Here is a 144,179-nt window from a genome sequence, read left to right as displayed (position 1 = left end):
CAGCTTTTTAGTCACTTTCACGATATTTTATTTTTTACTTTACTGCCAACCTCACAAGTAATTAAGCTTTTTTTTTTTTTTTAATAAAAAATAAAAAACCAAACCCAAACTTTGATAATGAAACTGAGTGTGGGGATATTTTTTGGAGGCTTCTTTGCAGCTCTGGGGGTTTTGCTTTTTTTGGTGGCGTTTGGAACTGATTATTGGCTTCTTGCTACGGAAATAGGAACGTGTTCAGAAGCACCTGAAGATGCTGGGGTTAGTATGGACTTTTTTACTTATAACAATAATTATATATATAGGTTTCTTGGATGTGTTTATTTTCTAAGAATTTACTTCTGTATAAACTTTTGAATATACTAATTTTGACCGCTGGGAGTCTTACAAGCCTATTTCAAAACCTCTTGAAATCAGTTGTAATCACCTCTAAAATGACTTTTTTGTTTGTGATACTGCTTTTGCAATAGGATATCCTTTCAAAAAAAGTATGTCTATTTAGATATGCTATAGCTGATCTACATGCACACAGATGTGTGTCATTATTATGGTTTTTGTTACCTCAACATCTAATTCAGGTTGAACTTACTTGTTTCAGCCATTCAAATATTACATGATAATGGATTTCTTTTTTTTTTCTTCCCCTATAGGGACTGAAGGGCACTTTCCATCATGAAGGTTTCTTCTGGAGATGCTGGTTTAGTGGAAATGTAGGAGATAATAATGCCAGCATGTGGAGTTTCTGGTATAGTAAGTAAATTTTTCTTTTTACATTATCTACAGTAGTTTGTTCTCAAAATTGTTAGGGTTTGGTGGTGTTTCTTTTTTTTTTTTCTATATTGTGAATCACTGGATTTCATATGGCTTCTTTGGTGATCAGTTTCTTCAACTACCCTAAAATAAATTCTTGACACACACTTTTGTAATTTGTACTAAAGGAAACCCCAGGACCAAATGATACAAGTTTAACTATCAAATTACGCTGTGATTGTTGTGGCTGCTCTGTTAACCTGAGTCCATTCTTATCTACACAGTCTCTTGCCACTAACTGTTAAACAGATGGTTTTCTTCTGTTATGTAGGGAAAAAAGAGCTTAGTGGTTATTAGGAACTATGAATTTTTGCTTGGAGAATTTCTCCATCAGGTTCTACAAATGGGTTAAGGAAGGAATGTGAAAATGGTGTCGGACACACCATCTCCAGATGACCCTTTGCTTTCTTTCACTACATGCCAAGATTCTGGAAGATCAGGTAGTATTTTACAACCAAAATCCCCCATGAAGAAATCAAACAAAACTTCTTTTCCTGTCTTACACTCCCTCTGAGATAGAGAGCTCCCTCTCTTTATTGCAAGATTTCCATAATCCTTGTGAAAAGCAGGTGCCATCATACAAATTTGATTTTAATAAACCATATTTTGTAAAATATATTGCTTACTCTTAGGTGGAAAATGTAATATTCCCTGTAGTTAATTTCCCCTTGTTATTTATCTGGAGAATTCTGTGGTCAAAAATCTGAAATTTAAATGTGGTTTAAGTTATAGTCAGCTTTTATCTTTAACTAGAAAGAAGGGAATGTTTTTATAAATATTTAATATAAAGGGTGAAATTACCCTTTTCTGGGGGATATTAATTCCATAGACCAAACTCATATTTGTGGACACTGTACACTTTCTGAAGATGCTTGATACTTTCATTGTCCTTTCACAAGAGAACTGTAATTTCCTGAATTTTTTTTTTTTTGTGGGACATGTGGTAATGAGATGAACATAATTAACCCTCAAAAGAGAAAGGTACCTGTGGCTACAAAAGCGTACATATGCAGAACATATAAATTGCAGTGTAACCTTCAGCGTGGCTAATTTACCATTCCCATAGTACAAATCTGTGTTGCTCTTTAAGGAATATCCTTGTTTGGATAACAAGGCTCATATCTCTTACCAAATCAAATCCACTGAAAGCTGTTGCCTAGGAAAGAACCTATGAAACCCAGTTTGCCCATTTGAAGAACAGACATAAAATAATGTTGAGGCAGTAAAATATTAATCTTCAGCTTTCTTTCATTTTTAGCTAACCAGTCACCTTCTAAGAATTGTACACATGCTTACCTGTCACCATTTCCTCTTCTCCGAGATGAACACAACTCAACTTCCTATGACTCTGCAATCAGTAAGTATTGGTTTTGGTGCAAATGGATACAATGTCTATAGTTTCAAGAAAACAATTTGGATGCTTCCGAATAAAACAGCCATCACTCCGCGCAGTTTAATTAACAGAGTTTTGGTGTTTCATACTTCTCATAATTTTACAACATACATATTTAAACCACTATTTAACAAATCACTTAAATGAATGCTTAGCTTGATGGCAGAATTGAGGTAATTTCTAAAAAAAAGCCATTTCTTTTCTAGTGCTTTTTTCTCTGACATATTAAGTATCTTCCTTGGGCTGAATGCATTAAACAAGTACTTCTTGTCATGTATTTCAGTAAAACTGTTTAGGTGGTTTTTTCTGTTAAATAAATAATCATGTGGAAATATATTGCATTTTTACTGTATGAGGAAGGAGGAACAGGGCCTTCATGCTGTCTGAGTTTATTCAACTAAGTCAAATATACGTCACTGAGAAAATCTAGCGCTGTAACAGAGAAACATATAAATAGATACATGTGAAAGATATACAATAATTGAAAACCTTATGTTTGAATAATGCCTGGAAAGCTCTGTTTTTAAAAAACTTAAGAGCTACTTAAAAATATTGGGCACATTTCATCAGATCGAGAGCTTTATGCAAATATATTTGAAGTTAGTCACTTCTGATACCTATTTCATATGACTTTTCAAACAGTCTGTTCTGTGTGGATGCTACATGTCTCTGACCTTGCTAAGTGACCCCTTCCTGTCCTGAAGCTGTAATTATGCTTTTGATAACTTTGAAGTGTCTTTAGAATCCAATTTTTTATGCTGCAGACATGAAAAAGAAAATAAATGGGAATTATAATTGTTCTGTTAGTCTTAAAAAACTGTGAACTGTTTGTCAAGGAAGAATTCAGACCTCACCATTCAGAGATCTAACCTGTAACTTTACAGGGCATCTAGAACAGTTTATCTTTTAATTTGAAAGTGACAGAGTCATCAGCTCCTAATAGTCTAGGCAGAGTTTGTATTCCACTGTTCACTCATACATTCACAAAGGTTCCTCAAATTATATTGCGTGATTACACAGAAGTGGACAAACAAAGAAAAAGGAAAGGAGAAGGAATATCATCAAAAGTTTAATTAATTTTAGTTAATGTTTACCAAAAGAACGACTGCTCAAATATAATTTTCCTATCTATATTTCATATTAGAAGATTAAAAATAGGCAAAATTGTACTATAGATGCTGGCCCAGGTAGAGTATATTCAGAGCCATTCCTTCTATATAAATAGATACAGTTGGATTGCTTTCAAGCTCATTAAAACTGAAGAGGGTTTGGGGTTTTTTATGCCTACAGTTAATTTTCAGCATCCAAGCTGAGTTATTTACTAGAGCAGGTATGCTTATTCAAGAGTCTTTCACAACTTTTTATGAAGAAGTTTATTCATCAGCTCTTCTGTTAGGTCAAAACTTGTTTCTCCTTTAGTCTAGTTTGACAGTCAGTCCTGCATGTGGTATTTGGCAAACAAGTTTTTAAAACCTCGCTGCAAATGCAGTGGCTAAATTAAGAAATGCTAGAAGGTTATCTTCTTCTTGATTCACAAGAGAGGAAATACTTATCTGTAAAGCCAGTGGCAAAAGGCCTTGGTTTGATTTCATAAAGAAGAAGACGATTTCATCAATGATTTGTATATCCAGTTGTCCACATCAGCTAAACATAGAATAAAAAGGCACTACCAAAAGGTTGAGGTTATTGTCCCTTTTTTCAGTTCTACTACTGTTTCTTGATACATGTGTCATGGCTCATAATTTCTTGACATATTCACTTTTGGGGATGATAAAAAACCCAAATCTCCCCCACAAGTTTATCATTATGTTTTTAGTCAAATCCTATTTTAATCAAGTCCTATTTTAATTAGGAATAGATAAGAAGAAATATTCTCTCATGTGAAAAATAATTCACGTTCTTTTTCATAGAAAAACAAACAGCTGAATAAAAAGCTTTAAACTTCATTAGAAAAATCAAACATGTATATGCAACATATTTTCTAAAAATCTCTAACTTTCTGTTAACAGGTTTGTTAGTTTCTGAGGAAGCAAATGTGTGTGACTTCTTTTACAGACTGTTTGGCTTAAGAGACTTTGGGACCCTTTCAGAGGAATTTCAATTTAACTGCAGTTCCCTCGTGGAAACACAAGCGTGGCTTGTTGTTGGAGTGCCATATCACCATCCAGTTAGAAGAGCTCAGGCAAAGAGAAGTTGCTTGAGGAACATAAAATCTCTAATGATCGTTGAGTGCAGTGTCTGGACCAGTTTCTCTGTTGACATAACTCCTTTGGCTTTAGTATTAGTAGGAATTTGGCTTAGAGCTTTTCTGGGACAGAATTCAAAACTGCCTCATCTATCCTCTTTTAGCTTATTTACATCTTTTTCTATGTTCAATTTATGACGTTCATGTGATAGTTCCCAAAAGACTGAGGACCTTGAATTTTAGTGTTACAGTGAGCTGGTAACACTAAACATACCATGGCATAATGTATGTCTTACAGATCTTTAGAACAAAGAGTTGGTTCATCCTGATGTACAAACCTAGACTATGAGCTCTTGGTGTGAAGAATTATGGCCTTAAACAGAAAAGTAAAGACAGAAAAACCTAAAGTGATGCTTATACTGGAGATTTGAATGCATGCTTTAATGTATCAGATTTCTTTTAACTATTACCATTAAATGCATGATCACCTTCAAGGGGTTATATAGCATGGCTTTGAAATTGCAGCTTGTTATATCTTTTAATGATGGTTATAATGTTTTTGTTCATTTACTGGTTTTGTTAAGTATCTTGACAAAGTGGGGAGGACTTCACCTAGCTGTCGTGTAAGGTGTGGTCGAAAGCTGTGTGAAGCATCATTTATCGTTAATGTGCTTAAAGAAATTTGTAGGCCATGTCATTTATCTTAGCCTGAAACAGGCATCTAAGTGAACTCAGGGGAAGCCTGACTAGTGACATTCTGTAATGGTACAGAGGTTTATAGTGACAACTATTACAGTGTGTAGTTCTTAAGTTAGCTTAGCACTTCATTGTGTTGCTAGCAGATTTATTTATATGATTCACAAACATAAGGGCAACAGACTACAACCTAGAAATAAAAAAATTAAATTAGACCGTACAATTAAAGAGCCACAGTAGCAACCTCTACATTCTAACATAAACATAAATTTGTGTAATCATAACAAGATTAGTTACCCCATCAGGCTATTTTGAAAACATAATAGTATACTACTTAAATATTAATTCATTGTTAACTAGATTCATGCATGATATCATGTAATTAGATTACTTAATACGGAGGACTATCACACTTTTCTAAAACTCTTTTACTATAGGGCAATACTAGGCCTGTTTTTGAAAAATGTGCTAAGTCCTTACTCGTGGAAATAGTCCCATTGGCCTATTGAGAGATTATTCCTAAGAAAAAGAAATGAAAAATCTAGCACCTAGTCACTAAGTCATTAATTTTATTTTTGAGAGGATTTTTTTCAACTTAATTTGGAAATAAACAATAGTTCCTTAGCTGTTGAAAGTCTCCCCAGTGCCTTCTGAAGCTAAAGTGGAAGCAATTTAATGGGGCAGTGCTGACACATTGGTTTAATACTCTAATCTGTAACTGCTAATACTTTTTTTCCTAACTATTAGTATCTTATTTTGTCCATTACCGGGCATATTGCCAGCACTTGAAGTAGTGCCTAATATAATGTATAATACACAATATTTGTAGGACTAAAGAGAAATTCTGATTCAGCAGCTTTTAAATTTAAAATGGTGAGATCAAATTTGTTGGAAGGTTTATTAATGGTTTGAAATTAACATAAAGAAATCTAGAAAATATCAGCAATGAAATACAAAAAAAAAAAACCAAAATTGTACAAGTGAAATGTTAGCAGTAGTCTATTTCTATGTGGAAAAAATGCTGTAATGTAATACAGTCATATAATTGCCCGTGAGAGATTCAGTACATTTAGGAAGGGAGAGCTCTCTGGCCACCAAGCATCAATAAAGTAAGAAGTATTTAAGAAAGCAATGTATCCATATTGTGAATATTGTATTTATTTTACTGTAATAATACCCCTGTAAAGGGTATTAAATGGAGCTGAGAAAGGTCTTGCAAGGTTTAATGTGTTGCCAGGTGTGTCTCTTGTGGTGCTGCTGAGATCCGTGATCTCAATTACAGTTGTTTATCTGCAGAGATGTTCCTGATCGAGAGCAGTTCAGGTGTTTCACCTTTCACTGTACTTTATATTTGGTGGCAATACTCTTGTCAAATGCATTTTGATATCTGTTACATTAAATAGAGAGGAAAAAAGAAGACATTCTAAAATACAATCCACAGTCAGATCACAAGATTGTTCCCTTTGGGACGTGAGCTTGTGGGTGATAATTCAAGGCAACTTTTCCAAGTAATTTTGCCTCTCTTTAGTAATGTCTGTGTGGCACTGCAGTCACACATGCTTCAAAAGGTTTTGTAGTGCTTAATAATCTGTATTGATATTAAATTCAATATTAAGTGGCTGGTTTTTTTTTTATAAGCCACAGAAAATATATGGACTGACGGCTGAGTTTTGAAAACACTTGAAGCCAGCAAGGGCAATAAAATACATGATGTGGTTTCATGAGGCTGATGTTAGCATCTGCAATAGTAGAAGGGTGTTGCTTTGTGTCTTTATCTATCCTGTTTCTGAATAACCATTGTGGAGCTTCAGAGGCGTGCATGACTGCTACACAAGAAGTGCGTGGTGTAGGTGACACAGCTCTGTAACTTTGTCAAATATAATATTACTTCTCTTTCATATCATGCACCAGTAACATTTTAAAATATGAATCTGTGACTTCAGTTTGTAACCAATTCTGGAATCTACTGTACTAAAAAGGGAAGCTTTTGATAATTTTTTTTTTATAATTTTCAACCATTTCTCCGAAATTTGGTCCCTAGCTCAAACCCAGATACTTCTTCTAGTTTTCAAATAATGCAAAAGTCTCTGGAGGGACTTAAATTAGGATCTTTAGAGAGAAAAGCAAGTAGCAAGGGAAAACTACAGGTCAGGCAATTTTTGAGGAATATGTTGCAACCATAATGTTCCCATACAGGTGCAGTAGTACAGAGCTCAAAAAAAAAAAGTATATTGTGTATATTCCTGTTTTCTACTAAGTGTTATTTTTTGTTTGTAGGCCTGCGTGTCATTTCTAAGGCAAATGTTGTACTCAACAAAGGGGCAGGTCACCAAGACAAGTTACAAAACCTTCTGTTTAGCACTCTTGCATCACAGAGCAGTGGTATCTAAGATTTCAAACACTGTGGATATGCTTACTTTGGACTCTGCAATAGTGTTTCTATTTTATTTCTTCTGTTGTAGGAAATACTTGGAATAATTAATGTATTTGAGGTAGGTGACTCTAATATAATCTGTGAAGTACCTGGAAGAGACAAGGGTACTCCTTGTCGTCTGGACCAGAACATGGGCTATCCTATGAAGTACTGCAGTGTGATTTGAAATGGTGCAAACTTGTATTAACACTTTTTATAGGTCCAGTGAACCATTATTTCTTGAAACAGACTGTTTGGATCATGGTGTCAGCCCTCTTCATGGGATACAAAGAAGCATAATTCAAAGCAGCGTCTTCTGTTGCATTTTGTCTGTCAGGGTTCACCTCAATCTCAGAGCAGCAAAGTCTTTGACTTGAAGAGTAATTTCATTCTTAGGAAGGTTTAATTTCAACCACTTCTTTTGTGTTTGTCTGTAGATGCCAGCTAAGCAAAATGACAGCAGTAGGCCTGACTCATAATTTTGCATGATTAGCCCTTTAGGAAGTGATCTTGCCCATCTAGGTAGAGAAGATGGGAAATTTGATCTGAACAAAAATGATCAGAGTGTAAAATAAGTGAAGCCATCTTTGCAGAAAAATGGCTGCTTTTTAACTCCCTTACGAAAGTCTAAATGCTCGTAGGGTGTTTCTTCAGACCTGTACCACAAATTATTCAAATGGATTACTGCCTTTCAAATTAGAGGGGGCTCTCTTTTGCTTGAAAAGTCACAGATTTTTGATCAGACTTTGTGCAGGTCAACTACACTGTATTTTTTTAATTGATGTTTAATGACAATTTGCTTGATAAGCAAGTATTAGGATAATCAGAATTTATCCATGATTCTCTAGAGTAAATAATTATTTCTAGAGAAATAGAATGGAAGCTATTATATTTCACATATAATGCATAAAATAGTTACACTGTTGGAGCAGAAAAACAGCTTTTCTCTTGTATAGTTTCAGGGAGGTTTAAACAAATTTTCATCAGTTACATTTGTACTCCTTCTGTGATCTGTTTCTAAGAACATTTGAGTATCAAATCAAGCTTTTCTCATAAAATGTCACTGAAAGCAGACTTCAAAGCTTCCTGTATGAAGAGCAGATAATGAAAGTGGATGCTGATTTTGTAATGCTGGAGAATCTTGTGTCCTCATCCATTCAGAAAATAGAAACACTGCTGCATGACTTATGCGACTGACCATAATAATATCAAAGAAAGCTTTTTCAAGGTCCATTTTGGCCAATGTGTCCTATTATATAGCATGACTTTGAAGTACCTTGGGCCATCTATGTAAAAGAGTTGGGTGGTTATAGACTGATTTAGTGAGATTAGGCTTTAAACGAGGAGGTAATGTCCCATGGACTTGGGGACTGCAGTGAAGCTTATCAAAGTAGCCCCATGAGTAAAATAATATGAAATTGCTTCAGAAACCCAAGACTGAAGGACTTGAGAGATTTACCTCTCTAGGTCTCCATTTACTGTCTATTTGCATTAAGTGAATCATTTAACTATGTGTTTAACTTTAAACAGGTGCCTAAACCCCATAAGAGGTAGAGTACTTAAAGTAAAATGCACACTTAACTGCTTTGCTGAGGCATAGCCTTATTTCTTACCTACTATTCCCATAGTTTTTTGTTTATATGGAGTGAAAACTTGTATTGGATATGAACCAAAACACAATTTTAACCCTTCTGCCAGCTACTTTCAGATGCATTCCTCCTTTATATGCCCAAATCTGCTGTGGCATCAGTGCGGAAGAAAATTATGTCTCTGAATGTTTGCTTGGATTAAAAGGGATGCTATTTGAAAAGTATGGCTAATGTAATGTGGTGAACATGATCTAGCTAATACATTTACAAGTTTGATGGTGAGTACTTTAACAAGAGTTAAACTGGTCAAGTTAAAAACAGTAGGGTTTTTTTTGGAACACACTAGTGGGAAACGTGATCTGCTAATACCTAGTGTACCTTCAGATTTCAGATGAGAGCAAACCCAAATTATTCCAGAATAGCTGTCTTTAACAAGCTGTATGAATTTGAAACTTTCAGGATATGAACCAGTATAATAGCTGCTTGGTTGTGTTTTGCCATAATAGTAAGTAGGTGCTGTCAGATGATAAGTGGCAGTTTCTTTTGTGATTCACTTTTCCTGACTTGCCAGCTGGCTTACATACTTTCCCTCAGTTGGGTGGAAATGTTTTTCACTGACTGAATTGTCAGTGCTTCAAGATTTTCAGATCTGACGATGAAGATCCTTACAACTCATAATTTTACTAATGGGTTGTGTTAATGTACCAATTTTTAAATTCATGGGAGAAATTTATGTCACTCTTGTAGCATTTGCAAAATGATGACTTTGTTAAATGGATGTGCAATTAACCAGCTAAAAACTAATTGTTAGAAAGACTCTTTTGGCCAGAATATGTCACAAAACTCTCAGCTCATTTATCACCAGCTGCATTCATTAATTCAGCACTGCTTGGCACTGTCTAACAGGGGCTTCTGAAACATAACATTTTAAATCTAATAAAATACAAAGATCTTTAGAGCAGAAATAGGCTGGTTTAAAACATTTATCTGTTTTTCAGCAATCCTATTTACATTTTTCAGTTTCTCCCTGCTCCTGCTTTAGGTTTCTGTCTAGTGAATTTGACTATACATAAGGAGTATTATCCAGTTGTAAATTGTAGAGAACTTGCGGATTCTTATTGGTGATATAGTCTGAACACTAAGAATGTCAAGATGTTGCAGCTCTCTGCTTCTCCCAGACAATTTTGGTGAAATATCAGTCCAATCATTTATCCTAAAGAATCACTGCTACAGCTTTGGTGTACTATTTTTGAAAGAGTGTAAATTTGGTCAAGTTGCTATCTTACAAGATACTGTTAAATAATCATCAGATGGATTTCATTCATGGTAACTTACAACCTATTTTCCATGATCATCAGATAAGGACTGGCATTCAAACCTAATTTGGGCCACATGATATATAATGATTATGAAAAATAGAATAAATGTTTCATTTGTTAACAAAGCAAGTGATAAGACAAGGGGAAAAAAATCTTGTTAGCTAATTTGGATAAGTTCTAAAAAGCATTGTAATTTTTTTCCTTCTCCTTTTCTCCAGTTTATCGAGGTTTCTGGACAGTTCTTATGCTCCTGGGAGTGCTCACTATTGTGATGGCTAGTTTCTTCATCATCTGTGCAGCTCCTTTTGCCAGTCATGTTCTATACAAAGCAGGAGGAGGCTTTTTCATCATTGCTGGTGGGTATACTGTTTGCTCAGTCAATTAAAGAATAGAAAGGATGAGTTATTTCTTCCCTTTTCCTTGACCAAAAATCATATTAATCATGGTTAAAAGAAAAAAAAGCATATGCTTCTGTCCTTTGGCTTGTGGAGCGCCCACCTTGGAGACAATTCTTTCCACAGTTACTTAGTCATGAAGCTGTTCTAAAAGCTATTTTTGGGTTAAAATTAAAAAAAAATCCAGGACAAATAATGAAATTACACTGCAATTTTAATCTACTTTTTCTAATCAAGGAAAAGAATACATATTTAGGGATGTTGCCTCATAGGATTCTCAAGGGCTTTAGCTAAAGAGAGGGGTTTCTCTTTTTTATCAGTGATGTGAAAGATGATTATAGTGGATTCTGAGGAAGCTGGGGGACAGAGCACATTCACATGACCAATATAGGAGAAATGTTTTGGATGTGATAGGAGTAAATAAAATAGTTGTCGTATTGTAAGTGGTTGATAATAAAATAGTTGTTGTATGAGTAAGTAGGAGCTCTAAGCCTCTCTGAATGAAAGATAACAAGTAAGTGAATTCCCTCCTTCCTCATAACCCACATGAACTGTGGAGGATGCACCCTCCCAGGATTCAGCTGATATGGGCAGCTCTCTGGCATGCTTTTGGTTAACCTTGAAAAGTCTGTGATGTCACACTGGTGTGTAAGATATAGTTGTATAGGATGTAAATGATAGTACGTGCTCCATCAGTGTTCTCCTTTGCTTAAAGCCTGGTGAGAGGCAGCCCTGTGAGAACACAGTATGTTACAGGGTAGGAGCCACCTGTATCAGGACCAAAAGGCCTGAGCTCTCTTTCTGCTTCTCTGCTGACCTGCTGACCTTGCTTACCCACTGCACCTCACAGCTCTTCATATGCAACTAGTGATCATTATTCCTTTCTAAAGGACTCTCAGTGAAGTGTGGGAAGTATTTTATATTTTAGCTGAAGAAAATCCCACATACTTGCATTTGATCCCTTGAGAATTGCTCCTCCATGCTTTTAAAAGACATGCAAAAAATATTCATAGTCTGATGGAAATCCTAAGATATTTCAATGCATTTTGTCACTAATTTGCAGGGCAAGAGCCCATGCAAGTCCTGCTCTTTCTCTGCATTTGTAATGCATAAAAAACCTCAGCTGTCACTAGAAAGTAGCAGAGGCTGTTTGAGGGGGAAAGGGCACTTGAAAGATGCCAGGAACTGACGGGCAGAGGTGCAAAACGATGTATGTCTTCAACACTCTGGGTCAGTTAATCTGCCCTCATTTAGGGGAAAGTTAGATCCTCAAGTCTGCAGTAGCCTCCCTCTGCTTCCCTAGGAGGCTTGCAAGAGGCAATAACATTTATTGGCAGTAAAAATAGCAGGTGTATAAGAAGTTCCCCCAGCTGGGGATTCATTTCATACTGAAAGAGGGGCCTAATTGGATCAGATGAATGTGCTATGGAGGAACCCTTACACCCCTCTTCCCTTTACTGAGGGAATCTGGAGAGACTATATCTTTAGGTGTGTGAAGTTAAGTGAGCTTTATTATCCCAGTGTGTGACCTTGGGTCTGTGTCTTTGCCCCTCACCCTTTGTCCCTGTAGAGCAGATGTTCTTTAAGGGAAATCCTGATTTTTTTACTCTCTCTATATGTAGTATCTTTCAACTTCAGTACTGTTCTCAATCAGGGCTTCAGAGAAGAGCTATGTTATTTTTACTATTACCATTACCATTACCATTACTATTGCTGTTGTTGAAAAGCAAAGATCTTTAGCAAAATCCTGCTGTACTTTGGTAAAAAGTAGTGATGGCAGCAGAATATAGGACCCATTCAGCTTGCTCCAGGCCTTATGGCTTGGGTAGGGGGCACATGGTTCCCAACCAAGGTCTTCTGCACCTACTCCCAGTCCCACCAGTAGGGCACGACTGCTTGGGGAAGGTACTTACTATAAATATCATTATCCTATCCAACACTTCAGATCACCTACAAAAACACTAAAAAGAAGTTTGTTGCTTTCATCTCTTCTCACAGATACTGCCCATAGCCAAGGAGAGAGTTTATTTATACCATGAATTAAAAATCATGCTTATTGGTGTGACCATACTGACATAAGAAGTTCTTACAAATAATTTGCATTTTCAGTAGTTAAAGCTATGTCCTGTGGGATGTTTTGGGCAACAACTTACTTTCCTGGGGTGTTACTGTTCAACGGCCCATCACGTGAAATGGAGAGTAAGAGGGGTTCTCAGACCCGAAGGTATGACAGCATGAAACTGCTATCTCTCTTTCTCTCCCAGTAAAAATTTCTCACAATAGGAGGAATAGTTATTATCTTAAATCTAGGATAACATGGGGAGAGAGCAAGATAAGGTAGAATACGATGCAGGAGTGTTTTAGCCTGCCTTTAGAAGTCAGGACAGTGTGCTCTATTGTGTCCCTGCTGCCCTGACCCCTTCCTCTACCCATCTCCTTCAGGACTAGAGAGTCTGTTTGTTTACTGCCTGCCAAAGAAAAACAGGGTGTGGAAGGGGAGAGTGATGAGAAGTGGTGCATATTTACCACTCATACAAACATGTGATCAGGATGCAGCCAGGGTATGCATCTACTTAAACACAGACCTAACAGCAAAATGAAAAGATGTAATGTGACTTAGATTATAGGTGAAGTTAGAGTTCTTCCAAGACAGAAAACAGCAGATTGATTTGAAGAAAAAAAGGAATTATATACATTGTTTTGAAAGAGCCTGGATGCTGTCTTACCGCAAAGTTCAAGCATCTGTTATACTGGAGAGAATAATCTTCTGAGAATGAAACTAGACAAGATGGTTTTTCTGTGGAAATTAGGAAGATGATAGGAAGATCATTCATTTTCCTGCTTACATATCATTAAAAGAAGTTAGATGAAATAGATTTAATACCTGTTGTTGGACTGAAATATCTTTATCCTTCTGCAACCTTAACTGACAACTTAGGCAGCAGATAAAAGCTCTGCCTCAACTGAAGAGTACTTGTAGTGTGGTCTGCTGTGATGCCTTAGGGTTCTGGAAGCAGCTGAAAATATTATTGGGAATGAGATTCACGCCAACTGTTCAGCCATCTGAAGGCTGTTTTGTATGAACCAACTGCTTAAATTTCTATTGTCAATAGTAAGAAACACTCAGAGGGACACCTCACCTTATTTGTGATAAGGCAGATAGACTTACCTTTTAGAGGAACCTATGGAAGAAGCCTAAACAGAGATCTTGAGTGACACAAATAAATTTAGGTTGGAAAGGACCTCTTGTGGCAATCAAGTCTGACCTCACGTTTACAGCAGGGCTGGCTTCAAAGTTAGATCAGGCAGCTCAGAGCCTTATCCAGGCAAGATTTTAAAATCTCCAATAATTGACGTTCCACAGCACCTTTGGGCACTTGTCCCAGATTAATCAACTTCATTGTGAAAAATGTTTTCTTTTTTCCTTGTTTTCACCTGAAATTGTCCTTGATGCAGTTTGTGACCATTGTGTCTCATCCTTTCAAGTCTACAAGTCTCTGAAAAGTCCGTCCTCATCTTCTCTATAACTATTTAGAAAGATGAAGACTGGGTTCTTCTCTACACTAAAATTCCCCAGCTCACTCAGCCTCTTCTCGTTCTCCATCCCCCTAACCATTCTGATAGTCATCACCTCAGTTTATCAGTACCTCTCTTTCACCAGGGGTCCCCAAACTGGACGTAGTTTTCCATATACAATATCACAACTGTTGAATAAAGGGAAGTAATAGTATTTTCAAACCTGATGATGGTGTTTTTGCTAATGTGGCTCTGTATGAGATTAATTTTTATTTTTGTCAGACCTCATTGAATTCTTGCACACTGAGAGGGAGCATTCTTGTCCTTTAAGAAAGCTGCCTGTGAGGAGCAACCGGTTCTTCTGGGCATCCTTTGCCCTTCAGGGCAGTCTCTCTTGGGATCCTGCCTACCAGTTCCCTACACAGACTGAAGTCTGTTCTCCTAAGTTCTGGGTCTTTAATCTCTTACTCACCTTCCATGTTCTTCCTAGGACACTAAACTTTGCCATTCCATGACCATTATAACCACAACTAACACCATCTATCATCTTCCTGACCCATTTTTTCTTTGTGAGTAGCAGATCCAGCAAAGCACTTCTATTTAGTTGGTCTGTTCCACAGCTCTTTCAAAAAGTTTTCCTTGATGTAGTCCAGCTACCTATCTCCTGGATTGCCTGCTCTCTGCAATGTTGCTCTTCTAGAAGATATTGGGGTGAGTCCCTCATGAGAACCAGAAATCATAATTATTTTTCCAGTCCACTTTATCTTCTTCATTAGGTGGCCTGTAGGAGATGCTCACCATGACAGCACCCTTTTATCCAACTTATTGATCTTAACCCATGAGCTCCTCTTACTTAGAAGATCCCTATCCATTCAAGATATTTATTTCTGCAGTCTGCAGCCATCCCACCCCATTTTAAATGTTCATATCTCAAAGAGGGTCCTGTAGTCACAGAAGCCAAAGCCCTGCTTGTGACATTAGCTACAAAGCCAGGAGCTGATGCACAGTGTAGAGCAACTTTTGTATAGCTTTTACCCTTTGGGCAATAGGTTTGAGATCATCATCACCTGGGTCCTGGGCCCTTACCTCTCATCATCAAAGCCCTATAATTGCCCACTGACATTCTCTCTGACAGCATCACTGGTGCCCAGGTGGATGAACTGCAAAGAGGTCAAAGAACCTTGGAAGCTTCTTCACAGTGTTGTATATCTGGGCTCCAGGAAAACAACAGACCTACCCACAGAACAGTTCTGATGTCTGACCTGTGGAAGAGTCACACACCTGCCTTTTCCTAATTCTGATCTTTAAGAAAGGCTGCTCACTTCTCTTATGTGTGGTGTAGATAAACTATGACAAATGGAGCAGAACATAAAATAATTTGGTGCAGCTTTCCCTATTATTCGTTGTAACCTCATAAACCACTTGAGGCTGCAGGTGAAACTACAGCTGCTATACCTGTGAAGAGTGTATATCAGTTCAATGATATCACAGTTCAAGTGCTGCCTTTGCAGCCTCACCTTCATGTCTACAACATCAGAGGCTGGTCCAAGAGCAGCTACAGTACTGCAAACTGCAAGAAGCCTTATAGTTACTTCAAAGGTCATAGGAAAAGAAGAGAAAGTGGCCATAAAATAATCACAGCAGCCTTCAATAAAGTCCATAATTACCTTGCATCTCTTTCTGCCTGTGTGGTGGTAAAAACTGTCCTAATGTACTGACGTCAACAAGCAATATTCCAGGATGTGCACAGAGCATTACAGAATCACACCCTGGTGAAGAAGCAAGATTAGAAGTATGACTTCTGCTTCCAGCCAAAAGAGTGAAAAAAGGCTGATACTTTAATTGTATATCCTAGATGAGGACAAAAATCTGTCTTCAGAGACATATGCCAACTCCTATAACTCTTAAATGGGATCCTCTGCATGTGCTTTGGTCTTTTTAAATAAAGATCACAAAAGGCCAAGGTAGGTGGTAGAATCTGAAATAAGGACAGGAACAGAAAAATGCAATTGAAAAAAAAATACATACACATACACACATACAAGTTTTCCTCAAGCGAGATAAAGAGTTTTAAACTTCTAGGCACAAGTAAAAAGCTCACATCATTCTTTCCAGCACCTGTTGTCTTCTTGTCTGCATAGTAAAAGATTCATGCCACAAACAGCCATTCACCACTGACAAGTGAAAGGCATTTCTACGTGGGAAGAATCAGTACCAAAGGCCAGCAAACTGCTTCTTGAATTCACAGACATTTCTAAAGGTTCTGTATTCTTTCTCCTCTACAAAATGCACAAGTATTTGTTTGAAAGAAATTCAAAAGAATGAATGCAAAAGACAGAAAAGTGTGACCTCAGAGAAGTCCCATGTCTTATCACACTGCACAGAGCTGTGTATCAAACGTGTTTGTAAAAAAAAGAGAAAAAGAAAAATGGAAAAAAAAGAAAGAAAAAGGAGTAGTAGGGAAGTATTTATGTGTCTTAATCTCTCTCAGACATATTTCATGTTCTGTGAGTAATTTTCCCCATCATTCCTGATTCATGCAACTGCTGTTTAATTTTATATTCACTAAGAGGTGAGGGCAAAAGGATTCCTGCACACTATGCAAAAGGTCTAAATGCCAAAAATGTAGAAATACATAATAGCACACATTTTTCCTAAAAATATTTGCTTCATTGAATTTGGAGTTTTTTAAAGTCTCATTACTTTTGTGTTGGCTTTGAGAGTTCATGACATTCCCAATAGATAGTCAGTGCAAGACTGCAGGAACAGATTTCTCAGAATAAATATATATTCACTAAACTCCTGTCTAAGTACTTAACCCTTGTGAAATCATAACTCTGTGAAAATTAGACAAAAGGAGCACTAATGAATAAAATACTGTTGGAGACAACAGGACATGGTCAGTTTTTACTTAGCCTGATTCTACTGTTCAAGATATTTCTTGAACACACTAAGTAATACACCTACTAATTAGTCTCCATTAGCAGGCAGTGAGAACACTTAAATACTCCTTTAGTGCCCTAATTAGCCGAAAGGATTTACATGCTCTTCCTCTCTTTTTCTTCTCTTTTAAAGAAGGACATTTATCTCTGCTTGATATACTTTTCTTCTGCAAATTTCCATACCCAACAATTTGCCACTCACCAGTATAACAGCTTGCTGTGAAATCACACCCGGTGGATGTTAGCTTCCCTGAAGTTGTTTGACCACGTATGGTAGCACAGTGTGGCAGCATTGGCCTGCTGTTTTGCCCCTACATAGTGTTGGCTCTAGTTTAATCACTTAGGTGTTTCTTCAGACTGCCCAAAAAGCAAGGGATGCCCATTTCGAGATTAAAGCACCTCTGACGCAGTCTTGTTTTAATGGCAGATGTTTCCAACTAAGTGGCCTACTTAACTTTGTTTCTGCCCAGGGTGCTAGAGGGCATTCCAGATGTGCAAGGCCTGGTTATACTTACCTGCTGCTGTAATAAGGGAATATACACCACTACTTTTTGTTATTATTGTTTTAGACTAAGTTTTCCCCAATGAAGAGAATAAATAGAGGACAAATTTGAAAATGCATAGGCACAGCCAGCTGAAGAGGTAAATTCCAATGTTTGTATGGATTTTGCCAGGTTATTAATGTATCTTTCCAAATCTTTGGGCTATGTTGTTTCTGTGTGTGTTCAAGTTTTGAAACCTTGAGCAAAATCCGTGTATCTAATAACTCCATTTATGAATTTGGTCCTGAATATTTTTACTTTTTAAATCAAAAGTTACTAACTGCGTTTGGTTCTAATTTTCTTATATTGCCTATGTTATCTGTTATCATTAGACATTCTGTTCTACGAATCTTCTGCTCAATTTGAATTATATTTGGAGAGTCTTCAATTTAATTTCTCATTCTTCATGTCTGGCTGGCCCTAAGGTGATCTTTCTCTCTGATTGTTTCACCGATTTTATGTTTAATACAAGTGCAGTACTAAATTCCATCAAAATTCAGTTTTACTTAGGTAAAATACTTTCAAAATTGAATTTATGCCTTTTAGAGTTGAGTGTTGGTTTTTTTTTTCAAGCTTAGTTAGAAATCTGAGTCCTAGCAAAACATATAATCCCAGAAGTGTATTTCACAGAGAGAAAATGTGTCTGCCTCCTTCTTTATTTAGTTTTTCTACTTTTCTTTCAGCCTCCTAAAAATTGCAGATCCTTTGGAAATTTCAGTTATGTTTTGATTATGCCTCATGTTAACTACTTCAGCTCTTTTTTTGGTGGGCTTCAAAAGATAGTGTTTACAAGCATTGAGTCATGAGCTCTCGTCTGTCAGATGTGCAGGATATATGTAAAGCTATTACATTTTGACCATAAAGCACCAACAAGAAGGTCACCAGATCACCAAGTTAAGCTGCTGCATCTAACCCGTCTAGTTTTATCTGAGTCAAATGAGAGAGTGAGGACAAGAGCTGCTCTCTGCTAAATGGGCAGAAAGGGCAGAGAAAGGAGGTTGTGAGACAGCATCTCAGGCTGGGAATGGGGAAAGGCAACCATCAAAGTTTACCAGGACATGTGGGTCTGGAGCAAAATGCCTGGCCATGGGTGCTTACAAATTGTATTTCTGGATTTTGCCACAAATGTCACATTTGTTCAAGGTTGCATTGCAAGTATTTAGGAGGATGGTGAAGAGATCACAAATACCTTTAACTTATGCTCTGCAGCTCTACAGCCTTTAGACTCAAGTCTGGCAGTTCAGTGTTCCCAGGACTATGCACTGGCTTGTGATTTTAATGAGGCACCTAAATATCCTGGGATAAAAACATGATGGGGTTGTGTCCCTCAAACATTTTAATGTTGGAATAGATAGTCCTGCTGCTGTAACTATGCTGGGACAGCTGGAACTCCCAGAGCAAATGGATACATGCTGGAGCATGCAAAAAATTTAGACTTGTGCCCTCAGTTTTCCAGCAAATGTTTTGCTGGAACATGTGTGCTGCAAGCTTGCATTTCTCAAGTGTCCACATTCCTCTAGAGTGAAATAAAATATTAGGAATGCAACTGATACTTTGGAAAGCACTTTCTTCTTATATCTCCTTCTGGTATATAGAAACAAGGAGATTAACAAAGTTTGTAAGGACAAGTGCTCCTATTACTATCATGTGTAAACAATCCAGAGGAGTAGTTGGGAAAAGGCTGTGAATTATGTGGTGGATTAATTGCAGGAAACTGTTGTATAAAATTTGAGATTAATACTAATAACCTACTCCATAGCTATTATTTAATTATTGTTGGTCTTTTTTCCTATAACAAGAGCTTCTTTTCTAAATGTGGATGATTTTGAATTAAAGACATTTGAATTTTTCTGCAAAATATTTGAGTAGAATACTCTGGAGGTTGCAAGTTCCAAACAAAGCCCTTTTTATAAGAATAAAGATGCAAATGCAGAGAGGGGAAGATGCTAGAAAAATTTCCCACTCCTTTCCAAAAGACTCATAAAAACAGTGTCAGAGTTTGGGAAGTAAAAGTAGATATTTTTTCCCATATTGTCCCATCCCATTCCCCCTCCCTCCTCCGCTTTGATCCCTGAATTCAAACCAGTAAATAGCTGCCTGAATTTTGCCTTAAAGTCTGCCTACCAAAACCAGATATCTCCTTTTGGAGATATGGAAGTATGCCTTTCAGAGCAAATCAGAAGCAAGATGGAGGTAGTGGCAGTTAGAGGAAGCCAAAGGCAAAAATTGTCCAGTGGTGGCTGACTGTGCCTTGCAGACAGGGCCTCAAGCACTGGTGGATTTTTAGGTATTACAGTAAATGCACCCATCATCTGTTTCACACTATATTGTTAAAACCTGGTGTTTCTTTTCCAGGTGTCTTGTTTTCGCTGGTAGTCGTGATGTATGTCATCTGGGTCCAGGCCATGGCTGATCTGGAAAACTACACAAGCATGAAAAAAATGGATTGCCCAGACTTTGCTGTTTATGTACGTTATGGCTGGTCTTTTATGCTGGCTCCTATAGGAGTATTTTTTGCTTTATTAGCAGGAATGCTGTTCTTATTGGTAGGGCGTCACATTTATTTACATTCAGACTAGTTGTACACTGCTGAAGGGAATACAGGAATACTTGTGAAACTTTGTGACGAGTGTAAGCTGGAACACAATTTTATACATTATTACCATTATGGCAATCCTAAGTATGCAGGCAGACTTCTGGAAGTTCTTCTATTGCTTGTTTAAGGGTAAAAGATACAAAACTCACTACAGGAAGAAGCCACCTCTAGTCTCAACTAGTTGTTTTAATTAATTCTTTAGCAAGTACACATGTGGTTCTCCAGATTGTACTATTCGCAGCATTTTTGTAGGTTTGCAAACAGAAAAAGGCAGAAATTTTTTGCAAATAAAAGCCCAACATGAAGTGACCCAAATCAAGATTTTATGCATTTATCTTTTAGCATTTACTTTGTGCTTCTGTTTGTTGAGAATGGCACAAAGTAGAGGAGAAGGTAAGCATTCAAATACAGGAATTCATTCTACCTCCTCTCCTATTTTCCACTAATTGCCTTAGCTTTAATGGAAGAAAAGATGTCTGCACTTTATAAAAATAGAGTGCAGATCCATGAGAAGAGGACATAAGAGAAGACAATTGCTGTGAATGTGTAAAAGCTTAACTCCTTCCATTACCCATTTCTCTTTTCTGTATGCATTTGAAAGCTGTATACTTCTGTATTCTGAAGTCCATATATGTTGCATGACTCTGTAAGCCAAAATGCTGTAGTACAATCACTAGCTGCAGTTATGCCAAAATTGTATTTTGAATTACAGCATTAAGAATTTAATTAAGTTTTAACCCTTTTATTTTTTCTGGTTGTGTAAAATTACTTTTTTATTAAAAAAGGTTTATTGTCAAGACAATATCTAGGACATGAAAATGTGTGTCTTATGCAGCCTTCATTTTCCCAAATTTTAAAAATTGTAGACCAAATCCAACTTGCCTACTAGGCTTCCTAGGGAAAGCAATGAGCCTAGGTAAGACAGTGGGAGACGTGGATTTGGTTCTATATTGTAGGAGCGGCTGTTTCTCTGTGTGTTTATGTGTGTGCGTGCACATGTGTTTGGAAGAAGGGATAAGGATGAGACTGTATGCATGGTGTAGAAAAGATGGGGTTGAGTTTTAACAATGGGGAAACTTTGTCTGGCATTGGGCCCAAGCTGAAATTAAATCCATCTGAGAGTGTGCTGGTTTTCACTTTGTAACTCAGTGCAGAATAGTTGGGGACTGATGGGGAAAAGTAAAGGCTGCATGTTGGTTTCTTCTATTTTGTAAGGCTTAATTCCACAGCTGTTATGAATACTAAAAGCATCACTAAAAGGCAAGAAAGGAATGCCCATATAGAAGATGTGGTGGGCCAGATTGGATATTACTTCTATTTTTGAGCTTTTGTGATTGGAAGGTTTCCAGCCTTTCCTGCTACTTATTTATTTTTCCATCATCAAGATTAGCTTTATATATTTTAGAACAGGAAGACAACAAGGGTGGGAGGTAGGGAATCTGGGAGGTTTAGAATAATTACCAAATCACAAAAATATTTTTATTGGCAGCTAACACAGTGTTTTTAATTATCGTGTCAGAGAGTATGATAGATGAATTTTAACCAAATATTCATAAGCATATATATGAGGTCCACATAAATGATAGCCATCCGGAGAACATTAGGGTTACACCATAATGCCATTGGTTAGTTAGGAAATGCTGAAATTAACCCTGGCCCTTGTGCATATGGTATTATATTCATGCCCTTAATTACACAATCACATACTGTTTCTCAAATAATACAATCTGTTGGTATTTACCCTCTTTACAGTCTAGGATACTCACTGGTAATTGTGAAGGTAAATTCAATAATCAAGAGTTATTGACTAGGTATCCCTCCCAAACCCTGTCTGCTTCTCTGCAGGGGAGAGTCATTCTGCACAAGAGCTTAGAGGGGGCAATATGCTTGAGCCACTTTCTTGCAGCTTTTGGAAGCTGGAGGAATTGAGTGGTGCCTCAGAGCTGGACCTCTTCCAGCAAACCTAACCATGTGTGCAGCAGCAACTAATAAACTCTGCAAGGAATGAGCCAAAGGCTCCCGTGGCGCCCTTAATTCAGCCCATGTGCATCTTCAGAACTCTCTCCATTATGCAGCTAAATTAGTTGCACTTTCGTGTGCAAGACGTCCTCTCTTGGAGGCAATGCTTTGGGTCAGACCGTGGATGTAATGGCCATTGAAGATCCAAGGTGTTCCTGAGGATTTCCTTAGAAACGTCCAGAAGCCTTCCTGGCATCAGTAGAAATTGCTTGAGTCCTCATTAATTCTTCACTCGAACTCACACTTTGGCAGTAGTCTGTATCTCTATCCATTTGCTTTAATTGGATTCCATCTTCTCTTCGAAGCAGAACTGAAAGTCAGGTTCCTTCTGAAAAGGTGGGGAATGTTGCTTGCTCCCTCCAAAACATATATGTAGGTAAGCACATCATGTGTAATAGGTAGTCACTGCAGACCAGGGAGTAGCATTGAGGGTGGTGGAGAGGCATTTCTCTATGGACTAAACCCACAGTCTAACTGTTGTTCTTCTGATTTCATTAAAGAAATGTGTGCAGGGGAATGAGTTTGTAAGAACTCATGGAAGACAGACCAGCTAAGGAGACTCACTCTGTGGCATTCTTCCAGATATGCTTTTGTCTAGAAAGTCCTTGGCAGCGATGCAGGGATTGTCATGAGAGCTGTGTAAAATATTGTAAAGGGAATTAAATACTGTAATCAAAATATTCTGTAAAGTTGGTCAAAGACATGTGTTCCCCACAAATCCATAGGAGTTTGTGTTTTGTTGTTTTTTTTGTTTGGTTGGTTTTGGTTTTGGGTTTTCTTTTTTGGTTGGTTTGTTGCCTTTTTTTTTTTTTAATAATTGCCTCTCTGGCTTAATAGCTTGTGATCATATTGGAAGAAAAGACATTTATTTTTCTAAGAAATGTGTTTGAAAAAGTGATGGCAAAAGGAACAAGAGTAAATAAGAAACATTTTCTGATTACTTTCAATCTTACAATCATCTGCTTGTCCAGTGCAAACATGGCAAGGACTGTGACTGCCCACAAAGGAGGCAGTGACAAAACGAGTAGAGGAAGGTGAGAAAGGAGGGAGAAAAAGGCAGGTGAGTGTCCCTCTTTGACGCCCTCTGCCAGCCCACTGTGCAGCTGTTGTGTATTCCTGGGGGATGCACTGTCACAACGTGGTGAAGGCACCTGCTGACAAAATCAGTCAGAAAAGGATTTGCCTCCGGTCTCATTGGGGCTGCTGCTGGAGTTTTCACTGGAGCTGACCTTCGTGAAATATGTGGCTGTTTATTGGCATTTACAATGGTGAGGTAAAGCAATGTTCTCCTCTGAGGAAGTGCAAAAAAAGCCTGCTTTATTTCTCCTCAGGGTGCCTAGCTGCAGCAACTGAGACTGTGCTCTATAGCGTGCTAGTCAACTGCTAGTAGGAAAATTGTAAGTAGTATTTAATGCTGTCTCCATTCTTGCAAAATCTTGGCTACAAAGTATGTTGTGCTTATTATCTTTTAAGAAGTCATATTGAACCTCTTAAATAAGCTATTTACCTTCTGATGAAGCAGCTGGCTCTCCTCTGGCTATCTGTCCTTTTGGCAGAGTGATTTCCAGGCAATGAAGAGTAGATAAAGAATGTTCACATGAAATTCTGCTGTGTTGACTTACAGTAAGTCTTGACTGATGCAGCTAAAGTTGGTGGAGACACTGAAATTGAAAACAGAAGTCAGTCATCTATAATCAACAGTGACAGAAGGGATGAAGAATCACAAGTGTTTACAGCACCACTTTTCCCTCTATGTCTCTTGCTCACATTACCAGTTTAAGATCATTCCTGGTCTATCTTTCCAGTCCTTATGTGCCTTATCTACCCAGGGGGCACATTTACAGTAGTGATCAGGAGAGCCATTTGACATGAAGGTAAGAAGGAATGGAGGTTTGGCAGTGTCTCCTATATTAGACATCTCCAAACTGCACCTGTTTTTTTCCCTACATCCCAAAGAACCCGGAGGGGTCTCATGGAGAGAGGATGAGGTCTCATGGAGAGAGGCCCCACATTTTGCTGTGAGGATAAGGACAGGGCTTGGAGCATGAGTCACCCCGTGTTATTTGCTATAGATCTATTCCTTATCTGTTCCTAAAATCTGGCAAGGATGCATTTGGTACCAACTATGGAGGTGAAGGGGGGGCTCTGCATAGGAAAGGTGCCTTTCATGCTGAGAGGCAGTCACTATGTACTGGGCTAATTCAAGAGAATGGTCTCAGTGCCGGTGCTTCACATTTGTCACACTCTTATCCCCCCCACCTTGTAGCCGGGTATGCAAGGAGATGTTATCTGAAATGACCTGCATATAATTCAGGTTTTAAACCGGTTAAGAAAAAGAGCTTAAATTAATGCATCTTTTAGATGGAAACACATTTAAACCAGAAAGAAACCCAGAAGGGTAATGAAAAACATTCCCCCCTCCTTTTCTATACCACATCAGATTGACTAATCCTCTGTTATGTGGCTTTACTTTGAAACAGATCATTCTCGTTGCAACACGTTTAATGCTGCCAGCCACCACATGGTTATTTGGCAGCTATTTAAAGCTCAGATCATATTACTCTGTCGCAGTGCTAGGCACCCATGTTCCAACTGGTATACAACTGATCTAAAGAGAAATCAGCTTCAGGTTTTGTTCTCTGAAATTAAATGTGACGGCATGATCTCTATGATCCTTTTTCCCCCTTTTCTCTTTCCTTTTTTTTTTCTTTTTTTTTTGTATGCATTATTGCTTTTTGGAACAGCATTTTGCTAGCACCACAGGGGAAATTCGGCTAGGTTGTCAGCCTGATATAGTGTATTATCAGACACATTAGCTTTTCCTCCCTCTTACATTTGCTTAAGAGCTTATAAACCACAGAGAATAAAAAGTGCTAAATAGAATGAAATGACCTGTCATGGGTAGATGTAGTATTTGTGAATGACTTAAAAAACTTCCAGCAGCTTCAAGCACTCCATTGTCACTGACTGTCTGCACTACCTTGAAATTTGGTCTCTTTCTTTTTTCCCCCCAAGTAAAGCACTTTGATGGTCATTGATCTTTGATGATTGCCCATTTAAAAGGACTAATATTTTCTTCCCATATTTAGTCCAGAGTGAGATTTTGTAGCAGGAGAGGATACCATTATGAGATTTGACATAGATTTGAATCCTGCTTTTAATATCATGAGCCTAATCTTGAATTTTACAAAGCACTGAACACAGTCAAGACAAGGTACTCCCAAGAAGAATTAACTAATAAATACACTGTAAGGAATTTAGTTATTTTATTTAGTTATTTAATGGAGAATAGGAGAATTTTTCATAGGAAATAAAGTGACTGATCGCATACCCAGGTCACTGTTAACTCTGATGGATGTATTAAATTCAGAAGCTGAGGTGATCAGCTTGCATTTAACGTCTCTCAAGAAATATGGGATAGTGCCTTCAAAGAAGGAAGCTGAAGTTTTGTATGTAATCCTTCTTTTACTCCTATTTTCGTAAGTCCTGCTCATGTTGTTCATCATCATCCTCCCCCCTCCCAACAGTTATGACAAAACCTTTTCAGGGTTTAAATCTTAGCCCTGAACTTAAATAACAAGTTGCTAGCCAAAGCAATATGATCAGCATATTCCTGTATATGCTGGGACTAGTGCTAAGTAGCTTGTTTCTTTGGCATGTGCATCACATGATCCGGTACAAAAGCACCCTTTCAGCCTTCCCTTAGGAGCAGGCTTTAGAGAGGGAACTGTTAAGCCTCCCTTGAAGCACCACATGCTTTGAGGCACTGGTGTGCTCCTGCCATGCACACAACAGTCCTGCACATGCCTGGTGATGAGATGAGCCTGCACAGCTACATGAACCCACACTAGGGTCCAGATGTGGGAGGATACAGCTTTAAATGCAGTCCCCACAAGATGTCTATGAGTAATGTAGTGTGGACAACTAGCTTGAAAAAGTTAGCTTAAGTACTATATTGTGCCAGCTGATGGTGACTATGTTGTGGTGTGCAAGACAAAGAGAGGGTAGAAGAGAGAGGTGGAACAATAACTGGATTATGCTCTTTGCCTTCCCTGCAGAAACAAGGCCCAGTGTACCAGTACTGTGGTCCCATCATTATAGCTCCAAATGCTTGTTTTGTTCTTGAAGTTGCACAATACACCATTAATTTGTGGGTTTCTCCAGTGTTAGTTGTGCCTGAGGAAATGAGCCTGGTGGGATTCAGAACAGAATGTGGTATGTGTAGGTTGTAGTTCTTCAGCTGGATTGATACAGTACTACGTAAAAGCTGTGCAAAGCTTCATATTTTCTTGGAAGATGTTTCTGATAGACAACTCTGTACTTACAGAGAATGCAATCCACAGAAGGTACCTGCTTCTAGTCACTATCAGGAAAAAGAAGTTCCAGCCTGATAAAAAGAAGCTACCTCCTATCAGCTTAGTTTTTCTAACTCTAATGAAAACGTAGTAGTACCTTATTGTACAAAGTCCTAGAAATTTGTCACAAGGCAAATTGTGATGTACACACTCAAAAGCATGATGTACACACGCAAAGACAAGATGGTGACAACTGGTTCTAATACGTGAGACCCTCTTATAAGTCTAACCTGTGATTCATCCAGTGAATATTTGGATAACCTTTCTGCACTAAGGAGCATTACTTGTAATTCAGATGTATGGGAATATGAAGTAAGTATATTCCAATTATAAATTGCTATAAAAAAGCATGTCTGACTTTTTTCTCTCTGCAGAAAAGAACCGAAACAAATTCTATGTATATTTCAATGGCAGTGAAATACTCTTCAGATTGCCCTTGGTAATCTGTCCCCATATCTCCACTGCTCTGGTGAAATGAATACATCCTGTGAAGACTCTGCATGAATCAGCTATGGGCTCTTTAATTTAATAAAGAGCTTCTGCACTCAGAATGGAAGGAAATTCATGAACTAGAGAGACCAAAGTGGAAGCCCCAGTTAGAAGTTAATGCCCTACATCTTGGCATCTGAAACTCCTTGATCAACCATATGTGTGGGTCAGATCCTTATTCCAGCAGAAACAAACTGCCTGTTCAGTTATTGCCTGTATGTCTAGATGCAGGAATATCTGTGGATGCAAGAGTGTCTAAAAACTGCTCAAAAATAGAAAAAGATAGGGCCTTGAGAGAGCAATTTGACAAAAAAAGCGTTTGGCCCACATCAGTTTTTTCATGTACCTGGATTCTGCCTGTGAAGAATGCCAAAGGTGTGGCTTTAAGTTTGGAAAGAACATTTGTACTACATGAGTTCTGAACTACTTCAGTGTAAGAGAAGTGGCTGGCAAAACTAAACTCTCCCCTCATGAGACGGGGATGCCCACCAATTTCTTTCTCTGTGTATGTTTTGTCAAAAATTGTATTTGTTGTTTAGCTAAGAGGGAACATGAGTGACATTCATGTCACCCCTGTGCAACCTGCTGTAGACAGGATGGAAATCCCCTCGGCCGAAGGGGTACTTACTCTCACTTAGCCAGTCATAAAGGCAGGCTGGAGGAAGACGGCGACCAAATTTTTGGCGAGGGAATGAGTGGTCCAGGGGTGTGCTGCTGTGGCGACGCCTGCCCCGCGCTAAGGGGCCGGCCAGGCCGCGGCAAAAACCAGCGGCTACCCGCAGAGCGGGGGGCAGGGAACGAAGCGCAGGGGCCCGGGAGCGATGGCGGGCTGCGGGAGCGGTGCGGACCTTGGCGCGGTGCGGACCTGGGCGCGGTGCGGACATTGGGCGCGGTGCGGGCTGTGCGGGGCGGGCGGGGGCTGCAAGGCGTCCGGCGGCCACCGGGGGGCTTCCTTTCCCCTCGAAAGGAGCTCCGCCGGGAGTCGCTTCCCGAGAAAGCGGCTTGTTAGCGCTAATGAGAGCCCGGCTGTTGTGCTCCCGCGGCGGAGCTTTTGCTGTTAGCTCAGGTTTTAGCCATTTAAAGGTATCCCGGTCTCCCTGCCTAGTTTGAGGGTCTCACATCTGTCATCCTTCACCTAGTAGAGGCTGATACACTTAAGCACGTTTTATCCTTCGCGGGACTCTTGCATAATTACAATCAAACCCATTTATGGGACAGGACAGCCCCAAATGCTGGGCTAAACTCTCTTTTCAGCCTGCCAGGCTCCTGTTCCTGCGGTGCTGCTCTACTTTTTTGCTGTAAACGGGTGCTTCAATAATGTCTTGCTTAAATAATTAGCCGTGAGAGTAATACATATTAATAACTATAATACATTGGGATTTTTTTAAACACTTATATTCATTCATAAGATCTCAAAGTGTTTTATAAATGAGGTCAGTGCAATTAACCCTATCGAACCACTGCTGTGAGGAATTTCCAGATGTGCTCATAACTGATGCTGTCACTGTGCATCAGCCGGACAAATGGTCCCGTTTCTAACACCTTTAATCCAATCTGGAACCAAAACCAAAACAGCAGGAAGCCTCCATATTAGATAAGGTTTCTGCTCAGAGAAGCAGCCACTGCCTGGAAGGGAGGAAGAAAATAGCCTGGAAGAATTTGGAAACTGCCCCACTGTGGTTAAAGTGGTTAGGGATCACTGAAGAGCTGAAATGAGGAGAAGCAGCAGTTGGCAAAAACTGGAAGAGGTAGCAGTGAAGAAAGCTAAGTTTCTTGAATGATGTGTAGCTTAGAGAGCTGTCACAATTTTTGAGATAGTCTTCTGCCCTTCCTTGGTGATCTGAAAGAGTGAGGGGGCTAAAGACCTGAAAGGAGGCCTCCAATTTTAGAAATGTCTCTCCTCACCATAATCCCTCCACTTTTATAACATTTTCTACGTATGACATTATACGAACTGCGTAACTGACAAATCCTTCATTTGCATTAGATTTAAGTGGCTTCCCTCCCATCACTCCTCACAGTTAAAAATACATTACAGAAATTACTATCCTGCCTAGGAAAATGTGTGATGACTCTGGTGTCTGTCGTTTATTTCTAAAACATTTTGGCACTTTTCCTCCGGAGTTGTCTTTTCCCTTCTTCTTTGAGTCAGGGAAAGGAAACTGCAGGGTTAGGGCAAGATTTTTCCATTTCCCTGGTTATTGCATGCATGCACTGCAGCCACATGCCAGACATGATGGGATCTATATGCTGAGCAGGAGCAGCGAAATCCTCAGGAGGAAAGGAGAATAGAAAGCACAGAGAAGCCACAGTTTGGGCTGCCATCAGAATGACCGTATCGAATCAGACCAAAGGAACTGGCCCAGGAGCTTTTCTTCCTACAGTGGGCAATATTTACAGAAAGACTGTCGGCAAATAGATAGTGGAACATGACCTTTCCTTTTGTATGACCTCTCAGCTTTTGCAAAGGGGACAAATTCAACCCTGCTTTCACCTCCTTGCTACATGGGCTAAATTTGGCCCTCTGCATGCAAACAATCCTTTAATCTCCTTCATTCCTTTCTTTCTCAGGCCTCCAGCTGATGTACCAGTGTCTCATCTCAGGGGCTGCTCATGTGGGGTGTTTCTGAGCATTAATCACACCACAGACATCCGTTTTCTCTCTGATAAGAGCCTGGCTCAATCTGCAAGGAAAGGAGGGGAATCAATCTGCCTGATTGCCGTAGACCCTTCATTTTGCACTGCTCAGCCCCTTGCCAAGCAGAGCAGCAGGGGAGACTCCGCTCAGTTGCTCCCAGCAGGTGTCACTATGGAATGGGAAAATGCATTTCCAGGGCTGGGAAAGAAGTGTGGCTGCAGACAGAGCATCCTCTGACACTGTCGCCGAGGTAGCATGTCACTGTGTCCGGGAAACTTTCACAATTAGATCTGAAAGAGATGTGCTGCCACCCTCTGCTTTTCCTCCCTTTTTCCCTTCCATCGCAGTAATCACAATAGCGGGGCGGAGGAGTTTTTGGATTTTTTTAAAGCATTGCTTATCAATGAATGAAGAGACACCCATCTTCATGGATCACTACCCTGTGTAGTAACACAGCACAATAACGTATAAAGTTTCCAGAACTGTTGGTAATTACTGATAAGCCCAGTTCAGCTCTCAGTTACATACAAAGCTGGGTAAACAATGGGAGGAAAAAATTAATTAGAGCCCGTGTTTGCTAAAGCCGGTTAGCGATTCCATCTGATCACGTTCCTGCTCCTTTTATTCCCTTTGCACAAACATTTGGGTGGTCAGGTTTTTCTGGCACCTAGGTGTGCAGGGGGAGCTTTTGTCTGTGCAAATAATACATCTCTCCTAGGCATGGGCCCTTCTGTCAAGTGCTTGCCCATGCTCTGCCCTTGTGTTTGCAGCTGGGAAGGTGTTTGTAGGCCTGGGAAGGTAGAAGATAACTGGTCACCTCTCCCACGCAATACCAGGAGTCTATACATCAAGAGCAATGGGGTAAGAGAGAAGAGAGGAAAAGGAGGAATGGGAGAGAGTGGGAAGGACACTCATCTGGAGATATTTCACTTGTGTTTTGACACCAGAGTACCCTTGTACAGTATGTCTTCTGTGACAGTAAGCACAGTCTATGTGAAGAAGTAGAGAGGAATTCAGCATCTCACAGAATGCATGCTCTGAACACACTGGTGCCATGAATGTTAGACCTGGTTTGGATTGCCTCACTTGCTTGGAAAACTGGGGTGGACCCAGTTCCTAAAAGTTTTGTCCCAGCCAGATGGTAATCCTAAATGAGCGCTATGTGGCAGCTTAAACACTACATGGACCGCTTGTCCCTCCCAGGTTCCTCATCAGGAACTTGGACAACATCTTTCTGTTCTGGGAGATGAAGAGTATTGGAGGGTGTTGCCAAGGCTCTAAAAAACATGTTCTCCTTCATGACTGGTTGAATCCCCTTGCTATGATAGGTCTGACTTGAGAAGGTGATCAGACCAGGTAATCTCCAAATGTCCCTTACAACTAAAATAACTCCATAATTCTATTAATGTGGGGTCACATTTACTTATCTATGTCCTTGAACAGTGCCCTTATTTTTCCTGCATGCCATTTACCAGTTTTAAGCAGTGTCAATGCCTGTTCTGCTCTGCCAGTCTCAGAGATCAGATTTGTGATCAGGATGACTGTGACATCTCCTCAACTGATTATAAATATTGTGTACATCTTTCCTTCTTCTGCATCTGAGAGGAACTCAGATAACTCTGCAGTTGGGGACCATGATTGATCAAGAGTAAATAGAAAAGGACTCGAGTGCCCTCAGCATCATCTCCTGCCATACTCCATTCCCCAAAGTGCTCCCTCAGAATCAGTGCAGCAGTAATTTCTTCAGATTTATCTCCAAAGTGTAGCAGCCAGGTCAGGCAATTATGGGTATGGCTTGGTGTTTTGCTGCCAGTGAACACTTTGGTTAGGCCTGGCACTTGCTTAAACTCATGGTGCGTTTCTACTCTTGTGAAGAAATGTTTGGCAGATGGATCCATAAAATCCTACAGTTAAGTGCACCCCTTTTATTGCTGTTGTTTATGCCCTGGTGTGCAAAGCTGTGTTTTATGGGGTGTTGGGGAAGACTCAGATCAAAGCTAATGTGATTTATCCATGATACTTTCAGCAACAAGAGGAGTTCAAAAGATAGGAATTAATCTATGAAGACGATTGGGCTTCACATACGCTTTCCTGTACTTTATGTAGAGTTGGAACCATAAAAAGAAGGGTTCTGAGCAGAGGCCTAATATTGGTCCCATCTAACAGCCTGCAAGGTCTCCCCTTGGCCTCCAACAACAAGCATCTGCCCTAGCAGTGTGCTTCTATTAGGAAAAAAAATATCCCCGTGCTCTAATTTTTGTTTCTTCTGAACACAGTTGCTGGATGTAAGCCATTCCAATTAAACTGCAAACTTCTTTTGTAGAGAGCTCAGATGTTGCTGAAATCGATGTCAAGCATTACACAAGTCTGTATCATTTGCACTGATCTTTTTAAGTTCCACTGGCATAGAGGAGTAGCAAAAAATCACCACTAAACCCCAAAACAAAGCCGCCAGATCTATTTACTGTTACACTTTGGCTGTCCCTGGGGTTTCTGTGGAATTTACAAAATCAGGAGCAGAGCCTGACGCACAATGTCATCTGGCAAATGTGAGTGGTACTTGGGTGTCAGATAAAGATTCATTTGGAAATGCAGCAGAGGAAAAGAAAGCCTCCTCCTGTACTCAGGACAGCCCCTGTGAATCAGGGCTCAAATTTGATATCAATTGCTTGGCAAGTTGTTCCTTGTGCATAGGTTACAGAGGTGATGCTACTTTAACACACGTAGTTCTACAGGGTGTCCAGCAGAAGACCCTGAGACACTTTGCGAGCAGTGTGGTACAGTCTGGGACACCAGCCAGCTGATCTGCGTACAGTCACTCATACTCAATTAGCAGGTTCAGACTGTGTATGTAATCCACACTGACTGCAGTGCCAAGGCACCAGTTGCCCTCAGTAGCTAATAATATAGAACTGCAAAGTACAGTTAATTAAGTAGGTACAATTTATTCCATAGTATGTTCCCTACGTACAAAATGGTGTGTGGTTTTCTGCTAGTGACGTAGGTTCTTGCTCCCAGAGCTGTCCCTTGTAAACCTGATCTAAAGTGCTGATTCCTTCTCTCTGCTCTGTGCAAGACTGTTTTGCACCCGGGGTTGTGGAGGCTGTGGCTAGCACTAAAAATGTAAAGTCTTCTTTTGTACTAAAACCTTGGGTGTGGACTTGTGATGGCTTGTGGGTTTCTTTCATTGTCTTTGCAAGCTCTTACCTTCTAAACTAGGATCCTAAAGACCTACAATGGTAGTTCTTTGCTGTTGGAAAATAACAAATGTATAGGATGAGAAAGGTCACTTTTCTAGGCTAGCATTAGGATTTCTGTGAAAGCTTCATGACCATCACTCATGGTCATCCCCGCCAGTACTCTCTCAATGCACTGAAACAGCACACAGTAACCTAATGCAGAGATTCTTGGTTGGCTTCCGTCATTCACAGAGGCAGAGAGCTGTATGTCCAGAGGATATATGGGAAACACTTTACAAATAGAAAGGTTATTATTTTATAAGCTTCCAGTGAGTTTCCTTTCAGAGAGAAACATGTTTTTCAGACTGTGCATCAGGTTTGAAGGCAGATTTGTTACAACTGCATTGTTAGTTATGGGGTGAAGAAGGATGCAATGGCACTTTATAAGGACACTAAAAATCATTAAAGAAAAGACAAAATCAAAACAACACAGGAGTTATTTATAAATGATTGAGAGTCATCTGGGAGCTAGCGTATGAGCAAACCTTGCTTTCTTCTCTGTCTCTGCTTGCTACAGTGTTTGGCAGCATCTGTCATCTGTCCGGGTAAAGGTAGAATACTCATTTGGTTTTGAGGGAGTATCAAACATTTCTACAGCGCATATCATCTTAGTTAAAGTGTTATCCTTGGGTTGCAAAGAAACATTTACTAGCACACTGTAAATGAGGTGTAAGTCCACTGAAATAAACTCAGAGCAGTTTAAGCAGAGACCAGAAAACAATGCTACATATTTCTTTTAAAAAGAAAGAAATTAAAATTCAACAAACAGACCAAACAACAAAAAAGTTGGGAAAGATAGTGAAAGATAAAGATATAATTGAATGATCTCGTAGTTATATCTACACCAAGAACCACTTATCTGTTTATCTGTTCTCTTCACAATGACGAGAAGGCAGAAAAGAAACTCTTCCAACCTTCTCTGTCATTTGCTGCTTTTTTCATCTGCTTTCCAGTTTTGAAACCAAACACTTAGCTCTCCCTCTGCTATGGACATTTGTAATGTTTCTGTGGTGTTTCCTTCCTTGAGTTGGCTTCCAGTTCAAACATCAGTGGAGATGCCAGATAGGAAATGTTAGAAGATTAGTCTGTAAAATTGAATTATTACTTTCTTGAGAAAATAGAATGAATCCTGTGTACTGCGGATGTCATTTGCAGTGATGAGGATGGCATCTAGAGCTGATGGTCCACGCTGATGGACACGTGAAGGACACAGCCCTGTACCACTTATATACCACTGGTATAGGAATAATTGCCCTACACATATATCTCAGGATATATGTCAGACTAGTGTTCCATATGTCAGGAAGGCAAAGTATCTGATCGTAGCAGTCTATAGTTTGACTTAGAACAAGACACAAGAAAGTTAGGTGGGAAAATAGAAAGAATTAGGAGAGCAATAATAAGATCACACAGTAAGTAACTGCCTACATGCACAATTAGACAGTTCCAAGCCATTTTAAAGAGGAGTTGTGTGAATAATTGATTTTTCAGTTCAGTAGTCAAATTGAAGAAAAAAAATTCATTTTGGATGGACCTGAAGCATAAACTTTTACTGGCTTTCTTGGCAAAATGAAAAAAAGGAAAAAAATTAAGAAAAATGACTTGGGGTTGAAGTCAAAGTTAATGATTCATTTATTTGGATGAATTGAAATGCTCATTAAGTGAATTTTAAATTTAGAGAAGTTTAGAAACAATAACTTTTAAACAAAAAGTTTAAATATTGTGAAAATATGAAAATAATTTATCTTTTTTGAAATAATGGGTTTTTTCAATCAAAATTATTAGCCAAAAAATCAAATTATTAGCCAAATCAAATAAAATTCAGATTCAATTTTGACCTGACCTGTTTGCCTAGTACCTAAGAAAACTGGTTCCCTCTGTCCTTCCACCTTTCTTTCACAGACCAGTGCATTTGTTGGAAGATAGGTTGCAAACAACTTCTGAGGGAAATTATGATTTGATTTTTAAATGAGGATTTTTAACTCACTTTTGTTGGAGATAAACAACAAAATTCTAAATCCATTCCTCTCTTATAAAGCTAAGATTACATAGAAAATATTCAAGTGAAGAAATTTTTTATTTATTTTTGAAATTGTTTAGTTTTTTATTTTTAAGTAATATGTAAAGAGCATAAATAAGACTTGACAAATGAAGGAAATTATTCTTAAGCAGTACATAAAAACCACTACTGGTAAAATTACTAAACACCAGTCCTGAGAAATAAATCAGAATAAAATAGCCTGTGGTGTCAGAGTATTCAGGTAAACATCATGGGTTTTCCCTGTAGTTCCAAAGTCATCATTCCTTTGGCATGCTGGTGGTTACCCTAGGTGCAGAGGGCAAAATGGGGGTTCCTGTGTGGAGTCAAAGATGAGTGAGACCATTGTCTGGTCATGCTGACTGTCCAGGTGTCAGGTCCCAAGGCTGGATCTCTGTTTTTCACTCTGTAAGGAAAAGCTGGCATGCCTCCTGTGGGCTGTGCTTTCAAGCTGGCTCTTCTTCCTGCAACAGTTCAAAGATCAAAGAAAGAGCAGACACTATTTCCCAGGATCCCAAAAGACACCCATTGCACAGACTCTGCGGGAGATGGCTGGCAAAGGATCAGAATTTAGCAATCATTTTGTTTAGTAGCTAGTTTCTCCCAGTCCCTTAAGATTCATTATATTGAAAATAGTTTCTGTTATAAATACCATCTACTCTTTATTGGTCCTCTCTTAAGTGTGCTTTATTTCTTCACATTATACTTTATATACGCTTAAAAGCTCCTAAATTTGTCACTTTTTCTTACATTAGTGCAGTAACTTTGAGCAAGAAAGGGAAAGAACTTGGCTGACACCCTACCCACATCTGTCTCTCAGAATTACTGACCTGGTGTATTCGGTGCTCTGGGCCTCTGTCTGGGTCAGGGAGGTGAGATCTTTGCTCGCAGGGGACTGTATCAACCTCTCCTCACGTGGGCTCAGCAGAAGAGCACAGGCGATTATTTATGGCTCTGAAGCCTAAGCAGCTATTCGAAATGTAGACACCTTGATCTAGTTAGGTTACAGAAAATAATGGGCACTATACATGTGCTTTGATACATTTGCTTTTCTTTTGATTAGTCTGAAAGCCTCTCACTCTCTTCTTTTCTTCTCCCTACTGTCATTTTCCTTTTTTCTCTTCTGGTTCCCATTTCAAAACTGACTTTAAGAGTTTATGAAGGAGAACTAGGCCCCAGCACAGCCATTGATCTTAAAGGGGATCAGGTTTCTGCCTGTATCACTCTGTCTATGGGTGCTGCTGAAGCAATCAGACAAGTAATTTATTTTATATTAAAAGTTTATTAGGAACAACCACTCGTTTTTCTTTATGTGTTTCTCTGTTTTCTTCTCCAGAAAAAAATGGAAAGAAGCAGTCATACCAAGATGTATTCATAGAACAATTAATAATGGTAAAAATAGCATCCTCACTGTCATTAATGACCATACTGTGATATTCCTTTTCAGGCAATAGATCACTTTATCATGACTTCTGTGGCTCTCTGTGCAGAAGGAGAAAAACAGCTTCTCATGGTGTATAAAGAAATTGAAACCTGTTTATTTATGACTGGATAAGAATGAGCTGCCTCATTAATGTGGTATAAAATGGGTATAATTCAGCATTCCATACAATCCTCCATGACGTGTTGACAGGTGCTGTCATGCACTATCACTTTTAGGTTATTGCACTCTAATAGACTACAATTATAGCTCATTTAATATGATATGACAGTGGGGAAGCACGTGTGAGGTTACAAGCAGTTACACTTAGAAAACAAGCTGGTGGAAATGTGTACAGCTACAGGTAAATATTGCGGGGGGCAAATCCCCTTTCCGCTGTCAAAGAGCCCAGATCTCTGCAGCTACAGGTCTTATACATGCAGTTCTAGCAATGAAACATTTGTGCCTTGCATTTTCTCTTATTTTCCCCACAAATGTCAATATTACTGCTTTCAGTTGTGCCTCCTAATGTTGCTCCAACAGTCGAAACCACAGCAGGGGGTGGAGTAGGCTTGAAGAAAAACCGAAGCTGTAAGTAGCACAAGATTTATAACAGTTGGCAGCCCAACATCTCATCTCATACAAACAACTTGGTTTCTTTTTGGCGGCCTGCTGTGCCACTAACAAGGCAGGCTACAAAATTCACCCACTGGGTGATGGGGAAAGGCATCACGAAGCACACACCAGCATCATTTTTGTATGGTAGGAGAGCAGCAGAAAAGTTAGACCCCACGCATTGATTTCATTCGTTAAAGGGGAAAACTGCAGAACTGATGCTGGATATAAATATTTTTAACTGGTTAAAAACAAAAGTCCCCTCAGGGAGGTTAAAGATTTCTTAACATTTGCAACCTGAGCATTGCAGGGTTTTTCCAGGGCAAATTTCACACTGCAGCCATGTAGGTGGTATTATAAGCCAAAAAGACACCACCTAGTCTGTATTTTTGTCTAAACCATATACTGACTTTGCTACTTTCTTGTTTAAAATGTATTTCAGATATTGTTTTAAATGCTGAGGTCATAGCTATTCTTGCCCACTGAGCAACTGTATGATATACTCTTTCTAGGAATGGCCTCACACTTAAATTCAAGGTTTTAAATATAAAAACCTAGCCTCTGACTCTGTGCAATATTTTCATAAAACCAGCTTTCTGGCCCATGCAGCCATGGTGCCTCAACAGCTGACTCATGCCACATGGGTCAGGATGCTGTGTCTCTGTTTCACGCATCCACGGAGCCAGAGTAACACTCCTCAACCAGTTTGTAATGCAACGTCTCCTTTGCATTACAAAGAATGTGCTTGTTCACTGAAACTCTTTCCCCATCAGCAGTAATCATATGCTTGGCCTATCTCCTGGAAGAGTACACACACAGCCTCCTCTGCTCCTCTTCTGCAGCACAGAAGGCTTCACCTGGTGAGCCATTGCCTTTCTCCCTCCCTTCCTGAGCAGCCTCATGTCTCCTTCATAATTCAGGTTTGCTTGCCATTCCTTACACATTTCCAAACCTCCAGCTCCATGTCCTCTGTGTGCCTGCTTTGGCTCCTGCCACGGGCTCAATGAAGGGGAAGTAAGGTAACTCAAGTCAGGTCCGTGACTGGGCTGCTGCTTCTCTGCCAGTGGGAAATGATTCTCAGCCAGCCCTGTGTTCCTGATAAAGTGGGCTTTTCTGAACTTAGCTACCTTTCAGGGGAGATGCCTAGGCACACTTCAGCCTGATAATACCAACTGGTTGCTATGTCCTGTGGATTTGCCCAAAGGATGCATACTGAAGCCATTGTCTCATACAAACCCTGTTAAACTAACTGTGCCCTCTGGCTTTTAAGGAGATTGCACTCCTGAAGAAAACAACACAAATAAGTCCACTTACTAAAAATGGTAACCTGTTATTTTTATCTTTTCATGGCATTTTATGCCTCCATCCCAAGGGAAGAATTGAATTAATGCAGTATACTGGGGTGCTGGAGAGAAAATACAAGAAGTGCTGATGTAATCATGCAACACTTGCCATTAATATTATTGCTAATTTGGTGCAGCACTCTGAAAAACTCCTATTACTCTTTGGGGAAGAATCTCCTCTGCAGAGCAGTGACACCTGAGATCTGAATTTCTTGGTTCCTTCTGACAATCTCTCATTTAATGTCACTGTTGTTTTCAAATTCTCCTGCAATAACATAAAAATTGTGAATATTAAGACTATATTAAGATAAACAGGACTAAACAAACCAGGTTTTTTTAGTAGGTCTTTGGCATTTGGAAGTAAATTAAACCAAATAATATCTAAATATTTAGGCTGTGTTCATTAGTAATGAATGTTTTTAAAAAAAGTCGATCTCATGTCACAGTTATCAGCACTCATCTTAATTGTTGTGACCAATCTCAAATCTGGTAGCCTTTTTTTAGTTATAAAGTGCTAAAATTTCAAGGCTTGTTTTAGTATACTTAGTAATGTCATGTGGTTAAGGTCTACTAAGAAAGTGTGAGTGCTAACATCATCCTGACAAAGTAAGCTCAGCAGGCTAAAAGATACAAAGAGTAGCATCTATCTATACACACCAAGCAATGCCTATTGCTATGAAAAAAAAAATAAATTAAAAAATCCCCAAACCAAAAGGAAAACAGGTTGGGTCTAAAGGGGCACCAAGCAGAAACCTTCACTCAGAATTTTCTACTTTTTTCCTGTTTGGCATGAAAAGTCATCTCTGTAAACTGAAGGGCAGTTGGACCCAAAGCTTCTGCCTCTGATCAGTGTTTGTTTGGCAGGAACTATGTTCTCCTTGATTTTGATTGTTATTATTTTTTTGTCCATACCTAAATAGAGATTTTGTCACTGAGTGGGAAGGTTACGAAGGGAAGTAAGGGTTAATGCTTCTTGAAATAAAAATCCAAATGAATTTCTGCAGTGATCTTCTGGAGTCTCCCTAGGGATGCTACAAATGGCATGTGATCCTCCTGCGTTGGATGGCACCCAGCAGGCACCTGTGGATGGGGCTGAGGGGTGAAAGGAGAAGTGCCAGGAAAAGCATCGGACAGAGAGAGTTTTTTTCCTGCAGACTGGTTATAAAACAGCACCAGTAGCAAAGTAAAACTTCCCTGTTACAAACTTAGGTGATTTCATCATGTCTTTTAATACTTCATGCTTGTAATAAGCACCCTTCTTCTCCCTTCTCATCCTTACTTCCATAGTCCTGGGAAACCAATTTGTTTAGTGTCCTTTGCTATGTACAGAAACTTCAATTGTGGCTGTGTGGTTTTAATCAAGTTTTTCAATGTGTTTCACCCTGCTACTATAGAGTGATTTCTAACATATTTCATAAACTTCATTATGAAAGAAAATGTCAGGTAGAGAATTCAAAGTCCTCCTTTTAGTGTCTGTCTTCATGAACTTCCCACAGTGGATAATGCCATAAGCTCTACTGGTAAAATGGAACATTATCAAAGGCAGGCATTAGCAAATCATCAGGGAAGTAGAGACTTGGAAGGCTTTTTGTTTTGTTTTTAGGTTTAACTAAGAGTTAAACTAAGCTGTTTGCACGTTTCTCTAGGTTTTAGGCTTGTACTGATTTTGGCTTGACTAAAACCATGGTGAAGTGGTGAGCATTATCTTTTTCCTCTTTATTCCTAAAAATTGTGACCTGTAGTTTTTGCATGAATCAAATATCTGGATCTATATATGTGTGAAAAAGAGAAAGTCTGCTACATTAGTGGGGATTTTTTTGACTATATGCAGAATTCTTCTATTTTGTCCTTGCATAAGGAATACTTCAGTAGTCATAAAGTAATGAATAGAGGCACTGGATTTTTAAAAGAGAGTTTAAGATTATTGAACACTTTTGAAATTAGATTCACTGTGAAATCAACATTTTATTGCTTGCTCACACAACAAACTTGGAGTCTCAGAATTAGTCCAGTTAGACACATTTTTCCTTTCTCATTTTCTGTTTCTTATTTTTTTTCCCATTTATTTTAATTTCTTTCCTCTCACACTTTTCTTTCTGGTTTTCTATTTTTCCCTTTCCCCTTCCCCTTTCTTTTCCATTTCCTTCTGTCTCTTCCTCTCCCCTCTGTCCTTCACCTATTTTCAAGGTAAACCCTATCCTTACAAATTCATGACTGACAGGGCTGACAACTAGAATATTTACTGGAAAAACAAGAATGCACAGCAAGACTTCATGATTCTCTTTCTCATATATATTTCTTTATAGGGTATATTTTGCAGTATTTGGTACATGTGTCAGTGGAGATGAAAAGATACTTTACAGGGAAACTGAAATCTATTTCCAATATCATTGCTATAGCACAAAATGGAATACTATGTATGACAGTCACTCAGATTTCCATAAATGTGGCTCTTCTATAAGCACAAGTCTGAAGTGATTTTTATTGTAATGTCACCCTTGGAGGCTCTGCAATGTCATTCTCATTCTTGTCAGAATAATTATATTTAATTTTGGGGTTTGGTCTGCCAGAGGTCTACAAATTTGTTTCATCAGTTAACACAACTCATTTGTCAAAACCTGGCAAGGAGCAATCACTTCCCTGTTTCCCTTCTATCCTGTATGGACATTCCTTAATGGTTAAAATGTTATCAGTAGGGGAAGAAAAGAGAAAACCTCTTCTATGAGTCTTTCCCAGTGAACACAACAGTCTTTGTTTGCCTGGTGTGGAAGGCCAGTTGAACCCTGTGCATCATGAAGATCTGAATACCTTGCAGTCAAAAAGGAAGAGTTTCCTTTAGGGAGCACCGTAGTCTTGAAAGTCTGAAGTGTGTGTATCTAGAATCTAGATTTAGGGATTTTTCTTTAGCAGCACGTAGTGTAGAGTTTCAAAATGGAATCAGTGAAGTCAAATAAGCCTTCCAAGTCCATTTCAGGTTTTCTTTTTTATTATTTTTTTCTCTTTTGACATAAAACACTTCAAATAAAAGTTCTATTAATAAAGCTCTAACCACAGATTAAATATTTCTGCTGGCATTATTTGACTGATAATATCAATTTCAAAGTTCAAATTTTAATAAGGTATTACAAAGCATAGGAAGAAACAAGCTAATCAAGCCAAGTTTCATATTTCCTCTCTTTGTATAAAATGATAAGTGAATTTAAAGCTATGCTTTGTCTCTTTAATATCTGCTAAATATGGATGAATTACTGAATATATATTTATTCTTAGCCTCATTTGAAGGCAAATATTTACAAGGCTTTTCTCTTTTAATCTGATTTTAATATCTCAACTGAAAATGATTCATAACATGTGGCTTCAAATACCCTGTAGTTAAAGAGGCCAAAAATTAATTAGCTGATTCTAGCAGGGGTTTCTTGGAACTGACCTTGAAAGAAAAAAAAAAGTGGTACTGTTTATCAGATCATTGTATATTGTTGTTGCTTGTGCAAAGAATTTCAGGGTAAATAACAGAGAGTGGCAATAACTCGTGTCTGATCCTTGATGCTGATGTACATGTACATCCTTTAGTTTTCTGTGGCTCTTCCAGCAGGGCTTCAAGGGCCAAGTATCTTCTGTCCTTTTGGCATGGAAATTGTTCAGACAGGCATCGGTATGTGAAGTGGGTTATTGACTATTATGCAAGCAATGGGAAGCAACTCCCTTTAATCCCTTGTCCAGATTAAAACGCAGTGAGTGCGGAAATATTCGCAGGTCCTTTTTCTTTTTTTTTTTTTTTTTTTGCATCTTATAAATATACTCAGGAAGCCATCTGGGAACAGAAATACTCTCTAAGTACCGCTGACCTGAAACGCAAGTGTCTTTGTGAAGTCAGTTTCTCTCCTTCCTTTGAAAGACAATCTTGCTGATGCTGACTGCTAAAAATAAGGACACAAAATCTTTTCCAGCATCTGGAGTTTTCTGTGCTTTAATCTGTTCATTTCCTTATGTATTGTTATATAGGTATTTCTGTGCACACTCTGATTAATGTACAAATATATATTTTACTCAGTAGGATTAGAGTCAAGTGGGCCTGATTCTCCACTTCCTTGCAACTTGCATCATTAGCTATAAGTGTAGGTACAGCCCTTTTAAGAACTGTCATTTTTTAAGAAGCTTTAGGGAATTAAATTAACTCTTGCTTTGCCACTTTAGAAATAGTATCCGTCTACTGTAAGATGAAAACAAATCTTTCCTCTGCCTTTTTTTTTTATACATGCTTTTCTAGAAACCTGAACTGTGGGCTATCATCCCATTGAAGCAGCTGCTTCCAAAGGGTATGATGTGGTCCAGGGCTTCCTTGGGGCAAGAGCATTCATGTAACTGTGTAGAGGTATGTGTAGGGGTATTAGGTAGGTATTTACAACACCTAATTGCCAACCATAAAGGTGCAAATAAGCTGTTTAACAGCCCTTGCATAAACCACCTCAGAAACCTATTCTTCAGTTCCTGTCATGATTTGCAGTTTATTTTGGGAGGTCTCCAAATTAGAGGGTATGCTGACTGTCTTTGTGTTTTGATGTGTGTGTTTGTTCTGGACAAAGCTTTACTTGTGTCCATACTCCTCCTCTCCTATGAAACTGGGCATCACGGTATGTGTGTTGTCCTTGGTTGCTACAGCCATGTTTTCTTAATAAAGTTGTGTCAATGGCAAACACTGCAATAGTAGGTGCTCTCATATAATCCTATATTATAGTTTAAATATGCGTAATCTGCATATTTCTGATACTCCCACTGACATATCAGGTTGGCAGTAATCTTTAGAAGAGTCAAACATTAAAAAATATTTTACATCATTTCTCCAGCAGATATGAACCTTGGTTTGCCATGAGAAAGATCTTCATGATCATTCTGACTAGGGCAGGAATCTGGTACCAGAGTACTAATTCAGCTACAATTTCGTAAATGTAAACCAGGTCAGGAAGCCTTTCCGTATTTCAGTTTTTCACAGAAAGGAAACTGGGACAAGGTTGGTGTATTTAGCCAAACAGGAACGTAGCTTCATCTCCGGGATTTGGGTTTTCTCAGCAACTTAGCATCTGCTTTGGTCTTGATAACATTAATTAATTTCAAAAAAGCTGATGGAATTTGCTCAGTATTAAAGCATGAGAATTATATATGTAAATACATACTCTGTGGGATTTTATCTTTCCCCATGGGTGTGTATGTGTGCACCTGTGTGTTGTGTGTCTCAAAGAACCCTGAATGCCCCATCTGCAGGCAAGAGGGTGTGCTGAGGGTGCAATGATGCTGATGAAGCTAAGGTGATGTGCACACTCCTGCTATTTGTCCCGGTGTGTCATTCATCCTTTATGTTTCCTACTATAAAAGTCCTGTTTGTTTCATGTGTAACCTTTCTTTCAAGGCTTGAAAGTTAAGTTGTACTTGCAGGACTTTGACAGTTTGGTGTTGCTCAGCATTGCACTGTTTTTTCCTGAATTAGTGCATTTCACAGTTTTTCTGGCAATGATGGGAAAAGTCAAAACCTTGCTGCTGCCTCTGACTTATTGAAGGTTTTGTAGTTCAAGAAACAGGAGGGATTGTAACCCCACATTTAGCACTTTGGATCAGGTTGCATCTAACAGAAGTAATTGTGTTTTTATCAGTGAATGTGTTCACTTTAAATAGATTTTTCCCTTTCCACAAGGCTAGCTTTTTCTTGGTATATAATTTGTAACTTTTCATCTTCTTTTAAAACAGTTTCTGGAAATGCAAGATGCATTTTTCCTGAGAATGAAGTTGAGGTACAGTTTTAGGCAATCTCATAGGGTTAGTTAAGGGTTCTATATTTGCTGTTTAAAAGTTTCTACTGTATACAATGTCATATCTTGCATTTTATCAGTGTGACGTGATCTAACAGCCACAGGAATGACAGAATATCCTGAGCAAGCAGCAACTGCTACAGGGCAGTATGATTTGGCAGAGTCCTACTTGTAATAATTGCTGATCCTGAGCTGAGGAAATATGAATAGACAAAAAAATAGAAAATTATTTGTGCCTTGCTTTTTTTTTTTTGGTAAAAATGTCAGGCATTGCTAGAGAAGTCTGGACTCCTGATTTTTCAGTTCTGTCGCTTTTTTTTGAATGATGCTTTCTGTGTACATACTATCTGTGGTTTAGATATGGTCTCCTCATTATAGTAGCCACATCCTTCCCTTCTCATAATACTCTTTTGCTCACATCCATAACATCTGCATCACTGCTTATTTCCTCTCTCTTCATTATCTTGTGTAGTGGACTTAGAGAGATCCCTTCTTTACCATATAACTAGATGACCTGGCCTGGACTTCCCATAAAGAGCATGTGCTATGCAAATACTGGAGAGTTTAGCTGTGACCTTTCTCCAATGTTTTTCTGCTGTTTGCTGCTGTATAGTCCATTTTTCCATAACACACTCTGCCTACTACCATTACCACCATAATATAAAACCCCTAACAGAAATATAAAAAGCAAACAAAAAACAAAGGAAGAAAATATTTCACTGCAATGCTTTGAAAATCAAAGTTTAGAATCTAAGGATGTAGCCATGGGATGGTAAAGATGTTTTGACAAACATAGCTCCAGAAATAGTGGCTAAATACACTACTGAATTAGCAGATCAACCCAAAGAATTTGCACCAATTCTGCTGGTTTATGGTTTCTTGAATGCTCCTAGTCATCAGGTATTAGCCAGTTATGCTACAGAGTTTACAGCACAGCATATAGACTTCATGGCCTGTTATAGCCATAATCCATATTTTAATGCTTTATGTCAGGCTTCTCTGCTACCCTCTAACCATTCTTTAATAATAAGACAAAAGTGATATTTTAGGGTAACAGTTAATAAATAACGTGACTTATCCAATCACACCCTTCACTAAAATATTATTATCTTTTGACAGGTTCATTACTGTAGAGACATCAGGGACTGATGAAACATTGTCTAATTCTACTACTAGTACATTTTCTTTAGTTGTCTTTCTTTTAATTTAATTCTCCTACTCTGAAAGCATACTGTCCATTGCAATTATTGAATGAGCATTTAATCTAGCATAACTAAGGCATTTTAATCTATTCTTATGGAAAAACAATTAAATGGTCATAACATTGCTATGATGTGCACTCATCTACTCCTGACTTTGAGAATCAAAGTTTTCTCCTTTCTGATAACCGAACCTCAAGTAAGATTTTAGCTTTAGCTCAGAATGTTGGCTGCCTGAGCAAGAAGAAGACTGTTATTTATTTCATGATATTGCAGAGTCAGAAAAACAACTTGTGGTTATCAGTCACTTTTGATAGGATTGTTCCTGGGCAAATTCTGGTTGGTGGCAAAGTTGGTGGCTTTTGCTGGGTAACATTTTTAAAAAGTTACTATTTCTTAAATTGGAGGTGTCTGAATAGTACAAACCCCAAAAATAACAGATTGAAACAAAGCAAGAAGAAAAAGAACCATGCCAAAACCACTTCCTGCACAGTGATGTGATCATATGCCAAGAAATCTATTTCTTGCAGTCTGGGTGTTCTTTTTCTCTGATATTTCATGTACAAATTTAATGGGAAGTGGATTTCAAATACAGAAACATATATGCAAAAAGTAAAATACTGTTTTCCAAGTTTGCATGTAAAATTTAACTGGAATCAGAGTCCATCCCTACCAAAAAGGCAATTGCATAAGAAACCCAAATTAACTACCCCAGAACAAAACAACAGCTCTCATACCTTTTACTTACTGGGATACGTCTGTTATGTGTCTAGGGCAGGAGTTCATGTTGACATCGTGGAAAGGGACAGTAAATTCATTGCTCTTTCAGAACATGCTTCAATCTCTAAATTCCCCTGGAGAGAGTGTGTCGGATATCCACAGAGCTCTACTTCAAATCAATTCACATACTTTAAATGAGATTTTAATAATGGGTAGAATTGTGAAAAAGAAAGCTAAATTTAACAGAGCAATTTACTGCTCATTCCAGTCTCCCAAAGATCAATTTTTCAATTGCTCATTATTTGGCTCTTAAATAACTAAATTTGTACACTTTATAATAAACAAGAATATGTAGTTCCTAACCTTCTACCCACGAATAAACAAGAACTTAGGTAATGAGTGACTGTTTTTGCACAGAACTATAAATCATACTTCTAAATTCAAGAAGAAAGTGCTGGTACATTTGTATACCCTCTAACAGGTGTTAGCACGTTCTAAAAGTGTGACTTGACCAGATTGATATTCAGGTTTTCACCATTCAATAACTCTGCATCCCAAGCAAGGATAAAACCTGTCTTAGTCCACCCCGGCAGTAAAATAAACTGATTACAAAAAAAATCTAATATTAATGTTTTTTTTTCCAGTTACTTAAAATCTTGATTTTGAAATGGAGTGATTAATCTGAGACAATTTGTGTAGAAGGAGACCAGCTGCCCTTTACTGATAGTTACCATTGCAAGTGGCAGCTGATTCTGACACAAGAGCAGCACTAGAGATTATAATTCTCCAAAATCCAGCAGAGATAGTAGTGGTCAAATTATATCAGGTCCTATCTTCCAGAATTATCTTTTGATTTCTCTCCTAAGTTCTTAGTTTATGGTTTTGGAAGAGAGGTTTTATTTTTAAACGTGGTTCCCAAGCAGTTTTCCTGCCATGCTAGGCAGAAAAAGGGGGTCAATTCCTTTTGCCATTGAAGGATTCACCTAGTATTTGTTTTTCCAGACAGATAGTGACAAAAACTGTGTTTTCTGTGAGAGCAGCCTCATGGGGAAACTGGGTAAAATTTAGTTTTAGCAGAAGCTGTAGAAAATCTCTTCTTTAACTTGAAGGTAAACATTCATGGGCATCTTCTTTCATGCTGACAGTGTAAAGACTGGAAGATCTCTCTATTCTTCTATTGCTATACTAGCAACAAATGGAAAAGAGTATTTCTGTTCAGTTTTGAACCTGCTCAGTCATTAGGAGTTTGCAAGTTCAATTCAGACTTAAAGGTTACAGTGCCTGCATGCTACTGGGAAAAGATCAAAGAAGGGAAAGGAACAAACACCTAAGTCACGTCATGGAGGAGGGACACTTTACAGGCTTGAACATTTACTATGGTATTAGTTCATGCTTTTGATCTTTTAAAGAAAAGAGTGCATGACCTTTAAAAATACCAGGGAAAACATGCATTAGCTTTGCACTAATTGATTTCTTAAAACCCAAAATTATTATGAAATAAGAAAAAATTGCCCATATCGTTGCTTCCACTAATACAGAGAGTGCATCTACTTTTAGATTAATGTTGCAAATTTAAACAGAATAAGGTCTCCCTTTATGAGTTATCTAAGTACACATCAGAAATGGGAAGATTTTGTTAAAAAAAGAACATGCCCTCTCTGCCCCTTTAACTGTGGCAAGGTGAACATCCCAGCTGCCTTCTTTCTTAACATGGTATAACCCTGTCTTGGAATAGATAACTGGGAAAACTGTTCACAGTGTTGGATCATGTAGCTGGAGAATAGGCTTCCTAGCCATGGGCACTGGAGAGAAGGATTTCTTGCTGTGTTCTGCCCCAAAATTTGGCAGAGAACCAGTATCTCTGCCTTGGTATGTGGTGGACATAATTTTTCTGTTTTTCTCCTCATCCTCACTCTTCAGGCAATCTGTGGTCTTGATTTCTTTTCACGCCTATGATCAAGAGAAAGATGACAGATCACTTATATTTTCTTATTGTAATGAGAGATGGACATTGGTGGGAAAATCTAAAATGTCTGTATAGCTCTCCACCAGCTGTCCCTCCGGTTAGTAAGCCGTATCAATGGGAAGATGCTCTGACTGGTTCCATCATTCTCCACAAAGCTAGCCAAGGATTTGGTGCATTATCATTTGATTCACTGCTTGGAGTGTGCTGCTGAAGCAAATCTGTCCCTGGCTTTTCTTAGAGCAGATTTGGGTTCACGTCATGGGGTAGGGTCTGTGAAACTGATCCTTTTGGTTAAAACTAAACCAGGAGACGCACTCAAGGAATGACCTAGTGCATTATATGTGGTAACGGGTTTGAAATCACAGACCCAAATACAAAACAAGGGCAGAGATTTGCTTAAGTCATGACAAAGTACGGACTTCATATTTTCTCTCTTTGTCACGGGTGAAGTCAGAGTCCTTACCAAAGCTCCTTTTCTTTTGTGTTCTGTGCTTTGACATTCCCTGTTTGCTTATTTTACTTCTTCCTGTGTTCTGTTCTATGCCTGATTTGAAACCTCTGATCTTATACAAAACTTACCTCTGTCTACCTTCCCTCTCCCACTTTCACACTTCCCTAAGTCACTTCCTGTACTAAAAAAAACCTCCAGTCAAAAAGCATGCATTATGTTTATTTGACATGACTTGAACAAGTTTTCAACTGAAACAGCATTTATTTGCTAAATATGCTGATTAATTCAAATTTAAACTTTTCAAAAGCCTGGTAGATTATCAGTCTATTCTGACCTTATCTGTCTTAAGAAGATCCCTATTTCCAGCACAAAATAAGTGATTGCTTAGTAAGCTAGAGTAATTTACTGTAAACTTTTGTGAAAGTCTGAAATGTAAAGGAAAAATTTTAACTGCTTTAATACAATTTTATCCCCTGATTCTCAATGTGGGAAAAATTTCAAAAAGCTGACATTTGTCCCAGCTTGAGGATGAAAAAAATAGAAATCTAGAAATATTTTTCTTAACAGTAAAGCCATATGGTTAAGAGGAGCAAAATGCGCATATGGCAACAAGATCATCTCCTGTAATTCAACCCATTAGTGCAAGAAATTTGTTCAGACAGGTATGGAGTTTGATTCTCATTTATGTTGCTGCCATCCCATTCTTATCTGGCTATTAAAAACAGGTCCTGAAATGCTAATTGTAAATATAGCATATGCTCCCAATAAAAGGTGTCAAATCTTCTTGTTTCTGTACCAAATTAGTGTGTGTGTGTGTGTGTAATGCGCATGTATTTGGGCAAAAGCTGAGTATATTTTTTAAAAAAATTTTATTTTATTGTTATTTTCCTTGGTCTGAAATTAAACAGTTGTAGAAAAGCCACAAGCTGATTGCAGTATTTTTTCGGTGAAAGAGAATGAAAATCAATGTATTCTCTAACTTGTGCATACTCTCCTTTTCCTACAGGGAAATCCCTGTTTTGACAATTCCTTATTGTGCAAAGGCTTGATCCCACTGCCTGTGGAGAGACTTTTTCATGGTGAAACATAAATACAGCCACAGATTTATATCTTTAGTTTTAAAGGGGTTTTTGGTAAGGATGCTCATCGGTCAGTAAACCCAACAAAAATTATGTATTTATTCTTTACTTCTAAGACCTACTTCTGGCTTTGAAGATGTTTCAGTATCTTCATCATTATCTCTACATGTTTATCCCCAGTTTCCTGGAATAGTGGTGACAATTTACCTTGACAAGACTGAAAGACTTGCTAGTTCAACTGTCAGGCTGCAGAATACTGTGATTAGAGAAGCTATGTGGCAGAAGAAATAGGAAAGAGTATCCCTCAGGTCTGATGAGGGGTCTCAGGTAAATCCCTCCAACTCTGTGCTTCAGATACTGTGATACTCTAAAACACTTGCAAAGCTGGATAATATTAATGGAGAACATTAAGTAGACTTCATATAAAGTCATGGTCATTGCAGATGGCAATAGCAGTATTGTTTCCCAAAGGGTATCCTCAAACAAAGTTGTAGTGCTTACAGCAGGAAATATATATTTCCAATGAAACTCCCAGAGGCTGGGACTTCTACATGCTCTATCTTCAAGTTTCAGCAAATTCCAGTCTTCCAACCTCTGTACAGGAAGATGGAATTGAGTTTTTATTGTTAGAAGTGTAATACTAGCATGTATTAAGTAACTTCATTGCAGAGAAACCAAATGGGAGAAGACAGAGTACTTGACAAAGTCAAATATGGAGAGCACAAGCAATACATGATGCTACCAATGCCCCTCCCCACTCAGTGGCAACTGAACTGGTGATTAATTATAGTGACTGTAAATTTTGTGTATTTAGATTCAAAGACTAACTCTTCTTCTGACTTTATATTCTCTATAATAAACTTCCTGGCTGCTGTGAAATTAAAGGCTGAGCTGAAAATCTTAAGGCTTCCTAAGCTGTTTCTGAGAAAATTCTTTATCTAGCATAGTTATCTTATTTAAAAAGTAGCTCTGAAAATCACAACAGAAGTGTTTAAACACACTGTCAAATTGTTCTGTAGATATATCTCATTTCCTTTTGTTTGTTATTTATTTTCGTGTTCAATAGCTTACTACCATTCAGTCTTTGCCCTCAGGTTTGTTTGGGAACACAGATTAAGAAGACTGTCCCAGGAGTAGATTTTACTGTCAAAACCGTCAGAATCTGTGTAAATCCATTGCATATGTTTTAGGGGACAACTTAACAATACTATCTAAGTCTTTTGATAATGCAATAGCTAGCAGGTATGCATAAAGAAAACCACAAGCACTATCTGACGCTATTCAGTAAATGTAGTGAATCAGAAAATGGTTGTTTAAACATAAGAAAATGATACCAAAGTTTGGTTGATTTTAAATGCCGATTTAAAATTTAAGTCCACAGAGCAGCTGAGAGAGCAAGTGAAATTTTTCACAGGATGCGAAGATTTTTCTGGGCAAGAGGTTAGAATGACAGAACACATATATTTTCTGTGATCGTGGAAGATTTTTAGTGGGAGAGATGATGTATATTACTTCTACCTTACATATGTATCTATCTTTAGTTTTGCCCTAATGCAGATTTTTAGTTGCTCTGTGCCTTAAGATATCTGAAGGTTGTCTGCAAAGCTTGTGAAAAGTCTCCCCCCAAAAATGCTTTCAAATATGTTCACCACATGAAACCAATCAACTAAGAGAAAATGACCACAGGAACAGTCAATATTTAGCCTAATTTTGATTATTCTGTAAACAAACCCTCTTCTGACTAAGAGTGTCAAGAAATATTGCCATTGATCCTAAGTCACTCTGAAGGTATTTATATAACGCTGGTCCCTGACTCCTGCTCTAGCCTCTGGACTATGACAATTCAATGTTGTTCTGCTTTCTCCTGTTGTTTTCAGAGAGCATCAACTGTGTTTTGGCTTGCTTCCCAGGCAATGTTGTTCCAGAGCAGAGATTTTGACCCTCACTAGAGAAACAGACATATGAAATAAAAATAAAAATTAAAAAGAGGTAGCAAGTAGAACTCTGGAGATGAAGGCATGATAGGAAAATCGTAAGTGGTTTGAATGGTAGACCTTACCATTAGTATGACGTCTAAACTTGGGTCAGACTTGCACACTTCCAAACTTGGATTTACTTTTCATGGCTTGTGCTTAGTCTTGGGATGTATTGGCTTTGAATACCAAATATTCTTAAAGACAAAAATCTTTTCCAGCTTCCCAGGAATGTTCACTTGGGTTAGTGGTAAAGGCCCCTATAGTAGCAGATTCTGTGATGGGTCTACTGAATCTAGCCCAGCTACACCTAACTTAACCATAAATGTGTCTATATTTTCAAATGCCTGTCTTTGAAACGACATTATGTCAGGCGCTTGAGGAACTCTTCAGTTCAAGCTGTAATGTTCTTGGATTTACATGCTTGGAAGCCTTAAGAAAGTCTGGGACTTAGGTGGAAGTTCAGTGCCTTCCCCCCTACAATTTATGGTCTAAGTGATATGATTTTCAAAAGGATTAAAGGTGTCCCACCTATATCAGGAAGCAACATAGAGCAACTCCAATGAAAAACACTGACTAAGAAGCCCCTCAGCAAAGTCAGTAGAATTGGTGTGAGTGATGGCCTTCCAATGATTTTTCATGAAACCCATGGCTGATCCAGTACTAGGAGTAACGAAGCACAGCATAAGCCATTTTATTTAACCTACTAAGGTACTGTATATATGTGTCTGATTTAATTGTCATCTCCATCAAAAGATGCCTGCTGGCACTGCCAACATTTTGAAGCATGCACATAGGGATCAGACACTTCAGGCCTTCACCTTTTGCCTGTGTGACACTGATGTTAGTATTAGCAGTATGAAAGGTGGGGTTGGGGTAGAACAGTACAGTGTGTGGTCAACTCAAGCACACACTTAGGCTCCTAATATTTGCTTTGGTGTAGGAAGATTGAAGTCAGACCAGGATTTCTAAATTTCTGATTGCTGAATATCAGTGTGGTGTGGAAAGGCATTCAGTGTCTTGTCTTTTTTTCTTCATTAGGGAATAGCCTTTGATCTTAGAAGTAATATCAGCAGGAGACTGAACGCTGTGAAGTTAGTTCCCTTTATAGGATAGACAAAGGCCTTTGGTTTAAAGAGAACAGCTACAGACTGGAGAGCGGGTTGACTGAGGAGTATGATGGCCTACAAGGAACTGTGCCATTGGTTCCCCTCTTCACAAGCCATGCTGTCAGTTCTTCGTTTTCCACCTCTTCCTTTTTGTTCATTCCAGTCGTCTAATTTTCCCCTTCCTCAGTGTCTAGAGTCAATCACATAAGTTCCCTTTTGCAGCCCTTTTTGTACATTGATCATCTCCTTGACTATCCCTATCTGCCACTGAACCCTCCAAACCTGCGCCTCTCCGCCCTCCCGCTCCACGAAGCCCTCACTACCCCTTACCCTGGGCTGTCGGCATAATGAAGGCTTGATTTCAATACTTCCCCTCATTTCTCTGTTCACTGCTCTGCAGGTTAATGCAGATTCCAAACTTCAACAAGCAGCTGTTAAACATGTCATTAACACTGCTTCGGCTGCAAATGAAACTCTGCTATTGGGATTATTCCGGGAGCTATAGTTTTGTGATGAGCTTTGTCAATCACAGCTGACCTGCTGTGTACAGAATGAAACTCAGATTATCTTCTTTCTTCCTCAGACTCTTGTCATTTTTTCACAAAGAATTACTATTCTACTCCCCGAAAGATTGATTACTTGCACAAATAAGAGAGTCTGAGACATTAATACAAAATTCACAGGCTTTTCTTTATCTCAAACCTGCAACTCCCTCTACATTTCCTCCTGGTAATTATATTAGAATTGTGTACACTAGGAATTGCCATCTGATTATTATGAAACTAGTTTTGTCATGACAAAAATGAGCTTAAGTCTTGTTTTTTTGGAAAATGATCAGTACAGTGCACTGGATGAGAGAGAAGGAGATTAAATCCAACTTGCTTTCATCCATGAATGCTTTCATCTCTTTTTCAAACACAGGAAATGATTACCAGTGCTATAAGCTGCAGTTCATATGAGTGAAAAAGGATAAGAAAATATTGAAAATTCTGTAACCAACAGTAGGACATAATATAGGTCTCTGGTACCCACTGAGAGACATGCACTTTATTTTTCTATGCTGGCAATGTCAAGGGTTTCGAATTTTAAGAGTTGCCTTCTACTGAGGTGTCATTAAGTACTGTAGAATATGTTAATTAATTTGTCATTTCTCCAGGTTAGAATATTCTTTTATTATAAGAAAGCAAAATATTCTAAAAAATTTTCACTTAAAAGCCTGTCCTCATCAGTCACTTAATGAACCTTACTCTTATTTCTTTCAGTAATTCTGGGATTTTTGAATAGCACAAAACTGAACCCAAACTGTCTTTTTTTCATAGTTCTTGGGGTGTGTTTGAAATTAGGAAACATTTAAGATTGGTCTAGCAGACTGACTTCAGGTCTTTCGTGTCCTATTTTAATACCTTTATCTAAATATTGGTTTGTTTTGATTTTAATTCCAAAGCTGAGAAAATTGCTTGACCTCTGGCACAGCACTTTCTCTTTTACTGAAGGATTGGTCCCAATGAGCTCTGCCTCCCATGATATAAAACTCAGTATTTGGAATCAGATGCACCTTTATACTTAAAGTTGAGCTCACCTCCTCTAATATTGCAACTCAGTAAACAAAACCATTTCAAGTTTCATTGCCCCTGCCCAATAGATTTCCCTTGACAAGGCCTGCTGAGTTTGTTTTGAAAAGTATCTCCTGGTATAATTTCCCCCGAACTGTCATTCGAAGCATTTGGGTTTATTAAATGGTACGCTCAAGTCAATAAGAAATTCAGACTCTGTCTGGCATCTAAGCCAGGGAGCTGCTAAATGTAAGGACATGTTCAAAGTCAGATCATTGCCTCATGAATCATGATCACACCCAGAACAAGTTAAAAAAAAAAAAAAAACTGAGAGGAAAAAGAACATGTTTCAGGGAAGGAGCCAGCGAGCAAGCAGCAAGCATAAGGTCTGAATCCAAGGGAGAGACCAGGATGATGAAGAGCAAAGGGTTGGTGAAATGTGGGTTCCTCTTCACTCCTGGAACTGGAACTTGAGCTGCTAATGTTCTTCTCTTTTAACCATTCTGTCTAGAAGAAAAAGAAAGGAGGAGGATGTGAAGTGTAGAGTGAGTGACAAAACGCTTACCAAACAAAACCCCACAATTATTAGTAATTGAATATTTCATATTTTGAGTCATTCAAGCTGTATGAGCCCCAAATAGCACTTTTAAGTATTCAATTTTTTTCTCCATTGACTTTAATTAAGTTTGCCCCAGGCTGACAATCCTGATGAACGTGGAAAAGATTTTTTATAAAGGAGTAAGCTGTCTACCAGCGTGGATTTTTTTTTCCTGAAATCATCCAGTTGTTATTTAAACTCAAACTCTTATTATGTCATCAGGTACAATCTTAGAAATATAAAATACAGATATATTAAACTTCTGCACCATAAATATTTTCCACTTGGTGACTGTGAAAATTACCATATTATTTCCTGATTCAGATATGCCTGACGAAACTTAGTATTAGTGATAAGTGACTGTACGTATAGTAACTTCTGTGTAGGGACTGGAATGAAATGCTTTAATGATAGGATTCATGTACATACCTGCATTAATGCACCTGGTCTCACATTTTCTTCTTCTCCGTTATTTAACCTCTACTACAGCCTTAACAGCAAAATATCCAAAATGACCATAGGGTAAGACCAATTGGAAGCAAGTTTTCCCCATTATCAGTGACATTCTTTTGCTGACATATGGTGAATTTATTGTGCCTTCCAACTGTTGAACTCACTGACTAAACTGCTCTTGATGGCAACACACTTGTGTCATAGAAGCCATACAAATCCATGCTGACTGCATTTATCCCCCTATCTGTCACCAAAATGCAGCAATTTTGGTAGCTGTGATCTTTCCCCTGAGATGTTAGATATTCTGGTGTTAAAGCACAGCCTTAGAGCACATAGGGGTCTTATGGAGGCGGTGACACATATATATTGGAAAAGCACTGTCTTCATGTCAGTGAGTTGGATTTACTGTCTGGATTCTCTGTCAATATTATTTGCTAGACTTCAGTCTAGCTATAACTGATTTATAATAGCGGTGAGTTAAGATTTAAAAAGCACCGTGATCTGGAGTGCTAACAAAACTACAGTTATGACAGAGTGAGACATCAAGGGGAAATAATCCCTGCAATCAACCAAAGCCCAGTGTAGAGACCAAGGGCAGGCTGTCATGCATTTACTGAGGCAGTGCTGAGCCCAGTGCTTACTAAGTAAATAGGTGAATGTCTTTAGGGGTCCTAGAAATCCCAAATTCCCGGTGAGATCGATAGTAGTGATGTTGAGGTATATGTCAGAAATTGTGTGTTCGGATGATTGAGAAATTCTAGGGACAATGCAAGATGCTGAGGGCTTCAAAAGTGGTACTGGTGACAGCTTATTCTGGTGACTGTTCTGTAGTGAACAGGTAAGCCTCAGCATCTTGTAGCACAGAAGGCTTGCTATGAAGAACTGATTTCTCTCATAGCCTCCAAAATTATTCTTGTTTTACCTAGTTTTATGTTGAGGTAGCTCAGCAAACAAGAGAATACTCTGGGCTCCTCCTGAGATGCTTCCATATTACATTAAAGTCAGTCTGAATAATTCTACCCCTCTACTCTTTCCCACCTCAGTTCACCTGCTGCAGAACTTCAACTCTTTCCAGCTAAATGACATGGCATATCAGCAATCACTTCCTCTGGAGATCAACCTCAAATCAAACTCCCTTCATTTGCGACCATATTGAATAGCTACCTTTGGTCTCCTGAGGCTATGGATGTTTTCTATGCCTGTATTTAAAAACCTGGACTTGCTTTTGCAATCTTTCAGGGACTCTTTTGGCCAGATTTCTGCCTATGTTGAGGCATTGACCCAAAAAGGGGAAATTTAAATTTTCACATAACCCAGCAGTATTATCTGCAACAGCGCCACTTACTAAGAGGATCCTGAATCACTGACTCCTCCAGAAATTGCCAAAGATTTTGCTGCTAGAGTTTTGTTACCATGAGCCAGGCAACCTGTGATTGGGCCTCCCAAATGTGGGCTGCATAGGATGGTCTAGCAAAATCTGCTTTCTGCACAATCCTATATGAGTGCTTCTCATTCTGATGTGGGAGTAATCAGGGTATAGAGGCTGTGTGGGGGTCTTCTGCTACAAATCTAGTTTTGTGTTGCATTAGTAGGATACAGTATTAGTAGTAATCAAAAGCAGAATTAACTTTGAGTGGGTGGCTTTGCTGCTCATCCATGTGAACTTGTTTTCATCTGTATATAAGTCTGAGCTGATATTTGCATTGTAGTTAATGCTACTTGATTTTCATAGCAGGCAAGGGGGTCACACCAAGTGTAACACAGGGCTGCCTTGTTTGGGGGTTGTCTGTGCAAGACTGTGGGTGTTTTGCTCAGAAGAGAAGTCCTTGAGCATGAAGTGCTAAAGGTAGCTATGAAAGGTGAGTATGAAAATCTCACCTACTGTACCTTTTTGAATGTTTTTTTTTTACAGACTTTTTCAGGGAAAATGGGGCTAGTTTCTTTCCCTTGGCCAAAACAGGAGGAGTTCCTTTTCCTTTTTCTGAAGCATTCAGAAGCCTGAACATTCAATTTCTCATCTTTGCAAGCCTCTAAACTTTTGAGATTGAGTGGCATAGTCAGCAGCAACCCAACTCATCTCTGGTATACTAGGCGGGAGGCCAACATAAGAGTCTGAGAATCTGTTGAGCAAGCAGAATTTAAATGGCCCTGCCCCGGTTGCAGACAAAAATAGATACATATACATTCAGTGTGAGAAAAGGTAGGGGTTTTTTTGCTATTGCCCCATGCTAGTTTTGGAATTTTGGGGTTACCCACACTTACAGATCTCATCATACCAAAATTATAAAATGCAAAATTATTTGACTATTTTCTATGTCAAAAAGAGAATGTGTTAAAAACAAGTCACAGACAATTCTTTTCCTGTAAAGGTTAGGGATCCTCAATGTACATTCAGAGCCATACACACAAGTGCAAATAAGTCAACTACCACAGCTATTTAATCAGGAGCGTTTGTTGATTTGAGCAGAGCCCCTATGCTGTGAAATGAAAAAAGAAAACCAAATTTTCTTGAGCAATCTTGCTGTTCCTGCTTCAGGTGCTAGGCCATTTCACTAAAGCAGCTCAGACGAGAATGTCATTAGTTCCTAAGCCCCAGGTGAATTTGCCACTGTTCCACATGATTAAGCCAGATAATTGTGTGTTGATAGCGAATGTGGTTGGTGAAATACAATTTCTAGGACCTTCCTAAACAAACACAATGTAGAAGTGAGTCAAAGTGCTGTCATTTCAGTCCTTTGTCACAGGCTTTGCACTTGCAGACATCTCTGGTGAGGACGGGCAAATAATTCTGTGGCGTGTCACTGTGCTCTTAAAGGTGACCTGGCTCAGAAAGTGGATCATACATCTTTTGGCATGCAGTTTAGGGGAGGAGAGGGAAAAAGGCCTCGCTAATGTGCCCATGAACAACGCAGACTTCTAACTCTAGCCCATTTTAAACTATGCCTGCTGGAGATTGCTTTGTCTTGAAGTAACTTTACAATTCCAGTCAGTACTTTCAGAAGTGATTAAAATGCCACAGCAATGTGCAATTATATATCATGAGAAGCAAGTAAGTGAAAAGTTTTTAAGAGCTATTTGAAAGTGTTTCTCTATCAGGGCGATGCAGACTCAGTAAACAAACTTCTGTATCCTGTCTCTGCTTACTTTCTCTGTAACCTTGAGTGGGTAACTAGAGATTTGATTTTTGACCCTGATTCTAGAAGAGGCAGAACACTATATCTGAATTACTTTTTTTTTAGATTTTAGGTAGGTATTCAATGGCAGTGGTCACTTTAGTAGGCACAGTACTGCCCTTCTGCTCTCTTGGCCACTTATTTCTTCCCTGATGCTGTACTGGCACAAACACGTACATGGTGAGTCACAGCTGGGGACTGACTTGGCTGAAACAGAGGTTCCTTTGTGCCTAAAGAAAGGTATTTTTTCAGCGTATTTAGTTCTCTGATCCTGTCTACCACATGGCTCACCAGCATTTGTGCAAGATGTAGGGGGTCAGAACAAACAAACATGTTTAAGGCCTTGGAAAGGGAGAAGGGGAAAGCAAAGGGGTTAATTATATTGGCACTGCTGCCAAAAGCCAGTTGTGATTTTACTTGTAAAAAAGAGCAGATAATACTCAGGTTGGCATTGTGGGGATTATATGTTGTAGTAGCATCCTCTGACATCTCTAGATGGAGGGCATTAGCAGATTGATTCTACACACTTAATGCTGGTTGTAAGATGTGCAAAGTGACTAACTCTTCATAAAAGAATCCACTTTTATAAAAGGAAAAAACCAGAAAGAGGCATAAGAGAAGCTGATTTTCCTTTTTACCCATCGTATACCTTCTGTATCTGGCAGTGCCAGGAAGAAATGGTCTTTGATTTTTACGCTGCGTTTTTTCCCTAGTTACCATGCTTATTGGAAGCTGGGAAAGGTGGAATTGCTTCTGAGACAAAGTGATGCCTCCAAAACACACTGTGTGTGTTTATCCTAGAGATGCACATTATGAGTCCACCAGACTTTGCACAGCAGCCTTTAAAACAAATATCAAATAAAAACATGTGTGCATGCACGCACGCATGTGTATTGGTTTGTATGTGCATGCATACTTGTATCTGTATCTCACCTATAAAGATGTATTTGTCAATTAAAAGGAGAATATAAGCAGGGAAAGGAAAGGACTAGACATGCAGGAAAAAAAGAAGGCTCCTTGCTTTTTTGAATACTTTAGAAACATTTTTCAGATCATTATTTTTAACTCTCTCATTTAATTCAATAAGCAGCCATATATTATGTACAACCAGAATCCTGTAGTATTACCTGGAAGTCATTGTGCCGGATAAGGAAAGGAGTTTTGTCTTGTGATTTATGATGCCATTGGATGTTGGTTGTCTATCTGTGCAAGCTAAACATTTCCACTGTGCATTCCTCACTCCTGTGTCTGTCTCCCCCATCTGTTTTCCAACACTCACTTTCTTAAATCGCCCTGATTGTGTATCTCTCAAGACACTAAAGGAGGAGTCCCTCAAAAGATCATTTCAGCTTCATTTCATGACCTGGTTGGGATTTCTGGGTAGTATGACCACTGTTTTATCTCCCGAAAGCATTTTTCACCAAAAGCCAAAGCAATGAGTGAGAAAACTGTTCTCACCTGCCTTCTCAGTAGCTTATTAATATTCAAAGGCAAGTGAAGAAGCCAGAATGTGTGTACTTTTACCAAGCAGGTATAGCTTTATCTACAGTAAGACAAACTGATTACATTGACAGTTTGGCAAGCTGGCTTAAAGCATATGCTTTCAATTAATTTTAATTAGATTGGAGTAAAAGGAAATTTTAATTTTGATGTAATTAATGGAAACTTTGTTCTTTGTATTTTAACTATGTTCCCTGATTCAGGACAGAGGAGATTTGGGGGAAAACATTATTGTATAGGTATTTTTGAGCAAAGGTGCTCAGAACTGCCACAGGGGGTTGATAAGCCATATAAAACATAGATAAACTATGTTATGCAACAACTATACGTTTAATTAATTGGAGGGGGCAGAAATAAATTTTTGGTTTTTACCCTGATCTGAACTTTGTGATCATTCCTCCTGCTGAAGAGAAAAAAAATCTTGCTAACAGCAAGTTTTTCTAAAGACAACTTTTTGTTGGTAAGATTTTGCAATGTAAATATAGCCACCAGTGTCTTCATACTATTCTTCGCAAATTGCTACTAACAATTCTCAAAGGAACAAGACAGCTGTGGATCCAAATGACCACAGTAGAGTTCCTAAAGCAACTCCAAACAATATTAAAAAGAAAAGAAGGAAGGGAAAAAAAAATCCATTGTCTACACTCCTGTTAGAGCTACCCTAATGGCATCACAATGTGCATTTTAGAAAAAGCAGAAGCAGTTTTTAACAACTTCAAATAAGTGTGTGAAAATAGCCTTCATCTCTCCTTAAACTGCTAAATCTTTTTAATGCTTCTCAAAAAAAAAAAAAGAAAAAAAAAGCAGTTCCAAATGGTTTAATGGTTTTAAACAGCTTTGACGAATGTGAAACTTAACTCTCTGCTTGTAATATTTCCAGAAATAGTGCTATTAAGTTGATTTGTGCATGGACACAGATCATTAGCAAATTGGAACCTTTATGTTACAAAGGTTCTAGTCGGTGTTTAACTCTTAGGGTGAAAATCATGTTCTAAGCAGGCGTTTAGAACATAAACCTTGAGTTCGATAAAATCAGGCATTGATCTCTCTTGCTTCTAATATTCAATGTCATGGGCATTGCATGTCAGAAACTGTGTTGGTCATTGACACAAACTTGCCTTTTGCTTATGCCTGAAGGCAGTTAGCATCCACGTGCTGAACAGTCTCCTGACACCTCCTGCGGCAGAGAGGATTTTTCCATCTATCACTGACAGTCTTTTCCGCTTATTGGAGGTGACTGTATTCCTTGAATTCACATGGGAATCAACCACAGGACCATCCACAGATACCGTACACAAGCCCACAGATCTGGTCCCCAGACACAATTCAGAGCACCCATCTACTCCCCTTCCTTCTTGTCTTTCTTTTAGTGAGATAGTTTTAACTTTGGGCACGCAGAAACCTACATTTTCCCTTCTGTGTCTCCTTCCGAATTCTCAGAAGACGGGCTATTTCAGTGCCCATCTAGGGACCAGAGAATAACACAGTCCACAGCTGCCATGTCATTCTTTTTTATTGCTGTTTAATTAGTCACTACCTTTTTTTTCCCGTTAAAGAAAAACAGTCATTTGGCTTCCATAATATTTCATCAGAGTTCCATACTAAAGCCTAATGTCACAGTTTCTTGAATATAAACTAAATGAACTAGAGCCACACATCTAGTCTGCTACCCTTTTGTCTAGCAGACTCAGACAGATGGTATCAACCAGTTGGAACACTCTTAGTTATAAGCCATTAAGATGAGCAGTGGGTCAGAGCCTTAAAAAATAGGTAAGTACGTTTTTGCTTATAAAATGAGTTTCTAACTACTGAACAGGATAATTTAGTAAAATGGAGGCAAACTGATTTCTGTTATGAAACTGTTGGAATACCAATTTCTGACTGGTGATCAGAACTATTCTCATTTTCAGTTAGCTTTATTGTAAGAGTGAGTGAATTAGCAGAGAATGCCTTCCTTTCACTTATGGTAGAATATTTCTTAGACATCTGGATAACTGAAGCTGAATTTTTAAAAGCATGCTCCAAAACTTCCACAGATTTCAAGAGGTTTTGATTGTGCCTTTAAATGCCTATCACCACTGCTGATTTTCATGGGTTTGAGTGAAAAGGAGAAAGAAGAGACTCTTACAAGCAAAAAGCAATTTTGTTAAGCTATACTTTCCTCTAGATTTATATTGATTTAATTCAAGCTCTTCAGGACAAAGACTATCTTTCCTTATCTGTCTGAAATGTATGTACAAACAGTGAAGTCCTGTGCTAGTTGGGGTCTACAGCTTCTGTTATAAGGCAAATAATGAATCCTACTTGGTTTATATTTCTAAAACATCTTGACTTGTTGTTGCCTTTTAAACTGCAGGACCCTTGGGGCAAGGGCTGACTTAATTTATGAAAGATAACATGATACATGCTGTTGGAGATTAATTATGAAAAAACCCCCAAAATGTAATGAAACCCTCCAGAGCAAGGAAACAATTCTAAGGAAAATTTTGCAACAGTTTTTAAATGCTATATGGTATTAGCAGTATTAACAGCTTTATTATAGCCTTGTATTAACAAGTCTTAGTGCAATATATTAGTAGCAGCTGGCTCTGCATTAATTATCTACTAGTTTAAATGTGACAGCAATATGTATTTATAGTGGTCAGAAAACTTGTCATTATCTTAGCTAACTTTATCTCAGTCAAATAACTTACAGTATTCTAATTTGTAATGATAAAGTGGCTCTGGTCATCAGTATAACTATTTAGTAATGCACATTATTTTGCCCAGTGGGGTCCAGAGTGTCTTTAGGAATGACCACTGTACAAATACACGACATTCAGTATAACATTCAACAACTACTTCATCACCTTTAGAAATCTGCGAAAGTCTGTCTTGCTCGCGGTTGGATCAATGTGATTCAAAACCCTTTATCTTGTTGAACTAAACTAAATATTTTGTTTCAGATTTGTTCAACATTTTTCTCTGTTGCCCTGCACTGTAGCTGTGCCTTACACCCTGGTGACCAAGATTCGTATAGAAACATCTCATCAGTGGATTACACTTCATCAGATGCAACTGGAGGTCTTATCTGGTGATTCGTATGACGGGTGATATGTACCTTGTGGCACACTCAGCAAATCTGTCCGTAGCAAAAAATTAATAATGCAAGGCATCTAAACTCTAGCTTTTGTGAGGTATCAAGATCATGTCAGGGAGACATACACTGGTATTGAACTTAGCTAAAACGAAATGCTTTGGTTTCATTCAAAAAATGTTATTCAGTATTGCAGTTTTGTTATATTCAGCATTTCCTTTAGATCAGAAATACTAAAGTGGCATGTTTTGACACTTCTGAACTTTGTGATTTTCAGAAGTTTCAGTAGTCAATGTTTGACTTTCTGTTCCAAATTGGGATAAAAGCAAATATGAAGACAGTGAAATTTTCAGTGGGACTGAAAACATATGTTTTTTGAGCCCTAGCTGTATCCTCATTCCACATAAAAGAGTTTCAGATATTTGCCAGGGATACTGAATTTTTATTAGTTTAACTTTATTTCCTGACAATATTAAACAGTGGGGATGCCACATTTGTACAACTGTAATAGGTGACTTTGTTTATTAGCTGACCTTCTCAGAAATAAAAATTTAAGCATGTGAAAATTAAAATTCACATGCTTAATTTGAATTTTTCTGCAGATATATAAACTTGAACCTTTCTTTTTGTAATGATTCCACTTCATTTTCCTCAGGGGATTCAGTGTTTCTGTCTGTGGCATCCCTGTCCCTGCATGCTCCTCAAGCAGAAGAAAAGGGAGTGGGCGATGACACTTCTGGGAATATCTGTGCCATGTGGGGATATACTAGCTGCAGGCCTCTTTCTTGGCAGCATTCTTGGGAAAGGTTCAGCCACAGGGATTCCTGCGGAGACTCAGGCCAGTTGAAAGTCACTTTCTGATTAGTCTGTCATGCTAAGGTGAAATGTATAATCTGGTCTTCAGTGTCTTCTACCATTACAGAAACATGAATACTGGGAAAGAGTAGAGGTAAAATGTCTGTACTCCATCTTAAGGGAACAGCAAAGGAAACTAACCCATTTCAGTGTATCTTCCTGGTGTGTCCCATCCATGTTTACAAAGAGACATATTTGCAAACAGTCAAGATGTTGCTCTAGATGAGAAAGAACTTTTTCTCATGCCTGCCTAAAAGGTTGGAAAGTTTATCTTGCTCCTGTAGAAAGAAGGGTGAGTGCAATACATTTGATTCCAGTGAGCTGTTACCTGTAGTATCTGCCATTTCCTGACACCATGACACTGATGAAACTATATCACATCTCCAACAAACCCCACCCCATTCCTAAGATTTCAAGATACACTGTGTTATTCTTCATCTCACACACAGTACAGAGTCTCATAGTGCCAAGGGATATACAACAATGTGCAGCAACTCACAGTGTGCTGGGGAAACCTGTGTGATTTGCTATGCAGACATCTCATTTACCCCTGGGGCTTTGCTACTTGGGAACATTTCAGACTCCACTGCAGCAGGCAGAAAGAATTCCCTTCTCCAGTGGAGAGGCTTTCTTGCCCATCTCAGTCTTTGTCTCATATCAGTCATCTCTCCAGCATGACAGGTAGACTTCCTATGTACTGGCAGCAAAGAACAGAGCTGCTCAGATGATGAGATGCCTTTACCTTTGAAAGGCTGGAAATTTGCCTTCTGAGGAGAAGAGGGGCAGCTTAAAACTACCTTAGGCTGTGTTGGTTCTGATGTGAGCAGTGTGCTTGCTGTATCACTGGCCTTGTACATCTGTGGTGAAGCTGAGGATGCTGGGGGAAAGCCCTGCAGTGCAGACAACATATACATGTATGGGTGAGAACACATTGTAGTCATTTTAGTCACCCAGTGCCTTTTGTATTGTTTTCCTTTATTTATTTTTTTATTTTTAAATAAACAGGTATATTCAGGACCAATGCTTACAGATAAAAGTGGGAGTATGACCAACTCAGGGTAGTCAGCTGTGTTCCCAGCTGTCTTGATCTGTGTTCAGTGAAAAGTGCTGGTGGCCTGGAAACCCTAACAAACCTTCTTGGTGGTGCTATATGGAGCTGCTGTGGTACAGCTAGCACACACCTCACATTTCCCACAAAGCAGGTGCTAAATTTTTACTAATGCCACGTTCTCTCTGCAGAATTTCAACATGCAAGTATTGCAGTTGCAGAAATTCTCCTGCTATGACCCCTCTGGTAAGACCTGAGCAGCTTGCTTTGCTCTTTGACTACCTGGGAAGTTCACCAAACAAGTCAGTGGCATGCAGCTGCTGCAGGCTCCCTGTTTTTATTTTATATTATATACTGATTTTAAGTATCAAAGGGCTCTCCCCAGATGTAGAGCATGGGTACAGCCAAACCTCAGCTTTGTTTGGAAAGTAGTTTTTAATATCCATCTGGAGTGTGGGTGAAGGTGAAAGTTGTCAGGCTGTGAAAAATGGAATTGGTGTTGGCTGACCTGAAATAGGCTGTAAAGTTCTATTCCTCACAAAGGCAAGATATATTATTGCTGTAACGCCATTATTCCGCTCCATCACTTTTAAACCTTGTTCCCATTATCTGCAAGTTAAATATAACCCTATGTAAAAACAGGAAGGACAGCGCTAAGTTGTCCAGCTTAACAGCACACACTTAAAACATAATAGAGCACTTGTTACTGTATTTTATGGAACGGAAACTCCAAATGTAAAGATGTATTAAGGAAATATCTCAAAGTTATTAGGGAAGGATATTTACAATTACAGATTGCTTTATATTATGCTTTTATGAACATCTCAGGAAATGAAATAGCCCTCAGCTGTAGAGAGTGAAGAGGGAGGTAATTTTCCTTAATATGGGTGATAAAATTAATCTGATTGAAATCGCTAGCGATTATTTCGCAGAATACTGAGTGGCAGTACAATCACTTACACTCTTTTATATTTTTTTAGTCAAAGCTCATGTAGATGAAAGCTAATTACAAAGTAGTGATGTGAAGCGCTAAGGAAATAGTTTGTATAGCATAGAACAGGCACAGCTAATTGGGGTTTGTGATTACACAGATTGTTGTTAGGGAGAATTAACTACCAGCAGTCTCTCCTGCAAAGCTTCTCATCAAGGGAAAGTAAAAATAGACACTGGATCTGTTATTTATCTAATTATGCTATGAATATTTTCACAAGCATGTTACACACTCTCAAATGGTTTGTTGTTCAAAAACTTTCAGTCTCATGTTGCTTCTGATCAAAGTATCAATATGAAGTTTCTGACATTTGTTTTTTTTCACTTTATATTGCACACCGAGTCCTCCCATGAAATTATGCCTGAATGGAACTGAATGGTATGAATTTAGGCGTTTATACCTAATGCTGTGGCAACTGCAATGCATCAAAATGATTATTAGAAAGGTGACTGGACAGAGAAGATTGTTTGAGTGACCAAAGTGAGAAAAGCCAAGGTAGGCTTGAGATGGCACTTGGAAATATTTTCTTAGCTATTGTAATTTGAATCATTGTACAAACCTATCAACAACTACAACATTGCAAATATGCAAAAAAGGCAGGCCTTTGTTTTATGCTGCTCTATACAGAATGGGAAGGGGTGAAGGGAGGAGATATTCCATGAGGAGACCCTTATCTTTTAAACTAATCTGCATGGGAGACTCCTTATGCTATATGGAGCTTCACTGAAATCACTATGATTCTGTGTGGTGCAGTGTGTAATCAGGCTGATAATAGATGCTCATTGAATTTGTTACATGTTTTGCTTTGCTTTGTTATTGTCTTTCACTTACTGACCTGGAGGAGCTTGCTGAGATTGAAAACTCTCATGTGATGAAGTTTCAGAGAAATCCTTAAGAGCCAATACAGAAAACCACTTAGAATTCTGTTTTTTGGTGGATTACTGAATTAATGGCTCTTACTTAACAACAGATTCAGCAAACGTTGGTCATGAAGAGAATATCTGTGCGTATTTTGGAGGAAGGCTTCTGAGGATCTTAGTGGTGTGTTGTAAAGCCATGTATTAGTAGTCCCAGCATAAATGCATGTCAGTCTCCACAGTTCTTGGGAATGGGGAAAGCAATAATAAAATGCTTAGGCAGTAGCACTGAAGGAATTAGCAAGCATTAATATCACCTCTGAAAGGAACACCACACCTTCCTGTGAGCATCACTTCCCGAGATTACTGCTTCTTGAAGGAAGCCTCAGATACTCCCATCTCCATGCATATAACATCGTCCTGTAATATCCCTCAAAGAACTGCTTGAATGACACCCAGCTGCATTCTGCACAGGAGCTGATGCTCAGTATTTGTAAGACGTCTTAGAAGACTGCATCAGAGAAGTATTTTCCATCTGCACAATCTTAATTTTCTGCATTCTGTAGAATATACAGTCTTTCAGACTCAGTTTAGAAGCCTGAAGTTGAATGGGTAATTCACAGCAGTTTAATAATTCATACACTAAATAAAAGAAAAACATGTTAGAAGCAGCTTTCTGACTTTGGGTGGTCAATTTAAGACACTTGGGTTTGGATTTGCTTTGTGAAAATTAAAATGTCACAATTTTAATTTTCCTCTCCGAGTTAAAACTGAAATGCCCTGAGTCAGAGGACCATTCTAGCATAAGTTCATATGGTTTTATTTTGCTCTCCTTTTTTCTCTAATTTTTTTTTTCTGAAAAATCATCAGGTAACAGCTTGCTAAACTGTGAGTTGTCCTGTAATCCAGGAGTTTCCAAACTTATTTGAACTAACAGCTCTGAAGACTTCCATCAGTGTCCAAAAATTAATCCTGCCATGGAAATGACCCTGTACCCAGAGGTACTTCTGGCTGGCTGGATGTCGTGGTGGGAGCCTATATCTTACTGTAGGCTCCAGGGATAGGCTGTAATCAAGGTTCCTGGGTGTTTAGGACCAGGTGACTTGGGGCTGTCCAAGCATGAGCCCTCACTGACAAGTGTAAGCCTCCCCACAGTCTTACTGACTGTGCTTCTGTGGAGCACAATGGGAAAATCTCACAGGGCAGGTGATTTATACTACCTTGGTGCAAATAAACCAAAAAAATTTGAAATGCAGCTTACTAACCATCAATATAAAAGACAATATTTCATTTTCACAGAAAACAATAGATGTACCAAAATCATTATGAAGAGAAAGTTATAGGCTTTTATACCTATATAACAACCTGAAGGCTGTTATACCTTTAAGTAAAAAAGTTGGCAAGCAACTGTATCTACAGAACCAGACTAAAATTCTTCCAGAGAAGTATTTTGCCCTGGATAGTCAATTTAAGACAAGCTGGGTCTGATTTTCCAACATACTGAATTCCTGCAGCTTTCACTGACTTCACACTGAGATGCCCAAAATCAAAGCAATAAATACAGCAATAAATGCCTGTAGTAGTGCTGGTTCCCAAGCCCTCACATTCCTCTACCCCTTTTCAGGAGCAGAACTGCTGTCCCAGTGGAGAACCCTAAGGAGGAAGACTGGATACCCATATTTTGTAGCTGGCACCCTCCCCTTAAGTCTGGGGTATGACTTCCTGTTGTGTTCCCTGCCTGGGTCTTGGGTGGAGGGAAGAAGTGTAAGATGTGTGTCACAGCCTAAGTGGACCACATCCACATATAGTACTGTTGTGGACTTCAGCATACAGCTCCCATGCTTAAAACACCCCAATTTGCATAGGCACTGGAAAAACACAGCTTGCCCTCTCCTGCTTCAGTAGACCTGTAGTTCTGCCTCAATCCTCTGAAATGTAGTGCCCCTCTGATGGGAGTATGTAGTGAGTTTTAATTAAAGATACCTTCTCATGGAAAATGACTGTAAACACAAGCATCAGACAGGTGAAGTGGAGCCTCAAGTGAGTCACCCAGTGCTAGGGAGGAAACTCAGCAGAGCCTTACCTCTGGTCACTTTTTTCTGTTCCTGTGGTGCAGCCAACACTCTGCTGAGCTACAGGTATTATTTCCCAGGCATGGTATATGCCTGCAGTGTAAGGAGATGTTAATTTACATTCTTCTGCAGTGGGGATAGGAGTAGGAAGAGGAGAAGGTATATAGACAAGGAAACCTTATCCACGAGTTGGTTTAATTTACATTTGGAAAAGTATCAAGAACAGAGTTATAGCAGACAAAACTGCTCATGGTAGGCATAATATAAGAGGCTCTCATTTTTCATGTCAGTACACAGAGGATATGCTGGATCAGATAAGCTGACCACCTTCTTAACTAAAGTGTTTATTAAATTGGCTATCTTCAGATGAGCATGCTGAAAGCTCTGCAGTAGGTTGTTACAGAGACTACTTGTACACAGGGGAAATTTCATCCTAATCCAGAAACTCTTTTATGCCCTGAAACATATGAATATACATCCTTTCCTTAAAGTTTTGGAATCTTTTTTTGTGTGTTTGTGTTTCTGCTCTTTACTACAATAATGGTGGATACTTTGGTTATTGCCCAGGGAAGTTCAGGATGTGCAGTTATAACAATATCGTGTCACACACTTGTACATAAATATACATTTTGTACATTTTATCCAAAAAATGTACTCAGGTATAATGAAAAATTATATATTTTTTCATACTGCTATTAATGATCTGACACTAGCAACACACTGTATTCAATGCATATTAGCAGTTTTGCTGCCATTATGTATGAGCAGAAGACAAAAATTATATTATATATGTGTATGCAAATGATGAAGTATCTGAACCTGTGCTAAGTAATTTTCCTGTGCTACTCTACTTTGTCCACTCAAGTGACAACCACTGAAAATTAAATGGTTTTCGATAAAAATTCTGTAACCTGAAATGAATGTCTACAGAATAATTAGAATATCTTGCACATAAAAAGTAATCATGTGTCCTCCACTCATGAAGAATCCTTCATAGTTGATTGACATTCATGGATCTTTAATGCCCATGAGATGTAACACTCAGGTGAGAGGTGTCACCATGTCACACTGCTTAGGGACATGTCTTTCCTCAAGCACAAAGTTTGGTTTGCTTCTCTGTGCAAACTGTGCTGTGCCATTTTTTGTACTCCTGTAGTTCATGGCACCAACACCACCATGACTTCTGCTTTGCTGTTCTGGCAGTCCACCCTCCCTAGCAGTACCTTGTCTGGGACAAAGTGGGTCTTCCTTTATTTGGCCACCTATATTAAAAGTTCTGTCATCACTAAGGGTCTTGGTGTTCATTTGGTGGAGATAGATTCTGTTCCAACCAATTCAAGTCTTAAGCATTTCAAGACCTACTTAAAGATGCAATTTACAAGATGGCTTTTGAGAAAGCATAAGCCTTGTACTTGGCAGAAAACTGAGAATTCCTACTCCAAAAGCCACATGTTCATAAAAACACTACACTGAGCCTGTATCAGGGTATCCTAATTCTCCGTAACATTTATACCTTGGGCTCCCATCCCAGTCATAGGCACTTTCAGCTCAGAGTAAGAGCCAGAAAAATCTGAGTCTTCCCTCAGTCTGCATGGCAGAAATCCCCCAAATGAAAAAACCAAAAAACCAAAAAACCAAAGACAACTTTGACTTTACATTCTTAAAGAAACTCTTTACTATCAACCAATGGGCCAGAACTCAATAAATCTAATGAACTGCAATATTGATATTAATTGCCATTATTCCTGTGTGTTACATAGGCATCTAATTAGGAGAGTGTATGCGATGTAGTAAAGACATTCCCAGAGGCTTACAATCCACAAAGAACACATGTGAAGGATAAAGGAAAGAAAAAAAAATTGTTATCTTGTCTCATTGCTTTTAAGATGACAAACCGAGGCAGAGGACTGAAATACTTGTATATGAGTCATTGACTTGGGGAGTCAGTTTGCACACCCAGTGATGCACACAGAGCTCAACATGTGGTACAAAACCTAAGGAGGATCACTGCTTTGATTTTTTTTTCATGTGCACTTCAGGATCAACATTTCTCACTGTTCAATACAGGTAGCTGGGGTATGACTTTTTTGTCCTATGTGAAGTTCTTAGCATTTTGGCTTTGCATGAAGGTAACTGCGAGACCAGCTGAAATTTTTTCCAAAGTGTAGTTACTACTCTTTTTCCACTGAACTATAATCCACTTTTGCTCTGTTTTAATTTCCATGCTGGCTGACCTGTCCCTATATTGGCCTCTCATCTGTCTAGGGTGGCTCAGGGGAACCTTCCTGCACCAAAAGCCACCCATTCCCAGGCAGGGGGTAAGAACATGAATTGTTTTCTTCTGTCCTGGATGCTTGTCTCAGTTTTGCTATAGCTATTTTACAGGTAGTAACTGAGCTATTTATGAACATTATAGAAATTGATGCATGCACTTGGAGGATGGCAGGCTGTATCTTAATGTAGACCTTTTTATGATGCAGAATACTGACTCTATGAACACATGAACCTCCAATTTATTTACACCTTTAGTTTATTTATAAAAAATTCTTTATGCATATACTTTACAGCAGTACTGCTTTTAGTTCACACATATAAATTATCTACTAACTAGCATGCACCACAAGCTCTGTGGAATTTGTGTTAGTGGTGAGAAATATTACAAATTGCATTCCCTGAAGGTTTGGGTCCACAATGGGCTCAGTCCTGAGGTTTTGCCATGATGCTTCAAATAATATTCAGTAATATTATTACAATAATATTCAGTAAAAAGGACAAAAAAGGGAAAAAGCTGTCAGTGTCTTATGGGAGTTTCTCTTCAAATCTTTGCCTGTGGTGCATTTTGCTTGAACATTGCTGTGGTAAGTTTTATCTACATGTTTATCTAGCTGTCTACACCAGAGGATATATTGACCAGGATATTACTCCCTGCCTACATCTAGCTTTGTCCTGGCTCTTAAATCTTCATTGTTACCTAATCCCTTGACAAGCTCTACAGTGTTCAGCTCCTGAGCACTGCAATACTACAGTACACAAGAGATTTGCATACAGCTAAATCACCCCATGGAAAATTCCCTTGGTACCCGTTTTCTACTTAAACTGGTGATTAAGTACCTCTATCTACTACAATTTGAAAAGCATCAGCATGTTCCTAAATGCATATTTTGGCTGATTGAAGAAGTAATTTAGTTTACATGGGAAATACCAAAAAAATACCAAAAATCTTATTGCAGTGTTTTCCATGCTGCTTTGGTTTTTGCCCTTTTTCTTTTCTTTTTTTTTTTTTTTTTTTTTTTTTTTTTTTTTTTTTTTTTTTTGTTTTGTTTTGGTTTGGTTTGGTTTTGCTTGTTTGGTTATTTTTCCCCTCCAGAATAAAAGGGAGGTAAGTCATATATTTCAATGATAACAAGATTAATAAAAAAGGATAGATGGGAGAGGGGTGCCCCTTCTTTGGGGAAAAATTAAAAAATATCACACCACAATTAGCAAGTGAATGAAGCAAATATAAACATTTCTATTAAAAGCTTAACAATTTCTCTTTTTTTTTTCCTGTTATCTGTGTCTGGTTTTCTTGTCAATAGCCTGTGCAATCAGTAGGAAATCTGTATCTTGTTAAAAATATCTTCAGAGAAAAATTTTCCAGCAGACCAAGAGTAGATATATGCATATACACAGAGATATGGTATTAGAAATCCACTTGTTTAAAATTATAAGCTTCATAGTTAGAAAATGTTGATCTTTCTGAATGCTAAAATTAAGACTGCACATGTATTCTTAATTTAATTATCTTATGTATTTGCCTAACAGGACAGTCTTGCACTGACTTTCACTCTTTGGTCTTTGTACCCATTCACTGGAGCAAAGCAGCAGTAACTGTGGTAGATCCAGACAGATGAGCATTTTCTTTGCCTTGAGGGAAGCACAGACACTGTTCAAAGCTGCTCCTATTCCATTTCCCTGTCTGCTTGATAACATGGAAGTGTGGCTGCACAAATGGGCACCATCAGGGTTCTGCTTCTGCTGATGGCAGTGGGCAGGTCAACCAGTGTGAGAATGGCTTTCTGAGGTGGAGGTATTCATACCTGGCTCTGGACAGGACCATGGAAAAATATTTCCATCGTATCACAATGCCCCCGATCAGTTTTTAAGGATGATACAAAATAAAACCACACTTTTTTTTTTTTTCTTATTTTACTGGATAGCATTACACCTCAGATACAGACTTTCCTGAAAACTCAGCCAACTGGCCCAAGGATAATGACCACCTTAATGTGGTTAGCATGCTTTTAGTACCTAAGGTAGTAGCAGGCATGGCCCTAGGATCGAAGTCTGTACTAAGTAATAACGTGATCAGAGGCTGTTTTCTGAGACCAAGTAGATGGCACGGTCATGTCTACATGTGCCATTTCTGTTCTCCCTGCCTTGCCCCTACTGTCACCTGGAGACTGTTCCTTGAACAGTGCCTGGCAGACTAGTGGCACGTGCCTCAAAATATGCCGAGGAGCATATTAGCAATTAAGCAGTGTGGATGATCATAGGTCTGGTCCCAACCTACTTTGTAGCAGAGAGGCAGCTGCTGTGAACCATGTGGAGTAATGGCTTACAGCTGGCTTGTTGCTTTCCAACACAAAGCTATGACCTGTCTACCATATATTTTGTACATTTCGTACATTTCCATGGCTCAGTAGGAAAAAACCTCCCAGGATTATGGCAGCAAATGAAAGCAAGGAATGAAGACTGTCTTCAATCTTACCCATAACCCTAGTCTCTACCCCAGAATTTGAATTTGTCCCATGTGTTGGCCTACTTTAGGTACAGACCATTTCTAGCTAAGGGAAGTGAGACCAAATTGACTTCTATTACCTTCTTTTAGGAACCAGACGATCCAATATACTAACCTGATCAGCAGAATATTTGCAATATGAAACACACAGAGAAAAAGGCGATATCTGTGTTATTTGGATTTCAAAACAATTGCAGATATTTAAGCAATAACTCAGACTCCACTCAGAAGGCAGCAAGCAGTCAGTTTAGACATTGACTAGCTAGAACATTCTGGGCTGCTGATTTTTTGTGTGTGGATATCCATAAAATATTTTCCACTTTTCCCCATGTTTTGTGCAGCTGTACTGCCTTTTTTATCTGCATACCACCCACTTCCCTCTAATGATTTTTGGACCTGTTGAATTCAACAAGGTTTTTTAACCAAACAAATTCAAAAGAAGATGATGTCTCAAAGCCATTGAAATACTTAATATTTTCATAAATATTGGCAGCTGAATAAAAGAGCATCTTTAACCCCCTGTAAGACAGGTAGAGTTCAGTTCATACATCCCATTTGGCAGCAGCAGCTTGCAGCTGATCAGCAATGATATACTGTCTAACAGCTTTGTTATGTCTTGTCTGGTGTTGGAAAGACTGTGAGGGAAAACTGGGTTATTCAAGACAGAGCTTTAAAGGAGCCAAACACACAAATCCATAGGAAAACTCATTTCATTAGTCTGACTGGTCTTAGTCAGCATCTAGTCTAAGCTCTAGAGATGTCTCTCAGGGGACAATCATGTTATGTAGAGACATACCAGTTTCTGGTACATTACTTAATTTCATTATGTCAATTAAGCGGCCTAAGTGGCTTTATCCTAGAATATGTATTTTAGTAGTTTTTCGGGAAACACATATCCTTCATCCCACCAGCTTTGAAGAACTGCTTTGTTGTGCACACTTGCTGGGCATACCTCCAATGCATGCAAGTGTCATGTTAGCTTCCACTATGATGAAAAGTCCTGTATACAATTGTAAAATTCATTTTTAGACACAGAGTGCATATTGAAGCTATAGAAAAAAGTATACTCTGAATACAAAACACTGCTCAGTCTGGATATAAATGATTTTCACAGGCTATTCCTGGCACATATGAAAGAGCAAACATTACTCTTAAAGAATGCAAAACTTATGCAATGTTTAAGGATCTTTTTAATTTTACCAAAATCAATTGTATGCCTGCACATTGTTTAACCATGGTATACTTCAACTTAGTGGGAAAAAAATACCTGCTGCAGGTTCCCAGTCTCCAACTTGCTTACAGAAAATCAATTTATCCAGAAAAAGATTATGTCCTGCTTCTCCAAAAAGGCTATTTTCATGCCAGATTTCCATGTCAAATCTGAAACATTTAAGGTATAGGATTGTATTGAAGACTGAAAAAGTGTTTTATATGAGGGAAAACTGGATTTCCTCATATTCAAAGATGACACAAAACACATACTCTAGAAAGATGTTTAAAATGCCAAACTATGCCTACCTAACTCAATTAAACCCCCCCAGAAAGGGAGGCTGCTGTCATTTTCTGATTGACATGGATTAATCTGAATTTCCTCAGGTGTGTTAGTCCAGGAGCAGCTGAGGCTTACCCCAGTGACCGAAGCCGCAGTTGTTTCTTACCTCGCTCATGTGTTCGCATATGTCAGTGGGAGACAGTGTAGGCGCTACTTCTGACAGCTTTAAACCAGCGTTTCTCCTAGAGTAATTAGCTAATGCATTATTGTGAATTAAAACCAGCTCATTCTAACATCGAAGGATGTAGATGGAAAAATAGCATAAACACTGTTTTGACCTCAGCAATGGAAAATTTCAGCCCACACAGAAACATTTTAATATGCTCCAGTGGGGTTGGCTAGAAAGCAACAATTCGGTCTAATGAAAAACCATATCTGAATATTTAGTTGATTTTTCATTAGGACAAAGCCCATCTTGGACAAGTCAGAGGAGAGCAGCTCTGAGCTAGGGAGATTGCAGAGCAGCAGGTCCAATTAGAGAGAACTTGCCTTCCTATCTGCAGGGTGTTTGGCTGCTTCAGATCTCGTGCTTGTGGGGACTAAACCAATGCTGCATTCTGGACATGGGACTGTTCCCATGACAGCTCTGTTGTTTCTGTAAACGAAAACTGGAATTTGAGTAATATTTAATCCCTAAATGTCTCTCAGTGTGATCAGTACAGGCCAGGATCCAAAATAGTCATAGTAGCACAGGCACACAAAAGAAAACTCCCCAGTTGATGATGGGTTACATTTTGCCTCTACGAAACCTATGTAAAATACAAGCTCCAGGGTTGCTTTATGGAGGTGCAGTAGACCTATCACATGTAAGTTCATAGCTCTGAGACAGGCCTGTGATGCTTGATCCTCATCCATTGTAAAGTGCTGTTTGCTGCCACTGATGGTTTGTGGTCAGGTAGAACACGTGTTCAAATAACATTCTGTGCTTCTGCTAAAGCACTTATTTATATAATTTCTGGTTTAGCCTTCATTCCTCTTTTATATGTTCCAGGCTATTCTCTAACTTGCAACCAGGTCCCAGACTGAGAACGTCACCCATGCACATATTAAAAAATGGCGTGTCTGTCAGGTATTTATAATCCTGCTCTGAATGAAGTATTTAGGGTTTTGTCTTGGCTCTACATTCTTATTACTTATTTTACAACCTGTTATTGTGTCATATCAATTGTGATCAAAGAGTATCCTTCTGATAATATGCTATTAATAGCTATGCATTAATAATAATAAACCAATAGCTGAAATCATAGTTTTTATCTGCAAATATTCATGCATCAGCAAGCTAGAATCTCATTTTATAATTAATATGTGAACGTTTCAAGCAAATGTAAATAATCATACAAGCACTCAATTGCAAAACATGAGTACTCTGTCATGCATGGAGAATTTAGATACACTGCGTTTTATTCACAGACTTAATATTTTAAATAACCAGAGTTCTGAGTATGTATGCCCACTCATTTTAACAAATAAGTTGATGAGGATTTCCTCATATACTCTATGCTGCTTAGTATCCAGAAAAGAACAGGAACAACAGATGCCAGCTGCTGAATGTTAGTACTGTTCACACTGTTGAAGGGAGAGGCTTCATACCAAGAAAATGATCAAGGACAACACTTCTATAAAAATGAAAATTTTCATATTTTGCTATTCAAATGAGAGGAAAACAGGGCATAATGAATAAAAAATGCATACCACAGAATTGATTTTTATTATCAGGCAATCAAACCCAGAGTGCACTTCATTATAAGTCACAGGCCAAGACATTGCTTCAGAAATAAGTAACATTTTTTTGTCTCTGGAATGAAGTATCATGGCTTACCTTGGTACACTGCAACTTGGGAGCTACTGTTTCATGAAATTTGTGAGTCAGATTGAGCTGGCTTCCTCAGGGTTATGGTTATGGTTTTATTACCCTCCTGGAAATTAGCCCTATTAGGTTAGGATCTTAATAGACTTTTTTGGTTTACTCTTCAGGATGGAGATCTGATGTTTACAAGAAAACAATTTCCATCTTAAATAAATTTCACAAGTAGGCATGCAAATGAGACCATAATTGTTTGGAAATATGTCCTATGTCACAACATTAAGCATTTGGATAAAATAAAAGGTGTTCTGCATGGAAAACGTGTTTGTTTCCTGCATTGTTTGTTCAGAATTCACATTAAAAAGCAGACTTCTTGGCACTCTAAAGTAGAACATGAACATATCTTTAGTCCATAGATAAATAGAAGAAATGAAACCCATGTGAGATGAATTGATTAAAAAAATTAGAACTTATAGAAAAGCTCAAGTGCACATACTGAGGCATTGTACCATTGCCTTCTGGAAACTTGAAATCAGTCATTATGGTGAACTGCACTAAGAAACTAGTTAATGAAATTATCATGCAGCTAAACTGTACTAAAGAAAAAAACTCTAGCTAAAGAGTACTTGCTCATAACATATGTAGTGAAACATTGTTGTATGTTATTGCAAAATTGCACAACTGAGAAAATAAAGGGTTAAAAAGACCCAGCAGTTCCTCAGTTGAAAAAAAATAGATCTTCTTTTCTGTTTTACTCAGTAGGGATGTTTGTGTTTAGGATTGCATGCAATGAGTATGCATAATATTTAACTTTATTCTTGTCATTGTTTACAGTGTATGCTGCCTCTGTGTTGGCAAACCATATTTCCCATTTGGGACAAAGCACAATGGATAGCACAGAAAGAAGGGAGTCAGTCTGGGTTTATCATTACATTTGGATTGGGAAATCCCATGACCCAGGGCCCTTTTTTTTTTTTTTTTGTAACCTTTTTGAGTCTTCTACCAGGCAGCAGATTAAATTAAGCAAGGTAGAGAATTTAAAGGAAATCCTCTTTTCCTTTTGCTCAAGTTGCTGGCTGGGTCTAGGGCATTTTATGAGGATTGAAAGAGAACTTCCTTTGGAAGCTTTCCATCTACTTGTGTATCTGCATGTGTACAGATGGTGGGAGTTCTGGAGCTCTCCAAATATTTGCTGATTCAAACACACTTAGGCAACTCTGCTGTGACTCAGTCCTCCCTAGGCTACAGCTGGACAGAGCAAGGTTTCTCTTATACTGCACCAAATACCTATGATTCAGTAGGATACAAAATACATCCCCAGGTGAGCCTGATAATTCAGGTAGGAGTAGAGGTGCTTTGGCAGAGTGAAGACTTCTAAGTAACCTCTTAGACTGCTGCAATCTCACTTCAAAGCCCTGCAGGTTGGGGTATACCATCACAAGGGAAATACCACACTAATCCATCCATTGTGCCACCTGCTTCAGAACACTGAGGAGCTTTCAAACCACTGAGTCAATCTGTGCCCCAGAAAACCTTTATAATCTAACCAGACAAAATCAACAGAGATGGGTGTGACCAAGGAAACAATATATGCCAAAGTCACATCGCTGGCCTATGCAAAGGCAGAGAGACCTTACAGAGTGGTCAAGACAATCCTGCCTGCTCAGTCACACTGTGCAAACAGTGGCCATGTTTCCAGCACAGTCTATCAGAGGTATATATAGTGTATTTACACTATTTAAGTAATAATATTGTGCCTTGCACTCAAAAAACCAGCTCAGGTATTTGCAGCAAGGTATTTCTAAGATGGATATCTAAAAAATTAGATTGAAATTCTCTTAGTTTTGATTTCAAAAATGCAGCTTTTTAGAAGCTTTCAGAAGAGGCACTTAGGCAGTCACTGCCTAAGAAAGACGTGTAGTCTGAAGAAAGACACCTTTCTTCCAATGGAATTATGCTATATGATACAAGTGTTCCTTGCGGCTCGCTTACGCACTTACACTCTCACAGTTTCCACAAGTTTGGTCTGCAACCAAAAGCAAAGAATTAATTCACAATTTGATTCGCATTAAACAATGACATGATTTAAATAGATAAGGTTTACTTGTTAAGGAATCCTCCAGATCCTCTACTGGAAGGGAAGATGACCTTGTAAAAGCACGTAGATACATTATACAAAAGGCCTGAATTTGTCTCCTTTTTCCTCACAGAATTCAGTGGAAAAATGCAAACTGCTGTAATGAGAGTTATAAACTACCATTGCTCAAATCTGACTTTAAAATTTGGTTTATTTAGAACATAGAAATACACATGAAATTTAATCAGCATCTCAAGTCACATTATGTACTCTCTGCTTGACAGGAACTGAGCACATAAATTAGCTGAACTGGGAGCTAGTCCCAGATCCATCCCTACTTGACTACAGCACCTCTTGCTAGGAACTTCCAGCAGGGGAAGCTCTTAGCACATCAGTATCTTCACACTTCAGACGAGAGCAAAGTTTAGTCGAGACCGAGCTGGGGAGGGGTGGGGGAGAAAAGTGAGTGAGGGGGAGGAGGGGGGGTTGAAGAAAGGGAAGAAAATAATCAACAGTGTCATAAATAGTTGTATTAGAAAATTAGAGAAAAAATATTATTTTGATCGGATGCTCTTGTTGCATCTTAGAAGTTAAAATCACATATAGACAGGGTGTGTAAGAGCGGGTGGCAGAGTATTTATGTATGAAACTTTGTGGCTTACAATACTCCTTCTGTGAGGGAACGGCGTCCAGTTTGGGACTGACAGGCAGCCTTCAAGCTTTGTGCCAGCACACTAATCCCTTGTCTGTGGGTTACTGAAAAAATACTTGCATTTTTGTTCCCAGTTCACCTTGGTGAAAAAAACCAATTCCACATATGATAAATCCAGTGTCTACAGAAAGGCAGTCACCTAATTGCACAGCGAAGCAGAAGAAAGCCTTGCAAATGGTATACAATTTTCAAAGTGTTCCAAGCCTTAGGCAAAAGCCTTTCAACTATGTCTAAAACTGAATGATAAAATATGTTGTACAAATTATCTGTGAACAGGAAACATGTGGTAGTGGCAGGGGACTGAAATGTAACACTTGTAAAGAAATGGGAACTGCCAGTCATTTATACCCTTTTACTTTTCCTTCAGTCACAAGTTCCATCATATTTTTTTTCACCATCAGTTGATGTTCAAGTTTATAATAAGACATTTATCAGATCTCACTAGGCCAATTACAGCTTTGTAGCAAAAACAACAAGAAATAATATCCCATATGAAGCTAAAGGTTTAGTTTTGTCCCTTTCTTCATACTTTTATAGAATTTCTGTTTTATCATTGCGATGATGCGTGTGGATGGAATTTTGAAAGAGTTTCAGTACTGCAGAAATGCCTGAGATGCCAGTCATCTGCACGTTAGATTAAATTAATCAAAAGTTGAGAAAACTTTCTAAAGTCCTGTGTATAAAGCAGTATTAAAAAATGAAATAAAGAGAGAGAGGATGAAAAGGGAAATGTACAATTACTGTTCAGCAGGAATAAAAAAACACACACCAAAACACCTTATATTCTGAAAGCTCATTTCTGCTTCCTTGCTCTTAAAGTTCCTGAAGTAATGGTGTACCTTATACCTTCTGTTTTTTAAAAAGTAATCTTTATCACCAATACCAACTACTGTGCACTTTGGTCCTCATTGATGGCATTTTTTATAGATTACCTCTAGAACACTTTGAGGGGGAGACAAAACAAAAACTTTTTACATTTTGCTTCATCTTGCACAACAAAAGGAAACAGTATTGCCAGGTCTCAGGAAATGTTTTGGCATAAGGTAAACATGAAATTTAAATGTAGTGCTTAAAAATGCCACTTATAAGCAGCTAGAAAAATGAAGACAAAACCACAAAACAACAACAGGATTTTTATCCATGACATTTTTTAGATAACCAGATATGTTTATGCCTTAGTTCTTAAAAATATTAGAAACCATAAAGACATAGAAAAGTGTGTGAAAGCCCATCAACAAAGAAAACCTCTTAACTGACTGGCTGAAAGACACCCTAACCCTCATTTAAGACTGTATTACTTCTGTGTACTGCTGTCCTAATTAGACCACATTAGGTGTCCTTGGTTTACTGCAGGGCCAGAACCATTCATGCCCATTGTGATAACATGGCTGTTGTAATTTGGTGAACTGATGAACATGCAACATTAGTGTCTGTCAAATTGATTTCCTGCTGATATTTCCTGTAATGTATATGGCACAGGGAAGTACTTGAGAAAATAATTAAAATTTTGTTCATATTTGAGATAAAAAGTCTGTCTTTCAAGTTCTGCTAAAAGAATCATTCAGAGGTAAAAGAATTAAAGGTCTTGCAGCATTCTGAGAGACTAATGAAGAGGTTGTGTAATTTGAAGGTTAGCTCATTGGGCTGGGAATCATTAACATAACTAGGCAAACAATCAGGTGGAGTTTTTTGATTTGGTGATCGAACCCAAGCACTGGAAAAAATCTCAAGCAGATCTTTCAAAACAGTTTTGTAGTAGTTAAAGCCAAAACATAGAAAAAATTTTAAAAAAAATAGTGTTTTACTTCTAGCTGCCTTTTTTTACAAATTTGGGTCAGTCTTCCTGGAACACTAGAAATAGAAAATTTTAAATAGCAAAGGCTAAAAATTTTATTCTGGACTACTTTATGAGTTTTCAAAGAAGTATTTAATTTAAAAATACTGCAATTAAATCTTTGCAGCCAACCAATTTCAGTGTTTACCCTCCTGTCCTATTTTTTTGGCCATGAATATTTACTGCTGAGAATTTGAAACTAGTTTTGCTCCCTGTAGCTGTGCCTATACTGCAAACCATTAAAAACTCCTTAGCCTTGGTCTCAAGTCCAGGCTTAGGTCTGATAGAGAACACAGTGTCTGCTTCCTATGTCTGGATTAACTTTGCATGAAAACCAGGAAAGCATGAAATGGTGATGGTGTCTGTCTGACTTTTGCATTGAGCTAGACCCAGGCAGATCCGGGAAGCATTCCTGGCTTCCCCACTGTCCACATAAGCTTTGAAATATTGGGATTTTTGTTTAGCAGCTTTATTATTAAGATAAAAAATCCCGCTTGTTGAGTTTTGAAATAAATGTCCAGTTCTATTATACGATAGCTACATGACTTCTGGTCACTATCTGTATATTTCTGGGCTTAATTTTGCCTGTGTGTACACTGGGAACAATAATAACTTTCCTTTGAACAGAGCTTTGAAATCTTTAGAAAAAAAGGGCCATATAACTGTATTTATACTGTTCCAAATTATTTTTGCCTTTTGTCTTTCTCCTGTTAATTCCCTTTTAACTCAAATTTTTTAAAAGAACAGAGTAAAATTTCTGCTTCTGAAAACTTTAAGTCCTAACTACCTCTTGCATTCCCTAGACCTAAGTTCCCAAATTTATGGACAAAAAAATCCATTGGAGACTAGCAGACATAAAAATATCACCTTTAGCTTAGGAAACGTGCAAGCAGTTGAGTGCTTAAGTCTAGAAGAATATTTAGACTTCAGTTGTGGTGCTTATCCTGTTCTGGCACTCTTCCCTCAGCATTTCATAGTCTCTACTTCTTTTCTTTGTAAGGATTGAGCAGGGGTGTATTGATCTGCAGCACCAGAGACTGGAAACATCATGTAGATGTCCTCAGTCAAATTTCATTCTCAACCACTCAAACTTCCATCCAAGTAAGCCCTTTCCTTTTAATTTCAGAGTAAGTTACTCTGGCAAAGAAGCAGCATTTCCAGAGGATGCTGGGATTTGTCCTCAGGTTGGTGCTTTGCTGGAATGGTAGGCATCTGAAAGCATGCTCCACGCATCCCTTTACCAACCCACATGCATGGTGATGCTCTTCTGCTCCAGTTTTTCAGTGAACTCCCTGGCTTCCAAAAACATTTGTCCATTGCTCTTTGCAGGAGCTGATGCACCTTCACCTACCCACAATGAACCCAGAGTCCAGCTTTAACTCTGCATTGAACTGTCTGGAACGGAAGTACAAATTTTCCTCCTTCTGGAATAATATTGTCCACTTCTTGAGATAGGGTATTGGATTTGTTGATTCTTGACTCTGACCTAGTATGGTATTCTTATCCTCCTTACATCAGGTTGCTATATCATTGGTGGGTCCTTAAGGGAATGGAGATAGAGAAAGCAGAACATGTTTTACTTGGAATTTTTTATATCTAAATTTATCCCTCAATGCACATGAACACATGAAATAAGGGGTACCCAAGTCATGTTCTTTCTTTGCAGGCCATCTTCACTTTAAAAATATCGTGTCTTAATGATCCTAACAAATAATCTCAAAGTAATGACATCTTCATGTAACAGACTGTCTTTTCTTTCTCTTGAGGAATGCAGCTACTTTCAAGCAAAAAATCAGCTTTGTGTCATAGGGAGATAAGTAGCAGAATAACTGCAAATACAGTGCAATTGCTAGTGATTGGTTGTTAGAGTCATTTTAGAGGCCAAAAACATCTTGCTTGGCTTCTAGTTGCCTGTAAAGAAAAGTGCAGTGCATCTCTTTCTGCCATATCTACCAACCCCATCAGGATGTTTCTAGTACCATGGCTATTTGTTTTTTATTCTTTGCAGTCTTCTGTTTTGTAATACAATACTTAATAACAGTTGCCATTTGTTTGGGTTATTTTTTTTTTTAATTGGAACTCTCAAACTGCAGCACATGGACCAGTTCTGGTCTGAAAATCACTTTTCAGTTATTATAATGGACCAAAGGACTGTTTGATGTCGTCTCTTGACCTTGTTCCAGATGGTAAGTGTCACTAAAACCATCCAAAACCTCTAAATACTTGCCTAGTATCACAATTGCTACAGTTGCTAGTAAGATGCTATATGAGCACAAATGGGAAGTGAGCTGGTTCAAGAGTCAACCTCTGTAATAGGATGTGTCATTGCTATGATAAATTCCTGTATGGTGTGTCGTATGTCCACTGAAGTGAAAAATATTATGAATCTATTTTCTGGGGTCTGAAGGTGTGAGGAATTTCCTTGGTACTGGTGAAGATGGACTAAAGTTGCCACAGAAAAAAAGCTAGCTACTTTAAGCAGCTATCAGGATTTTCTGAACAGACAGATAAATTCTGTTTCATGCAGACTCTGCTGAAGGAAAATGGAGAGAAGTATGTGTGTCACTAGAAGGGCACATCACTATAAAACAAAAACGAAGATTTTTTGTGAGGATGTACCAGTGCTCCAACTTGTCACCTTGTCAAAGTGAAAAGAAGGAGTCCCATGTACCCCTGTAGGATCTGCGCTAGGCAGCTGTTGTATATTCCAAGCTATCCTAATAATGAACAGCCTACACTGCCATTAGGTAATCCAACAATAGAGAATTTCTCTTTTGAAAGGTGACAATTTGTTACCTGTGTGCCACATATTCCTGAAATTTTGACCCAAACTCCCTCAGCAACCTGAATGAGTGCTTTTTTTCTTTAAAGGTAAACAATACTCTTCCAAAGCCCCACCACAATCACTTAACAGCTGAATTAACAGTCCAAAGTGTTGCTAATCCACTGACTCAGAGGGAAGCTAAATTCAGACCCAGTGAGGCAGATATCTCATGCTGTGGATATTATTTACTTTTCCTGGGTGTTCCTTTCAGTGCCTGGAATATCCCTCACTAACTTTAAGCATTCTCTGTTGGCTGCTTCATATATTGTAGCATCAAAATGGTCTTGCTTCAAGCTCAATAGGAAGCTGAAGCATTACAGGCCTTCAAGAGGAAAGGGGAACTAAGAAACAGGAGAATGTTGCTGCATTCATGTTCCCACATGAATAAGATTAACCAATGTTTTCCCCAATTTCTACCAAGTGGCTTTGATAAATTACTAAATACATAATGTCATTTGATTCAAGCTAAATTCTTTGCTGTTTTTCAAATCCCAGTGTGAAAGAATGCTGCTTCTGAGAATGCTACATGACACAGTGGGCCAACATGTTTTTACAATAATAATAATTTACATTTTTATTAATAATTTACTTTTGAAGTATCCCAAAATGCTTCACAAAAACCATACATAGAGCACTGCAGATTTGCTGTCTTTGGAAGCAAGGCAGGCCAAGGAGGGAAAACTTTGTGAATAAGCTTCAGCAATCACTGTTTTATGGAAAGTATATCTGGTCTTCAGTGCTTACATAGGCAAAATGAGTTCTCAGTTCTTTAATGATCAAATTTTTAAAAGATCAGTGGAAGATGATGAACTAAACCAAATCTATTAGGAAAGGAGGAACCTTCTTTAAAACTGCTACTTTAAGGTCAGGAGCTTGTGGTTTAAAAGGAATATATATTCAAGTTTGAAACACAGGCTTATGGGCTAATGTTTATCCAAAGTTTCCTGATAGGAACAGCCAAATTCTTAATCCTTTTACTCTGCAATGTTGTATTGAAGGAGAAGAAAAGAGATGTAAGGTGATGTTTTTAGCCTTGGATGAAACACTGTAGAACAGACACATGCTTAGCTGCTGCTGTTTTAAGTATCATCCTCCAGCTTCTTGCTGAACCCATAGAGGATGGTGGATATAAGAAATAGATATTTGTTCTACCTTTGAACTTTGGCAGGAAAAGAACATTTTGAATCATTCCTCTAATTCCCCATGAGCACCCCAGAATATTTCCATGCTGTTCTGCTCTTTATCTGCCGTATCTGTGACCCTGGATGCCTGCCCCATGCTTCTGCTCATGTAAGTGACTCTATCCTACACACACACACAGAGTCCTCCATTCAGATAAGTTTGCCAATGTGATTCCCTCTTTATTCAGAAAAAATCTCATTGAAGTCACAACTTACATAAGAAGCCAATACAAACTGGTAGCGAGATAATATCTTCCTATGAAACCAAGTTTCCAAAATCCTCAATGAAATGAAGATCAGTGTACCTTGTGGATTCCTTCAGGCAGCTGTACACCAGAAAAAGACAGGACAGTATTGGTCTATAAGTAGGATTTGTTCATCTAGCTTGACCTAGATCTGCTCCCACTGTTTGGCTCCAGAGCTTCACAGCTCTGGCAGCAAAATTGTCCTGCCAGGGATTTCTGGGGGACAAAATGCAAGAAGTAACAGAAACCTGAGCCTTGTCCTGTCAATGCTGGCCCCTGTGTTGAAATCCAAGATGCAAGATTACATTGCACCTACTGGTGGTCTAATGCTCTCAGCCTTTAAGTCAAAACCACTATTTCTCACTTGCCTATGTTTTAAATACAGGCTGTGTAGCATGGAGGATGGAGTAAGCCTACTGTGCTCTGCCCTGTCAGTGGCTTCATGCCAGTCCCTTGTGTGTGATCCTCCTACTTGCTTGCTGTTATAACGGGTGCTATTTCTATTGCAATGCTTTCCCACATTTCTACTGAAAGGGTTTATCAGAGTTTCCTTCAAAGTAAATTGCTCCTCTGTAACCTCATGAGGTTTTAAAAATATAATTTAAAGCTAAAGCCTAGAATCCTATTGCTGTCTCCATCTACTGCAAAGAAGCTGTCAATTAGAGACACCAGGTGGGAGAAAAAATCACTGAAACCCAAACTGAATCAAAACATGGATTTTTCTGCCTGCTGAGGAGTTGGTGAACGTTTACCATTCTTCAGTTGGCAGAACTGATTTAGTGTGAGGGGCAAACTATTGCACTCAGAGAGTGAGGAAGATTGTATATTATATTCCCATACAATGGTATCCAAGAGAGTCACAGTGAAGGTCTGAGGAAAACAGGGAGTATCAACAGCTTTTCAGTTTTCTGAGTGGAACGGTTTAATGCCCAAGAGGGCTACCAGATGGCTCGGATTCGGTCCCCAAACAAGATGTGACTTATACTGTAAACTGGTAGAACCAGTTCTTCTCCTAGGATCTCTATTTTCATTTCCAGGGTTTTGTTTAGCAGCACCATTAGTTACAATAGGACACCCTCCATTTTGGTACCTGTCACAGCTTCCTCTGGGACAGTGTAACTTCACAGCAGTGCTAAAATAGTGTCTTACACGCACACACACATACACACGCAAAACCCAACACAGTGTATTTTTTTCAGGTTTCCAAGACAATAAGGATAAAATCACAATATCTCCAGAGCTATGAGGCTTAGTAATACCTTTTTAAAGATTTCCAAACTCTCTTCCCAACTCCTCTTTCCTAACAGGGAAAAGTGTTCTCTGATCACACCTATCTTCTTCCCTGGCTGTATCTACTCTCTTTTTCTCATGTGTGTTGACTAAGACTAGGTAAGTATCCAGCATGTATAGGTCTAATTCATCTAAATTACTCCTTTAGAAAGTACAATTCCTTTCTTATAGGCTGTAGCTTTTGGAAAAATAAATAAACTGTTTTAAGTCTAGATAGAGCATTGTTCATTGTTCAGCCATTGTTATTTTAACTACATTGTTACTTGTAATTTTCTATTTTACAACTTTCTTTGAATATTATTGCAAATGTAGGAAGACTGATGTCATTTACATAAAGTGAAATAAATTCATATTATTTCAATCCATTCAAGATATATTTAATATCTATATAAAAATAATGGAAATGTTTCCTAGATGTTGTCAATATGTTTGCTACAAATTTATTTTCCTGGGAAGATTACTGATAGAGCTGTATCATTAACAAGCAGCATAGGCTTGTTACTTTTTTTGGATCTAAATTATTAGACTTAAGCAGCTCTTGGAAGAGGAAAAAGAAGCCATCAAGATACACAGCCCTCAGTCAGGAAATATGTCATCATGACCAACAGATATCAGTTACAGACAAGACACAAGGGATGGCTCGTGTAAAGCTTCAAGGAGAGAGAGTTCCACTACCTATTGTGGAATGTGTTCCCTCTTGAGGGAGAATAAAATTTATTAGGCCTTTCTTATGCTGAGATAGAGACAGGAATAACTACAGAAAACACTGCTAATGATGCACTGTTGTCACAATCAGAAGAACCCTAAATATGACGCATTCGGTAGGCTCTAGTGGCAAAATGGGAATTTCATTTTCATATGAACAGTAAAGAGTTTGTTAAGCAGTTACAGCTGTGAATAACTTTTAGTATTTGAATAGTTCCACTTGCTATATTCAGATGAATCATGTGAGTGATGTTACCCACCGGCATATTTAAAAGTATTGATCCTAAGGATATGTAATGAATTATTCCACTAATGCATAAGCTGATCATTAGAAAGTAAGTTTCTTTCACTGATTTAAGCATGGGTTTTAAAACACAGCTTATGAGTGAACCCTAAAGGAAAAAATTCTCTAACTTTAAATCTAAATTAAAAAAAAGAAAAAAGAAAAACCACAAAAACCCAAAACCAAAATCCAAAAACCAAAGAACCAAAGAAAAACACACAGGGGAAAAAAATCCCTAAACCCAAAACCAACGAAAAAACCCATTGGGTTTCCCCTTCCGTTCCTTTCTTTACTGGAAAAAGTCTGCAAGTTCTGTGGAGCACCTGAAGATTGATGATATAACCCCAGAAAAGCTATGACTAGACTTGCAGCTCTTTCCTTAGCAAAATGGAGAGGCCTGCCACAACATACATTATTTAGTATGGATGAAATGTTCTGGACATTACTTAGACTGATCTAATGTTCATCCAGAGTCACAATGTTGGAGAAGTAGTAATCATGAGCATTGGTGCATGGAGAACTCGTTTATCACTGCAGAACCACAAAAGAAAGAGCCCATTTGAATCTTATTTTCAAGTGTGCTTTGAAGCGCTGAGGTTAACAAATCCTTTAGTCACATACTGTACAGCCCTAATCGAAGCTCTTTCCACTCGGTCCTGCGAAGTATGTCTTTTTGAATGAACCCCCTACAGAAATAAAAGGGACAGTGTAACTCTGAAACTGCACTTCTGTTTGAAACTGATTTACCTGCTTTTGAGACAAGTAGTTCTATGACAACCACAAATGACACAGATGATTTTCTTGGTTGTTCAACTTGTGTTTGATAGGTCTTTCTATACAGATGGTGTCACCCTTTTCCTTGATAGTATATATCTTTTGCTCAGTGACCACCGAGAGCAAACTTATTTCAAAAAATCAGTACAGGAGCACATCGACAGAAAGACAGCAGAGAAGGCATAGACCTACCTGAAATGATTTTCTGTTATTATTCACACACACTTTTACCTAAAACAAAATCCAAACCTCAAAATCTGTCAGTTTAAATTTTTTTAAACAATGTTCAATTGAATCTTTTTTATAAGCTTTCCTTCAGCCAGAACAAAGATAGTATTGCAAGAACTCTTTAATAAAACTTTAATATTTAAATTCCCTCCTCAGTTCTTTCAGATAAAGAAGGTTGACTAACATCTGAATGTTTGGGGTTGAAGTCACAGCAAACCTTATTCGTGCTCCAGACTTCATTTTACTTTTAGTATGCTAAAAAGTCATTTGGTGTCACTGATTTATTTGCTTCCCCTCTTCTCCTGTAACTGAGGATATTTAGCAAAGCAAATATCTTAGACGAAAAAAAAAAAAAGAAGCTCTTAACTGTGCTTTGGTCAAATTTTGCATGTAATTAAAATTACTGGCCGAGTGTGGCAGCAGTCCTTGCCTGGGATTATGCTACATACCTTGTGCCTGAAGATGACTTCATATTGGTTTTATATCAAATAAAATTTCACTTGATTAGTCACCCAAAGATGCAGCACCATGGTCTCTCTTTCCTTTTCTTCCATTCCTTTCTCCCATCTCAATTTTTTTTTCTCCTTTCTACTTCATTACTATTTTTCTTCCTTTTGAAGACATTATTTAAAGTTTCTCATGTAATTCAGTTCTGATGAATATGTATCTTTGAACTATTTATATATCTAGTAATCAGATAGGTCAGGTGAAAAGGGCATGGCATTTAGTGGGAAACACTCAAGTGCAATTTGGGCATGATGACTGCGCATGTCTGTTCAGGAGCTTTTGGTCAGACTCTCCTTGTGAGTGAGACAATGGGTTGCTAACAAGCTAACAGGCTCTACAGAAACACTCAAGGTGAGGGCTGACTCATGTACTGATTTTGATATTGCTGCTATGTTGTCTGGGGAATCAAAAAACCCACTTCCATTATAGTCCTGCAAACCCCACGCTTCAGAGTTTCATGGAAAATAGGCTGTATGAGCTTTTGCACCCTGAAATGGTGTCACTTTACAAGTGGTAATATAATTAATGTTAATTGTGAGTGTTTGGGCTGTGCTCAGAAAATACAAAAATTTATATAGATGGTAAGTATCATTAAGTAGTTGTGGAAGCATTTGTTCTCCCTGGGGTTGTCTCTGACAATTAATTTCTTGGGGCACATTTTCAACAAGCATCTTTTACGACAGCTCACTCAAAGAAAAAACTGAATCTAAGCTTCAGAGCTAATAAATCCTCTAGAGAAACCTATACTGAAGAGGAGGTTTTTGTTTCTAGAAAAGAAAAAAGGGTATATCTAGCCATGTCCTGCTGACAGGACCATAATGCCAGCATCTCTAAACCAACAAATGTAAAAAGAAACACTTTGTGAATTATAATTCCACTTTCTTTTCAAGGCAGCAACATCCTCTGACAAAAAGAGGGTATCACCAACCTGCATTTCAAGGTTGAACAACCATAATAACACTTTAAGCTGGAAGAGATCATTTAGTCTTCTCTCTTATGTATTACACACCATTAAGTTTCACAGAGTAGTAGCTGTCCCTTTGCTGAGTCCAACAGCTTGAGTTTCACTGAAATTGTGTCTCCTGAAGAGAACAGGTGATAGTAGGGTACTCACAATGCCCAGAGCCCTGTGATGTCAGATGATTAAATGCATTATACTTGTGCATTCCTACCAAAGACGGGGATATACCAGTCTGTTCACAACTAAATAATGTTATCTGCATATGGGCTAAGTACAAAAGCTTCCACAGAAAAGTGGCTTTAGTCCATACACTTGAAGGTGTCCAGGGAGATCTCTAAAGAGGGATCTACCAACATTTGTCAGCTCAGCTATGTCCTAGCCTCCATGAACTGTCTAGGCTGGTGAAAGTATAGAGGAAACTAATAACTTACATGTAGACACATATATTTAAAATCCTAAACCCCATAACAATCTGAAGAAAATTCTCTGGGAATTCCATATTCTGCATTGCAGAGAGAAATAAATGCAACTAATACACCTTTCACAGAACCATAGAATTGCTGAGTTGGAAGGGACCCACAAGAATCACCAAGTCCAACCCTTATCCCTGCACAGGACCATCCCCAAGAGTCACACCATGTGCTTGGGAGTATCATCCAAATGCTTCTTGAACTCTGTCAGGCTTGGTGCTGGGACAACTTCCTAGGGAGCCTGTTCCAATGTCCAACCTCCCTCTGGGTGAAGAAGTTTTTTCTAATATTCAACCTAAACTTCCCCTGACACAACTTCAGACCATTCCCTTAGGTCCTGTCACTGGTCACCACAGAGAAGAGATCAGTGTGTGCCCCTCTTTTTCCCCTCATGAGGAAGTTTAAGACTGTGATGAGGTTTCCCCTCAGTTTCCATTTGTAGAGAAATACTTTCCTTATACCAAGTCTAGCAATCCTAGCAAACCTATGGAGAGGAATATATCTGGTCAACTGACAAGTCCTTCTAGGCTTTTGTTCCTACCAGCACGAGATTTCCTTGTAGTTTGTGTTATAAGGTAAAGTAAAAAATGCACAGTTCCGATGACAGTGCAAATCTTCCCAATCTATAAAAAAGGGAAAGAAGGAAGAGTTTCACAGGTGTCTGTTGAGAGGTGCCAAAGGTGAGAAGAGCAAAAACACAGCCATGTCATCAGAAAGCTCAGGCTGATTTTCTTGTGGAAATATTATTCAACACCAGAGTTTTGAAAGACTTAATTTTGAAACATTCCAGGCAATGTTGACTCTACTTACACCTATTAAGTCATTCAAGTATATAAGTATCTTTTCCACTAGGATGCTGTGTCTTATTTCAAGGTTGAAACTCATATAATCTTCCTGTCAATATATCTTTTAGTATCCCCATTAGTTAGATTGAAAAGCCCTTCACCAACCTCAACATTGTTTATGTTTTTCTATAGTGTTCAATTCTTTCTTATCTGCCTTTTTGATAAATTGAGTAGATTGAGCTGCTTGACTTCTCATTGTAGGAGATATTTTTCAACTCCTATCTGACTGAAATAATTGGCCTTTTTTTCCTTTTACTTGCTAATTTTATTTAATTTTTCTTTTTTTTTCATATAATAAAATATTTTTTAACCTTTTTTTAAAAGAACTGCAGTAAGTGTGTTAATGACATTTTCAGGATCTGGGTATTGGCAGCTGGTTTTGCTAGCATTTGTACTTCCATATTTATTAAATTTATCTGTACATATGATAATAATGCACACTATGAAATAATGCATGATGAATTACTGCTGTGGCTACCACATCTGTATTTTTGTTGTGTAATAAAGCACATGCATCCTGTGTGTAAGAGTCTGGTAAACTCATTGTATAACTGTGCACTGCTGCAGTTTATGTGTGGAGTCTCTAGTAGTTCTGTGTGAAATACAAAATACTCAGTCATTGCTTTCTACTGCAGAATAATTTCCACGTTTATTTTAAAGGATAAATAAAAAAATAAAAGTCAGTAAGTAGACTACAATGTATATTTAAAAATTTACTCTGTTTATATTTTCAGCATCAACAGCTAAGGTCCTGGAATTATTTCAAATGATTCAGGTAATCAGAAAAGAAATTCAAGTTGAGATAATTTTTGTAAATATTTTGTAAACATTTTAAAACATTTATTTTCTATCATAGAAGACTCATAATATTTGTGTCTCCCCCCAAAAAATATCAATTAGTTCCCATTTCTATTCATTTTTTTTCATTATTTCTCAGATATAGAAATGATTGAGTACTTTAGACATTTGGGAAGTGTTATAGATGTGTCACTCTTGCAATTTATATATGAATTTCATGAACCCAATGAACTGAGTCCAAATAGGGTAATCTGCCTTTTAAGATGTCTAAAATAAATAGCTAGATCTATTTTCAGCAGGCTTTTGGTAGTGATAAAAAGTTATTGGCCTGGGTCTGGCCATTTTGTAGAATAACTAGATGGATATTTCCCTGTAATTTTGCATCTATGTAGGAAGAGTGTATGGGATAACCAAATAAAAATTAAAGAAAAAGCATAGCAGGCAACTGAGCAATAATTCAGCCATGAAGTTATTAACTGACTATATGATATAAACATCTATTAAAGCAAAAGAAGACAAATCACAGCCACATTCTCTTTCACACTTCAAAAAACTAAAACCTCTTCTATGTAGAGAATGGGCTGCTGGTTCAGGACTAGAACGCAAGAACTTTGTCCATCGGTTTGCTTCACAGCTGAGAAATTATGAAAGGTGCAATCTTGACTAGGTTGCAAATCAATCTTGATTAGACAACATTAGGAGGAATCATCTGTAACGTATCGATAAAAACCCCAAAATCAATATTGATCTCTAGCACTCTGGTCATGATCCCACAAATTCTCATCTGGTTCTTACTTGCCTTTGCCAGGAGATCCAAGGTTGACATGGACAAGAGAGAGGCAGCTCTACCAAACACCTCTACAAAACTTGGTGGGTTTAGATAATTTTCCATTGCAATGAATTGGATAATCATTAATATGTTTCAGGCAATACATATGTGTGCTTTTGAATAATAACAACAAAGCAGTAAATAAATTCTAAGAGTTGATAGGAAGTCTGTGTTTCAGGGTAATGGCAATTACTAATATAAAGCACTTTAGATTAAGCCTCAACTACCAGGTTTAGTATAAACGTGTTGTTTCCAGTGGTGCATATTTAAAACTAGTGGTGGAAGTAAACATTTTTCCTTTTATATTTTTCTTATAAAGAACAAGAGTTTGGTCATTAGGATAATATGGAAAAAGAAAATAGCTTGATAAAATGCCCAAGGACACAGAGATACAAAATACGAAATCTTTCATATGAAGGGGAAATTTTACTTTTGCCATTTTTCTGAAGGAAAAGGAAAAACAAACACCTAACCCCCCCATATATAAGATTAGAAATACACATGAAATTTAGAGGGAGCATAAATTGGTCTGTTGTGCCATAGGATTTCATATCTTTTTCATGGCTTTGCAGATGCCATGCCTTGGGATAAGCTAAACTTGGAGCTCAAGTATAAATGACACTATTGCAGGAGAATTACCCTTCAAGCCCTCATGTACAGGACAGGACTGAATACAACGGTATATTGTGTAGTCAGAAAAATAGAATATTGCTGAGTTCGTGCAAATAACAAGACTACATACAGCTTTATTGTGTAAAGCAATCACAAGGGATGGATAAAAAAATAAATTCTGGCCTCAGTTCAACAGAAATTGATTCAAAAACCTGTCTCAGTGCAATAAACATAAGTCTTGTCTACAGTTTTGAAGTAATTAACTAGTCAAAAGTAAAACAATCTTTATAGCAGAAATTTTTGGAGGTTTTAAGAAGTGTTCCAGGGTTCTGAGACTAGTGGCAAAATGTGTCATCTGAGGTTGAACATTTGATGGGACCTGGTGAGATCAAAGAACCGGAAAGAAAAAACTACATTGAATACATAGGAATGAGTTCCAATTACAAGCTGGACAGTCCTTAGTCTTAACACAGCTTAAGCACAGCTGTAGACGGCATTGCTGCTCCTTACTTTAGGAGAAACACCACCAAGATGTCTTGAACCAGAGGCACAGGCTCTTGAGGTTCAGCTCCACAGGCCTAACAACATGTGGTGTGTCAGGATGAAGCCTGTGGAAGTGTGACAAAGTGAGAAATTAATTAACTAATGTCATGCTGCTGGTGGTCTCAACCTGCTTCTACCAACACTTGACTGAAGGCCTCAGCTTGCAGCTGCCTATGTCTGGTTCCTTAATTTTGATTCCAAACAGTCATGTTATACACAATTATATCCTTTCATTAGGAGTGAGCTAGAAATTATGAAATTGAGCTCTTGGAAACCAGTTTCTGAACTGAGTAAAGGCATTTCGCTTGATATGTCTTTCGGTCTATTCTGACATCTATAAGCACCCAAAACCCAAGGGTGCAGTTTCACATTCTGTTCTAGCTAGTGACAGGTGTTGCTGAAAATGACAGTCCAATCTTCACAGCTGCCTTTCATGTAGATTCTCATTCCCCGAATCTGTAGAAAACTAAGTCCAAAATAAGACTGGGTCATTCAGCCATTTTTATTATTACCATGTAGAAAATAGAGGAAACACCTGTCCCAAAAAGAAAATGATTAGGGGAGCAGGAAAAACCATCCTGGCACAAGTTAGGGAAATTAAATAGAGTGCAATACTGCAGCCTGACTATTCACCTGCTTCCTTAAAAAATGAGAAATTATGCAAGCTCATTTGTATATACATCAATAACGAAGCCACTTTTAGCCCAATGGCAATCAGTGCAGGATTTGTGCTGTCCAAGACAAACAAGTGGGCACAAATCAAACACTGGATGTGAATGAATTGCCTCATTATATTTTTTTCCCCTCTGTGTAGTAAGAGAACCTTCCTCTCCTGTCTAAAGGAGTTTCATAGGGAGAATTTCAAGGTGTTGTTTTCTTACCAGTTGAATTCTTGATGATGTCCTAATCAGGAAAATTATGTGGATCATCAGATCTTGTTGTGTTGAACCTAAATTTGCCATAATGATGTTGGCTGAAGTGTCACATTTGTACTTTGATGTTCAGGCCCTTTTGTTTATTGGAACCCATTCAATAGTTCACAGGGATTTTTGTATCATTATCCATTGCAGCTGGAAAGAGGTGTGAGGTTAATTCCACGTTTCTGTTTCAGGATAATAACATATATCTCAGTATAGTATATACTAATATCTGTGGGTTCAAAGGATTTGCAGTGTTTCTGTTGCCCTATTGCTCTTCATAAGAAGAAAGACTAAAGCCCTCACCAAAAGTTAAGGTTACTTTAAAAAAAAAGCAATTTAGCAATATTTCTAATACAGAAATTTTTAATACAGGACCTCAAAATAAAACTGGTCTAGTTGAAAATGATAAATAACATTGTGCTGAATATTGCAACATTATTCTTTTCTTTTTCTTCAGAAAAGCAATTATCTTTAGAAGCTGGTTGACACTAGACCACGTGATTATATTCATTTTATCATATGTGAGAAATTTACATAGTTGGAAGGTTGCACATAGAACTCAATATTGTGTAATCTTGAAATGCCAACTTTTTCAAGCCATATAGTCACTCTGTATGGAAGGGTGGGTGATATTTCTGCTCTAGCAACCTTCTCAAGACTCAGCAAATAGACTCGGCAGGGGTTAACCTGCAGGATGTCCAGAACTGAGCAGAATTTCTCCTCATCTGTAGTGATAAAAAGTCAGCAGAATTTTTCCCTTTTCATATGTAAGGGAGAGTGTGAAGTCTTCAAAAAAATGCATAAGGACAGAAGGAGCTGGAGCGCAATAGACTTTGTTATAATTTGTCCTCCTGTGCTGCATGAATATAATGCTGAGTGACTGGCAGATATTTTAAGATCCACTTCTTCATTTTTTTTGATTAGAAGAAATCGTACATGGCCTTCCTTGGTATACAGCCCTTGATTTCTATCTGCTTAGGAACTCTGGAAAAGAGAAAAATTTCTTTCTAATGAAGTCTTTAAGGATACCTCACTTGTAAGTGGCCTAACAGTAACCTCTATTCTAAAGTTGTCTTATAAGCACATTTTCATTTCTTTTATTTTGCTGAAGTTTCTTGCAGCTTAAAGTTTCTGAGAGTTCTGTCTAACTTAAAATGATAGGTGATATGTATATCTGTATACACATACACTGGCGGAAAACTTATACTGCTTATGGAGAAATTTAATTCTCAACCTTAATGATGAATACAGAATTCCAGTCCAGAATGCTGGAGAGAACATGCGTTTGTAAGTAACCATCCTTATCCCAGTTAGTTGTAATCAGGTCTACTATGAAGCTTTGCCTGTGCTATTCTGTTAGATTATCATTATATTTACTTCTTGTGATACAGCTGCATTCCAGACTGGGACTCTCTAACCACAAATGCAGAGACAGTCACAATTCCTGTTCCCCAAATACACTTGGTTACACATAAAAAATTACACACTTGCAGTGAAAAACAAAAAATATATTCACTAGTATATTCACAAGTTTCTTCCTTCTCTATAATTTCTATTTGCTAATCTCAAAAGTCTCATAAATGGTTATGAGCCAGAAAAATTACTCCAGGTGTAGATTATTTGTTAGTTAGCACTTTTCACTTACTCGGTTTTTTTTGTTTTTTTTTTAAATAAAGTCTACCAACAAAAAAAGAAAAACTATGACATCTGCTCATGATGGCAATTCATTCATTATCATTTTCTGAAGAAATTGATTTATGAACCAGTGTTTTTCTAGGTCAAAAGAGGTTTGTCCAAGTATTTGTTGAATACTTATAAGCAATGAATATATTTGCAGAATTCAGGGTTGCCTCTTGAATCATTTGTAGGCAAAATAAAAAAAATAAACTGGCTAAATTCACAATGAATATTATTTGCAATGAATAATTCAACCAGTACTAATTATTTAGCACCTGTAGAGGAAAGACAGAGAAATAGATATGTTAATATAGTGATGCCTCTTTTCTGTCTAACTATCAGATATTGATGTAGAGGAGGGCAAAAGTCTGTCACAAAGCACACTTGCTGGCAGATGTGTTATCAGCAAGGAAAGAAGATTTAATTTGCCAAAATTATCCATCTATCTGTCTATCTGCACATTTATACAGAAAAACTCACATATGATTTCTATATATTTAATAAACCTATTGTATGTGAACTTTTTGGCATTACTTGACAACTTCAAAATGCAGATGTTGACTGACATGCAAGACACATACAGGAGCCAGATGCAGACATATTTTATGTACATTCTAGGACAGGAGATTAAGGGTCACATTTCTTCTGAAATGGCAAAACCTCAGTTTTTTCATATGTAATTAGGTAGATGCACAATGCAAATCCTTATTTGCTTCAGTCACCATATTTCAGGTATCCAATATGTGTTTCCATGTAGAATTATTATGCTTTGTTTTAAATATGGGGCTTTATATTACAATTAGAAGAACAATATGAAAGACAAAGATCCCAATGACCTTGTGAAATAATAATAATTATTTTTTAACATTTCTGTTCTTTTACATTGCCTTTATACAATATATGTGTTTATTGCATGACAGCACATGCACATATTCTACCTTATACACCTTAGTTTCTTCTGGGGTATAATACTGGATTTTGTGAAATGAGATAAGGTGTCAGTGGTTTTTTTGAAAATTACTAAATATGTTGTGATACACAATCAGTGGACCACACACTGTTCCCATTATAGTTGGCATATGTATGGATTGTTCCTTGATGTTTCTCAACATTTTGTATTTACACAGAATTCTGCCACGCATTTTCACTAAAACAGCACAGAAAGACTAGTATGTTTTTATTCTCTTTTGTTGGGAAAAGAATTTTGATCTGATCACGTTACTCTAAAATAAGAGTTCTGCCTTTGGTACCCTGTTTTGAGGAGTTCCAGAGAGAGAGAGAGAGAGACTTAGGTTACATACAATGAGAACTGACCATTTACATTGCAATAAATATATAATTTACGTAGTAAGGGGGGCACAGGTCTTTACTCTGGACATCCCAGTAATTCATGTGCTGTGAGTCTCTCAGGTAGATCAAGATACTGGGCTTTTATCCCTTTTCTTCTAAGCAGTTGGGAGTTGCAGTACAGCATTAGGATGCACTATGATAGGATTTTCTAAACCAGATGAGGATTCCTTTAAATGACAGTGTGTAGCTGAAAAACCTAACCAGATTTGGAAGATCTCTTTTCTCCTTTTTTTTTTTTTTAACTAGAACATGAGATTTTGGAAATGGATGTGTGGAATTGAGAAATTGATTACAAGAAGGGAGAGGCAGGTGGAATCTGGATGTTATGAGGAATTATCAGAAAAATATGTAAATGGATTATCAATTGCCAGGTAGTTCTGCAAAATTGTATTCCCACAGTTACATTACCAGAAAATTAGGTATAAACTATAGCTGAGCAAGCTTAATCTGTTCTCACATAACTTTCAGTTTGTTTGCTGTTTTTCCTCTCTGAGATCTGAATCATTGAGAAGAAAAATTGGCCCAGGCTCTCTCTGAACACAGGTTGAGTAAGTCAGTGATCCTGTGATGGTTTTTGCCAGTCCTTAGCAACTTCTGAGTATCACTAAATAAAACTGGATGGCTATGATTCCAAAGGGAAGACATAATGCTTGATGACTGCTGAAAAGTAGAGCATATCAGTCATGTCCCTAATATGTTTGTTTTCCAGATAGAAACTCCTTGGAAAATAGTATTGAAGAATGCTTATCCAGGACATGAAGGTCTGAAATTTTACATTTTTGAAGCTAAGGAGACAGGAGCCATCATGTCATTCATGTCCATCATAGCATTCTATGTTGCAGCTCCATTGTGCCAATAACCTGCATGCATAGAGGAGGTTCTGGCCCTGCACGTTTTATTTTGATTCTTTCTTTTTCCTTTCCTTATTCTGTTGTCACTATTTTAGCATGTGCCATGGCTGTTTCTTGTTTCAGTATAGAGCTGAACTTTCTCAGATGCAGGATGAGTCCTGAGAAATGAAGCTCTCATAGTATTGCTACACTTATTTGAGAGCAAGGACAACCTCATGGCTATTTTGTCTTTGGAACTGTCTGTAAATGCAGCAACAATGAAAACTGTGAAACAAAAATGAAAAAGATACGCACTTCCTTATGCTGAGTGCTTTGCTTGCTGCTCCAGGTGACTTAGCATAGACAAGGGTAAATGGCTTAAGAAAACCCTTGATATAAAAGAGATTTACAAGGAACTCTATCTTTTCTGTTTTTATTTTTCTCAGACATGTCATATCTGTGGATCATCAGGGAAGCTTTCCCATGACTTTGGATTTCAAAGCTACAGGTGGTCTGCAAGCATGGCACTTCAAAGTGTGTTTTGATTAAATGAAGCGATGTTTTCGTAATATGGATCCCAGATCTTTGAACTTTTTTCAGATCAATTCAGCCAACAAAGATTCAATTAGGTGAGATCAGAAGACCCGCTTCCATCCTTTGTTTTCATCTGTTGTTCAGCCCTATCTTTTCAAATAGCTTTAATACAAAACCAAGGCAAATAATTTATTTTAATGAGGACCACAATCATAATGATGGTAGTGGTGACGATGGTCCTTGTACTAACAGTAATAAAACACATTTACAGCTGGCAGTACTGGTTGCTTAAAAAAAACCAACAAAAACCCCAAACCAACTCGTATAGCCTAAGTAGTATTTTAACTGAATTAGCACATGTTGACACAAGCTGGGTCTGTATCCGCTACTGAAGCTTACTTAACTGTATGTATCTCGTGGGTTTGTGTTTTTTTTTTCCTTCAGTGAAAGAAAAACTGATCCTAACAGTTTTAAAGTTGTTAATTCAAACCATATGTCATAAAGCCAGTCTCCATATGGTGCAACACCACCTTATATTTACTGGGTGCTGCTTTTTCAAACATTATTCTAAAAGCTTTATTTGCCCCAAATGTAATAGGTGGTACTGAGCTCCTGAATAGAGCTTTTAAAATACCTCAAGTGCCTAAATCTCATGCTGATATAGCAAAAACATTCTGATTATTAAAAGGTAATTACAGCCTATTTTTTGGCAGAAATGTGCTAATCAAGGCCTTGGCTAAGAGTGCATGCTTAAGAGAAGAAAAGCATGCTGTCAATCCTCCATCTCCACACATGGCAACAAAAGATAGGTGTAGAAAAAAAATCCATCACCTAGTAGAAAGACTTTCTTCCGTGGTTTATTGTTCAAAACTATGCCTGAGTTACAGAAAAGAGGTAGCCTCTGCTCTTTCCGTCCTTAAGAAAGGTAAAAAAAAAAAAAAAGATCTGGATTTCTGAATCAAAATTAAAATGGAAAGTATGAAGAAGGTTAGAGAGATATTGAGTGATGATTTTGGTTTAATTCTGTATACTTCTCAAAGAAAATTATGTGGAAATGTCTTTGAAATGTCTGTCTTCACTGCGGAAAAAAGCTGAAGAGTAGCAAAGGGTGCTTTTTGGTGTCTTTGAGGTCTATAGAACTTTAGTCTGCTTATTTGATTTCACCCTTCTTTCTGATGCACCAGAAACTACCAATATTCTTACCCACCTTTCTTAGTACCAACCCACTCTCTACACTACCAAGCTCTAGGGAAGAGGCAAATGGAAATAGATGTTCATTCCTCATTAAGTTTTCTTTGGGGGAACAAGGGGGACCTTAGGCAGGCTTACCTGATAATCTGAAAATAGAGCTTTAGACGGATGGCACATGATTATATAAACTTAATTGCTTGATCTACATAGGGAAGAGTTGCTATGTTGAAATACATGCTACCCATAACTTGTTCTAGATCTGCTCTTTGCATCCAGTGGCAAAACTTACTCTGTTTTGCTGAGTCTAAAAGAGGAATGGTGCACAATTTCCATTTCTTTCCAACTTACTCAGTAGATGCTCTATCCAGACTCTGTATAAACTGTAAGACTTTATGTGGGAAAACATTGCCGAGTGTGTTACATGCATCAGTCTGAAAGGAGCCCTGCAGCCAGAGTGAGGATGGTAGATTGAAACCATTATCACTCACCATTTCTCATATGTATAAGCTCATGACTCACAATCAGTCTCGTCTTTTTCTTCTCTTTTTGTGCTGTATGATTAAAGTGAAACTTCCTTGCTTCTACCAGGGAGGTTCTTGGCTGTATAATTTTAAAGGCTATACAAGTATATAATTTTCTGAAGAAGGACCCACAAACCACAAACAAGCCTTAAACTATTGACACATGTGAAATCAAATTCTCTGATCATTTATACCACAGTAACTAAATCTACCATAGTGAATCTAGAATAGCTCCAAAGCATTTTATGATTGGCATCAAGGGAGTTACTTCTGGCTTCTCACTGGTGAAGCTGGAGGCAAAATTTGACCATAGAGAGAAACATTATTATTTAGCTCATTAATCACCAAGGAAACTTGCTAGATGAACAATCCTACTGGTTTTCATTATTTCCTTTATAATCTTATTAGAAACAGAATTCCAGATTGCATGCAGAGAATTCAGTGGAAAGAAAACAAGCAGCATCTAGCTAGCACTTCCACCTATTTCCAGTCTAATAAGTTAATAGCAACGTTCTTACAGAAACCCCTGCAAATAAAAACAGAATACAATAGCATTCTGAAATGAAAAAGAGAAAGAGAAGCACATAAATGAACGAAATAGTTCTGTGTATAATGCCACTGGTTAAAAAAAATACTTATTGTCTTCAACAGACTCCAACTTAGATTAAGCTACCAACCAATTAACCTATTCAGAGTACACAATGCTTCCTTAATACAATAATCATGAATGGATCAGTGTAAGAATGATGGATTGTCATTTGAATACATACTGAAGAGAATGAACTCAAATATAGAAACTAAACTCAAGATATAAACAAAATATAATGTTAACATGTGCCTACTTGTTCAAAAGGAAACCAAAGTGCTCACCACATGATATAGTGCCACAGATACTTGAAGATGACCTCTAATGAAGACCAAGGAATAGGAATATGCTGTGATTTATGATGGTAGATTAGCTAGGTGATTATTTCAGTCAGGAAAGGTGTCCTTTCTGATAAGAGCTCTGTGAACTTTCTCCTTGTGCAGTATGCATCTTGCATGTAAGTTTTAGTAGTTTTGTTAGCAGTGGAATTAAGAGGTGTGATACTTATGCCACTACCGACAGAGAGCAAATCAGCATAGTAATGTCCTACAGACAGCTCTTATTTTTTTTTAAATTCCTGCCTCAGACTTTTGCAGTTTTTTTATATTTTTTTTTTTAGTCCTCCACTATTTTCAAAAACCTATAGAGCTTATTAAGCTATCAGGAAAACAGCTCCATTCTAAATCCTGATAGCTTTTTCATTGGATTTTTTAAAGAAATGGTTATTTCTTTACATCCTGCTCAGACTTTACACCATATCAGTTCTCTGCATAAGCAAGCTTTTGTCCTTGAGAATAGATGGTAAAAGTGCCCAAACCAGGCAAAAACGATCCTGGATTTCAGACCACAGAAGTGCAACATGAGATGGCTGTGGTGACTTGCTGTCTTTACCACAGACTTCTGTTGTGCAGTTCAGCAAGTCACTTGATTTTTCAGGGCCTTGGCTGCTCACTGATGCCAGGAACACTAAGTAATTTAGCGCACACTTTGCTTATCTTCTCTATATAGTTGAAAGTGCTACAGGATAGTAGGATAGTAGCTGAATCTGCAGAGTGTGTATTACAATGGAGGCTCAACTTTCACTGGAGCCAGTAGGAGTGACTGGAATGCAAATGGTAATAGCAGCAATAGAAATAATAATTGGGGGGGGGTAGAATAAAGATTATTGGCATGATTTACACATGGACTGTTTATTCCTAACTGTTACATATCCCATATGCCTTTTGCTTTATCACAGCATGATATTTCCTGAGGTCTGCATCCTTCAATCATGGTTTTACTTTGAGTTGAGGTATCTGATTGGTAGTATGCCAGAAAAAAACCATTATCTTGCCAAGTCATTGGTATGAGGAAAGGGAACCCATTTCCCTATCTCCCATTCAAGTAACCAAGCTTTTAGATCTGTGGGTGAAGACAGATGCGTTTGTTTAGGTTACTTATTATAGCTATTCAAAATTTTGGAAAGTTTAATGATGCACCACAACGTTTAACTGTTGTATTTGCCATTTTGGTTGTATAAATTATATCCTTTATGAAAACCAACAACTGTGATGCTTTACAGTGTAGTTATTACAGAGAAATATGCAACTAGGAGGAGGTGGTTTTATCTCTCAATTCGGCAAATGAGAAACTGGGGATAAGAAAGCCCACGGCATGTTATCAATAGATTCGGGTAGCATAACTACAGTTTCCTCAATAAGCAGAATTTACCAAATTGCTCCATGTAACACATCAGTCCACTGTGCTTAACTCTTAATAGTTAGCTCTCCCTACCTGAGCAGCACTGCTCTCCCTGTGCCTCTGGACTCTGAGTCACTGGCAGGGACAGAGAACCTCAAGAGTGTCCTGTTCTGTGTGCCTGGACAGGTGGCTCACAACACTGCTCTTTGCAGTCTTGCAAGACTCCTGAGCAGCTTGGGTTTTCACCTCTGTGAGACACAGAAGGACTCAAGAGTTTGAGCTGTGGCTTCCTGTGACAATTCAACTCTCATTGGAAAGCTGATAAATTATCTTTTAATAAGCTGACTAATTTAGGTTACATTAGGTTAACTGTCCATCAGCATTTATTTTATAACATAAATTACTTATATTGAACTGATCCAGAGGTTTTAGCATTTGATAAATAATTAATAATAGAACAGAAATAAAACAGAGAGGTTGCAAAACACTTTTTTGTTTCACAGTTTCAACTAACTGCCTTTTTTTTTTTTAAATACAAATCCTCTGAAGTTGCAGTTATGATTATTAATGATGGGGATAATAAAACATTAATCAAATCTTTACAACTTTAAATAAGAAATTGTGTCTCATTAAAGTACATAACAAACTTAAATGGAATCTTACTTGCATGGCTTTTCTCTTATTTCTTCTTTAATTTTAATCATATTTGTCTTTTAGGAATTTAAAATTTCATTATATATAAATGAATACACTTACATATCCTTGTTTCAGTTTCAGCTTTAGCTTAAGAGATGATTGTCCTGATGCGAGATTTTCTAAAATGACAAGAGGAACAGATTGATGTGATAAATGCTGCAATGACCTGTACAGCTGCACTCCACTTTACCAATACAGAAATCATTCTACACAGTCCATCAAGTAAAAATATGGCTTTATGTAAGGATAAATAAAGCATTTGTTTATTCATTTTTTAAATAACACGATTTTTAAATAATCAAGATAAAAAGGTCACATATTTATTAATATGTAGCACACTTCTCATTACTCTGGCAAAATTATGCAACTGTTGCCTTTCAGCTGCCAGTTCTTTGCATTCACTTAATGTGCTCCTATATCCTTGTATGTGTCAAATGTTACTATGCTTTTTGTTTTATTCAAAATGAATATATTAACCTCTTCAGGGTTTTCTAGAAGGCAATGCTTTTCCTCCAGAATCTAGAAGGAAGAAGAATCCAAAAGGAAAAAAAACCAAAACAACACCCCAAATTTGCATGGCCATCTCAGAAGCTTCTTTTTAAACTCACTTTCTAAGTGGTAAATTTCACATTCGAGTCCTGATATTTTTTATCTTAAAAATGCTTAAAGGCTCATTAAAAGTTTATGTTTGAGTCATTATTACTCATTTAGAGACCAGCTTCTCTCTCAAGAGACTATACATTTCTGACAAGGGATATACACACAAACATGGTCTTTCCTGACAACATTTTGGGTAACCTCAATAAGTTAACAATTATTATATTTTACTTTTAGCTTATTTCCAGAAAAGAAGTTTATATTTCAGTGAGGGACACATCTCAGCACTTGGCACCTCTGGCTTGGCGTTATTCTAAACCCCAGTAAAAGGCTTACAGAGGGACAGGACAATTGGAAACAGCTGATGTTTTTGTTTCTCGAGTTACAATCTGTGCAGGGATGCACAGGGATGTAAATGTGCTGTATGGATGCTTTTAGATACAGTGATATTAATGGACTTGTAGAAAAGGATGCTGAAGGTGAAGCATATCATTCAGGTAGAGTAATTCAATACTCTTATTCAGGAGTAAATCATCGAAGTGACAAATTAAATAATTTTCCATAACAAAATTTGAAATAAGACAACAGCACTTGGGTTTGCTGTGGTTCAACTGCAAAATGTTTGTTAAAAAACTTTTTTTGATCAACCATCTTAAAAAATACAGGCCTTATAAACAGTTGGTCACGATACAAATTAAGGAGGCTAATAACCTAATTCACACTGGAGCTAATGTCACAGACATATTAAAACTTTCTAGACTCATGTTGAATATTGTCAAGGTCATGGAAAGATGATATATTTCCACAGTTCTGGCAGTTGTCTATAAGTTGTTGACTATACAAGTAATTATTTTTGACTGGTTTTACAGGGACAGTTGAACACTTCTTGAATCACCTCTCCTCTCCTGATCTTTGCCATCTTGTTTAAATATGATTAGTGTTACTGCAGTTTAAATATAAGATATTAAACTGGAATAGCTGAGAATATATGGTTAAGAGGTTCTCATGTCTTCGGGTTTAGATGGGAAGAATCTGAAAATCCTCTTTGAAGCGACATGCTGCAGAATTTAACACCGTGATTCTGTACTAGGTCCAATATCTGGCATCTGCTGAAAAATTGTCACAACAAGCTGCAAGCAGTCTAGGAGTCTCTTGGAGAACATTGAGGATAACCTCATCCTGAAAAGCCCAACCAGAGATGTTTTGCTGGAGCCTTTGCTCACCAACTCAGAGGAACTTAAAGGAGAGGTCCATATTCATGGTAGCTGGAGCTGCAGTGATCATGCCCTGGTGAAAAAAATATGATCTCAAGGGATACAAGCCAGGCAAAAAGTAAAGTCAAGATCTTAAAATTTCAATGAGCAGACTTGCAGTTCTTTAAGGGAGTAGTAGCTGGTAGCCCTCAGGAAATTGCCCTCCAGAATGAAGAAGCAGAATACATTTTTATTTTTCTTAGAGCAAAAGAGCTCTCACTTCCCATTTGCAGGAAATCAGGCAGCAAATACAAGACATCAGCATGCCTCAGTAAGGTCCTCCTGGTCAAACTGAAACACAAGGGAAATGTATACACAATGGAAGCAGGGACACATGTCTTGGGAAGAATTTGTCAAGCTTTTTGATGAATAATAACAAGGGCTTCTGTAATTATCTTAATCAGAAAAGGAGAACAAGAGAAATTCTACTCCATTGATAAATGAGACAGGAAATCATGTGGCAATTGACATGGAGAAGGCTGGCAACTTTTTTCCCCAGTTTTCACTGGCAATTGCACTTCCCATATCTCTCATGTCCCTGAATCTCAAGGCAAGGAGTAGGGGAACGAAATCCCACATGTCATGGGGAAAGATCAGACTTGTGACTATCTGAGACACCTGACCATACAAAGTCCATGGGATCCAATGAGAGGTAGCCAAGAGTCCTAAAGAAATTGGTATAGGTAGTCACTAAGCTGTTTTCCAAAATATTTGAAAGTCATGACAGTCAGGTGAACTACCCAGTGACTGAATAAAGGGAAACATCACATCTATTTAAAAGAGGGTGAAAAGGAGAACCCTGAGAATTACACACAAGTCAGCCTCACCTCTGTGCATGGTAAAATTATGGAATGGATCATCCTGGAAACTATGGAAAGACTTTAATATTCTTTAATTCTTTCTATTAAATTCTTTAATATCAGGTAGGTGAGCCACTAGAACAAGTTGGCCAGAGAAGTTGTGAATACCCCATCCCTAGAGCTGTTCAAGGACAGGTTGGATAGGGCTTTGAGCAACCGGGTACAGCAAAATCCACCACATCCATTGTAACTTGTTCAATTGATAAATTAATCTCATTTTTAAAGAATTTTGCCTTATCCACAGGAACTCAGGGAAATTCAAATTCCAGTGCCTAGAGCTTCTCTTTCCTTTTTAAGACAGCTCTTCAATAAATGCGGAGATTTATTTCCAGCACTTGGCAAGAGTTCTCCAGACATTGATCTTGATGCATGTTTAAATACAAAAGAAAGTATGGGTTTAGTAGGTGTCTTTCTTTTTCAGGAGGCAGATAACAAGCATAGTTGTACTGGGAGTGGAACCTGGTTAAGTGACAGCAAGCAGCAATTTCTGATGATATAGATAACCATGATTTTTGCTGTAGATATGAAGTATCTATTTCGGTGCTTGAACAGTCACAAACTATGCACTATAATGGACCAGACTGTGCAGGTAGACAGTACCAATACCTGGCTGATCTACTTTTTTGATGAAAAATATTTATTAAATGCAATAGATATTAGGTAAAAGCAATCTTTTAAACATTATAACAAACAGAAATAATTCATCCTCAATAAAAAAAAATAGATTTAGTCTCAATTATTAATAATAAATAATTATGTTAATTATAAGGAACAAAACTTTTCAGATTATATCAATACAAAATGAATTCAAATTTGCCAGCAGGTTGATAATGAATATTTCAAAAGCTTGTGTTCAAAATAAAAATGTTTATGTTTCAATTAAATACAAATTTCAGAAGTGTACTAATGGTGTAAAGAAAGAGAATTAACATTAAAACTACTAAAATGGGTAAATAAAAGCAGCATCTTGATACATTGTATTTATCAGAGCTATGAAAATAGATTAAAATGTACATTGAAATTAATAGAATCTGATGTGGTTTTTTTCTGGGACTTAAACATGCTATTTTTTTTTAATTGTTAGAGTAGTGACACTAAAAATTACTTTATAAGAATAATGTCAGAGATATACCAAATCATTTTAGCGAGTTTACTGATCAAGAAAGATTATTTCTAACTTCTATGAGGCTGTCTTAAGTCTGATGTTTAAGTCATGTTTCTTATGTCACTGGTAGTTTACAGAAAAAAGCTAAAGCAAAAAAACCTTTACATCTGGAATTTTGTTTAGAATTAGGTAGATGTACCTTATCACACACTTTTGAGGGAAACTGAAATAAAAATGATAGTTTGTATGATAGCACAAAATATGCAGGGAAACAACAATGAGACCAAGAGAGTGTTGTTCTGGCTTTCTAAATAACTACTGAGAAAGATGGTATTTGCAGTGGCCGAGAAATTAATAGCCTGACGATGATCAAACACAGCATGGCTCATTTTTTATTGTGGGTTTTGCCTTGGCCTGTGATTACCTCTGTTCTCTTCATGAAAGGAGGTGGTCTCTAAAGGCTTCTGGAGCTAACCCTGCCTGTATAGTCCAGGTACGTAAAAGAGCTGCTCAGAAGCTTCTTCAGAAATTTTGTGAGTACTTACCTTTTTAGGTGACACTTTCTGTGCATCAGTTTCTGACCATTGCCTCTTGTCCTATTGCTTGGTACTACAGACAAGAACCTGGCTCCATCTTCTTGACACCCTCCCTTCAGATACTTATATACGTTGATGAGGTCCTCTCTCAGTCATCTCTTCTCAAGGCAGAACAGGCCCAGCTCTCTCAGCCTTTCCTGATAGGAGAGATGCTTCAGTCCCTTAATCATCCTTATTGCCCTCCACTGGACCCACTCCAGGAGCTCCACATCTTTCTTGTACTGAGGAGCCCAGAACTGGACACAGTATTCCAGAACATGGCCTCACCAGGGCTGAGTAGAGAGGCAGGACCACCTCCCTCAACCTGCTGACAATGCTATTCCTGATGCTCATGCCTTTGTTGAACTTCAGACAGTTCTCCTCTGCCCGTCTCTCCAACCTGTTGACGTTCTCCTGAAGGGCTGCAGAGCCCTCTGGGGTATCAGCCACTCCTCCCAGCTTTGTGTCATCAGTGAACTTGCTGAGGCAACATCTGTCCCTTCATCTAACTTACTGATGAATAAGTTAAATACTGGGCCCAGTATTGAACTTTGTGGGACACCACTAGTGACAGGCCTCCAACTAGACCCTGTGTCACTGATTATGACCTTCTGGGATCTGCTGTTCAGCCAGTTCTCAATCTACCTCACTTTCCATTCATCCAGTCTGCACTTCCTGAGTTTGCCTATGAAGATGATGTGAGAGGCAGTGTCAAAAGCCTTGCTGAAGTAGAGGTAGACAATATTCACTACTCTTCTTTTGTCCACACAGATAGTTTTTTCGTCATAGAAGGCAATCATGTTGGTCAAGCATGATTTACCTTTAGTGAATCCATGCTGATTAATCCTGATCTGGATTAATCCTAATCCTGGCAAAAATCACCTTTTTGCCATTCATGTTAACAGAGACGGCCTCCAGAATGAGGTATTCCATCACCTTTCCAGAGATCAAGGTAGGGTTGACAGGTTAGTAGTTCCCTGTGTTCTCCTGCTTGCCCTTTTTGGAGACCTGGGTAATATTCGCTTTCTTCCAGTCCTCAGGCACCTCTCCTGATCACCACAACCTTTCAAAGATGATCATGAGTGGCCTCACTACGGTGTCTGTCAGCTCTCTCAGCTCTTGTGGATGCATCCTATCAGGTCCCATGGATCTGTGGATGTCACATTTGCCTAGTTGTTCTCTAACCCAGTACTCCATGCCCAAGGGAGTCTTTCCTCCAAGATTCCTTTACCCTGATCTCCTGGATCAGAGATTCCTGAGGCTGGTCTTATTGGTGAAGACCAATGAAAAGAAGGCATTCAGTAACTCTCCTTTCTCTGTGTCCTTTTTTATCAGGATCTACTTAGTTATGGCCCCACATAATCCTCTGGTTTCCTTTTGTTACTGATGTATTTGAAGAAGCCCTCCTTTTTTTCCTTGACATCCTTGGCCAGATTTAATTACAAATGGATTCCTTCTCCTTTAGATTCAAATGATCTAAGGGCTGAAGAATGAAAAAAAAAAGCTGTTAGGGTATGCCTACTCCTTACCTACTTTCTCATAAGGTACTCATGGTAAATTAGAGGGCAATACTGATGAGCACCAAAAATTAATTAGAGCAAAAGGCTAATTGAGCACTATCAAATTTTGCTAAAAGTAAATCAAGTGCCAATATTGTTGTCATCTTTAAAATTAAGTGAGGTGACTGTGTAGATGTAAAGTCTAAATGTTTGAGATAAAAGGATCATTAGTATTAATGTCTATCATTTATTTTGCATATGTAGTGAAATATCACAGTCAGGATGGGGGTCCCATTTACTTGGTGAGGTACAGATACAAATGAAAATTTAATTGCTGATGTAAAGACATTTTGGATTTTGGCCAAAAGGTATCCTGGAAAAAAACCTCAATCATGTCCTACAAATTTTACTCAAGTGACTAGTCCTGGAGACTCTGAAGAGGTGATTCATCAACAGAATGAATAAAGAGAAAAGTATATGCAGAACCGAATTATAATACAGCAAAAGACAAGTTAAGTGTCATAAGCAAGAAGAAGAAACTGAGGGTATTGGCCTAAGAGGTTTGTTACAGAAAGAGTAAGCCTTCTCCTTACCTAACATGCACCAAAATCCTGACATGATGGTAATTTATGGACTGTGTGTGGGTTACCCTAAGGGCAAATTCTTTTCAGCTGACCAGACTGATCTTTCAAACCATTCAGGTCTCCACTGGGTTATGAAGAGCTCTGGAACCAGGGAATAACATAGATTAAAAGGGACCCTTATGGGTCATCTAGTCCAGCACCCTACTCAAAAGAGTAGTGATTTCAAATGTAGGGGTTGATAGGGACTTGTCCAGATGAGTTATATCTGTCATGGTGTGTCTGTTTCACCACACTACTTGGAATAGGTTTTTCCTTAAACCCAATGGGAAGTTCCCATCTTACAGTATGTGTCCTTTGCTTCTCTTCCTCTAGCTGTGCAGCAACAAGGAACATTTGGCTCCCTTTTCTCTATTTTGATAGTTGAAGACAGTAATGAACTGCCTCCAAAGCTGTCACTTCTCCAGGCCTGCCAAGCCCATCTCCCACAGCCTCTCCTTTTTCCCATAAAAGTTTGGACCAGATGATCTTTGGAGGTCCCTTCCAGCCTGGGCTGTTCTATGATTCCACATGACATAAGTGCTCCAGCCCCACCAATGAAGTCACACTGGTATATTCAAGTCTTTTTTTAACTCTTCCTAAATATTCACTTCAGTACAGTCATTTGTACGTACTTAACATCTGCTGCAAAAGGCTATGCAAGAATGAAACGACCACCCAAAATTCAAAAGGTAGTAATATTCTTGCATCATAATTATGAGTGACATTCAGCAGAGAGATGGCAGCACCAAAAAAAGGCTAGGTCACCCTTATTTTGCATGAAACCATGAGGCTCTGAAGAGACAATGGTGAAATGTGCAAGTAAACCCTGGTGTGGAACTGGTACCTCTAGAAGTCAAAGTAGATTTCTAACTTTTCACTTCAGTGGGTACCCCCATTTATTCACAGCATCACAGAATCATCAGGGCTTGAAGAGACCTTTAAGATCATCTAGTCCAATCATCAACCCAGCAGCACTGTAATCACCCCTAAACCATATCTCCAAGTACCACACTTGGATGAGATTTGAACACTGCCAGAGATGGTGACACCACCCTCTCCCCGGGCAACTTGTTCAATGCCTAACCACTCTTTCAGTCCAAAAGGAAATTCTAATATCTGTTCAATTTTTTCTAATATCTGTTCATGTCCAAGCATACTACTGGGTGCTCACAGATACAAAAATGAACAAATAAGAACAATTGCATAAAGAAAATGTGTTGGGAATGTGACAATTTCAAGCACTTGAAAGTCAGGAAATAACATTTCCTGTGGTAACTATCTCAGTTATACAGAATATTTTATGATATACCTTATATTTTACCACACGTAAAGGTAAGACATACACTTACATAGAAAAACAGGAATATAAAAGATTGCACTGAGTGTAATCTTTTCCATATCCCAGTTTTTAAAAGCTTAAAAGGCTAACCTTAATGTGCAACTTAAATTTCTGTCCTTAATATCCATTAAAAAAAAAAAAAAGAAAAAGAAAGTACAAGACAAAGTCTTTTCCAAATTTTCAAATATTTCTGCTGCAGATACAGATGGTAACTGCCTTCCTGTAAGTATACAGTTTTCGTAACTGTATTTAAAAAGTAATTTTCAGAACATAAAAGGTTTAAGAAACAAAATCGCTACCAGGTGAAAAAGGCATACCCAGTTTTATACAACCATTCAAATTATATTCATAAATACTAAAATCCTAGTAAATGTATTTTCTGACATACCGGTGTTGAAAACAATTTGGAATGATGGAGGAAATTAAGAGGGATGTGGCACAATAGAAGTGTTCTGTCAGTACCTTAAAAATTTAAGTTGAACAATTTAACTCACTACAAATTTCATTAGATTAACTGATCACAACCTAAGTCATGAACAGAATAGGCAGAGATGCAATTGGGAATGAGGTAAAAGTTAGTAGCCTAATGAGAGTCAAGGTTGATTTATGTAAAAAATATCATGTCACACAAATCTGATACAACTATCTGATGAGATTTCAGTGTTTGACCAATATCACTGAATTTTTGAAATATACCTCTAAAATATTTTCCTTTGGGTACTATACAAAGTAAATTCATTAAACACTTAACAAATGAGATATCAGAAAAGTTATCTGGAAATAAATAAAAAGTTCTTGCTGGTGAAGTCTACAGGTAATATGAGCTTCTGTGGCATGTTAAATAAGAAAGAGACATTCTAGCAAGAGATCTGTATAGTACACGCAGGCTCACACAGCATTAGTGTTTTTCAGTTAAATGAAAGGTGACATATTTGGGAAAACAAAAAGGTGGTTCACGTTTTTAGGATGAGGGAGTCTTATCTGAAAAAGGAAAAAAATCCAAAATAAAACAAAAAGCAAACCTAATATATAAAGGTTACCTCAAGAAGCCTAGTAAAAAGTGGGCTTAGCCTAGACATCCAATGTTCAGGTATTTAAACATCTAACACACCTATCTGTGTATAGGTGGGTGAGAAATGTTAACTTAAGTATAACAGATTTTTTTCTAGGTTTTTATTCCATCCAGTAAAAAGCTTAGTAGCATTGCCATACACTAGGGTTCTTTTGTTGTTGTAAGTATAAATTTGTAGTTTGAATGTTGGAACATTGTCTGACAAGCCAGTCAGCTGCTTTCCACCATGTGCTATCTAAGCCTGAGATCAGAATGACAAAGAATGTTTTCAGAGGAAGACTGAATGAAATGATTTGTAAATGAGGGGATTAGATTTGGATTTTTTTTTCTTACTCCTTCTATTTCTCTGGTTTTATGCTTTCTCTAATCATTGTACTACCTAAGAAAATTCTATATAAGAACAAGAGCTCTTAGTGGACGTTACAGAGTGATTTATATCCTTATTTTTCTTTGGAACAAGTTGAATAGATTTTATTGGTTTTCTTTCTTGCATTTGTATTTTTGTTTTTTGGTTTTTTTTTGTCATTGTTGCCTAACAGCAATCATCAGAACTCTCAGAAGAGAGTTCTGTGTGTTTTGGTCATGAGTGTTCATCTAACGTCTGGAAGGGGACAGACTCTTTAGTGAAATAAAGTATTTTTATCATCCTTGCCATTTCTCAGTGCAAATGCATTCTTGAAATCCAGGAGAGAAGTCTATTAGGATTGAACAGTAGATTATGGAAGAAATCAATTTAAAATGTACATCTGAATATTTTTTCCAATTCTTATTTTGGTATGACAGATTTGTACAAATTTACAGCCACTATATTTGGATGCCTTTTTTTCCCCCCTAGTTAGAATTTTCTATTTAAATTTTTAGCTTTAAAGTGATTTAGCCAGCTCAAGAGACTCTCTTTAATTCAAAGAAAACTACGAAAATGACTGAACACTATTATGGAATAAAATGAAAGGAAGAAAATATTAAGGGGTGAAGGAGGTGTTATTGATGTGGAAAATGAAATGGAAACCCTTTTCCAAAGACTTCTTAAAAGAACTGTCCTTACAGTGCCTTCCTGCCATTTCTCCCTTTCCCCAAAGATTTGTAGGTAAAACCTTGTCTTGCAGGTGTTTTTTTACCCATGAAATATTCATCAGCTCTGCAGTTTTCACTTAAAGGAAGGAGCCAATAAAAGAAAAATACTTTAGATATTCTTATAAGAAGAAATTTAGTGCTGCCTAACTTCAAAAATTAGGTGCATTTGAGAAAGAGAACTATGTCACAGTCTTTAATATATTAGCTGTCTCCCTATAAATCTGTAGCTAATGATCCAATGTGTAACATGAAAATCATATTGGATTTATATTCAGTTCCATTAGGAATATGACCTTTTCTCATTTGGAGCAACATGGGTACTACTTTTTTTTTACCTGAAATGGGGCAATCAAAACAGAGTAGCTTCTGAATCATAGGGACAATGACTGATGACAATTTCAGAAATAGTCTGTCAAGGAATTGCTAATTATTTGAAATGGAATAACATTTTGTGTGAAAAATCTTGTGTGAAAGCTTTGTCTACTGATGAAACATGGAGTCAGATTGAAATGTACCAAATATCTTTGTTTAACCTTCATCACTGTTAAAATAATAATGATAAATCCTCCAAACAAAGCAATCATTATCATATTTATAAAATATGTTTATTTAATTGAAAGTGATTGTTTTCTGAAATATCTCTAAAATATGATGAAAAATGAAGCCAAATACTGTTATTTTAACTCCAAGTGTGATATTCAGTGCAAGTTTTATTTGATTTCAAAAAAACCTCCCCTGAGATCACACAAGCCATAACAACTTTCTACCTTTTTAGTGTTTTTTCAGGACCACCAGTAAGAGAAAACATTCATTATTCACAAAATTGTGCTGAGTACTTCTCGTTTCCTTTGGTGTCAATGTCAAGAGTGGCATCAGACTTAGAAATGAATACATGAAGGCTATAACTACATTTTCTTTTCTCACAGAATCACAGAAACACAGAACGTTCTGAGTTAGAAGGGACCCACAAGGATCACTTTGTCCAACTCTTTAGTTAATGGCTCATAGGGGGAGCAAACCTGCAACCTTGTTGTTATTACCACCATGCTCCAACCAACTAATCTAATCTCCTCCAAGAACTTAGTTACTCTAATGGAAAAATGTTCATAGGGAAAATCATTGTGGGCCAAGTCAAGTCAGGATATGGGTGGTGACTAAGAAGAAGAAGTACAGGGCCTGTATGCAGGTGATCATCCCTCACAGGTAAAACTATGAAAGATCTTTCCAAGTTTGCAGAAGGGCAGGACTAAAGATTCCCTACCTGAAGAACAATGAGTAATGGGAAGGAGATCCCTGCAGTGGTATTTACAGGAGCTACTTCTTCAGAACTTCTTCGCTTTTAACTTGGAAAAGATGACACAAGACATATGAGATAAGCATGTGAAGATAGCTTTCAGGGAAATCAAAGTCACATTTTTCACTGAATTGTCTGGGATTGCTTCCTTGCGATTTCTTTCTCCAAGCTCTTTTGAGAAAGGTTGGATAATCTAGTACAGATTATCACAGATCATCAAATTCATGCTTTATGAAATGCTACATATTTCTTCATAAACTAAAAATGAAAGAAAATTATGAAAGCTATCACTACAAAACTGAATCAAAGTACAAAGATATGACAATTGAAAAAAGAGGAAAGCTTAGTTAAAAAAAGAAAAAATAATAATTTAAAGCTCAGACTAATTTTAAAACTACTTCTGGTTACTTTTGAAACAACAGTTTTGTTGCCTAACACTCTGAACTGATGCCAAGGGGTCAGGCTGAGCCCGACTGATGCATTTTGGTCATTGGTTCTGATGCCTCATTGCAGAACAACTGGAAAATCATCTCTCAAAGAAGAATGAAGAGTATGAGGTATTTGAACTTCAGTTCCCTTGAAATACCTCAGTAATATTTGTAAATCACCCCCTGTGCTTTGATCATCAGGTTTAAGGTTCCTTTATGCTGTTTGTGATGAGAATTAAAAATACCTACATGAAAAGGAAAAAAAAATCAAATGTCTTCATTATTGTGGTATGATCCTTAGGTAATCTGTGAGATGATGTTTTAAATCTGTTTTCACCTGCCCTTCCCATGCTGTTGAATACCACAGTTTATATCAGAAGAAAGGCTTGCCTGAAGGAAAATAATACTGAATTTAGTCAGAAGACTAACATGACATGAGTAGGTAGAGAGAGACATCAAGATAACATGTTTTGCTAAAATGTGTGTGACTGCTGTGTGTGAGCTGTTGCAAACTCTGTTTAGGTCTACCATTAGGGCAGGAACTTTTTCTTCACCAAATGTTGGTCAAGTTAGGTATGAGAAATCCTCAGGTCAGCATGACTTCCCACTCTTCTCACTAAATATAGAGAAAACCTCGAAGACATACTTTCAGCAGACATTTGCCTTCAGAAGGTTTCAGTTCAGTGAAGGGAATCCCACCTACTCTTCTGTGAATGTTGAATGAGAAGTTTTGGTTTCCAAGATTTCATTTTAAGAAGGTTGTTTAATCTATCTTTTTGTAAAAGACTGAAATGAAAACCACTTTGACATGATTGAGACATTTGATTCAGCCTTAAATATTATTTATGGTTATAGCTATCTAGCTTTAGTAAATTATACTTTTTCATAAACTCAGGAAATTTTGAGAGAGTAGCCTGAATCTTTTCAGCTTCTTTCAGACTGCTTAGAAGTAATTGAGAGATCCTTGCCATCTTTCCTACAATGCATTCAAATCGCTACCCATGAAATAGTATGCATTGCCATGAGTTCTGCTGAGTTGTAGGGGAGAAGAAATTCATGTATCAGAGCCTGGGAATGTGTTCTTACATAGGCTACTAAATGGTACCTTCCAGGAGTTTCAGTTATCTTTCAAAACCAGTAAAATAATAATCTGTTCATTTAGTTTGCTGAAATCCCACTATTTAACCATCACATTGCTTTTCTCTTCCTCAGTTCCTCACTCCCTCACTGGAGACAGTACTTCAGACTCTCTCCATGACAATGCCAGGTGACTGGTATTTGGTAGTCCTCTGTGGAGTGTAAGCAGCACATGCTATAGACAGTCCTCTGCCCGTTGTTGTGAAGTCTGAATCTCTTCTGCCCTGGGACAGAGGTTAACCCCTCAGGGAGACAGGAACATGTGCTTGGGATGATGGGGTGGTCCCAGTGTGGCAATTAGGAACAGAGAGGATAGGGTACATATAAACCATCAGGCTGCCTGAACCCAGGAAAAGTTTTGCTTGGAGCAGAAGCTTTCGAACACTGAAGCAAAGGTTGTCCCCAAGATATTTGTGCCGTGAATAATCTGAGTAAGTTTAAGTCTCACAATAAATCTGAATTTTTAAGAATTTTCAGTCATTTTCTAGACCAAGAATAGCACAGTAAGACCCAAGTAAGAACAAAAATGTCTGTTATTTGCAAATCCTTCTAAAGCGACAGAAGAAGCCTTAGATGAAAATTATTGTGAATTGCTGATGAAAAGAAATAAATTTAGATTTGAGAAAATTTACTGCTGTGAGAAAACTACAAGATTAAAAAAAGAAAAAACAAATAAGAACAAAACCAACAAGCCTTGTTTTGCTCATGTAATACTCACTATAAGAAAAACACCCCATTGATAAATATTTTACACTTCATCCAGTACAACTAGGCTTTCAATAGATGCCTTTGTAACTACATATCTTGGCAAATACTAGGGAAATGAAGTCTGTTACTAAAATATGTTCCACTTAAAAAAACCCCCAAACACCATAAATTCCCTCCCCCTAAAGCTCAAACGCCACCAGTGGGGTTTTTTTCTCTGTATCCCTTTTTCAGGTGTTCTGTATTTTTTGTCAAGGTAGGTTTTCCTCTGAACCCTCTGTGCAGTATGTGTTCCTTTTCAGAAGAACAGCATTTGTGTGTAGTGGATGATAAGGCAGAACACATGCAGCTAATTCATATCCAAAAAAAATCATGATTGTGTAGCACCAGGATAGCCTTCTTAGTACATGAAGGGTTAGCATGTGTCATTAAAAGAATATGCAAGCTTTTGATTTTAATTGTAATTGTAATCCTCTCCACTGAAGCCTCAAATGTATCATTTGAAAACTAGTGGAGATGTGAGTTTTCACTGCAGCCACTTTACATTTGTGATACATTAAAAGGTGTAATCCAACTGAAATGTAAATCACTGTTCTTGAAAATAAATTACAAATGAAGATAACAGGGCAGCATACTAGCACTAAAGCATCCGAGAGCCCATCTGAGGCAGTTTTCTTTCAGATCCAAATTGCAGCAGCCCTGTTATCACAGGTAACAGGGTACTGCTAAGGCAGGTTGATTACAAGGCTATGGTAAACAATCCTTTTAAATGCAGTGCTTCAATAGATGTGCACATATAACATTAATCAACTGAATGCAAACAGAGCCACAAAGGGAAGTGGTGGGACAGCCCCTGGTGCTTTAAGTCACAGAGTAAGTGGCCAAAGTTCAGCGTTCACTTGCCACAGAGGTATTTTCCATCCCTTTGTAATCAGCACTAACTTGTAGGAAACCTTAATTGTTAGCCCTGTGGAAAGCAAACATGATGTTTCCTCTTGGAAAGGGGTGCTATTTTATGCTTCATGGTATAGAAATTTTGCTTTGCTTAGTCAGTGGCCTTCCTGGGACAGAGCTGGCCTCTGCTTTATGTGTTTGCTCAGCCCACTGGGGCCAGATGAAGCACAGGATGGGTTGGCGGGGCAAGTTCTGGCCAGTGGTGCAGCCCCAATCCTGGACCACCATGAAGCACTAATCCAAGGAGAGAGCAACCTTCTCCCCGCTGAGGCCCTTCTCCCATAATAAATCCACCTTTCCTAATAAACACCCACTCAGACACACAAGTTGCATTAACAGCAGACATTTGTTGGGGTTTTTTTGTGTAACTGGTCTCCTTTTGAAATTTGTCATAACTCTGTTTATTACACCTCTCAATCTCTTTCAAAGGTTCATGCCTTTATAGCATGTACTGCCAAGAAATCTCCTTTATAATTGGAGATTTTCTTTAGAAAAGTTTCTACAATCGGGTGATGAAAACAAGCATTTCTTGGACGGATGTTGATGCAACATGAGAAAGCAGGTAAGTTACAGAAGGAACAAGGTATAATTAATACCTTTTATTTAAAAACTAAATACAGTTTAAGTCTGCCTGAAGGTGGCTTGAAATAATTCGTCAAGTGATAGTAATAGCATGCATTGAATGATAGCTAAAGAATACCTTATAGAATAACTCACAGCAATTCTGTGAGAGGTCAGCTACCTGTAATCATCGAACATGGCCATATCCAGCAATTCAATTTATTTTGGAGAATTTTAACTGAATACTTTAATTAAAACTTCCCTAACTCTTTAGAACAAAGAATATCTTCTGTCAGCTCATTAAATAAAAAGAGGGTATATAAATGTAGGAACTCCATAGAACTGGACATAAAAAGCATTTTAATTTTATGATACATATAAAAGTTTGAAACCTAGGTGCTGGGACACCACAAAATTTTTTAACAGGGTTTGGGGAACTTCACATACAGGCTTCTAATTAAAATTCAGTCCCAATTGAGTGATATAAAATGTTTCTTCAGCATAGGACAGCAAATGAGCTATTAACCTTCAGATCTAGTTCCCAGAAGGTGTCTGTATGATTAAAAAATCAGGGACATGTTAGGAATCTTTCTGGAAATATGGAAAACTGTGGCAACTGATTATTCTTTGCACTCCTCTCCAGAATTTGTTCTTCTGGGAGAGGATATTTCCATCACTCTCAGAGAAAGAGTGACTATATAATGTACAATTTGAAGTAGAACAGAAGACGTGATATATTTGATCATATTTCACCCAATTGCTTTTCCCTGTTCTGCTTGTCTTCATATATTTGTAATGTTTTCCATGGATCAAGCCTGTTTCACATTAATACTGCACACAGGTTTACACATGAATCTGCAGAGTGCAAATAAGCATGGGATTACAACTGCAGTGCAAATAGCATACATAAACTGGTCCAACATATAGTAAGTGAGTAAATTCTTATGAAAACTCATCATCATGAATAGACTAACAGACCTTTACTTAAGAAGCTTCTCTATTCCCTGTACAGGTACACTACGGACATCAGCACAGCCATTTCCCCTGGGCTGCTTTGCCAATGCATGTGATCACCATTACTTACAGGAAATAGCTCTAGGAATATAAAGGTAATTCACCTCACTTAGTTCTTGGATTTAATTCAACCTGTTCTTTTTATTTGGATGATGATTCTCAGGAGGAATATGACAGGAATATTAATCCTCCAGTATTAACTCAGGGTGTATTTCCTGTAAGACAGTAGTCTAAACATTTTTAGCTTAAATATTTTTGATTTCTCCCCAATCCAGCCTAAATATAACCTGTGACCTAGACTGAAGAGCTCTAAGGGCACAAATTATACTCACCACTTTGAAGACAAATAGTAACCCAAGAGCACAAAATCTGAAATTCCTCTCTCAAACATTGTAAGGACTGGTTTGTGAGATCAAGCATTGGGTTCCTCACTCAGAATTTCTATTCTAATGAGATGACATTGTATTAATGTGTGAAAGACTATGCTAGCAGAAGTACAAGCTTCTGACCATGCCTCAGAGGAGCCAGACATATCTGAAAGGCAGAGGAGAAACAGTTGAAATAGAATAATTCTGACTTGGGACAAAGACTGTACAAAGAAGCACTAGCCCCCAAGACCTTGAATATATACACCAAGAGGAGAAGCACTATTATCCTTTAGCTTGAACTCCAGGGCCAACTAATGAAGGGTATTGTTCCACTATGCAACAGCAGAGAATCTGTTATTATAAAAGCAAAAAGAGGAAGGAATCTGAGTAGTCCACCCTTTCACCCCCTTTGGCTTCTTGAATGCCTCAATGTCTCTTCTCGAAGCTGTCATAAAAAGCATGTTTTTTTTACTTCCAGCCATGATTTTGCCTTGGAATGGTGGGGCATGACAAATGTTTACCAGTCAACTGGATTAAGGCTCCAGTGTCTAAAGAAGCACACACTCTGAAAACTGCAGATGTATCTCTAAGCTTTTCGCTGGAATAATAAAAATAAAGATTTTATCATTCATGTTAATCTCAATCTTTAAGGAGTTTCTGTATTAATATGACGTGTCATAAAATGATTCTTAAGTTTTATCAGACAATAATAGAGATAAAAGAAATATCACAAGTCTGGTTCTGTTAATTTTAAAATTGCATACTCTTCCTGCCATTATTAGAAAAAAAATCAGATTACATGGAAATTTATTAATACTGCAAAAACTTTGAAATATTTTATAAACCTCTACAAGCATACTAAATGTTGAGAATTATGCACAAAGAAAGACGGATATGTATCTGACTGTGAGTTCAGCTCTACTATACTAAGACAGCTCACAATACAGGTTTGTAACAAATTGGGCAATCCAAGATGCCCTAGTCAAGGACTGTATGAAACACAGGGATCATTTTTACACACAGAGCTGAAAAATACAGCTGTTGTTTTCACTCAGAGATAATAATCATATCTCTGGGCTGCAGGATAAGGCCGCTTTCTTGGTTCATGAGCATTAAGAAACAACTCTCCCATTGTTAACCTTCCTGAGGAGAGGCTGCAAATGCAGAGTCCTACAGGAAACAAAGATTTGGAAATCATTTAATGGAACCCTACACTAAGACAGGTGCCGCTCTTAGTCTTTTTAATTGATCTCATTTGTTACTTATACCTGTAAATCACACTGTTATCATCTCTGAACAAGCAATGGAAACCAGAACTTGTCACTGACTAAAGATAGCAGATCAAGACCTGAAATGGGCTGGTCATATAGACTTACTGGCTTAATTACACAACAGTACATTACAATGAAATGAGATACTTAAAAAAATCCAAATTACATGCAGGCCTCTTGTTTCTTTATCCCACATTGACACAAAACACAGTTCAAATGCAACTGCTAAGAATAAGTTACAGTCTTCTGAGAGACACAGAACCAGATACAGATCCAGGCCCGACACAGTCCGAGATTTTTACAATAACATTAATCTTATACTGACCTAAAGGTCTACTATGCCTATGGCATGATGCTCACATCCCAGAGCTGCTGCAGTGTCATGATGGGAGCTGGAGTACATGAAGGTGAACAGCTGGGAGCCTCCTTAGCAGCATAAATTCAGTTAGAAGTGGGTAATGTTCGTGGTATTTAGTTCACTCTCCTTGGAATAACTCAGTTCCGTATGAAGTCCTAGGCATAGTAAGAAACCTGCTTGAAAAAAATCTATCTAACAACTTAATTTCTAGTTCTTCCATTCGATTGCCCAAAGTCCAGATCACACGTGAGGGCCCCCACTTAGACTTCTTACGGACAACTCTTAAATGTAGTAGTGTGAAGAAATCACACTTCTTTAATTTTTTCATCTCCTTCCAGGTCCAGCGAGATTTGATCTCCTTTTGTTTTTCTAGTGACCTAAGTTCCATGACAGATGTGTTTCTCGTGTCTGAATCCTGAAACCAAGTCTCAGGAAAATGGTAAGCAGAATCATAGAATCACAGAATTATTAAGGCTGGAAGACACCTTCAAGATGAACAAGTCCAACCTTTGACCAAATACCACCATGCCCACTAAACCATATCACGAAGTGCTATGTCTACTTTTATTTTTTGAATGCTTCCAGGAGTGGTGACTCCATCACTTCTCTGGGCAGCCTGTTCCCATCCTTAACCACTCTTTCACTGAAATAATTTTTCCTAATATCCAATCTGAATCTACCTTGTTGCAACTTAAGACTATGTCCTCTTGTCCTATCTCTAGTTGCCTGGAAGCAGAGGCCAATGCCCACCTCAGCAAAACCTCCTTTCAGGTAGCTGTAGGGAGTCATAAGGTTACCCCTCAACCACTTTTTCTCCAGGCTAAACAACTCCAGCTCCCTCAGCCACTCCTCACAGGGCTAATGCTCCAGAGGTTTTACCAGCTCCATTGTCCTTCTCTAGACACACTACAGCATCTCAATGGCCTTCTAGTAGTGAGGGGTCCAAAACTGAAAACAGGATTTGAAGTGCAGTCTCACCAGTTCCAAGAATAAGGGGATGGCCACTGCCCTGGTCCTGCTGGCCACACTATTTCCTGGCAGATACAAGCCAGGAGGCCACTGTCCTTCTTGGCCACCTGGGAAGTCTGCTGGTTCATGTTCAGCTGCTGTTGACCAGCACCCCCACTTCCTTTTCCACCGGGCAGCTTTCCAGCCACTCAGCGCCAAGCTTGTAGTGCTGCATTGGGTTGTTGTGACTCAAATGCAGGACCCAGAACTTCATCTTGATGAAGCTCATGCAGTTGGCCTTGGTCCATCTATCCAGCCTGTTCAGATCCCTCTGCAGAGCCTTCCTGCCCTCCAACAGATCAATGCTCCTGTCCAACTTGGTGTCATCTGCAAACTGACTGAGGGTGCACTCAATCCTCCTGTCCAGTTCATTGATACAGATATTAAAGAGGACTGGCTCCAGAACTGAGCCCTGGGGAATACCAACTGTGACTGGCTGCCAGTGGGGTGCAGCACTGTTCACCACTACTCTCTGGGCTTGGCCATCCAGCCATTTTTTTAGCCACTACACCCGTCCAAGCCATGAGCATCCAGTTTCTCCAGGAAAATGCTGCGGGAGATAGTTTCAAAGGCTTTACTAAAGTCTAGGTGGACTACAACCACAACCTTTCCCTCATCCACTAGGTGGGTCACCTGGTCATAAAAGGAGATCAGGTTGGTCAAGCAGGAGCTGCTTTTCATGAAACCATGCTGGCTGGGCCTGATCCTCTAGCTGTCCTGCATGTTCCGGGTGAAAGCACCCAAGATAATCTGTTCCATAACCTTCCCTGGCATAGCAGTAAAACAGACAGGACTGTAGTTCCCTGGATTGTCCTTCCAACTCTTCTTGTATGTGGGTGTCACACAGGCTAGCCTCAAGTTGTCTGGGACCTCCATGGTTAACCAGTAATGATTATAAATGAAGAAAAGTTGCTTGGTGAGCTCTTCCACCAGCACCCTCAATACCCTTGGGTAGATCCCATCCAGCTCCATAAACTTGTGAGTGTCTACGTTGTTCAGCAGGTCATCAACTACTTTGCCCTGGATTACAGAGTTTATTGTGCTCCCAGTCCCTGTCTACCAGCTCAGGGGATGGGTGCCCTGAGTATAACTGATTTTTCTATTAAAGACTGAGGCAAAGAAAGCACTAAGTACTTCAGCTTTTTCCTCATCCTCAGTGGCAATGTTGCCATCTGTATACAATAAATGAGGCTCTCCTTGGCCCTCTTTTTGTTATTAATGTATTTGTAAAAACCTTTTTTGCTATCTTTTGTGATAGTAGTCAGATTGAGTTCTAGTTGGGCTTTTGTCTTTCTAATTTTCTCTCTGCAGAGGAAATAAACTTCAATTTTCCTTCTTATCTTGAAGCTGCTCTCAGATGTCTTTCAATAACCTGGGAGTAAGCATTCAGCTGTCCCAACCTTTGATGTTACATTATTGTTTCAGCCATAAGACATTAGTGATGCCATCCCCATGCTTTCATGTTTGCAGCATGGAGAATGGCCAGCCTCGGATCTGCCAGGCACATGATTCCCAGTGGTAGCAAAGGGAGCAGAGGCAAGGTAGCAAAGACATGGAGTTAGTTCATGCCTGGCACCAAACTCATACAGGCAAGGGATGTGATGGCCTCAACACCTCTTACAACGTGGATGATAGAAGAGTGCCTTTTCCACAGCCAGCCATACTGCTGCTTCTCAAATACAGAGCAGGTGAGGCTCAGAGCACAAATTGGTCCTTGCAGCATTATTTACCTTATGGTCTTAAAAGCACTGCAGTTAATTGAAATTATTTCCTTTTATTCTGAACCCCCAAATCTCTGAGATATTGGAGGAACATATGTATTCAGGGTGAGAAGACATTCATGCAATTTGCAAGCACAGCAGAGACACTATTACTACCTGATCTCCTCTTTCACAGCAATAGGTATTTTTCTCAAGTCTATGCTGCTATTGTCATGTTGGGATGTAGCCTTCATATTTTTACAGAGATGATGATAAATTTTATAATTTTAGAATTGGACAAAAAAGCATGGTGCTTATGTAATTTTTCTATTAACTAACCTTTCACCTGACATGTTTTTTCTCCAAGTAAACTCTAATTGAATCAATATGAAAAGGTTTTTGAGTAGGAGACTCTTGAAAAAGTTAGACCAGATAAAACAGTGACATGAGTTTAAAAAGAATTTAAAGTTGTGTTTCAGTAAATGGTGGATACTAATATTTGAAAACAGTCTTAATTCAGTTTAATCTAATTCATGAAGCTATGTCATGTTAAAGACACCTTAAAATTCTGAAATAAAATTTTATGTGGAATTGATGTAGTTTAATAATTCACTTTAGAAATTAATTCAGGTTAACTTCTCTCAAATCTCCCCAAAAAATAAGTAGTATGCAGTTAAGAAGGGATCAGTTATGAAACTTTGTAATAGTTGTCTAAGGGATATAATAGTGGATGTAATTTTTACTTTTCTTCAGGAACATAGAAAAATTTTAATGCTCTTAAACAATGACTGTGGCTTTTGAACCAAAATGAAGTGTTTGCATATTATTATTTGAAAATCCTGTCTCCTAATTGGCATGGAAAATTCAGTTTGTGTAAATTTGTGGAATATAAGGAGAAGTTGCCACATTTTTCTTTTAGCAGTAGAATAGAAATCAATTACATGAAAATTAAATTTTAGCTCCCCATGCTACATTAATTTTCAGTTTTATGACTGAACCCATCTTATTTGGACAATATTGTTGCAGTTGTATTTAATTTAGTAATTTCAGCTTGTTTAATAGTTGACCTTGTAGAAAAAAGCAGTTGGGTGTTGATTGGCACTGCTAGAAGCAAAACTTTTCAAGGAAAAGGTTAGGCTTTCAAAATTTCCAAGACAAAATGACCAGGCATTTGCAAATGCATTTTCTTGTAAAGAAAAATGTATATAATAACATTGATTCACAACAACAAAATAAATATTAGTACCAAACAGCAAATGGATATTATGACATATGCTTTTTTAATCTGCAATGGTACTTAACTGGACACAGGCAGCATAAAATAGCAAGCAGTAAATGATTCAGCTTCTAAAATAGCTATCAGAGCAAGATTTGGAAGTTCAAAGCATCAAAAAGTGTACTGGAAAAATGATACCTGTCAAGAGGGCTGAACACTTCTGCAGGTACCAATAGAGCTTATAAGTTGATTTCTGAGTTGAATTTTGATTTAAACACATATGCAACTCAGTTTCAAAACTTTAGATGTTTTTATGTTGATAAAGTATGCAAAAAATTCAAGAACTACAAGGTTTTATTAGCTTTAACAAAGAAGCAACAGTTGGTTTAACATGGCCTGTTTAGTTCTACTGTTCTCTTTTCTTGTGCAACAGTTAGAATGAAAACCAAAATACAAGACTCAATATTTTATTTGCTTGAAGAAGAAGAATGGGCAAGGCTTTTTCTGCATAAATCACATGCATAAGTAAGAGTTGTCTCTATCTTTTTTTGCTTTAAGATCTCATTGTGAAAACTGAGGTGGAAATTATTGTTGCCTGGCATTGCACTTCTGACTCCACAGCTACATTTTATGAGGCTTGTGTGCAATTAGCCAGTTCGTTATTTTATCCTAATTTTATAATAAATCACTTCACTCTTTTTCTCTCATCCATCATCAACTTATCTGCCCGCAAGTCAAAATGGTACCAATTATTAATCAAGGCCAGAGGCACCCGCTTCTGCATAGGAGCACCATGTTTCAACTGTCAGGTGGCATCCATCCCAGCCTCTCTTTGTCAGCAATAAAGAAAATGAAATTGGACTAATATGAATCTCATTTCTGCCCTGATTAAAGGCCTACATTTTCCCTAGGCATTGCCTGACCAGGTCCTGACTTGTGAGATATTCAATGTTCTTGTAATGTCATTCGGACAGAGCGCGCCTGTCTCCTTAGGTCATTGTTCTTCAGATTCACTTGTTTTACATGGAATATAGGCTAGAAAATCTAGACTTCCTTTGGGGTGTTAATTAAGAGGAGCATCCAAAATTAATCAGCAAATTCACTAGGGCGAAGGGGAGCTGTCTGAAGGCCTCGATATAAAATGCACTTCTAGTACAGAGAAATGAGCCTTCGGCTATTGACAAAGAAAAAACAAGTGCACAGACGGCAATCTGACATAAAAATTCATATACGTATATAATTTTACATTCATTTTCCCTGTCAGCTTGTCACCTTTAATTATAAAGGTTGATTCGCTATTTGGCAGATCTGGAAATTGTAAACGCTTGGCCATTTGAATATCATCATATGGTCAATGTCTTCAAAAAAGAATGACAAAGGAGCACACCAGGAAGGCAACATTGTAAAATCCAAACTGAACTTCTGTGATGCTCACCTGGAAGGATTTTGCAGCTCTTGAAGACAACTCTGAACTTGGCTATAAAAGCACACAAGTTATGACTGTCCACAGAGAAAACATTCTATTGACAAGTTGCTAGCCCCCACAACTTTTTTTACTTAGAGTAGTTTCTAATCTTAATTTCTTTAGTTCTTTTATCACTCACTCCATTCTAATGTTATTAGTGTTTGGTGTGAAGGATTTGCATAGACCTTCAGGCTACTAATGACCTTTATGTGGAAACAGCAAATTCTGCTTTGCCCAGTCAAGAGAAGATGTAAAAAGATTAAAAAAAAAGCTAAACCCATATCATGCAAACACAGAGAGAAGCTTCTTAGATAGTTAAAAATTTTAATCAGATGAGTTTACTTGTTTTCAGCAAACAATAATTTAGCATTGTGTTTTTGTAACTGTAGGACTTTTTATTTGTACCTTGAAAGAAGCCCACGGGCTCAGGTTGCAGAGGCTACCTGTTGTAAGCATTTGTTGTAGTTCCACCTCTCTTATTTACCAGCTATCTCTATTTTCATGCAGTTTTTCACAAGTTTGGAATGACTTCAGCTACCATGTTTCTAATATTACAACATGTCATAGTTTTGAACTAAGAACAGCCGCATTGCTCAGAGTTTCGGGTATCACTATTGCTCTTCATGAATTGCCATAGACCTATAAAAACCACAAAAATAGGCCCTAAAAATGCTACAGACCCATGCAGCAGCACACACAGAGGAACTTTAACTTTCCAAATCTGTTCTGAACAGTCTGATATAGAAAATGTTACTTGGGCCAGCTATTGACTCCTGATAAAAAAATGCAGGCAGACATGTAGGAGGCTTCAGTAACAATGTATTTTGTACTGATTTTTGAATACTTCTCTGATGTTATGGAACAGAAAATGACGGAGTGTAGGGCTCCATATAATGAAACTTGGCACTATCAGGTTTATTTCAAATAACTACTACACAAGAAATAGAATATTCTGAACAGGAATGATACTCTACACTGCATCACATACTAATTTAAGATTCTGATTCTATTTTTTTTATTAGATACTTTTATCCCTAAATGGGTGTATTAAGTTAACCTTATACCATTGACTTCTCAACTGCTGTATTTTTGAATTGTTTTCTGTTGAGGAATGAAGAACACCGAGGGTACTAAACCAATCTAAGGAACTTTTTTCTTACTTGTTTTTACATGGTAGCAAAAGGGAAATATTTACTGGCCTCCTATTCCAGCTGTCAGAGCAGCTGTGCAAATGCATAAGAGAACTGTCCTCATGCTATGGCTTACAAGCAGTTCTATTTTTGACTGTGGAGTCACACATAATGGAGTTAGGTCAAAACTTGCAAGATTGAGTGTTGGTATTTATACCTTTGTATCTACAGGAAAGCAGTTAGAACACTGCAGAGTACTTGGTACTCTTTTGTTTTAAATTAATGCCAGCCTTCATAAAATCGATGATTACACAGGAGACCTGAAGCCACCTTAGAAGCTGCATGATGTCTGCCATCTCAGACAAGGTGAGACACAATCATAGTTCTGTGATCTGTTATTCCTTTTCTTCAACTCATTTTATAACTATAAACACTACCTTTTATCTTCATTTCCTGCATCTCTGGTTCTGAGGAGAAAGGGTAATTCCTTAGGATCCAATCAGGCAATCAGAAAGTCAGCAGATTATCCAGCACTAGGTGAACATGATTGTGGCTTTGGTGTGCTGTTTGTGCTCACTAAATATAAATAAATAAATAAAAAGTAAACTGTTTACAGACATTCCATCAAAAATTTAAAGAATGAATTACTAATCAGAAAATAAATCTTTTTACAAACTTTAAGTTTCCACTAAATGAACCACAATTCCAGTGGGAGTAATTTTTTATATCTACAAAGAATCAATGGCACAAAGGTGGTGTCACCCTTTATCTTCCAAAACACCCTTATCCTGTCAGTGAGCAAAAGTAATCGAAACCACCAAAGAGCTGAATACCAGTGAAACTTTGAGAGAGATACTGAACTTAATTAACCAATAATTAATGCATAGTAAATTAAATTTTTTAGTAACTCAAGGCATTTCCCTAGCTATTTTTGCCTTACCTTTTTCAGGACTTCACAGGGTAATTTTGTTACAGTTTCACATAACCAAATTCCCCAAGCTGTTCTAAAGAGATCTGTTCTGCAAGGATTGCAGTAACTCCTACCCTCCCTGCAGTCAGGTGCCTCAAACTCCTGAAAGCGAGCGTCAGGCTAGCAAGGGATACCTGCCATCTAAACACTGTGATAGAGGGTGGACTGTAATCCCAGGGGATAGACATTATTCTTTCATTACCTACCTTTATATTTAAAAATATTAATACTGTAAGGCTGACACATTTATAATTCAAGCCTCCTACTAAAGAAAAGGAAGCCAGACACTATTTGCATCTCTCAGAATCTGTTTACAGTGTATAATTTACTCAGAAACAGGGCATTAGCTTTCTTCTTGTTTTCATAGCAACTGATTGCTGGTTTATTAAATTAATATTAATCAATAGGAATTGATTTTATGCACTACTTAAAATGTTGTTCACATTAGAATTTATCTGTATCCTTTAGAGTTGCAATGGTTTTGTTCCTGTTGTACCAGGGACTCCTTCTAAAGGAGGGAAACTCCTCCTGTCCTTCTGCAGTGAGAAGACTTTGATGCTGCAGGGAAGACTTGCTAGTTCATCCTGTAGAAGGGCATTTCCCACTTGAAAATATAAGTTCATATCTTCACATATCAGGAGGATGAAATGGGTTGGTTCAGTTATAGCATGGTGCTGATAACACCATGGTTGCGGGTTCAATCCCCTTATGGGTGATTCACTTCCGTGGTGGACTCCCTGATCTTTGTGGGTCCCTTCCAACTCAGAATATTTGCTGAATATCTGAGATATTTTTTTTTCTGTGAAAACCTGGTCTGTGGCAATGGCAGAACCTTCCACAGGTTTTGGATCCAGGTTTGCCCTCAGCAGCTTGCCAGAAGTAGTTTGGAGGTATACCAACATTGGTGAAGTATCAGGAGTTTGGATGTATCCTTTGTAAGTCAGGTGCTCCTCTGGTGGAGGCCTGCTTCATGACATACAGGACAAAGTAGCATCTTGGCTAATGTGGAGGGGAGCATTGAACATTTTGTGCTGCTTCTTTGCAGTCCAAAATGCAGGGAGTTGTGCATTGTAGGACAGGCGAGTTGCCAATGTCAAACCATGCAGTGACATATTTGCAGTATTGTCTCCAAGCACTTGCTGTAAGAGAAAAGATTGGCCTTTCTAAACTGAAGGTATCTAGCAGAACAGTTGCCTCAGATTTGTTTTCAGTGGCTAAAGATGTGTCATCTCACCACATTACAGCACATTAAACATATAGGAAGATTCAGTCTCATCTGCCCTGGGATCTGCTGTGTGGTGGGTTGGTCTTAGATGGATGGCCACTAACTACTCTGTCACTACTCTCCTCAGCAGGATGAGGTGGAGAGAAAATAAAAGTGAAAAAAATCCGTGGATCAGATAAAGGCATTTTAATGAAGCAAAAGCAAAGGCCACACACAGAACCAAAGGAAAAAAGGTTTTTTTCTCTGCTTCCCATCAGCAGGTGATGTCCGACCACTTCCCAGGAAGTGGGGCTTCAGGTTGCATAGAATTTGCTCTAGAAGACAAATGTGGTAATAACAAATGCCCATACCCCACCCCCCCTACCCTACTCATCCTCCTTCTCTTAGCATATATTGCTGAGCAGATGTCATATGGTATGAACTATCTCTTTGGTCAGTTTGGGTCTGCTGTCTGTGCTATGTCCCCTCCCAAGACCTTGTCCACCCTGGTCTACAGATGGGGGGAATGTTGGAGAGACAGCCCTGATGCTGTGGAGCACTGCTCAGCAGTAGATGTGTTACCAACACCTTTCTATCTATCAATACAAAGCTCACCACTGTGAGGGCTACTGTGGGGAAAATTAACTCCATCTCAGGCAGATCTAATACACTCTGTAAATTTTTTTGGGAATCTCGACTGACATAATAGGTTGAGGTCTACATTATGTTGGTACCTTGTTGTCATCATCACTGAGAGGCTTAACTTTGGCTTGAGTCCAGGTTGTATGCTTTCAGAGTGCACCTTGTCTTGCAGGGCATAACTCTGGAATACGACTGTGGTAAGCAGCCCCTGGTTCCACAACTAAAGTGCATCTAAGAGAGAGGCAATAGAAAAGTTTTCATTCACACAACTGCAAGAGATTTGCATTCCTGTGTGGAATTTATCACCCCTTTTCCACTGACAGATTTTCAGATATATTTCTGATATACCCTTAGTATACATACACATATAAAAATCCTCTTCATCCTTTTTTTGAAACAATGAATTTGTAAACCAGATATTTTTCAGCATTCATCGTAAATGTAATTTATTTAACTTTAAAACTGAGGCTTGATCCAATTTTCTGAAAACACAGTTGATTTTGTTTGGAGTTTAGTTTGAACCCTGATGTTGTTCTCTTTGTTCTGTTTTCAGCTTATGAAAATTGACTGGCATAAAATGAATGAGCAACTGAGAAACTGTGGAATAGTATATTATACTATGCACAACAGTTGGATAAAATCCCTGCCAATCTCACTTCATCCTTAAAAGATATACAGAATGATATGGTTTTATTTAGGTAATGCTTCTATCGCGGTGAGACTAAACTTCTAAATTTCACTCTTAAGTAATCATTGTTAAAGCAAACAGAAAATGACTGCAAGGGGAAGCACAGCTCTGATCTATACATGCTTTATTGCAATTGTTTTCATCGCACAAACTAGTTGCCAATACTGAGTGACAGATGTGAAACCTTGGGACTACAGAAATATCAAAATATTTCAGATCCCACCAGCTCTTGGAAAATTTTAAAGTCACCACAATGACATTATTAAGTATTATAGGAGGTTATGTTGTTGGAAATGGATCAACAAAAAAACAAAAACAAAAACAAAAAACCCCACAAAACCAAACCAAACCAAAACACCAAAAAACCCACACCCAAAAAAGCCCCTAAAAACAAAACCAAAACAAAAAAACCCCAATCAAAACACCAAAATCCTGTAGGAGTTGAACTGCAACTCAAACATAGCTAATGCTGGTCCTCGTGTAGTCAGAAAACTGCTTCACTCTCTTATAAGAAACAACTGCATATTCTGGCTTGAATTGTTTGAAGGAGATCTTCAAAAAAAGAAGAGAGTACAGAATAATATCATTGGCCTAAGGATTTGGAGAAGGTGCAGTTCAAGTACTGACAGGAGGCAGTAAATATATCTTCACCATGGGTGCAAAGACATCCAAGATGACTGCCGGTGAACTTGCTCAGGCCTAGAAGCAGTATATCTAAGTTTGAGGGGCAGCAGTCCTGAACTAATAATCACTGATGATTTATGAACTCCTTGACAGGGCTTATCAGCTTGTCACAGGGCTTTTTCCAGAAAGGCACTGTACAGAGGGTTCATGGATTTGTGCTGCATGGACTGAGGAGGGGGCCTCATTGTGTTGGAAATCGCTCTTGACATGCCACGGTAAAATGGCAGAATATTGCTGACCTCTGTAATTTACTTTCATCTACCCAATACATAATCCCTGGTAAGTTTAATGTGCCTGCAGACTTTAGTCTATATTATGATATGTTTTCTCTAGCATATTTCTGAAGGAGCTGAACTGAAAATACTGGGCTTACTGAAGTGTATACAGCATGCTGCAAGAGGGTTTTCAGCCTGACTCCTTGCTTTGGAGCAGGGGGAGCTGCAGGACTTGGTTTCAAGAAAGTTAATGGCTGAATACCACACTGTTGAGGGAGTTGCACAGGTCTCAGAGAGCCATTTACATCCGAGAATTACAATACCCTGTGTTCATCTAGCTAGAAGGCACTTTTAGGCTGTATCATACTCACATTTTGGTTTACATTCCCTTGTTTTCCTCATGTTACTGTGCTTTGTCTTGTTCTGCAGTTTAGTTTGGTTTCTGCAAACTAGATGCCCACAAGATGGATTTCAGAGAAAAGTGAGGTTTTCCTCTTCAGAGGTTCACCGAGTGTATTATATGCCCTAGTGCAGCCATAAGCATTTGGACATTGAGTGGGTGACTTTGAACAATGCGAGGACGTTCAGACCAGGATATCATACTAAACCTGGATGGAAGGGAAAACTTTGAACCACATAGCAAGAGTAGGGCTTCAGCACTGGCTGCTTTGATCTACTGATTTATTCTTATCATACTGAATTATTTGCTAATGTAGACACAGCCTTAATCCTCCTTTTCTAATCACATACTAAGTTCACTACACACTGAAATGCAGATGAAAGTGCTTCCTTATGTAACATTAATAAACCAAGTTCCACTCTAATCAGTAAGAGTTCAGCCTTGTATTGCAGGGTGCTGAGATTTTTCCCACAGCAAGCTGTTTAAAAAAAACCAAACACCAAGAATCTGAAAAACCTCGAAGTCCATGAAATTTCAAAGAGCCACCTCCTGAAAAACAACAATGGAGACCTTCTTTTCTTCACTAATCATAAAACTGATTTTTTTGGTGGATAAAAAAAATTGACCTGCTTTAATGAGTTCACTATTATCTGAAGCCATTTTTCAAATTTAATCTCATGGAAAGTCTCTGTGATATGGATGACAAATCCAACATTGCTTTTGGATATTTCCATTCAGGTTTTTAAAGCAACATCACATACTACTTTTCCCTAAACCAAACAGAAAAGAAATGTGACCTCACTTTTTCTTTTTTTTTTTTTTTTTTTTTTTTTAGAATATGTTTATTGTGCAGTGAATTGTGAAATAAAGAGAGATGTATGAAAACATCAGTACTCGGGAATATACAGTTACTCCTGCAAAACAGTTCACATCAAATATCACCCTACCCACCTTCCCAGAAACCCCTGGGAAAGGGGTGAGAAAATGCCAGTTTATTGATGTCTTGTTTAACATAAGTATTTCATACCTTTTGGAAATGATTCCATAGGAAAAGCCTGTGTCAGAAGACATAGAATTCTGGTCCAAAGCTTCCAAAACAGAAGATATTATGACCCTCAAAAAGAGAAGATTATTTTAGATTATCCCATAGATATTTCAGTTAAGGTGAGATTAAGCACCTGCACATCCTTTACTAATGGGATCTATCCTGTAAATCATTTGGTGATCCAAATAAACATGACAGTGGTGAAACAACATCAGTATCTAAGGACGTAGTTCTAGCCAGGATCCCACTAAGCATAGGAGTATCTTTGCAAATGCTAAAAGTGACATTTATAAGCTAGCAGGTGAAACTGCTAAAAATAAACATTACTGTGTTTCTACCTCAAAAAAATACTTTACTTTTTGAGGCAGAATTTGCTTTTTGCTGTCTGTCCACAAAGACATTTGCGTGTTGGGATAAACAGCAATATTACAGTATCCCTAAGCTTATGAACTGTTTCCTCAGTGACAGATGGGAAAAGTAAAGCTGAAGTAGTTAATGTGCATTTCTGCTAAGCAACAAAATCAGAACAAATACTTAATTAGTTACTTCCTTAAATATTTTCCTTTATGGAGAGAATGAGCATATGTACACACTTCTGCATACATGTATATAAAAGAGTAGAACTCTGAAACTTTCCCTTAGTGCAGAGAAAAGCACTCTTCCTGAAATACTGCCTGATTTCAAATTTTGTTTCTTTTCAAATCTAAACAATATTTGGAAAATGTTCAGTTGTACAAATTAACACCATCAAGAATTTTTTTTAAGCCAAAGGTCTAATTTTAATGGTAATATTTCACCTATAAAAAGTGAGGATAACAGGTTTGTATTCATACAAAGGTGTTAATTAATGAAAGACAAACCTTTGCCAGTTATTGACACATTCCTCTGTAATCCTGTTATGTGGAACATTCTAATGAAGTCATAGTTTATTACTAATGATCCAGCTTTGTTTAAAAAAAAAAAAACTGTGAGGGGGAGGGGGATTGAAATAATTTATTTGCTTTGGTGTATTTTTTATCACAGCAGGTAAGAATGCTGCATTTTGACTGCCACATTGTATGCAGGATGAGGGGGTATGACCTCAGAAGCAGCAATGTAGAACTGGCTCTTTCACACTTCAGCACACACTGCTGTGAACCAGCACTTTGGTCATATTATCCGCCTCACCACAAAGCTGTCCGCTAATTATCTCTGAATACGAATTTTATTGAACCTTAATTTTCAGTAATGGGGCCTGATAGTTTGAGAAGAAAGACAAAAGAAGGGTCCCTTTGTTTTTCCCTCACAATAACCTTCTAGTGCTGGAGCTATGGTAGAACTCATTAAACTTGAACAATGAATTGAAATATGATCGTGTTATTTTTTTCCCTGCCCCCAAACTAGCCTGGTCCTGTCTGCCAGCTTGTCCATCTGTCTAATGATATGGGAAGAGACATCAATTTTGTAGTGGACACTGTTACGACACATTCCCAAACTCCAACCAAATCACTGGAAACATGAATCTGAGCAGAAATTTGATTCTTTTGTACATGTTTGGCAAGATCTCATGGCAAGCTTAGCAGTGACTCAAGTTCTATGGATTGGAGATTTGAAAACCCTGATTAAACCAGTTCAAACGAAAGCTGATTTGTGTTTGAGGTGACCTGTGGGAAAAGATCCACACTAGCTAGAAATACCTATTATTCATCCAAACTGTGAGTTAAAAGAAACCTAACACTTAAAAAAAAAGTATATGCAGCTAATTTGAGAAAGGACTGTAGGGTTCTGCTCAGCTGTGGATTGGTAGAGGTTTTTGTACTGGCTTCAAATTTCAGCCATCACAGGGCATCCTCCACTGAGCAATGGAACTTTTAAAAGTTTATTGCCTTTGAATCAGGGATTTTTGCCATAGTTTTTTCAATCTCAACTGAACATAGGGCTGAGCAGTTGTGCTGTAGTTCATATAGTAAAATGCTTCAGGATATACATGAATGCAGTTAAAATTAATGGATTACTTTCTTGCAGGATTGTCTTATTGAGTCATTGCAATGGCAATTTGGATTGCTCATCAACACTTCTGTCTCTCCTGAGCTGTGATTATTGTCTATGAGAACCATCAATGTATTTTTGGAAGATGTCTTCCTCTCAAGCTTTCAGGTATCTCCTCTATCCAAAATATTGTTTCAGATATATTTCATACAGTTCTGTGGGTGATATATTTGTGGAAAATTTACATAAAAAACTAGGGATCAACATCTGTTGTATCCAAGAAAAATCTTGATACTGTCCACTTTAAGATTCTCATGTGTACCTGGAAATTCTGACATAGCCTAGTTTTTAATTTTCTCTTCATTTTTGAGGGAGAACATGCCACAGCCAAGGCGAATATTACAAGTTCTATGATTCTTTTCCTTTACGTTCAGCCTAAATTTTCTTTCTGTTAGATGCTATACAATTATTCCTAAGTTAAAGTCACCAATATAAAACCAACTTGTATGCACAAACCAATTAAAGGATAAGTTTCTAAACAAAATAATGTAAAGGCAGCCCCCTCCTCCATCTCTGTGCCCTCACAGGGAATTTACAAACACACAGAGGCACATAAACTCATGTCTAGCTAAGACTGGAAGTCTGCTGAACAAATTACAGTTTTGGAGAGTAGAGAAAAAGGAGGTTGTTTCAGGGGGATTATAAATACATACATACTTATATTTTTATACGTTTATGTACAGACATCCATATACACATGCATGCACATACACATACGTACTTATATGAAGCCCCTAAAGCACAAACTGATTTCATTTTGACTTAACCTATTCAATTAATTTTTATTTAACATTTCATATCAAAACAAATAATCTATTCTGTTAATAGCATTGCTATTTTTATTGCCCTGAGTATTTAAAGGCTGAAATGATTAGTAGCTTTACATTAACTGAATTTATAAAACGGAACATCTGGTTAACACACTGTGATTGTAAAGATTTTGGTTTCCAGTGTATGAAAAGATGCTCATACTGCAAGCAATGTGTACTTAATAGCCTGCATTTAATTGTAAATAAATAAAAATAAAATCAGAGACAGAAAAATATTTATTAATAGGCAGGAATTGGGTGCCCTTCAATGATATAACTTTCACAGACTTTTTCCATCATATAGAAAGTGATTCTTCTGTCATTTCCACATTTGTCAGTCAGTAGTAATTACATCGAGGTGAGCAAAGAGATCAGTATTGAAACTGGCATAAGAATACAAACATCGGGAACACAAAATTTCTAAATATAGCATTTGGTTAAACTTTCAAGCTGCTTTTGGGGAATTTTGAAGCTTTTTAATGATCTTGCCTTTTATTTCATACAGAAATCTTTTCTTGGTCTGTTCACTGAATGCCAATTTGATTCAGGGAGTTGTACTTCTATTAATTTTATCTTTCTTTTAGTTTTGACATAGTAAGTGAACCATACGGAAGAATGTCAGTTTGGTATTTGAGAAAGAGTGAACTAAGAAACAAAAAAATAGCCTTGATCTGTGATAAATGTGCACTGAAGGAATTCATCCAAACAACAAAAATCACATTCATCATGACTCTAATAAAAGATTTTATTTATGCTTCATTTTTCAACTAAATAAAGTAGTGAGTGGAGAGTTTGTGTGCAGCTACACATCTACTCTTAGGGCTGGCTGTGTGAACCTGTTTGCCTGCTGGTGTAATATCTGGCACAAACAGTGCCCCTGATAGCTAACACCAGCAATGTAATTTGTTTACTGTAACAGGTTCTAGTCTTCCAGTGGGAATCCTTGGATGCAACTGGGAGAGAGTGAGACAGCAGAGGAATGTACTGTATATTCAGACAGATGTATAGTGGATACCGTATGTTCTTTTCCAACAACCGCTACATTGCTGCATTACAGTTCAAATTCTAAACATTCAAGGATGTAAACGTATTAAACAACGCATCTATTTGTGCAAAGCATTCTTTATGAGGGGCATCCATGTGCTTTTAATCAGTTTCATGCTGAGTGAAAGAAATTGTAAACTATGCATTAAAAGAAGGTTTGGTGAAAGTTATTTTTCCTCTATCTTCTGCATCCTAATTCAATGCTTCCCCTTGCTTTCAGTGATAATATAAGCAATCTTCTAGCAACATTCATGAGGAAAGTTTGATGTGGATTTACACTAGTGGAGCTACATTACAATGGGTAGATTTAAGGTATTATAAAATGAGTTTTTGGATTTGTTACAGAGGTATGAAACCCCTAAGACACAGACAGATAGGACTTCCAACATATGGCAACCACTCTTATTATAAAACAAAACAGTGTTAAGTCAAAGTACCTGATTACAATTCGCTAGTGCTATGTAGCTCTGATAGCAGGCTTATATTTAATGCCACAGAAACAATATAATTTATTTTTCTGTCTTCCCTTATCCCTTCATTATTGGGTTTGTAGGCTTTGAAACCTTAAGCAAAAGGACAAAATATAAATTATAGAAAACATCAAAGTATAGTGAAATCAAATGACATTCCATACGATCCTTACAGAGATATCTAACACATTTCTTATGTGCAGTTTGGTCGAATTGCTATCACTGCAGAGCTTTAGTCGTTATAGTTAGTAATCTTTTGGGAGTTATGGTAGCACACTTACAATGTCAAAAAAATTTAATTGAATGCAATAGTTAACTTGACAGTGTAAAAATTCATTTGATAATGATTTAAGCTGGCTGAGATTTTAACCCATTATAAAAGGGATCATTAGGGAAAAAACATAGCTATATAATTTTACTCCAGCATGCTTCTTCAGCTAAGTTTGTTGATAGATTTCTCTTATATTACCTTCTTTGACATGTAGATTCTGGAGGTAGAGCATCTAACACAACTACTCGCATCTACACATTCACTACTAAATACAATTTTTGGTGAACATCATATATCTAAAGCATGCAAATTAAGCAAAATGTGACTGTGATGGACACGTCAAAAGAAAAATCACTAAGCCCTGTAGCCTAATAAACAAAATTCCGTTTGGGAAATGAATTGACTGACAAGCAGTTCCTAACAAATAAATGCACATTAGATTCAGATGCATACCAGAGTATCAAATAACTAGATAATTTATCACCAGTCAAATTTAAAACCACGTTTTCTTGTCTTGGTCTATGGTTCCCATGCACTGCTATCTTATTAACAAGACTTTAATTCTCGTACTGACACACAAAAGTGTTGTACTCTAATGAACTGTCTGCTCCTTGCAGAAATCTGGTGGTAATGTAGGATGTTAGTTACAATAATGATAATCTTTAGTATTTTTAGCCTGTCAGAACCTGCACAGCCAACAACAACCAGTCTTTTACTAAAACTCTACCTCATCAAACTAACTTAATTAGCAATTCAACTCCTTATTTTTGTTTTGGATTCCCCTCTGGCTACTAATTAAAGCTTAATCGAAACTGCTGAACTGAGGTTGTAAAGAATTCATTAATATTAAAATTAGCCCCAACAATTTTTTTGGGCTGGTGCAATTTGTATTTGTTACTGTCAGGGCTTGAAATTCAGTTGAATTGTTAAGAAAGCAGTACCAGAAATTTGCTGTATATTCATATTATAAGCAGAACAAATACGATGAATTCCAATAGTTGAACAAGTAATTCATGTTTTGACCATGCACATTTCACATTACTTGTGTCACTGTTTAATACCAACAGACAAAATATATTTTCAGATCATTTTTCCAAAGTCATCCACATTTCTTTATCCTCCTAAGTGCTTTCATATTTTGGATAAAAGGGAATAAAAGGCTCTGAAAAAAAATGCAAAGATTGATTTTATGTATTAACTTGACAAGATTAATATGTTTGAAAAATGAACAGATTTACCACTTCACTTTGATTTTTCCACTTTTCTTAACATCAAAGATTACTCCAGCTGCAATAATGGTCATTCTGAAAACTAAGATCAACTGAAGTATGAGCTTCTGTAAAGGACCTTTTTTTGCTGGTAACCTATATCTCATTGAAATATTTTTTTTTTAATAAGAATGTAATACATTATTTTTTAAATTAAAATGAGCATCTCTGGTCTATAAATTATTCAAATATATTCTTTTCTTAACTCAGTTTATTCTTTGTAATGAGTTAAAATGTATTTTTAATTAAATTGTTTAGCTTACAATAAGAAATGAACTTATATTTGAGTATCACTACTCTCAACAATATGAGTAAAACATATTTGTGTTTGTTTTTTGTAAATTTCATAGAAAATGTAAATAATAAAGGCAGTCTTTTTATAGCAGATAAAAACAATTTTCATAATTCAAGTTCACTTTTCATTTTAACTTTTATGCTTTAATATTTTTATCGGAACATGTATATTTATTTTACCCTACAGGAAATTTTTTCAAGAATGTTTATAGGAAACAAACTTGTTAGGACTAAAATATACAGCAACTAATACTGTTTAACATATTTTATTAAATATAAACATTAAGATTATTTATATAATGCAAAAATTTACAAAAATATACATGGAAAATTACATATGCATCTAGGTTTCATTTAAATAACATTTATGACAAAAAAATCATGCACATATTTAAAAATCAACATATGTCCATTTTTTACTCACTGACTAAATCAACAATGGCATACAAGGCACACAATTTAAAATCTTGGTGACAATTTCCATGAAGTTATTCAAATACAATTTGACTTCTGACAAGAGGATGTAATTTATAAAACAGAACATGCCTATCAGTGGAACCTAAATTTGCATAATGAGGATACTTTCATTTCTGCAAGCACAGTTTTTGACATCCCAACTTGGAGCGCTGGAAGAATCTGGTGAAAAATGTCAATATACATAAGCAGAAAAATGATGAATAAAATACCCGTAACATTTATCTGATTTGAATAAACAAAATAAATTTTGCTTGCAAAAAGTAATCATTCTGAAAACTATAATAATGTGTTACCTAAATGTGTAGAAGTCTAGCACTGCCTTTAGCTGCAATCAGCCTAATAAAACTAAGGAAGGTGTTCTGAGTTTATCATTAGCTGATAAAAACACTGTTCTGACATTAATATTATGCACTTTTTAATCAGTGTTTTGATTTAATTCTCTGTTGTGTTTCCTATAAATATATCACAGTAGTAACAGAAGACTTAAAACTAAAAAAAAAAAGCCCTTATCGTTTCTTTGGTTGTTAAACTTGAAATTGCTTGTTAACTTGGTCAACTGAATAAGAGCATCCATCATTCTTGAACCGGAGAAAAAAAATGCTCTTTGCCCTCCACAAATTATTTTGAGTTGTTATTTCAGGTAAACATATGCTTAGAGTTTAAATTCAAAAAATTCTGGAATAAATTTGCTTTAATTCAGCATCTCTTACCGACCCCACCAAAGAGGATAGTATCAGATGACAATCAAAACCAAGTTACCTTTATTTTTAAAAGCTAGAATGCAGGCAGATTGCAACGTATCTATTTCAGGTTTGCTTAAGAAAACCTGAACTGTCAAGAGAAAGCAGTAGAAAAATACTTTTAACTAAAAAAAAAAAGTAACACTCAAAATATATTGGAAATTATGGCTTTCCTTTATACAAGTTACTAATAGCATCTTCCAGAATTAAAACTAAAGGACACAGTCTATTTTCCATTAATCTTGCTGCTTATTCATAGCTTACTAAGTCTCTAAATTTTGAAATTTTGCCTGGTTTCCTTTTGTTTTTGCTGAGTTTCACTTTATGGTCTCTCTGATATTACTATTGAACTGCAAATATTCCAAAGGGAATTGCTTCAAAACCAGCTGTTTCACTTACAATAATATATAACTTGTATATAAAATATATGTAAAGACTCTGAGGCAGAGAAAAAATTTTGCCAGCCTTCGTTGGTATAAAATCTAAGAACACAAAATAAGAACAGAAGAATAGGGAAAAATCTTAAATGCAAAACAAACTGAGGAGGCAAATCTCAGTGTAAAGTATCCTTTTAATTCTAAATTATGCTTGTTTTTATTCAAATTAAAGAACTAGACCATGGCTCTGAAAACAAATTTTTCATCATGTGCTTTATTGAGGCTGATACTTGTCACACACATACATCATTTATAAAAGTCAAAGAAGGCCATGCCACCTTTATTTATTTATTTAAGACACTAGCCTGACAAATAAATACCTTTATTGGGTGATCGATAAATATTGCTATAAACCTAGCACTTTTGTAATTGAATATGCTCTAAATAATACTTCTTATTGCAAGAGGTATTGAAAATGTTGCCTGGTATAGTTCAAAGCAGAACTTGGAGGTAACTGTGACTGCCAACCACAAAAACCTTGATGCAGAGAAAATAAAAATTATTCAGTTTCTGTCACATACTGTGAAACTAAAATAATAAATACAATCATGGAACAAGATCACTGCCAGCATATTCAAGAAAATAGTAATTGCTTCTTATCTGTTCTCATCATTATCATTTTGAGATAAGTATGTATTTTATAAACATTTTCAGCTAAGAAACTTCACCACTTCTCTTTAAAAATTCCTTTTTATTATCAGTGTAGTTTCACAGGAAAGAAAGAAGCAGCTTGCTGTTCAAACAGCTGAAAAGGAAAAAAATGGGTTTCAACACTGCTTTTGCATCTTTAATTTCTTTCCATGCTCCGTACATCGTGAATATGTCAGCTCAACAGACATCTCATTTTCAATTGCTAACATTTCAGGTAGGATAGGAACGTACACGGTGGCTTGATGTGTGAGAGCATTTGTGTGGTTGGGACGGGAGCTTGCTGCAATACGCTGTGATGTCTGTGCACCTATGGTGAATGGGATTGGACAAAGCTAAGCTCTTCGACCCTCTCCCTCTCTAGGGCAGTATATGTT

At 37.8% G+C, this 144,179-nt stretch overlaps 1 protein-coding gene and 2 long non-coding RNA genes across 3 annotated transcripts in view; all 3 read left to right on the top strand.

Annotated features, from left to right (window-relative positions):
- Positions 1 to 21,212, top strand: part of TMEM182 (transmembrane protein 182) — a 21,316-nt gene extending 104 nt beyond the window's left edge. Inside the window, exons 1-5 of the mRNA XM_008922157.3 lie at positions 1 to 258; positions 648 to 747; positions 2,066 to 2,164; positions 10,621 to 10,758; positions 20,153 to 21,212. The exon at positions 1 to 258 is cut by the window's left edge and continues 104 nt beyond it. Of these exons, the coding sequence (XP_008920405.2) occupies positions 118 to 258; positions 648 to 747; positions 2,066 to 2,164; positions 10,621 to 10,758; positions 20,153 to 20,376 (702 nt within the window). The 5' untranslated portion in view covers positions 1 to 117 and the 3' untranslated portion in view covers positions 20,377 to 21,212. The remainder of the gene's footprint in view (positions 259 to 647; positions 748 to 2,065; positions 2,165 to 10,620; positions 10,759 to 20,152) is intronic.
- A 43,873-nt stretch (positions 21,213 to 65,085) lies between these two features.
- On the top strand, positions 65,086 to 106,501 carry LOC108641623. Its single transcript, XR_001922161.2, has 11 exons — positions 65,086 to 65,349; positions 66,437 to 66,589; positions 68,576 to 68,663; positions 82,909 to 82,966; positions 87,340 to 87,421; positions 92,830 to 92,870; positions 93,702 to 93,763; positions 99,534 to 99,585; positions 100,101 to 100,283; positions 104,938 to 105,102; positions 106,481 to 106,501. It is a non-coding gene; the product is annotated as an uncharacterized LOC108641623 (long non-coding RNA).
- Positions 106,502 to 132,936: 26,435 nt separating this feature from the next.
- LOC108641606 lies at positions 132,937 to 137,432 on the top strand. Its single transcript, XR_001922121.1, has 3 exons — positions 132,937 to 132,982; positions 133,750 to 133,935; positions 137,321 to 137,432. It is a non-coding gene; the product is annotated as an uncharacterized LOC108641606 (long non-coding RNA).
- The last annotated feature ends 6,747 nt before the right edge of the window (positions 137,433 to 144,179 follow it).

The sequence above is a fragment of the Manacus vitellinus genome, unplaced genomic scaffold (genome assembly GCF_001715985.3).
Source record: "Manacus vitellinus isolate BGI_N305 unplaced genomic scaffold, ASM171598v3 scaffold_7_pilon, whole genome shotgun sequence".
Taxonomy (NCBI): Eukaryota; Metazoa; Chordata; class Aves; order Passeriformes; family Pipridae; genus Manacus; species Manacus vitellinus.
Note: the sequence above shows the minus strand (reverse complement) of the source record. Positions and strands in the feature narration are given on the sequence as shown.